The following is a 144,179-nucleotide window of genomic DNA, read 5'->3' as shown; positions in this document are numbered from 1 at the left end:
AAGAACTAAAACACACTGTGCGCATGCAAAGACCCTTCCCCTGGCCAATTTATTTGCTTTACCGAAAGATAAGAGGTTTTTCTGGTAGTGCAAACGTGCATCTTAAAACCCAATTCAGGAAGAGTATTGCAAGATCTAAAACATACTGTGCACATGCACAACTCAATGTCTAATTTTGTCACCAATATTAACTTTTTAAAAGGTTCTGCTGGTTGTATAAGTGTATTTCTAAGGTACAACTTAATAGGAAAATGGGAAACAACTTAAAGAATTGGCTTCTAACGCCCATAAATCTGTGGCTGCAACTGACAAGTTAAAATGGCGTCTACACGTTTTTCCCTCCTTGGTGTATGGAACCTTAGAGGGTGTATGCTTGTCCCTTCCCCTTATAAATGCTGAACTTCTTCAAAGGAGATAGAAGAGAATGACTGGCAGCAGGAAAAAACAAGTACCGTATTTCCCCATGTATAAGACGCATCTTTTTTAGAAAAATTTGGGATCTAAAAACTTGTGGTTGTCGATTGCAGTTACTACTTCCCAGTCCATCCCTGCAGTCACACTGACAATTGGCCCCGCCCCCTTCTGATTAACAGTGCCTCCCTGCAGTCACACTGACAATCGACCCCGCCCATTTCTGATTAACAGTCCCTCCCTGCAGTTACACTGACGATTGGGCCCCCCCTTTCCTGATAGCATCCACATGGCTAAGCAACTCATTGAACAGTAAGTAAAAAAAATATATTTGGGCTGCTGAAAGTTAGGGGAGGTGGGGGTTAATTTAGGGGCAGTTATGGTTGATGGTGTCTTTAGGGTTAATTTAGGGGCAGTTATGGTTGATGGTGTCTTTAGGGTTCATTTAGGGGCAGTTATGGTTGATGGGGTCCATAGGGTTAATTTAGGGGCAGTTAATGGATGGGAGTTATGAGGATGATGAGTATGAATTTTATGATAAATAAAACTTGAGTTCAATAACTATGTAATACATTTTTTTTCAAATTTCGGGCCTCAAAATTATACATGGGAGCGTCTTATACATGGGGAAATACGGTAATAGTGTAGGAAACTGAAGATCCTGCAACACCTCTTAAAAAATATTCAGTCTTTAAATGAAATGAAAATAATGCAATCTTCAAGCCCAGAATCCAACTGAAGGAGGTTGTAGCAGTTCCGTCAAATTAGTGATGAATTCCACAGGCAACACAAAGAGGTTGAAAGATGATTTGTAATACAGACAAGGAGGCTGGTTTGTCTTTGAGTTATTATCACAATTCCCAAGCATCTGCATGAAGCTGAGGAGGAAATTAGAGAGTGAAAATGTAGGAGGAGTTTAGTTCTGTAAACATCTTCATGAGAGGAGAGGAACATAACACACGTGTAATCATGCTAACTTACATATATACATTTACATATATACTGTACACATAACCCTCCCGCCTCTCCTTTTTTCTGGAATAGTGTTTGAATACGAGTCAGCATTTGTATTAGTGTATGGTGTTGGATAGTATGTAAGTTTATGGTGTTTGTGGGTGCTTGTGTATAAGAGTGTGGTGTTAGGATGTGTAAATGTAGTTTGTGTGTGTTACTGTATGGGATTAGCATTGTGAGCGTATGGTGATAGTATGTATGTATTGCAAAAGATGTTATTAGGCACTATCTTTGATGTTTAACTTATTTGCCAAACCTGCTCTACAACATATAAGATGCTGGTTCCCTTTAACACCCTTTATGTATGTATTACTGTAAGTTTGACATGTTGGGGAGCATATGGTGTAAGCATGTGTGTGTATGATAATGTATGATACTAGCTTGTGTGGGTGTGTTTGTCAGCGTATGGTGTTGGAGTGTCAGGGGTAAGCCTAGGGTTAGTGGCGCCTGGGAGAAGAGGGGTGGGAAAAAGTGTGATTATGGTGTATGGCACTAACCTTAGGCACACCCCTGGCTAACACAATACATTTACACATGCTCACACTCAATTATGATGGTAACTGAACAGTTAATTTTAAGCAGCAAATTTCCATTTGAAAACTTTTGGCAATGGGCTGAACACTTTCTTGACCGTTTACTCATCATGATGGGAGACACCTTGTGGGCACTAGTGGCATTACAATGACATACCATTTACACAGTTTTCTTAGTATTTTATATTCACCATAATCTGTAGTGCTGTACAATGGGTAAACAGGACATAATAATTACAGCCTTGCATAACCAGCTGGACTTACAGAAGCAAAAGATGAGGCTGGCCCTACTCAAAATAGCTTACAATCTAGGAGACGATGATATATTACATAAAAGTCAGAAGTGCAAATGTTTGACATGGATGCACCATACAACTGTACGCCAGTGTTAAAAACGCTTAAATACCATCTTTGCTGGATTATAAAACAAGTTTTTTTTCAGTTAATATTGATTAGACTCTATGCAAGCGTTTGCTTGGGGCCCCTCCGCGCTCGCTAGAAGAATGAATGGAATGATTCAGGCTTGCTTGCTGCTGGCGGGTGACTGGTCAGCCAACTGTGTGCCACTTGCCCAACTACTTCTTGAGACTAGTATTTATTTATGTAATATAAAAAATGATGTTGCTGGGGGAGCTATGTTTGTGGCTGGGGGGTGCTCAATGCAGGGGTCATATGTACATACCACACTGACCCTGCAGATTAGTAGAAGACTGCCAGACTTCCTTTTTTCTGACTCTAACATCACAATACTATCGCCTAGTAAATGTTTGGTGCGGGTCCTCTCAGGTATTGTTCAAGGGGCAGCTGCTTTGGGGCCAGGGCCAGGGCCGGTCCAAGACATTATGCTGCCTGGGTCCAAAGATGAAATGCTGGCCCCCACGTTATATTTTTTTTCTTTATGTCTGCTATTTCTCATTATCTCTACCCTTTCTCCCCATCTCTCTTCTTTTCTTAGTCAGTATTTCTCTCCTTTATCTTATCTGTCCCCCCCCCCCATCTATTCTCCTTTCTCATTATCTCCCCTTCGGTAGTCAGACTCCATTCATGGGTTGATCATTCAACAGGAATGAAACTGTGTAATAAAAAAGACCCAGAAATCTCAGTCGTGCTCTAGGCCAAGATGTGTCCTGGGGCCAGAAGGTGTTTTTTGGTAATTGTGAAAGTTAAAGTCTTTAGTAGGTTTTATATCTAATGTACCTAAATGTATGTCTTTGTATCTTTAGTCTGTGAAAACTGTAACTTTTAGAAATATTGCTTAAACGTTTAGATGTTTTAGTATATCACTTTATGCTACAACTGTCTGTGTATTTTATTATCCACATATTTAACGAATATACCTTTTAAAATAAACAGTTTTAGTTGGCAGGATAAGCTTGTCTGCCATCAAAACAACAATGCAAAATTATAATAAGATTATGGTTCATTTTGCTTAAAACGGTTTTGATTTCCTGTGCAGTAGAGCCACAAAACATGCTTTTACTTACGCTCACAAACGGTTTGAAATGTATTCAGAGCTTGCAGTAGAATCCGAAAACAAACATTTTATTTATATCGAATGAGGGTGTATATAAGTTCAAACAGTCATTGAAACAATGAATTTATAGTATATCGGCAGTTACGTTTTTAAGGGTATGGAGATGTCTTATACGCTGCAGCCAAAGTAGAAGAATGAAACCACTGAGTTAGTTTACTAAAGGTCAAGTAAATACAATTGAAAAAAATCACCACATATTTACTACTGCCAGCTCCCATCTGCACTTGACTATACTCTATATTAACTAGGCTGCAGCTCAGTCTAACAGCAACATAGGGCTTTATTAATGAGACACTGCGATCATCATATGCACTCGTCATTAGTTTGTAGTTGCAAAGAAAATAAGGTTTTAACCCATCAGCTATCCATTATGGATTATTATCTAAGGTCATCAGTGGTGAGTTTACGCATGCAGAGGTTTGCCTTGTGTAACAGTCAGATTCTTTGATTGTCTTATTAAAACAATTTGTTGTGATGCGTCATCTCGGGATATATATTTAAGGTATCTTGCATAGAGTTTGTTCTCAATATGTCTAGATTGTAAGCTTGTTTGAGCAGGGCCTTCGTTACCTCTTGTTTCAATTTGTTATGTTTGCTACTACTTGTTATGTCCTGTTTACCCACTGTGCAGCTCCGCAGGATACGATTGCGCTATAAACAATAAATAACAATAATAGGTGAAGTAGGTAAGTTGAAATGTTCACCTGGGATCTCCAAACTCACAGAATAAATCTCTCTGTTTGATTACAAATGTACAGGACTTGTCAAAGAAGATGATGCGCTTTCTTATAGGCGTTGGAAGTTTTGACACATCAAGAAAGCAATAACATGACACACACAAGAAAAGAAAATTGATTATTTTGTGCTTGTACAAAGCAGTGGGCAATAAACTCCATCAAACCAGTTTTCAGCAGCTAGAGTAAAGATCAGATAAGCAATAAAAATAACAAACATCCAAACAAACAATAAAATCTAAATCAGATTTAATGGACATTTTAACTTCATTTCAACGGCATGACTTAAAAGGTCCAAGAAAAAATTGTAACTCATTTCACCGCTATAGACTAGAAGACACAAACACAAGCATCCATAAAATATCTCTCAGACAAAATGCGTGTATAACGCTAAGGTCAGAGTACAGTGTTATAGTTTACGTTCACAATGCCCAGAAGGTGTCAGTATTCCAATGGTAATGTACAGTCAACAAAAGACTATTTGGAGATAATTAATTCGTCCAAATGTCCGAAACCCAAGAGGGATCCACAACGAAACAAATGAAAAGTAGAGAGCTCAGAATTGTCATTTGCATTTCGTTGCTCTTTCACTCTTACTCACGCTCTCTTAATATCTCCCAAACTTCTCCGCTAACCGCTTCTGTCCCCTTCTCCTCTTCCTCAGCTCCGCTTCTTGTTTGAGAAGCCAGAATAATACAGACTGATTCCCAGAGAAGGAGAGGCGTAGAAACGCTGATCCGTCTGCGTTATTCTGGCCTCTTGGAGCATTTCCACAAAAGTTTGGAGCCATTGTGCGCACCACAGATACAGCCTCTCCCTTGTTTATCCAATCGGGGAGAGAGTGCGGAAGGCCTAGTTAATGAATCTTATACCAGGGAGAAGCGGACAAAAAAATGACGGAAGTAAAAGGAAGCAAGAAAAAGCAAGAGAAGAAATGGTAGGGATAAATTGGACAAGAGAGAATGATTAAGAGACAGAGTGAGTATGAGAGAGAGCATGAGTGACGGTGAGTGACAACAAATGTAGTCTACTATACTTGGATATATCAATGGCAAGTTCTGAACACTCCAACATCTATCTCCTCTAGCAAAATTCAGGTAGAAAAAGGAGAAATTGTGGTCAACCCTTGGGTACTCAACAAAACATAATGAGACAGAATGAGACCCCTTTAAGCAGGAACCCCTGGAGATCGGTGATACCAGGTGCCAAAACAAGCTCAGATAATAGTTTGTGGTGAATGAACATTTCTGCTGTGACTGTTGGCTGTAATGGTTTGTTAAAAATATTGTGTTGAATTGCTTCTGAAAGCATATCTGACATAATTTGATTCCTCTGGCCCACAGGGAGAAGCATCACACGTAAGCAACATTTAATAGTGTCAAAGACATTTTTCAGATCACTGCATGAGATGAAGTAGGCCTCTATGGGGTCATTTCACAAACGTCCAATTTACTCTGATCTCTGATGGCAGATACTATAAGAACCATTCAGCCTATATTTCATGATAAAAATACTCAGACCTTGATCAGTCCTTGGTCTTGTCTTACATTCAAGATCTCCTTGTGTCTCCCCCATGCACGGTCCCCCTCCCTTACTATATTAGTAACTGAGCAAAAACTGAGCAACTTGACTATCAAGTCAAGCACAGTTCAACCTGAAAAGCATAGAAATGTATATATTTGCAGAAATTTTACTTGAGCCACGTTCACAGTCAAGTGTAATAACACCTCCAACTCAACAAAATCAAGTCAACCTTCAACAAGAGACAAGCAAGTTGACATAGAATTCCATGAAACTAGATAGGACTGCCACATTCAGTGATGTATTCTCATCTAGGCCAAATAGGAATAGGACAACAGGTTCAAGCAGGGAAGTGTCCCTGGACTCTGTTTCAAAGGCAGTACAATGGTCGGTTCTAGTACACCATCCTACCACAACCAATAAGAAGGGTACTGAATGTACAGGATGGAACAATAAATTCAGTAACAATAAGAAAAAAGGCACAGATGACACATAACTCAATTGTTTCCTACTTAAAAATCCAAGAGAACTTTCAGATAAGTCTTAGCCAAAACAAAAGTTTGGACCAAAGTGTTGTATGCAATATATATATAACAATCAAGGCAAGAGGGGCAACTAGGAGAGCACACAACTGTAATAGAGTTACAAAAAGACAGGAGAAACTACCAGAACCATGAGACTCTGAACACATTGCGACAGCCAGGCAATGACTGCAACATTGACAGACAAAGGAAAGTGGCTCCAGATGGCTTTAGTTAAAAGACAAAATGAAGCACCCCAAATAGAACAAATCCACAACAAACTGTGGAGTCATTGAGTGCCCCCTCTCTGCCGAATTTCTCCCAAGGTCACAAAGCACAGAGCTAACCTATACAGGCTAGTTAGCTTGTCCAGTGACAGGCAGCATTTATTGATGCCTTCCAACCTAAAGATTGATATTTTAAATATACCGTATTTGCTCGATTATAAGACGAGGTTTTTTTCAGAGCAAATGCTCTGAAAAATACCCCTCGTCTTCTAATCGGGGTCGTCTTCTAATCAGACCTCAAATAGAGTCTGATTAGGAGACTAAGATCCAGATCCCCCGCACCGCTGCAGGGGACCTGGATCCTCCTGTCTCACCCCCCCCCCCCATCATACACACACTTACCGGTGCTTCCTGCTGTATTGCCGGGGCAGCGGGTTGACGTCTACGCGATCCGCGTAGACAACGTCCGCTGCAGCCGGAAGGAGGTGTGGCTAGCAGCGGGGGTTGTCTGCGTCCGTCGCGCAAACCTTCCCCGACTGTCAGAGATCAGAGTTCCCCGCACCGGTGCGGGGAACTCTGATCTCTGACAGCCGGGGAAAGTATACGCGACGGACGGATACAAACCCCCGCTGCCAACTCCACCTCCTTCCGGCTGCAGCAGAAGGCGACGTCAACCCGCTGCCCCGGCTGGAAGCACCGGTAAGAGAGGGCTGAGAGGGGAGGGGAGGGGAGAGTGTGTGTGTGTGTGTGTGTTAGTTAAATGGGGGTATAGGGTGTGTGTGTGTGTTAAATGGGGGCATAGGGCATTTCTGGAGTGGCGTTAAGGGGGCATTTAATAGAGCACTCTGCCTCCTGAAATGCCTTATACACCTATATGCCACTCTGCCCCATAATATGCATTTTAACCCCCTAAATGCCAGAGTGGCATATAGGGGTATAAGGCATTTCTGGAGGCAGAGTGCTCTATACAATGCCTTTTAACTCCCTTAATGCCACTCTGCCTCCTGAAATGCCTTATACCTCCCTATATGCCACTCTGCCCCATAATATGCATTTTAACCCCCTAAATGCCAGAATGGGATATAGGGGTATAAGGCATTTCTGGAGGCAGAGTGGCATATAGGGGTATAAGGCATTTCTGGAGGCAGAGTGGCACATAGGGGGTCAAAAGGCATACCATGGGGCACAGTGGCATATAGAGGGTTAAAAGGCATATCATGGGCCACAGTGCCATATTGGAGTGGCAAGCCTGGGGGCAGATGTGCGTAACTGGGGGACAGGTTGGAAAATACAAGAAATAAAAACAAAAAAAATATTTTTCTCAATCATAGCTTTTATTAAAAAAAATAGTTTACATGAATTAACATTTACTGGTAAAACTTTTTTCCTTTAGGGTCGTCTTAGATTCAGGCTTTTTCTTTTTTTCCTAAGTTAATATTCAGATTTTGGGGGGTCGTCTTATAATCAGGGTCGTCTTATAATCGAGCAAATACGGTACTATAGATAAAGTGCAAACACTGACTTATTAATAGTATACGTGATTTACCTGCTATAATGTTATACCGTGCACGGAACCTTTCAATACATAAAAATCCCTTGAAGTAGATAAATTGTAAGGCTGTTGGCAACGTATAAAATGTGTTATTCATGGCTTTAAAATCAAATTTCTCTACTTACCTAGTGTACTTGCCAGTGATTTCTCCACCTAACTACTTTTGGCTGTATTCATTGTTTCAAGAATAAACCCAAGTGAGCTTCTTCTGCTATGTGGTCTAAGTTGGCCCTGTGTAATGTGGGCAATGTCTTAAAACTACCTTCATTCATTTGGTTATGCATTATACAGGGCAAGCTCAGCCCTATGCACAGAAGAAGATCACTGGGGTTTGCCTTTGAAAACATATAGCGATACCAGTAAGTTGAAATGTCCAACTCTTCAGCAGACTCCTTCTTTAGTGAATAGACTCCTTTGTAGTTTGTTTTGACACTCTCATACATATCATAACTTTTCTTGCTATATGCCTCATTATAGCTTTACATATTGATCTCATTCTTCACTCCTTTAGAGTAACGAGGCAACCATTGGGAGACATTCCCACTATAGTTCCAGATTAGAATTGCATTAAGGATGCCTGTAATATTTCTTTGTTGTGTTAAAACAAATATCAAAAAAGAGAAGCCTGAAATCATTTGGTATCGGAATAAAATGAACTTGGATTAAGCTGCGTTATAAACTAAACACACATGAATGAAAACTTTCTCCCTGCTAGCTGCACTATGAAAAAGAAGTCAAAGGTTACTGGTATCATGGAATGGGTAGCTCAAGAATCTTGCAATCTTTCTACCCCTCCCACTGGTCACCCCGAGTCAAGGCAAATGAACAGACTTAACCTTTCCACAGGAAATCAATATACTACTGACTAGGGCATTTCGACACTTTACATGCAGCCATTTTACTGCCAGTCTTTGCTAAATATCTTTGTAATATTTATTTTTTCATGCTTCACAAACACATTGCAGTAAATGTATTCAACAGGATATGTGCAAATATATGCTTATAAGCATACCTAGGAACTCTCCGGGTTTTGACCTGAGATCTCAAGACCCAAATCTTCCGGGTCGGTAAGGCTCCGGGTAGCCAGAGCTCAGAAGTTCCCAGGTGTGCTTATGAGACACTATTGGGCAGGGGAGGTCCGCCTGCTAGCTGGTCCAGTGTCTTACGTGCTCCTGCGGCAGTCTCTAATATTCTGCTTGCTGCTCCCCAGCGCAGGCCTTTATATTTGGTCCCTGCTTTTGGGTAACCGCAGGTTGGGGCCACTTCTTCGACTTACGGTTCCTCCCTCTGTGCTTCGGACCAAGGTTGGTCCTGATACAATTACACATACGCACTCATGCTAACACAAACTTACACACTCATGCTATCCCTTAGGCTCCCCTCACCCCTTTACCTTTCTGGAGCCTTTTTACTCAGGTTCATGTCACTGTGCTTTAACTGACACCGCTGAGTCTCCTCACCTTGGTTCAGAAGTGTTTATTGCACCCTAATTAGTGCTGTGGACCATGACCTTCCACCGCTAAGACATATCTGATTAGAATGCCTATGTATCTCTGAGTATCCTGTCTGACTCGTACTTAAGTAGGCCAAGTGGCAACTCGCTATGTGAGATGTGTGTAATGTACGAATAATACCGCATGCTGGTGAAACACTTTATGTAGAAATAATATTTTCCATTAGTGTTCTTTAATCATATTAAAATGGTCTTGGTCTGAGTAGGTGCCGATCCACAACTGAACCATAAGCTAAAAGTAGACCCTAGTCTTATGTTTGGATCATTTGTGTAAGGCAGCATTCTCCCAACAGGTAGTTGCCCACCTTTTTTATGTAAATGTGTGCCTTATTAATTGGTATATAATTATAATAAAATATCATTTATAAATTACATTGTTTCTATGCATATTACTGTGACTTTTTAGGGCATTTTTTTGCATTCCAATCATTCTGAGCTCCTAAAAGAGAGAGAGACACGAGAGGAGGAAAGATGGATTTTCCACTGATGCTTTTCACACGTGCTAATGTCATGGAGAGGATCGCAAAGAGCTCAGTGCTGGTGCAGCGGGCATCGCAGTGGGTAGCGTGGATCCAACACCCACTTCCCAAACTGAAAGACATAAGCTCCCTCGGGAGATTCTTCCACACCTCGCAAGAGTTAACATAATACTTCCTGGTTGCGTTAAACCACGCCCCATAAAGTGACAGACCGCCAGTATGACCTGGCGAATCAAAGAAAAGACTTAGCTTCACTGACGCCGCCTTTATTTTCCAAAACGAGTCTTGGGCCGCAGTAGCCCCTCCCAGCTGTGGTGTCTGTGTGCCCTTTGATTAGTTCTGTCACTGCTGTCAGGTTTGCGGGTACGATGGAGGTTTCTCAGCTGCGTTTTGATGGCAGGGTTGTCTTGGTCACCGGGGCTGGGGGAGGTAAGATCGCTGGAGGGGTTTATAGATGATACATCACGACATTGTTTCACTTTTTACGTGTAGAGTTGGTGTCAGGTAATGTGGGTGTACAGGTGTAATTCTATTACATGTAGAACTTGGTGTACGTTGTGGGGAAGTCGAAGTGTGTACATTTATACTAATAAGTTGTATGTGTATGTATATATATATATATATATATATATATATATATATATATATATATATAACACACATTGTAATTAGAATGCTGTTAATAAGCTGTTAGTGTACTCTGTAGGTTACATATACTGTATAATGTAGGGATCTTATGTTCACAGTATTCTGCCCCATAAGGCATTTCATCCTGGTGCAAAATACTTGTAGTTTAGGTGTATTCAGTAAACTGAGTCCTGGTCAAATAAAAGATCATAGCGGGTGACCCTTCCAAGGCTGACAGTGCAGTGAATTAAGCACAGGTAGGAGGAAGAGACTATGGGGGAGCCATGTAATCATGGGGAGATCTGTTCATTAACTATGCATTGTGCAAGGCCAAATCAACCCTTCTTGTAGGAAAAAACAGGTTCTCTTCATAAAACAAAGTTTTTTTAATGGAATATCTTCATAGACATACACTGCTGTGTTAGCTAATCAAAGTTTAAGTTCCAAAGGTTAATTGATCATTAAAAAAAAACAAAAACCTTTTTTTCAATTATGTTACCGCTAGAAATGTCCTTGTTTTCCATGAAAACAGCTAAATAAATATATATATATATATATTAGGAATACTTTAATACCCTAGGAATCTGAGATCAGTTACCTTCTTCTCCTAAATTCACCTACTTTGTGTAAGTTACAGTTGTGATTTTGGTTTGAAAGCCCTGTGGCTCCCAGGCAAGTTCACCTGCCATGTCCCAATTGACTTGTCCAGGATAGATTTTAGGGACCAAAGATTTTTTCATCTGGGGCAGACTAGACCATTCCTAAAACCACTCATATTTTGTTATTTATCGTGCTCAAACTGGTCAATCTTATAACTGTATAACCTGTACAAAAGTAAATTAATATTTGATCCAGTTGGTGTTTGGTGACTTAGCTCAATGGCGCGTAAAGTGCAAAGTTTGGTCCAAAAGAATTTTGTTATATTCTTTATCTTTGCAAGTTGAATTGTTAGTCGGTACAATGTTTTTGAGACACCGAATACTCCAAGCAGGTTGGTAAAAGTGGTTTGTAGACGCACAGGGAAAGTGTTTTTTTTTTCTATAGTAAAAAAAATAAATTGTGTGTATTTCTTAATTTTGAAAATAAATGCACCAACTGCCTCAATAAAGTTAAAGCATTTAACCAAATACAAATACTTGTTTGATTTCTAGAGACGCCGAAGTCAGGTTGTCTCAAAGTAAATAAACTAAGATGAAAATAAGCTGTTATGTAATGTTCTGTATTTAAACAATTAAACATGAATAATTTTAATGTATTTTTGTCAGGAAAGGGTTTGTGTATATGTTATAACATGATTTAGAAGATGTCTATAGCAGACCCGCAAATAATGAGTTTTTTGTTAGATTCAATTGTTGCACTTGTACAAGTTTTAATATTTCATGTTTAATATACGAATAACTTCTTATTACTTTTATGTATTAGATTGTCTTAAACATGTTCTGCCTCTTCACCCTCAATGGGTTTGGCCAGTCATGGGCCATTAATTTTGGTCATTAAGCCCTGTGATCAATGAGTGTTTTTGGGTTATGAAGGAAAGGAGGATATGCTATTGCTGTACTATTTATTACCATGAGTCTCAACTTTAGTGCTCGGGACAACAGGTCACAATTTAAGGACCCCCTGTCTTGGCTATTATGGTTGGGTAGTCATTGGTTCATTTCATTGTCAAAAAGGCTTTTTTTGTTGAATTCCAAAATAATCCTGGTGTATCTAGCACATATCAGTCAGTCCTGGCATCATGGGGTCCAGCTGTGCACCAGGAAGCCTTGGGGTCCCCTTTCCTGCGGTAGTCCAGCATTATACTCCTGCTTCTTGCCGCGTTCAAGAGCGGGTCCGGTACCCTCATGAAACCTTGTCAATTTCAGTATTCTACTATTTCTGACAACAAATATTGAAGTATATCTTTAAGCCCATATAGCATTTTAAGACTCAAATAGAATGGGTAGAAAAAACTTTTTTTATGTTTTATTAGGTCTCGGAAAAGCCTATGCTCTGGCATTTGCAGAAAGAGGAGCCTCCGTGGTTGGTGAGTAAACAACATATTAGACGTTGTTTTAAAGGTTTACAGTTACTGTAACCTTTGGTTTACAGAGATAAATGGAGCTCTTTTGATTCAAAGTCCGTCACTAATCTAGGCTTTTCGCTTATTTAATTTTTGATCTCAAAGACAAGCACTTTGGTCATATTTGATAACATGTTTTATTGAAGGAATGTAGCAAATTTAATGAAGTCACTGAAATGGTGTTGATGCAGTACTATGACTTAACGCATGAGGGTTTATTTTTATTTAATTTTGCAAGAACTTGATCGCCACGTTTAATTTTTTTTTTACGATTCTGAGCCTTTCCATCACAGATCCACTTTTTTCAGCATAGCTATCATAAAGTTTTTGTGCGTTTGTGGGTAATGGTTTTTTTTTTGTTTTTTTTTTTAAGTGATGTCTTTTATTGAGCCAACAGAAAAAGCTGTAAAGCTTTTAGAATTTAAGAGTTTTTTTCTTGTTCTAGAAACACAAATAGATACAATCAGAACTATTAGTTTAGGTCAATGCCATGCATGCAGCATTTAAGATGAAATACACTTACACATTTCATACCTATGTTAGTGTTTACAAGAGTCTTATTATTTTTAACAGACCCTATCGTATGAGTGCAAAACAGCATAAAAAAAGGCACATTTGGTGCTTCTATACCAGTCTCTTTTAGAGGACATTCTGACGTGTTGGTGGCTTCTAGAAACAGTGATGGTCTATAGTTTCTGTCTTTCATGAGCATGACTAGAACTCATAACCATCCACAGCCCATCCGATTTAACCCCTGTGATGTGAAAATCCTGAGCGGTTATTTATGTTATGAAATGTAAAATTAACCTACCTGACATCAACCATGTTAACAGTTAGGCATTGGGTTCCAGATCTGTTCCACAGGGTCTACCAGTTTTATAGGCTTGTAAGATATCCCCCCCCCCCAATTGTGAACTGGCACAGGTGGATCAGTCAGTAGGACTTTGTGATGTGGGGGGGGGGCAGACTGAAATTCTTGTGATGACTAAACACTGAGAACTTATGTTTGAGTTACTTGATACCCAGAATTAACTCGGCTGTTCTGGATGTACTAAACTCAACTGTATCCTATATCCTGATTTCTGCACCAATTCTGGCGTATAAGAGATCATATATTGTTGGTTTTTATAAAAAAACAAACAAACAAACACACAAATAGCAATTTCTAGATCCCACGAGAAATTGCAGTCTTTAATGTTTACTTTCTGTGTTTGCCTTATAACTGAACTTATTAAAACTTCATTTTGTTTATAAATACATATGTATGAGTTTTTTGTTTTATCAATGCCGTTATTACCCTCCCTCCCTCCCTCCCTCCTTCCTTCCCTCCTTCCTTCCCTCCTTCCTTCCCTCCTTCCTTCCCTCCCTCCTTCCCTCCCTCCTTCCTTCCCTCCTTCCTTCCCTCTACTTCTCCAGTTTCTTCTCACACTGGCTGAACTAATTTCCAACCACCTTAAACTGCTGTGATCTATACCTTATCAGCCTCCATCAATCTTCCCACCCCCTATACTGCTGCCCATGTCTCACTTAGATGTTTTATGGTATTGCTTTTGACTTTGACAATGGGAGGTTGATACCCTTGAAAGCTCGTCTTTAAAATGGAATGTGAGTCCCAAAATGGTATTATTCAGTATTGCAGTACTCATTTTTTTTCGTTTCAATTTTTATATTTTACAAATGGTGACATCTAGTGGACCAATGGATACTAAGCAATATTTTATATAAATTCAAGCTCCCAAGTCCCAAGGATATTTTAAGGAACAAATACACCGAAATCCTAAAAAAAAAACAGTCTAACACTTCATGTTTCTAATTAAAAGATATAACTTTATTAATAATCTTAAAATACTGATGGAAAACAACAAAAGGTTAAAGATTAAAACATCAAAACTAAACCTTAAGGGGCTATCTACCGATCAGAGTAGATTCCCGCGGGAGGGCTTGATGTTTTGCCTAACAACAAAGACTTTGATTAGACATAAATGAACGCAAGTATGGATGTGGAAAAAAAAAAAAAAAAGGTGGCAGATATAGCTTGTCTGATTACACTAACAAAAAAAATCACATGGAAGTCTATAAATCAGACATAAATCGGTATACACCTTTTCTTTTTAACATCCAATACATACGCGTGTAAAAAACCCCAAACAAAACACTTTCTTTAACCCCTTAAGGACCGAGCTTATTTTTTTTCTTTTTATACCTTTCTGGACCAAGGCTGTCTTAACACTTTTGCGGTGTTTGTGTTTCCCTGTTATTTTCTCCTCTCCCAGGTGTGTTTGGTGTCGCTGAATGCCTCGTGACTCCGTTGACCCCCCCCCGGGGAGGCCCCTGATGCCGATCTCGTTGTTGCTGAGTGCCTCAACATCCAGGCATTACAGCAACACCGTTTAAGCGAAGAAAGAGATTGTAAAATTAGCTGTATCAAAATAAATATTGTGCAGGTTGAAAGTTCTAACCATCATTGGTCGTTAAGGGGTTAAACAGAAACTTACAACCTGCACATTATTTATTTTGATACAGCTAATTTTGACAGTTATACATGGAACATAATCCTTGGGGTTGAACAACTCCAGTTAGTTAGCAAATGTAGTAAAATGTGGTTCTTCCCTCTTGCTAAAGTTGCATATGCCATATTGTCCCTAGTATAAGCGCACCCTTATTATTGGGTCATGCTCTCTCACACTCTCCCAGTGTCTCTCTGCAATATTCTGGCCTCTTGAAGTACTTCCGCAAAAGAGCGGAGCCACAATGCGCACCACAGGGACATCCTCTCCTCCAATCGGAGGACGCAGAGGCTCTGCCCTTTTGAGGAAGCTCTCCGGGAGCCCTGGTCAACGGAGCGGATGCCGAGGAAAAGCTGATGAAGAAAGAAGACAGGAGAACAAAAAGAGGCAAGAGAAGAAGCGGAGCTGCAGAAAAGGAGGTGTGTAGGTAGGGAGACCATTAAGAGAAAGAGACTTGGGACCCCTGAGACAGCACAAGAAAGGTAAAAATGTACTGCTCGCCATCCTAAATATAAGCAGTGGCAATAAGTACTTTCTTTCATCTTGATCAGAGGTTCCCAAACTTATTTGGCTTACCGCCCCCCTTTCAGGAAAAAACAAATTACTCAGCGCTTCCCCTGGAAATCTACCTGGATTGTTCCAGCACCCCCAGAGTGTTATAGTTATAACTTGCATTTTGTGTCTTTTGTTTATTTGGAAAATAAAGTAATCACAACGAAATTAACACAACAGATGGAAGGTATGAACAGTTTTTCAAAATGTTCTTATATTTTCTTCTTTCTGTATGCTTCCACGCCCCTCTTATTTTTATTCAACTCCCCCAATTGCACCCGAGGCTACTAAACCCCCCCCCCCCGGATCGTTCCAGCTCCCCCAAGAGGGGGGTGTCGCCCACTTCGAGCACTGATCTACATCAATGGTATTCAAATTTCTTTGATAAGTAAAGCTCAACAGTTTGTTTCTTCAACCTTGTTATGAAATTATGTAACAAGGAAAAAAAAACATATGGTACTTGAAATAACGTGTTCCAAAATTCTTTGCCAGGAATTTAAATCCTGAAGGGAGATTATTTCTTTTTTTTTTTTAAATCAAAATGTTTATTGTTTCATAAGATAGAAGTACACACAAGATAGGGGAAGGTGAAAAAAAAAAAAGGGGGGGACATAAGGATGGGAGGGGAGGGGAGGGGAGGGTACACAGAAAACATACAGTGAACAGTAAACACCTGTCGCAGCAGGGTAAAGTAAGGCACAGAAAATATCGGCAGTAGGAACACAAATCTCCCACACATCCTACCACCTCAGGGCCTGTGTCGCAGGGTCAGTTAATAAGCGTGACCAGTAGAACCAGAGACGCTCATGCTTATCAACCCGGTTAGCAGACCTAGCCACTAAATCCTCTAGATGACGTACATTTTCCACTCTCCCGACCCATTCTTGCAGCGATGGCGGAGTCGGCGAACCCCAGTGCAGGGGAATTAAAGCTTTGGCCTCATTTAACAAATGCCGAACCACCGATTTCTTATAAGCCGATATTGACAGAGAAGTGTGATGCAGCAAACAATTAACAGGATGAAAAGGAGGAGGAAAATCAGTGAAATGGTGTAAAGTGGCATGTACGGCTTTCCAAAATGGGACAATAAGGGGACAGTCCCACCAAATATGGAGGACGGACCCACCCTGCGACCCACACCTCCAACAGACATCGGGGCAGTCAGGAAATATAGCGTGCAGACGCGAAGGCGTGCGATACCACAATGAGAGAAGTTTGTATGACATCTCCTGGGTTTTAGTGCTAATGGAACACCCATGCAGCAGCACAAAGATCTTCTCCCATTCAGCCCTAGACAATGACACATTCAATGCCCGTTCCCACATAGGGGGGCAAGGGATCATCCGTGTGATGGACAAGGACCCGATACAACACAGAAACACCATGGGACGGGAGGACATCTCGCAGATGCAACGATTCAAAAGAGGTGGGCCCCCGGACCAGATTATGTCGCTGTGGGATGGATCGAAGGTAGCCCCGCAACTGCAGATACTGAAGGGTCTGAAGCGGCGACGGAGCGGCAGCGCCAAAAAGAGCAGACATAGGGAGGAGCTCAGAGCCACCCATATAGGACCCAATCGTCGGGGAATCAGCAGAAGTCGCCAACAAGAAACCACCTCCAGACATACCAGGGGGAAAGTCAGGATTATGATGAAGTGGAGTCTGCGGTGAGGGATACGTCGTGAGGCGAAAGGTACGGTGAGCATTGTGTAAGGCCCGAAGGGTAGCCAAAACAAAAGGATTACCCCCCGCGCTCCTCCTAGCAACACACGGGTCTAACCATATAAGAGCTCGCAGAGGCACAGGGGAGGCAGCTGCCTCCAAGTTCACCCAAAGTTTATGGGACGGGCCATAACTCCACTCCAACGTCCTCAGAAGGTGGCAGGCCAAATAATAGGAACGCAGGAAGGGGACCCCCAGGCCTCCCGCATCCTTGGGCCTCTGTAGCATAGCCATAGCCAACTGTGGGGGCCTCCGAGCCCACATAAATGCAATAAACATCAATCGCAGCGACGAAAAAAGTATGGATATAGGTAAAGCCTGGAGCAAGTATAAAACCCTGGGAAGCACGTTCATCTTAAGGGTATGAACCCTACCGATCCAGGAGACAAAAAGAGAACCCCCCAAGCCCTAAAATCTTTGTGAAACGCAGCCAGAAGTGGGGGAAAGTTGAAACGATACAGAAGCCCCACGTCGACCGCAAGCCAAATACGTAAATGTTTCAACTTTTGCGAGCACCACTTAAAAGGAAACAGGGAGGCCAGCGATTCAGCCTCAGCGCGGGGGAGAGTGATATTCAAAATCTCAGATTTTCCAAAATTAATCTTCGGATTCGAAAGGCGACCATACACCCGGAACTCCCGAAGAAGAACCGGCAGGGAAACCCTAGGGCCTGTGAGGGCAAAAAGCATGTCGTCCGCGAAGGCTATGGTTTTATGATGTACATCACCACTCACCACCCCCTGGATATCCGGGTTCGCCCGAACAGCACCCAAGAAAGGCTCTAGAGACAATACAAAAAGCAGGGGAGACAGGGGGCAACCCTGCCTAGTGCCATTCGATATGGGGAACGAGTCCGAGAGCGCACCGTTAATCCGAATCCGAGCAGTAGGTTGAGAATGCAAGGCAGACACCCAGCCCATCATGTGGGGACCTAGGCCAATCGCCCGAAGGACAGCGAGCATAAACGTCCAATCAAGCCGATCGAATGCTTTTTCCGCGTCGGTCGAGAGCAGTATGGCTCCAGAGCCCTGCTGCTTGATGAGATGAATGAGGTCGAGTGCACGAATAGTCCCATCCCTACACTCGCGACCCGGCACAAACCCCGACTGGTCCGGATGGACCAGGGCGGGCAAGGGAGATTATTTCTACATAATGTTGGCAATTTTTTTTTTTTTGTACAAAAATAAAATGCTTTCACAAGAAACACTTATAGGAAATTTCTTTGGCTTTATTACAAGTCCAAAAGCAGTGGTGAAAATGTCTTTTATTTGTTAAAACTAACATGACATATGTTTGCACATTACCCAATTGCCACAAAAAACCTTTTTCCATTGGCTTCAATCATGTGATGTTAATCTGTGTGTTCATCATGTGAAGCACACTAAAGTGCAGGACAGGGCCGGCCCAAGACTTAATGCTGCCCGGGTCGAAGTTTAAAATGGAAATAATGCATTCTCTGTATTGTTTAAATGTTCTTTATATAGTAGTGGTAGATTAACCGCAAATATATATATTTTATATATATATATATATATATATATATGTATATATGTATGTAGGGCCAGCCCTGGTGCAGGATGTGGATGATCAAAGACAACTAGATGTTGTATATATATAACAAATGTTAATGTCACATAATGAGCACTGAAGTAATGAGTTGAAATAAATCCTATCTCCCCCCAAAAGTTTTTTTGTTTTGTTTTGTTTTTTTATATTCTCCGTTTATTGACAAATGACATAAAAAATTTTATTTGGTCCCAATCTCACTTGCCGGGACTCCCCCCGTGGGAATTCCCGGCAAGGGAGATTGTTAAAGCACATCGTGCAGACGTGCCGGCAGCGGAGGTTGTTTATGCGCGCATCGCTGCAGCCGGTGAACGTCTGCGCGATGCGCTTAGACAACCTCCCGTGCCGGCACGCCCCCCGTGGAAAGTGCTGGCAGGGGAGGCTGTCTGAGCGTATCAGAGAGTAGGGTACGGGTCCCCTGCACCGCTGCGGGGGATCTGCATCTTAACCCTGCTGCCTGCATCCTAACCCTGCATGTCCCGGGCGTCTGGCGCTAGGCCCCGAATATAGGCCGCACCCCCACTTTAAAGACTTAAAGTGGGGGGAAAAAGTGCGGCCTATATTCGAGCCAATACGGTATATATATATTATATATATATATGTGTGTGTATATATATATGTATGTATGTGTATATATATATATATATATATATATATATATGTGTGTGTGTATGGTATGTATGTATAATTAGTGGAGTAGTAACATTTCTCTCTGTCTATTACTATTTTCTCATACCTGCAAAAACTACAAACTCTCGGAGGTAGAGTTATTTCAAACAAAGGTGTCAGAGTGAATGACACACATTGACAGCTCAGTGTGCCTTAGGAGATTTTGAAGGAAGACGTTTCTTACTTGTCAGTTTTGTTCCATATATATATATATTTGCGGTTAATCTACCACTACTATATAAAGAACATTTAAACAATACATAGAATGCATTATTTCCATAGAGTCTGACAAGTTAATCAGATGTTTTACATTTTTGTTTTACATGTCTGGTGAAAGGTAATGTGTGTTGGTTAGTATGAAACGCTTAAAAAAAAAAAATAAAAAAAAAAATAAAAAAAAAATGCTCAAATGTTTTCATATAAGCATGTCACAATATAACCACATGGGGGAGCTCTTTAGTCACCGTAGTAACAGCTAACTTGGATCCATTTAGAAACAGCTTTATATTAAGAATGTATTTTTTTTTCAAAATAATTTTCATGTTTTCCAGTCATCCTTTTCTTTAGACGCTTATTTATTCCTTACAGCGTTCCTAAATCCTTTTTTCTCAAGTGACTGATTCCTAATATTTTGTGAAGTTTAATTTTAGAAAACCAGAAAATGTAGTGTGTAATAAGGATAGGTAGTGAAGGGACGGCAGTGCCAATTTAGCGATATAATGGACTCCGTATGGTTTGCAAGTGAGCTGCTGAATAGTTTCCTTTTGCTTAACTATTTTAATTTCAAATAAAAACCCATTAAATCTGGTGGACCTAATTTATAAGAAAACTATGATTGAGGAACCATTATTACGGATAGATTATTTATAGTGACTTCACTATCCACTTGATCAGTTACCTGCATTGGTATCTAATAAGTAGCTCGGTGTTTGATATGCAGCTCAGCATGCAGTGCCACGGTTGGTTCTTATGGCTTTTTTGACCGTCTGCTGTGGATCTATGTGTTATGCTTTATACATTTTGTCTCATTTGACTCATACCTTTAGCATGTAAGACTGCCATATAACCACAAGCAACCATACAATACACAAAAGGTTGCCAAAGACAGACATATGTGGTATAGGCCTCTGCCAACTGCGTATACTTATTTTTGTTATTCTGGAAGATCTTGTAGAAAAAAGTTTCTAATGCTGTTGGCGTCTGGGCCACCTGATAATATATTTTGCCTTTTTGTTGTTACAGACCAGCCATGATGTCTTCTTTCTGCTAGTGTATGTTTTTAAACTGAATTAGTATTTGTACCTAAAGAAAATCTTTTCAGCACCTTCAATGCAAACTGACTATAGCTTTATTTCTGTAATTCCAAATTGTAATGTGATGCAGTACTTGTCATGTCGTGTTTACCCTCTTGTATGGCACGGCAGACATTGATGGCGCTATATGAATGAGTAAATAATAATTTAAGGGAACAAAACTTAATGCAACAGTAACGGATCTGCGTTAAAATATATTCAACCGAGAGCACAGGTCGTAAAGGAGTTCTGTTTAAAAGTTGCAGTAGGTGTAATGAAATGAAAGATTCTTGGCAGAATTGTGATATTAAAGTAACTCAATTTGTAATTCCATGTTCATGGCTACATGAACCCTCTTCTATTTTATTCCTAGCTTTGAGCGAAGGGCCAATTGAAAATGCATAATCCAGAAAGTCCTATCCTATACGGAGTCTAACAAATTCATGAACATTGGCTATAAATTTGTCTAAACAAGAGTTTGTTCCAGGCCATGTGTAAGGGGTTGACTATAGTCAGAATTTAGTGGGTTTTTTTTTTTTGTTTGTTTTTACATTTTGTGCCCACATTTTAGGTATGTCCTTGTGCTTTCCAGTTCATATGATTGGTATATATAAAAAAACCAAACTTTTAAAAGGGGGTGTCACAATGGACAACAACTTTAAATCTGAACAGAGAAGCTTAGTTCCATTTTAAATGTGTGCTCTCTGACCTCAGGCAAGGCAATTTTTTTTCACCGCTGACACGTTGGTGATATATGTGGAACTGTGTGTGGCCACATTAATCTGAAACCTTACTGAGAAGCTAAATGAACACTGAACGTTTAATGTAAAAAAAAAAAACAAAATTTTTTTACAAGTGTCTAACTGTATTAACAGCCTAAAACCTAATTAATGTTAAATAAAAACTACGATGGTAATGATAAAATGTTTAAATAAACATGGTGTATAGTAATGAGAATTTTTAACAAAGCATCTGACACTTGATAATTAACTTCAGAAACTCATTATGGATTGATCGCAAAGATGAACGCTATTTTACATTAGATAGTTTTATAATCTATTTAAATTGTACACCAAGCGACAACAGAAACAAAGGAAGGGCATAGTGAGCTTGATGGTCTATAGGTAAAACATTGTTGGTTCCTTTCTCATGAATTTAGATTTGGTATCTAGTCCGTGGCCTGTACCATGGCCATTTGCGGGACGTGATAGTAACGTAAAATATTCAGAAGCCTAATTGTGCATCCTGCTGAGATTGATGGTAAAGCTCCTTTGCAGCGCCCTCTGCTGCTGTTATACAATATACAATATATGATATATAAATGGTTGAATCCTAAAAGGACCACAGGTTTTGGGGATAGTTTGGTACAGATTCAGCCAGTCTTGGTAAGAGGCAAGTTTGCTCGTCCATGCTTTTTGCCAATGACATCAGCAATGGCATATTGATTACAGCACAAATGGTATCATGAATGCCTTCATCAATTACCTTACCGATGGCATCACTGAAGACAGCATAAATAACTTGATTTGTGATGTAATTGATTGTGTTATCAGTAGCATCACTGGTAACGTCAAAGATCCAGCACCAGTACTTCTGTCAGCATCGCCACACATTACCTGGCAGCACTACCTTTGTACCTATTTAACACTCTAGTAGCTCTTCAGTTCAATCCAGAGCACTGAGAGTGTGCCAGTGATGTAAATGCACATCAACCCATGCACCCACTCCTTGTTTTTTTAATGCATCTCATCATCCAGTATTCATCCGAATTCTACATATTATTATGTAAAATGAGAGACTGGCAGCACAACAACATATATATATATATATATATATATATTTCTCCTAATAGTAGCAATGATCCAATAACCAGTCAATTCTAAAAGAAAAACAAGTGTTTTAATCTAACATCAAAACAGTACTTGATAGTCCTCTGTCATATTAATGCTCTGGAAGTGCAGCAGCCAGCAGACATGCCAGAATTAAATGTTATATCACATAATTTAACTTTCAGTGTAATTGATGTCCATTTTAATGTCATTGATGATGTCATGTCTAATATCATTAGCAAAAGAACATGGATGAGCAAACCTAATTTCGAAGAACTTTATCTTGTATTTACTATCTTTTATTTATGGAAGAAATTACGTTTGTCATTAATAGAAGTTTTTTGCCTTTTAATTTCTTTTTGTTTTTTTTTCATACTTTTATGAATATAACGTACCGTATTTGCTCGATTATAAGACGACCCTGATTATAAGACGACCCTCCAAAATCTGAAAATTTATGAAAAAAAAGCCTGAATATAAGACGACCCTATAGGAAAAAAGTTTTACCAGTAAATGTTAATTCATGTAAACTATGTGAACAATTGTTTGTTAATAAAAGCTATGATTGAGAAAAATATTTTGTTTTTATTTCCTTTTTTCAACCTGCGCCCCCAGTTATGCACATCTGCCCCCAGGCTTGCCACTCTGCCCCAGAAATGCCTTATACCCTCTAAATGCCACTATGCCCCATGATACTCCTTTTAACCCTCTATATGCCACTGTGCCCCATGATATGCCCTTTGACCCCCTATGTGCCACTGCCTCCAGAATTGCCTTATACCCCTATATGCCACTCTGGCATTTAGGGGGTTAAAAGGCATATTATGGGGCAGAGTGGCATATAGGGAGGTATAAGACATTTCAGGAGGCAGAGTGGCGTATAGAGGGTTAAAAGGCATTTCTGGAGGCAGAGTTTTGGGGCGAGGTCTGATGAAGGCAGTTGGGGGGCTGAGCAAGTTGAAAGGGCAGATTGAGGCTGGAAGCAGCAGATCAGGTGACTAAATAGCGCAGGTGAGGAGCTGACTGATGGGAAACCTTATATACCGTATTTGCCCGATTATAAGACGAGTCTTATAATCGGGGTCGTCTTATAATCAGACCTCAAATAGGTCTGACTATGAGACTAAGATCCAGATCCCCGCAGCGATGCAGGGGACCTAGATCCTCCTGTGTTATGCCCCCCCCCCAACTTACCAGTGCTTCTGAGTCCCCGGTGCTTAGTCCGGGCAGCGTGTAGTGTATAAGGTTTCCCATCAGTCAGCTCCTCACCTGCGCTATTTAGTCACCTGATCTGCTGCTTCCAGCCTCAGTCTGCCCTTTCAACTTCCTCAGCCCCCCAACTGCCTTCATCAGACCTCGCCCCAAAACTGACCAGGTCATGACCAGTGACATGACGTTCCTTACCAAAAGCAAAAGAACCAAGGTTAATGATTTGACTACTAAGAGCAGGTAAGGGGCTGATGTCATTGAAGGTGGGTCAAGGGAGTGAGGTAGAGGGGCTGAGGCAGCGTGCCCACTAGGTCAGCATTGCTTGTCGGCTTTGGGTGAGCCAGCCTGGGAGCTCCTCAACCTTGATAAATGCGTCATATAATGTAATGTGTAATTTCTCTTCATGTTTATGTTCATTTATTTGATTTTTTTTCTAGATAGGAATAGTTCAAACCTTTCACCGACATCTCAGTATGAGAATGACGGTCGGAGGACACACATTGTATGGAAGGGACAATGACAATAACACTGTTGTAAAGGGTGGGAATCCTGAATGAGGGAGGAACAGATGGAAGCAAACGAACGGCCTTTTACTAATTCATGAATCTGTTCTTGTTGTATTGTTTATTTATTAACTACCGACATATTCATGGTACTGTCCAATGGTTTTGGCTACATTAACAATAAAATAAGGATGTTCGCAAACGCTGCTACACTATGTTTTGGTCTCTGCTCCCAAGAGAACACACTCTAAATACGATCCATTGTTACAATTCTGTCCTTTCCAAACTCAAGAGCTTGGATTTTTCCGTAGACTTTGTTGACATTAATATGTCGCATAAGGTTAAGATGACCTTGAATCTTGCTTTATTGGTTTCAAATTGCATATGTAACTTTTTCCAGTTTTTAGTATCGCTTTAATCTCTTGTGCATCAATTTTGTGTCTGCACGCTTAATGGATGTTTTTCCATAGCATGGCACGAACCTTTGAAATAAATTGTTAGACTTCTAGAGTCCAGTGACAATCCTGTTTTTACACTGCACAAAAGTCATTATTTACATATATTTGACATACCTAAAGTAACAGTTCTAGGAGGTAATGCATTTAGAGAGCTCTTGGTGCAAAGAGGTAAGTAATGCTATTGCTGCCAAAGGAGTATTATCTGTTTTTAAGAATGCAAAAAAACAGAATGTTGCAGAATCTTGTAATACCTTTTTTATTGGACTAACAGTATTTAAAATAATAGACGAGCTTTCGGGAGTCCTCCCTTTATCAAGTCAAAAGCATTTCATAACATAAAAAAATGATTGAGAAAAATTAATTTCTTGGTTTTTTTCCTTTATTTGCCAACCTGCCTCCCCGGTTATGCACGTCTGACCCCAGTTATGCAAAACTACCACTGGCTTGCCGCTTTGCCTTATATGCCCTATACCCCCTATATGCTACTCTGCCCCCAGACTTACCAATGCATCCCCTTTATGCCACTCTGCCTCCACAAACGCATTATACCCCTAAATGCCACTCTGGCACATAGGGGGTTAAAAGACATATCATGTGACAGAGTGGCATATAGGGGGTTAAAGAGCATTTCTGGAGGCAGAGTGGCATGCTGGGGGTTAAAAGGCATATCATGCAGCACTCTGTCTCCAGAAAAGCCTTGTGCCACCCATACAACACCCCCCCCGACCTACCAGTGCTTCTGACTCCCTGGTGTCTGGTGGGGGCAGCGGGTGTTCTGCTGGAATTCTCCTCTCTGGCAGTCGGGGAAGTTATGCGCTATGCCCGCGCTCGGTGATAGATGCCCCGGTCTAAGTGCCGGCAGCAGCTGAGGTTACCAGACAGGAGGATCCGGGTCCCCTGCAGCGCTGCAGAGGATCCAGACCTCATAGTCAAGACTACCTCGATTTATAAGACGAGGGGTACCTAGTCTTATAATCGAGCAAATACGGTGTATGTGTGTGTATGTATCTATATATATATATATATATATATATATATATATATATATATATATATATATATATATATATATATATATATATGTGTATATATATATATATATGTGTGTATATATATATATGTATATGTGTGTGTATATATATATGTTGTAAATTCATATGTATATATATGTATACGTAAATTTGTTGATATTTTTATAGATATATGCGCCAGCGCATAAATTTATTTTGACTGTATAAACAGCCTCCTTAAACATAAGAGAAAACAAAGGATTGTATAAGATTTGATCAAGAAAAAATGGGCATTCCCAAATGCTATTTTATATATAATCCCTAAATAGCTTTCAGTCTCATTTTTGTGTACCCAGCTTTTGTCCGTGCTCCCATTAGTTCTACTTTACTTATTCCGACGTGTTAATCTACGCAATAGTCAACAAAGCACTTCGATTTTTTTTAAAACCACATTTCTACTTCCTGAACTAGAAGATTTATAATGGCACAAGTGTCCTATTATCACTGAACATAAATCCAGTTCTAATATGTAACAAGCCACTAAGTGACACATTTCTTGTTGCGGATCCTCCAAGTGGACCAAAAATAAACCCACTGCTTAAAAGTGTTCACATTAAAATAATTGTGTGACCTATTTAATGAAGGGCGTTCAGTTAAAGAAAACAAAAACTTAGCAAATTGCATATATATATATATTTTAATTTTTTTTGGCTCAAATCATCAAATAATTTGGGGCTTCTCTGAGAAGAATTTATAGCACATGATTCAGATTCAGAACACTTTTATATGGGCTGAGCTGAATAAGCTTCTTGTTCTAATCACATCACTTTATAGCCATTTTAACCAATTAAGTGCCAGAGATGGAAGTGGCGTAAAAGACAAGTTGCTGCGCACCCATTCAACCCATAAGTGCTAGTTTGGCATCCCAAGCTTGCTGTATAGGTCATTCTTATGGCACAAATGTTTTCTTACATACATATATATATATAATTTTAATTATAGAGTTTACTATAGAGAAGATTATATATAGTATGGCTTTCATCCTAAAACCCAGGTAACCACATGAACTTCTCGTTAATTTTGCCATCTAACAGGTGTTAAAAATCCATATAGCCGTTTTTCCCTGTATTGGAGGATTGTGGAGGGGGAAAGAAGATCTGTTTTAACCACTTAATGACAAAGCCCGTACATGTACGGGCTCAAAATGCATTATTTTCAATGGATTTAGGGACCGCCCATTGTCCTTAAGGGGTTAAAAACATCATTTCAGCTATTGATTTTTGCCTGGTGCGTTCTATCATTTAAATAAGTTCTGTAGCAAAGGCAACATTTTGAATATGTCATATTTCAAAGCTGCAAAGAGAAATGTCTTCCTCTTTCTCTGGATAATAACACCGGTGTCATATACGCCTGTATAAGCGTGTGCAGTTAGATGGATGTGTGCACAGTGGAGGTCAAAATCCCTTTAGCATTTTAGCAGTTCCATTCTGCAAATGTAATCCCTTTCACAGTTTATCAAGCAAAGCACCTTTACTCTTGTAGACGGACAGCCAGGGTGGAGATTTATCGTCACTTGAGTTTTATTTTTTTTTAAATATTTCTTTTTCTATTACGTCTAATACTTTTGGATTATTAACTATACATGCCGCCCTGTGTCTTCTCTCTCCACAGCTGTCACTACCTATTACTTTCTATTACAAAGGAAAAACGTACCTGATTTTTAGTAGACATACGACATGTGGCAATGCATTTGTATTGGAAATTGCTAGACAGTAACTTCTTTTAGACATAATATCTATGTGCCAGAACACTTCTCAATGAAATCTAAAGCCTTGAAAATAAAACGATGTTTAATATTTTACAAGGTTACCGTTCCTCCTGTCCCAGCAGTTTGTTAAAGCAAGAAATCAAAGGTGCTGTTCCACTCCCTATCATGTTAAGCAAATGCATCTAAGCAGATCTGTATTTTTATTCTTTCTTCAGAAGGTTTATTAACATAAGGACAATGAACTTAAAAAAGCTTTATCAGTTTCTATGGCATCAGCCTATAGTTATCTGCTTTTTTGTCACTTGACAATAAAATGTTTTTAATTACTGTAAAAGAAAAGAACCTAGTGACAGCACTCAACATTAGTTCTATTCCCCAGATAGCTGCCCATGGTAGGACCTGTCTGGCTTTAGAATGGGAGAGGTGCCAATAATCTCAACTTCATAGTATGCATTAGCCCCAGAGTCTCCATTCAGGGCGAAGGGCTGGCTCATGAGATCCTGGATCTCCCTCTACCCAGCCACAAATTAATACAGAGTTCCAGGTTATGACACCATATCTTGGCGCTCAGTACCAGTGGTTTACGTAGGGGTTCCACACTGTGTGCCACTAACCATGTGACCACGCTCTGTTCCTGCCCCACGGTAGTCCAAAATTGTTCACAAAGGGCTGGTTCATGTCACCAGCAGCAAAGAAAATCTACAAGGGGAGGAGGGAAAATGGATAATTGTTTGTGGGCATGCATATTTATGTAAAAACATATATAGGTGACCACGCCCCTCACACCAAGTGAGTATAAATAATGCAAATAATACCAATTCAATGTAGCTTCAAGGAAATCCGAGCAGTATGTAAAATTCAATCATAGAACAAAAAGAAAAGAAAGAAACATCATAGTGTAGTTCATCAAATAATTGTATATATATATCTAACAGGCAAATTGGACCCTTACATTTGGTGGGGCTTATTCAAGCCCATAAACCGCGTAGGGGAGTGAGCGGGAGGGATTGTTCGTCTCCCGAATAGATTTCAGTCTCCACTGTGGAATTATTCAAAACTTTGTGATCTCGGAAAGAGAGGGAAAAATCGAGGTAACTACTTCCAAATTCTTCAAAGCACAGATTCGGAGCCGAGGATGAGATAAAGATGAATGCTAATGTGTATCCGCAAATAAAAGTCACGTCCTCCTTCTCCTCTGTCACAACGTGCAACGTAGAACGCGTTTTGTGCTATACTTCCTCGGGTAAAAAAGGTACCGTTGCCGAGATCACAAAGTTTTGAATAATTCCACGGTGGAGACTGAAATCTATTCGGGAGACGAACAATCCCTCCCGCTCACCCCCCTACGCGGTTTATGGGCTTGAATAAGCCCCACCAAACGTAAGGGTCCAATTTGCCTGTTTAGATATATATATACACAATTATTTGATGAACTACACTATGATGTTTCTTTCTGTTCTATGATTGAATTCTACATACTGCTCAGATTTCCTTAAAGCTAAATTGAATTGGTTTATTTGCATTATTTATACTCACTTGGTGTGAGGGGCGCGGTTACCTATATATATGTTTTTGCAGTTTTTCTTTAACAAAGTGGGGTTTTGTTCTGAGGTGTACCAGCAGCACATTCACATTTACCTATTACGTGTTTTTTTGCTTGTATAATTGTATTTTATATTATTTATATAATTTTATTGCGCACTGCTCACTTTTTATTCTATGCATATTTATGTGTGTGTATGCATGTGTAAATGTTTGTGTAAGGGTGTATAAGCATAGATGTGTATATATATATATATTAGACTTGGGCGCCAACCAACTCTTCCTGTTCGTCTTCGTGGGGGAAAAAAATCTTCATATTCCACAAATATTCGCCCGTTCCTGTGTTCGGGCGAATATTCGTGTACATTCTAAGTGTTCGATTTTTTTCGCCGTTTTTTTTTTAGAAAGGGTTAATACGGGGTTAATGCGTTACGCACTATGCAGCAGCTTTGGCGCAGAATTTTAAATGTCCAGTGCGAGCAACTCTATTGGTCGCCTGCAGGGGCCTCCTCTGCCGTCAACCAATGAAGTGCACCTGTACATTGAAATTGCACCCTTTTCATGTTTATATATATATATACATATATAAGTGCTTGAGATAATGAGAAGAGGTTGCCGGAAATAAAGAAATCAGAATTTTGTTCATTTAGAAATGGTTTGCAAATATTTGTGTGTGTGTGTGTGTGTGTTTGCGCACAGCAACCACTCCCGAAGCACACTCCACTGCTATAAAATCTGATGTGGGCTCTAGCCCGGGATTTTTTGGAGACCAAGTAATGCCGCTGGTACCAAGGAACGTTTTATTGACGGGTAATTGATAGAATGTATCTGCCTGATGTATGCGTTAGAGATTCCTTTATCCCCTTGAGTGATATACCTACGCTACCCTCCCTAGGAGAATAAGCATCACTGTGTCTTCTTATGGTCACATGCTATGAAACCGCTAGACCACACAATTGGCTTCAGTGCTTCTTGAAGTACTATGTTTTATTAGTTTATGTTATAGTAGTTTATCTTCTGGCAAGTTTAGCTGTTCATGTGAAATTTTTGATCCCTCCACAGATAGAGAAAGCTCTCATTTAATGTCTGTACTTTCCCATACAGATCATTAGTCTGCTGGGGGAATCCAGATATGAAAAGTATCTCAATAGGGGTATTTCTGATCGAGGTATATTACGGTTTACAGCAATAGATTTCCATAGAAGATTAAAAGCCGTGAATTATTTTACTACTCCAGCATATATCCTTACTTTATTTAAATATAAATCCCAGTTTGTGCTGACAGACACCTAGAATGAGATAGAAATTCTGCTTAGCGGTAAATATGGCGATTGATTAACTATTATAGTCTACGTAAGTGGTGCTATTTGCCCGAGAACAAAAGTCTAACAATTTTCCATCTTTCTTACAGTGAATGATTTGGGAGGCGACTTCAAGGGGGAGGGAAAAAGTTCATCAGCTGCTGACCAGGTTGTAGAAGAAATAAGGGCCAAAGGAGGGAAGGCAGTGGCCAACTATGGTAAGAAACATGTTTAGTTTTTGTTTTTTTGTTTTTTAATGAAAAAAAACCTGGGCTTTTCTTTTGCATTTCCTTAATGAATTTAGAATTTATAGACCATTACTGGATCACTTGACTATGTATTCAGCCAACAAGCTATCCATAGTCTGATTTGATCAGCAACATTGGGATAATTATGTTGAAATATTCAGTGGGGTCTTTTAACAAAAGTGTGAGTGGAGGTGGTAGCCATGTATACTTTGGCAGGGACCAGGCCAGCGGTAGTCCTTGCAATATAACGGTCTACATGGTACTTAGTACTCTCTGTACCATCTCGTATGAGACAGGAGTTGCTAGGGAGGTTTTATTCTCGGTTACGACCGCAGTATTTTTCAAACCCTGAGTCTGAGAAATAAAATATATTTTGTATTAATTTGTCTCTTAGGTCTGTGCGCCTAAATTTACATTAAGGCTGTTAACGAGTGATTAAAAGCTGACTTGAATGAATTCTAATTATTAGCACCATTATCGTATACAGCTAATAAATTCAGCAAAGCTAAATATGCTAAGTCCAGGGTTTTAAAGGGATCAATTTGACAGATGCATTGTATTACACTGTAAGGATTTTATGTACTGCAATCTAGAGAAAATATTTTCAGTTCAGATACTTTGTGTAAAGGGACCTCTAACTGACCGTGAATGAGCATTTCCCCCACCGTCAAGCAACCATGCAGATAATGGGAATTTTAGCACCACCTTAACTAGGCAGCCATACTTTTTCTTATTCATCCCAAAAGGTGTACGCCTGTTCTAGTGAAGGCATTAAAAAAAGAGAAGGCTCCTAGGTTTGTAAGTCATGGTGCGTTTTAGTTGAAACATATGTCTGAAGGTAACTGAACGTAACTTTACAGTGATGGAAACTCACACATAGTTGTATGTTACCAGAATGGCTTAAAATAGTGTTGTGTTCTGTTTCCATTATCCATAGTTGCTCTCTATATATTTTAGTCCCATCTGTTAAACACACTGCCATGCGGTAAACAATGCAATGTTTCCTTCCCACTCGGAGGGTCATCTATCTAAGGTCAATGGGGAAAAAAAGGACTTCATTAGCTCAGTGTGGTATTGGAGTGGTAAATGTCACCAAAAAATCACAAGATGGTAACCTCAAGATCTGCAGAGAAAGGAAGTTTATTGGAACAATATGAGACAAAAGCCTCTTTTGTTCAGCGCTACACTTCATTACTGTATATACCTTGTGTTTAATGCTCAAAGAAAAACATGTCAGGACTTTTAAGTCATGTTTCTCTGTTTCATTTTTATTTTTTTTTAGCCTGAGCTGCTGCTGTTTTTCCTGAAAAGCAAAATTCCATCAAGCCATTTGCTCAAACAGTTTTCAGATGTTGCCTCAATGGTTAACCTGGGGGCTAAATGAACCCCGCTCAAATGTAGCGGTTTCCCTTGCTGTCTTTTTTGGTCTGTGTAGGGTTTTCCGCCCCTTCTCCTACATCTCCATCTGATTTATCTTCACTCACAATTTATTTAGGTGTGGAGCATTTAAGATGTTCAATGTACATCATATACAGTCTTATGTTAAATGTTTTAGTGCCATTCGTTTGATGTACAAGCTTCAGATATACGGTATTATTGCATTTGAAATGATTGCCTAGAAATTGCACATGATGTTCCCTGTTATTCTGGGTGAACAAAGTCATATATTTCATAGAAGCCGGTCTGCTTTACATTTGAAACATTACTGGAGTAGATGTTTCTCTCACTCACTCACTCACTCACTCACTCACTCTCACTCTCTCTCTCTCTCTCTATATACAGTCCTCCAAGACAAAACTTGTATACGATTCTTGTTAATTTTAGAATCTGAGGTCTACGAGTTCCACCAGTGCATTTTCCTTGGCTTCCAGTTGTGTCCTTCGTACCCTTTATTTCTCCCCACTTTGTGTATGTCTTCATAGACATTTTATTTTACATTCCAATAATATTGGGGTCTTTATTTTTGTTTTCCGTAATAGTTTAAGCCTTTACACTGTGCTGTCTTGCTTGAAGGATACCACTTCCTAATCATCTCATTCCCACCTTCAGCATAAGCTGACAGATGTGGTTATCATCTCTTGCCGGAAACTGTGAACCACTAAATCCCTTTGCTGTTTTGTGAGTAACACCTTTAGCCTTCTGATTGATGATGGAGGGATTTTTGGAGCTAATATTTCACAACGGTCTAAATTATTTCTGCTCCTTGAAAATGTGATCACCAAGGGCCAGAGTGTTTATGAAATGTTCTCCTACTATCTTGATGATTTATCCTTTTTGCCATTGTCAATTTTTTTCCTCCCTCTTTTAGATTCGGTGGAAGATGGGGAGAAGCTCGTACAGACAGCCCTGGATGCTTTTGGGAGAATAGGTAACCATCCAAAAACCTCTTCTATTTTATTTGTCCCCATTTGGTGTCTCACCGATAAGAGCAGCTGAGTTCCAGTAATAAGTTATGTGATTCTTTTCGCTAGTCAGATAGCAGGCAAGTGCAGATCTTTAATGTAATTGATTTACACTTCAGTTCCCGACGCATAAATGTGGTTTGATGCAGCTGTTTCAAAGTAAGGTTTCTGCTGTGTTTTTTTTGTTTTGTTTTTTTAAATTCGGATAAAAAAAAAATGCGGATTTCTAAAACGAGGTGCTGACACTGAAAATTCCTGCTTTAACCGGCCCTTGTGGTTGCGGTAACGCATGCTCAAATGAAAAGGGTCTTTTTTAAACACTTAGTACTGCTCTGCATAGTGTGTACTGTGTCAATAAATCAATAAATAATTTTAGGTGCTATAAAAATTTAACTTTCTGTCCTGTTTGTTTCAGATATTGTCATAAACAATGCTGGGTGAGTACTATGCTTGGAATTTGGATTTCACTGAATGTACTTAGGGTTATGTATAAAAAGTGAATCTAGTGGTATTATTACTGGTTCAGTAATAAACTGTTTCAACTGGTTGCTGTGATGAGACCTCTTTAAAAATGCGCATGCCCCAAATGTGGCCCTTTTGCCCCCAAACAGCCAGGCAAAATCATTCATGTGAGGTATCGCTGTACTCAGGAGATGTTGCTGAACACATAGTGTTTTATGATAGTGACATATACCAGAACCTGTTTATTCATACCTAAAGTAAAATGTGTGTGAAAAAACAAATGCAAAAAAAATAAATACCATAAAGTTTGACAAAGGCTGATGGTAGAATAAGTGCTTGGAAAGGGTTAAAATACTAGCATTTGGAATACCCTGGGCTGTCTAGTTTTCAAAAATATATGACTTGATGGGGTAAATTGCATTGGCCGGCTTCAAAGATACCCGAAATGGCACATGGGGGGAACAATTACCAGATTTGGAAAAAATGGCTTTGAAATAGCAAAACGCTAGCTGTATTTATTGCCCCATAACGTGTAGAAAAAAGCAAAAAAACATAAACATTTCTAAACTCAGGACAAATAGTAGAATCTATTTAGCAGGTTTTTTTATTACCTTTTATAGATGAGTAAAAGATTTTTCAACTAAAAGTTAGAAACAGTCATTTTTTTCTAAATTTTTCACCATATTTTATACTTTTTTTAATAGTAAATAATATGATACAATCAATGTCATCTAAAGAAAGCCCTTCTTGTCCTGAAAAAAACAATATCTCATGTGTGTGGGTTCAGTAAACGGGAAAGAAGAAAATTACAGCTAAACACGAGCAGCGCAGAAATGTTAAAATGGCCATTGTCACGAAGGGTACAAAAAGTAAACTCAGCCTTTGTCACGAAGGGGTTAAAAACCCTGCATCAGAATTGTTCTGTGTAACTAACCCCATGTGTGGGTTAACCATATTGAAATCCGTCACGCTTTCTTTTTTTTATCGCTTTGTCTGATTGCCAGCATGTCTCATGCCTTGTCTAGCGGTCAGCCCATCCCTCGCTTTGTCTGGCAGTTGGCCTTTTAATAGCGCTTCACACGGTGGAATCTCTTAATCGGTGTCTCCTGAGTGTTTACCATTAAGTAAGCCACCACCTGTTTGTAAAAAAAAAAAAAAAAAAATCATTCCCAATGAGCAAATTTTTATTATTTTGGTAAAACTAGAATATTTTTGCAGCGTATGTACTTTTTTTCTAGAACTGCATCTATTTATTCTCTTTTCTTATCCCATAGAATAAGTCTGCGGTATAAAACTATAGCTAAAGGCATGCTTTCTATCTATCAATATTTGTTAATTAGCTAAAGGTGCATTGATATTCAGTGTATAGCATTCTATATGTGGGTATGTGCTGCATGTCTGCAAAATAATATTTATTTTTATGTTTCTTAGGATTTTAAGAGATCGGTCGTTTGCAAGAATAAGCGATGCTGACTGGGGTGAGTTGTATTGGTTTTTACAGATATTATTTAACTTCCGTACAATCCACACTTACTAAGTATTCTGTGGTTCTATGTATTCTATCATATTATACAATTTTATAACCGTAGTCTACAAATAGTCTCTTATTGTTACGTTACCATTAAGAGAACCTTTTCTCTGCTTATTTAACCTTACTTTCCATCCTAAATTAATAATAAATCCATGTGGGACCATTTGTCTTTTTCCCTCATCTGCTGAACTGTTCCATAATTCATTTGCCCATGAGTATACATGGCATGAGCATTCTGTTTCATTTGATTTTAATGCGCTGGAAGAATGGGATCTGCTTCTCTTTTTTTGTAATATTTGAGAAGTTAATTGACTGAAAAATGCTTTGGAATTGGTGGGCAAGTGTCCAGTGACAAGATTTCATGATAGTCGGATAACTTCTGGATTGTGTTCTATGTTGCTAAGAAACTGACATTATCTCTTCGTTATTCTGCTTTATAATAGATATTATTCATAAGGTTCACTTGAAGGGATCCTTCATGGTCACCCGAGCAGCATGGAATCACATGAAGAATCAGAAGTTTGGAAGGTATATTTTCAAAATGTTTCAGTTTTCTTAGTTTGATGTTGGCTATTCAAGATGCCGTGATGTGAATTACATCTTGTTCATTAGACGGATACCCTCGTTCTTCTAAAATCCGCAGTGCATTCTGAACATGGTAATTTATTCTTACCCTACGCACGTCATTTGTCTAGAGTGGTAATTAAGATAAAAAAAACATGAAGTTTTTTGTGAGGCAGCATTTGGATGTAAGCTAAAACATTTGAAGAAGTTTGGCAGGCGGTGGGGTAATTGAAGGGGCAACTCTGCTTGAGCATAAATTACAATGCTGTCTACTGTAATTTAGGTTAGCACAGTTGATAAAAACCTGACTTTATCTCATTTTGTTCCAACAAAGATCCTTTATTTGTAAACCTGGAGGCTGCCATTGTTGTCAGCAATGCGATATTTTGGGTGACTTTCTCTGTACTGAGCTCATTCTTTATGGCAATGCTATTCCTCCATACACTATTATTAGTCACAGTGTCCAGGAGGGTGATTAAGATTGAGCCATTCTGGCATAAGCAGTATGATAAGGAGTCTGGGTGTTTGTCTAGTAGACTGGGATACAATAACAGATAACATTAATACAAATTGCTACAGATTATATTATGCAAAGCAAAAAACAAACAAAAAAGTGTGTTTGTATTTTGTTTAATCTGATACTAGTGATAAAAATACTGGGAGGATGGTATTTTGAATTCAGAATGAGTAGCTATGTGGTTTCCCAGCAGTACACAACAGGAGATAGTATGAAGACCCGTAGTCTATGATTATTTAATTTTTTTAAGAGAGTGGAAATTTTGAAATCCGTGATGTAATATTTGGCTGTGTTCTAGTATTTACTGAGTAAACAGTTAACCTGTGCAAGAATGTAATTATTTTATGTAAACTTGGGCTCTGGCATTTTGCTATAGAAGAAAGAGACTTGCACTCTTTGTTGCCTGGTAAGAACCCGAAGCTGCATAAAATGATACCCTTCATTTAAAGTCAATTGAAAATACAGAGTAAAATGACCATTTTAACTACTGAAACAAGAAGAAAAGACATGCACTCTACAATTATGGTAACCTGGGGCACTTACATTACCAACATTTATTCAACCAGTTGAGAAGCCGAACATACAAAGAGAAGATGATTTGGGGCATTAAGTCCCTTTCTCGATGTTCAAGCTCCAAGTGGAATTAATGTTTTGAAGCAACATCTTTTAGAGGGAAACGCCAACCATTGAATGCAGTGTAATGGATATGAGAGCTGTGTCCTCTTTAAATTAACATTTTCCCTCCTGCAAAAGCATGCTGAGACAGAGCAGAATCCCCCTATGCATTTGTGCTCTTGGTTTGCAGTAGAGGTCTTTGGCCGAACACATCTCCTACTTGCCACTGTGCACGCTCACCATACTCTTTACCAGCCACACAGTGCACGCTCACCATACTCTTTACCAGCCATTGTGCACGCTCACCATACTCTTTATCAGCCACACAGTGCACGCACAGCAAACACTTTACCAGCCACTGTGTACGCTCACCATACTCTTTACCAGCCACTGTGCACGCTCACCATACTCTTTACCAGCCACTGTGCACGCTCACCATACTCTTTACCAGCCACTGTGCACGCTCACCATACTCTTTACCAGCCACTGTGCACGCTCACACCAGAGTTCCTACTCGTATGGCAGAAAGCACTATTGATTCATGGGAAAACTTGACCATGGAGGAGTGGTGCCCTGCAGCTTCTCCTAAAGGTGTGTTTTTTCTTTTTCAAATTGACCGCTTATGCATTTAAGTACTTTAATATACATTCTTTATTCAAGGGGCTGCATGAATGTAATGGACTGTCCCTTTTTGAAAACACTATTCAGCGCTTTCTGGGGGAAGTCGTCTTGATTTCCTAGCATAGCTCCTATGCGTAACTTCTATGATAACTAATCGTGTAATAGGTAATCACGTTACGTTGTACATTTGCTGAGCATGCTATCCCTATAATGGTTATAGGTAACACAGACGTATTTATCGAGCTAATACCACCCAGAACATTCATAATAGGAGACAAAACACTGCCTTCATATGAACAGTTGTTTTGCCAAATGGGTTCGACAAGAGGAACATACACATTTTACAACAGCTGCTCAGAGTCTAATCTGGACTTAATCCAGTTTGTCTGAACTATCACTGAACCTTTGTAATGTTTTCCTAAAGCAGTGGTTGGATTTCCCATTGATTTAAGTATTTATTGAGCGTGTTGATCTCTTAAATTTGCAACATGCTTTTGGCGTGACTTCTATATTCATTGTTCATTAGCTTGTTGTAAATAGGGGATATTAAAAGTATTTATGTAATATGTATACGGTACTGTGCAAAAGTTTTTAGGCCGGTGTGAGAAAATGCTGCAAAGCAAGAATGCTTTAAAAACAGACAGTTTAAAAAATGCTAAGTGAGTGAACAGGAGAAAAATTAAATGAAATCAATATTTGGTGTGACCGCCCTTTGCCTTCAAAACAGCCTCAATGCTTCTAGGTACACTTGCATAGAGTTTTTAAGGCCACTCGGCATGCAGGTTGTTGTACAATTAACAACAATTCTTCTGTGGATTTAGACGGCCTCAGTTGCTTCTCTCTCTTCAGTAAGACTCGATGATGTTGAGGTCATTGCTCTGTGGAGGCCATGCAGTCACATCCAGGACTCCTTATTATTTTTTTTATGCTGAGGACCATTAATTCTGACCAAATCCCCCAAGCAGGTAATCTCCACCATGCTTTGCCTGCCAACACCCAAATCATACACCTAGCTATGTGCCTACAAAATGCCTGTCTTTGAGTAAGTGTACCTAGAAGAATTGACGCTGTTTTTAAGGCAAAGGGTGGTGACACCATTTCGATTAAAATTCTTCTTCTGTTCACTCATTTTTCATTTTATAACTATTAAAATGCCTATGTTTGAAAACATTCCTACTTTACAGCATTCTATCACACTTGCCTAAAACATTTGCACAGTACTGTGTGTGTATGTATGTATACACTTTATGATATAAGTTTTTTTTGTTTTTAGTTAAAAGGTTTCTCATTACATTTCGACGTGGGACATATATTTTCTTTAAAACAAAATAGCTATGAACTGGGTAAAGTAACTTCACATTTAAAATCACAATACAGATTTTATAATACCAGAAAAGCAAAGGATAAAAGCACGGTTTCCTATATATTCTTGTATGTATTTGATCAGAACTAGATTACTATAATCTATCAAAAGCTCTTATCATTTTAGACATGTTTAATAATACCTTTAACAAGCTAAATGCAATTTAAGTTATTTTGCCATCTCTTGATGTAAGTTTATCTGAAAACGATTGGGGATAAATACTACCATGCAAGAACAGTATGTCTGAATATCACAAATGATATAAATCTATACATAAAAAATATATATTTTCAATATGTAAAAGCCAATTTCTACAGAATGTTTCTCCACATATGAGATTCAAACAATAGCAATGTGATATTAACTAAAAAAAAATGGCCGCACATTTAAAAAACAATCCATTTCAGCGTTTCTTATGATAACCGTATAGATTTTTTTTTATTGTTACTTCATAAAATGTACTCATTATCCATTGTCCGCTGTCACGATTACAATAATTTTACTTTTAGGACAGCACATGCAGCCTAATGTAAATACTTTATGTTCCCCAAAAAAACCTTTGCTAGCCAATAGTTATTGTATTATTTTAAAAATAATATTTAATCACCTTCTCTACCCGGTGCTGGGAGAAGCCTTTTGGTCCATGTACAGACACAGAAATGATCACTGGGCAATGCAGAGGAGCTTAGTGAATAATACAGGTGCTGCATTGATAGATTTAGAACTTTAGCATTTATGTTATTGTTTGATTTAATATAGTTAACATTTTGTTACAGAACGGATTTTGGGGGAAAATGCAAGACAAGTACCGTATTTGCTCGATTATAAGACGAGGTTTTTTCCAGAGCAAATGCTCTGAAAAATACCCCTCGTCTTATAATCGGGGTCGTCTTATAATCAGACCTCAAATAGGTCTGACTAAGATCCAGATCCCCGCAGCGAAGCAGGGGACCTGGATCCTGCTGTGTATGCCCTCCCCAGGTTACCGGTGCTTCTGAGTCCCCGGTGCTTAGTCCAGGCAGCGTGTAGAGCTCTACTCGATTCGCGTAGAGCGGAAGTTGTCTACGCGAATCGCGTAGAGCTCTACACGCTGCCCTCTATACGCCACTCTGCCTCCTGAAATGCCCTATACCTCCCTATGTGTCACTCTGCCCCATAATATGCCTTTTAACCCCCTAAATGCCAGAGTGGCATATAGGGGTATAAGCAGGCCCGGACTGGCCATCGGGCACACCGGGCGTTTGCCCGGTGGGCCGGGCCACGGCAGGGCCGCATTGACTTAGGGGCTGATGGAGCTGCAGCTCCAGGCCCCTATCCTACCTACGGCCGCATTAACGCAGGGCATAAGGGGCACCTGCCCCTTAAGCCCGCCGCAACTGCGACCGGGTCCGCCACTCTAAGGGGCCGGGAAGTCCCCACCAAGGCCAGCCTTACGGGTCTGCGGCCGCACAGGGTTTAAATTAAAACATCGGGGGTTTTTTTAACTTTATTTAACATCCTCCATGTTAAATAAAGTTTTTTTTAACTTTATTTAACATGGAGGATGTTAAATAAAGTTGAGAAAAAACCCCGATGTTTTAATTTAAACCCTGTGCGGCCGCAAACCCCTAAGGCCGGCCCTGGTGGGGGCTTCCCGGCCCCTTAGAGCAGGACCGGCCTTTGGGGTGTGCGACCGCACAGGGCGTCACACTCTAGGGGGCGGTCCGCACCGGGTGCCGCTCATCAGCGGGTGCCAACTTGCGGCACCCGGCACCCCTCCAGAGACGGACAGTAATGTCCGCCGCTGGAGGAGCAGGCTCGCAAGGGAGCGGTATCGGAGGTCTTTAACAGACCTCCGGTTCCCTTGAGTGAGTTTAAGCCGGGTTCAACCCGGCTTAAAATCACTCAAGGGAGCCGGAGGTCTGCTAAAGACCTCCGATACCGCTCCCTTGTGATCCGCGCGGCAACAGCTGCTGTGCGCCGGGGTTTGTTGTTAGATCCCGGCGCACAACACTGAAGCCGCGCCCACCGCTGTCCGTGCCCTCTGAACCGGAAGAAGACAGAGAAGACAGAAGAACTGAAGAAGAGGAGCGAAGAGGAGGAAAAGGAGCTCTAAGGAGAAAAGAGGAAAGGTAGGAAAATATTCAGTGAGAGTGGATTAGTATATATGTGTGGATTAGTATATATGTGTGGATTAGTATATATGTGTGGATTAGTGTATATGTGTGGATTGGTATATATGTGTGGATTGGTATATATGTGTGGATTGGTATATATGTGTGGATTGGTGTATGTGTGGATTGGTATATATGTGTGGATTGGTATATATGTGTGGATTGGTATATATGTGTGGATTGGTATATACGTGTGGATTGGTATATACGTGTGGATTGGTATATACGTGTGGATTGGTATATAGGTGTGGATTGGTATATAGGTGTGGATTGGTATAGGTGTGGATTGGTATATAGGTGTGGATTGGTATAGGTGTGGATTGGTATATAGGTGTGGATTGGAATATAGGTGTGGATTGGTATATATGTGTGGATTGGTAAGTGTGTGAGAGTGATGGGTGTTATGCTGTACCATTTCCAATGTCTTTTTCATGATCTAATTATGCTCTAAAAGTACATCATAACTCCCATCACTCTATACTGTTCCATACAGTGGCAGAGCTGGGAGGCAGAGGCCTTGCACCCTCACCGCAGGACTCCTGAAAGGTAAGTGAACTTCAAAGAGGGAGGGGGTAGATAGGGAGAAGGGCGGGGGAAAGGGGGTAGATAGGGGGAAAGGGGGTAGATAGGGGAGAAGGGGGTGAGAAGGGGTAGATGGGGCAGAAGGGAGTGAGAAGGGGTAGATAGGGCAATCATACTCCTATCATGCCAAGTCTGCGAGTACATCCTGGAATCTGGGTATGCCTGGGCATGATAGGAATGTGATTGCTGTTAACAATCATATATATATATACATATAATATTGTTTTTTTAATTGTTTTGTCCTATTTTGGTATGTTACTTACTTTAAATAAAAGGGTTTTTTTTATGGTGTGGGGAGGTCATATTCGGTTTCGGACAGGTAAATGCTGCATTTTCGGTTTCAGTCCAGAATTCGTTTCAGTGCATCCCTACTACTAAGCCAGACAATGAAGTGGTAGGCCTACACCACAACAATGTTTGGCGTAGTATATAGTGATTGGGGTTATGCTGCACTATTGTCAATGTCTGGCTCAATGTATAGTGATAGGGATTACGCTGTACCACTGTCAATGTGTGCCTCAGTATATAGTGATAGGTGTTATGCTGTACCACCGTCATTGTCTGCCTCAGTATATAGTGGTAGGTGTTATGCTGTACCACCGTCAATTTCTGCCTCAGTATATAGTGATAAGTATTATGCTGTACCACCGTCAATGTCTGCCTCAGTATATAATAACAGTGAGAAGAGGCAGAGGTGGTAGATAGTGATACAGGGGGATAGATAGTGAGAAAGGGGAGTTTTGTTACAAGTTTTTATTCCTTTCTTTTTTTGGGATGGGGGGGCACCAGAGGAGTAGTCCGCACAGGGCGCCAGAACACCTAAGGCCGGCTCTGCCTTAGAGTGGCGGACCCGGTTGCAGTTGCGGCGGGCTTAAGGGGCTCTGCCTTAATGCGGCCATATAGGCCCAGTCAGTCCGGTCCTGACTGGGCCTATTTTAAGGTAGGAGCCTGGAGCTGCAGCTCCATCAGCCCCTAAGTCAATCCTGCCCTGCCACAGGCGCGGTCGCAGTTGCTGCTTGCTCTGGCAACAAGGTAAATAGGGTGAGGGAAGGGGCTGCAGTGAGAAGGGGCAGAGGGGGGTTAGGTAGTGAGAAAGGGGGAGAGGGGATAGATAGAGGCGGTGCATATTGAGAAGTGGGGAAGGGGGTTACATAGTGAAAAGGGGGAACATAGTGAGAAGGGGCAGATAAGATGATGAGAGGGGGTAGTGTGAATGCGTATGAGAATGAATGAATAAATGTGTGGATGAATTGTGTGAATGCGTATGACAATTAATGAATTCATGTGTGGATGAATTGCTTGAATGATTTGTGAGACTGCATTAATGAATGTGTTAATGATTTGTGTGAATGATTAAATGCAAAGATGGTACATGAAGGATGGGCTTTAACAATAAATAAATAAATATGGGCTGCTCAGGCTTAAATGCCCGGGCCTATTTTTTGTCCCAGTCCGGGCCTGGGTATAAGGCATTTCTGGAGGCAGAGTGGCACATAGGGGGTCAAAAGGCATATCATGGGGCACAGTGGCATATAGAGGGTTAAAAGGTGTATCATGGGGCATAGTGGCATTTAGAGGGTTAAAAGGCATATCATGGGGCACAGTGGCATATATGGGGTATAAGGCATTTCTGGGGCAGAGTGGCAAGCCTGGAGCAGATGTGCATAACTGGGGGGGCAGGTTGAAAAAAAAGGAAATAAAAACAAAATATTTTTCTCAATCGTAGCTTTTATTAACAAACAATTGTTCACATAGTTTACATGAATTAACATTTACTGGTAAAACTTTTTTCCTATAGGGTCGTCTTATATTCAGGCTTTTTCTTTTTTTCATAAATTAATATTCAGATTTTGGGGGGTCGTCTTATAATCAGGGTCATCTTATAATCGAGCAAATACGGTATTTTAAATGGCTAAGATGAATAGTATGTGATTTATTTGTTTTATTTATGCAGGATTATAATGACTTCATCTGCTGCTGGTATTTATGGCAATTTTGGACAAGCAAACTACAGCGCTGCCAAACTTGGACTTGTTGGTCTGTCTAACACGCTTGCCCTGGAAGGAGTGAAGTACAACGTCCACTGTAATTCTATTGCACCTACAGCAGGCTCCCGACTCACCCAGACGGTTATGCCACAAGGTAATACCTTGTGCTTCTTAGTATGCCTCAATGTAGTGATATCCAACAAATAAAAATACCCCCCCCCCAAACAAAAAAAAAATAACCCTCAATCTTTTGGTGCAAAAGTATTGGTGTATAGGTGAATACTCACCTGTTGTACTGTGTGCTCCCAACACGCCTTCTGGTGCTTTCTGACCAAAAATGGACAACAGATGCCAGGGGCAAGAGAACAAGTAGGGTTTGCCCTGTCAATGGAAAAACATGTAGACATTACTTGCCAATTAAGATGTTTACTTATTGTGGTATGATACATAGAGTATCAATGGGGCTTACGTATAAAGTGCAGTTTTGGAGCAAAGTGGCCCAATCATCACAGACTCCAATGGAATGATCTGCCACTTTTAACCATTTTGCCCTAAACTTATATCTTTATACTTGACTTGACATAAAGATACTACTATCTTTATGTTTCTTTTTTTTCACGTACTGTTTTACTGTTGCAAATTTGTTACCATGGAAAAAGAAGATCGCACATAAATGGGTTAGCTGTAAACCAGTTCTACTTGCAGGCTCCTACCAAACAACAATGTGAGAGAGAATTCAGTAAGAATACGAAGTATTCCACAAGAATATCAAGGGATCTTATGTTATAAGTCGCTAAAGTAGCTTAGCAGACAATCATGTAAAGGAGAGAGTAGTCTGAGCCCAACAGACAAATGTTTTTTATGTGTTTTAAGTTATGAATTTGTGACCTAGATGCAACAAGCAGCAGGCACCAGCTTGGATCTAAATATTTAAACAAACACCTCAACACAATATTTTCAGCGAAGGCAAGTTAAATCTTTAAGCAATCTTGGATAAGTGGAAGTGGATTTGGAGCTTATATACTTCATCCCTACCGCAGACGGTACCAATATGGACAGAACCTATTTCTGTCCATTTCTGGCAGCACACCGTGACAATGTGTGCAGTGCAGAAATAATACATGCTCTTTTATTTAATAACTCGACATTTTAAATCCTCGGACACTGTTGCCTGTTTTTGACCTATACAAATGATATCTGATGCAGTATTCTCAGGTGCAGAATGCCATTGATATCCTGAGAAATTGTGTTTTGGTAATTCAAGAGCAAGAATGAGTGATGACAAAAAAACAACAACTTGGCTATGTGTTATGTGTATATGGAGGGGATATTTTATACGTAGGATTCTGTTTTCAAGACAACACAATTTTTCCACAATGTTTAGTGGAAACAGATTCTAAACGGATGCAATTATTACAACAGTTTAAATTCTGTTTAATATCTTTATTATATATTGGAGAATCTGCGTGTGCCTACTGCAAAATGAAGAATGTAAGGGAAAATACTGCAAATGCGTAATAATTATATTTATTTCAAACTGTGCACATTGTCATAAGTATGTTATATGTTACAAAAAAATGTACACATTAAGGGAGTTGACATACATTGAAACATTACATAAATATAAAAGGTATGTATAAACTACAGTGAAAGCATGCTGGAGAGTAGCCAACCACTAAAGATTATCAGGAGCTGAGCCTGTCAGCATTCTCATGCAATAGTGTCTTATTTTGCCCTATAAAATACATACAGTCATGTGAAAAAGAAAGTACACCTTCTTTGAATTCAATGGTTTTACAGATCAGGACATAATAACAATTATCTGTTCCTTAGCAGGTCTAAAAAATAGGTAAATACAACCTCAGTTGAGCAACAACACATGACATATTACACTGTGTCCTGATTCATTCAACAAAAATGAATCCAAAATGGCGAAGCCATGTGTGAAAAACTCAGTACACCTAACTTTAGCAGCAATAACTTGAGGTAATGGTTTTCTGTATGGCTATCTCGCATTGTTGTGGAGAAATTTTGGCCCACTCTTCTTTACAACTGTGTTGTGGGCATTTGTTTATGCACATCTTCACTTTGGTATCATCTGTCCAAAAGACATTGCTCCAAAATACTTTGTTTGTTCAGATGCAACTTTGCAAACCTAAGTCGTACTGCCATGTTCTTTATGGAGTGAAGAAGCTTTCTCCTGGCAACCCTTCCAAACAAACCATAATTGTTTAGTCTTTTTCTAATCGTACTGTCATGAGCTTTGACATGCTGAGACGTGTACAGTCTGAGATGAAACGCTTGGGTTTTTTCGCAATTTCTTTGAGCATTGCACGATCTAACCTTGGGGTGAATTTGCTGGGACGTCCACTCCTGTGAATATTGGCAACTGAATGTTTCCCACTTTTGAATAATCCTTCTCACTGTGGAATGATGGACTTTAACAGTTGTTTAACAATTGTTTTGAAATGGCCTTATAACTCTTCCCAGATTGATTACTTTGTGGAAACCATAAGGGCGTACTTAGTTTTTCACAGATGACTTCTCCATTTTGGCTTTATTTTTGTTAATAAAATAAAATAACAAATGACAGGGTGTAATATGTCATGTGTTGTTGTTCATCTCAGGTTGTATTTACCTAACTTTTACACCTGCTAAGAAACAGATAATTGTTATTATGTTCTGATATGTAAAACCATAGGTTTCAAAGAGGGTGTGCCTTCTTTTTCTCATGACTGTATTTAAATTTCAATTAACAAAATTTTAAGTATGCATTATACAGGGCCAGGCGACCTTTTCTTGTAGAAAAAGCTTACTGGGTTTGGTTCTTTTATTATGGTTATTGATGTTAGATAAAACTACAGTTTTAGTGAAACCTCACAGAGAGCTTAGATGCTTGCCTTAAACATATACTTTAGGACAATACCATGCTTAATAGTCACTAATAATTTTACGGCCTAGTATCCTAAAGCTCCATTCCTAAAACTGAGAGCTATGAAGCCCCCCCAGTGACTCGCCGATCTGCTCCTTTATTTCCCTGTGTAGGTACTTAGCACATAGACATGCGTGTGCTTTTACTAGTCTACTCTAATTTATTTTTCTCCTTACTGAATTATGAAGTGAGTGTATTTGACCTTTATTCAAGCGGTATAGTGCACAGCTTCGGGTTACATGGATGTTTTTAGTCTTTGTGATGTCGATTTAAAACTAAAAGAACATCAGAGTCAGAGAACAGAGTCATGACCCTATCTTCTAAAAGTGTTTTTTTCTCATTTCTTACTGTATGTGGTGTAAATCAATTTTTGTTCAACAGACTACGGTAAATAAACAGTTTAGACCACAATGTGGAATACAATGATTTTTTTTTTCCATTTTCTGAAGACAAGTATATAGTATAAGCTTGCTCTTAACATTTTATTTTTTGTAAGTTCATATCTTCCTGAGATGGCAATATTGTTTGTTTGTATCCAGAGTTTTAAATGACTCCCAAACCTTTCTTTTAAGGCACTAGGAGCATATACTTAACTTTTTTGTGCTTACTTTCCATCTTTCTATGTCTCTGCCTAGGAAGGTGTATGTACATTACGCTGAAAAGAACATTGTCCCTGCAAATTAAATGTTCAATATGACATTTTGAGCTTTTACATTTTTAATTGATGTTAAATTGAAAGTGTGTACTGCTTTTTTAAAATCTTAAGAGTACTTTCTTCAGAACTTTGTGTTACGGTGAAGAGCTTGTGAGCTTTTACAGCCATGTTAACTGTTAACTATGTTATATACAGAACTCTTACCAAGACCTTATCCCCTTTGAGTTATGATATTGGCAACTGAGCGTACTTGAAGAAGATTATTATTTTAGGGGCATACTTTCCAGAGTCCATTTGCTTGACCTTAGGAAGCATAAGTCAAAGAAAGGGATATTGTTAAATTGAATATGTAAATCAATGTTTTTTCCCCAAACACACTGGGTACTATATACAACCCCCTTCATATATCTTGCATTAGTCTATTAACCAGGACAATCTTCTTCTGAGCATAATATCAAGCTAGCTGGCTCTTGCAACCAGAGTCGTTGAGTCCAAGAAGAGTCTCCAAGAACCCTAAACACATTGCATCCTGGTTTTTCAGACTTCAACACAGGATTAGCTGGATTATTCAAAATGGTTGACATTTATTTCATCACTTTTGATAAAGTTACTGATGTGTTGGTGGAACTCGAGACCTTGAGTTTGACACCCTGTCTTAGATCTACAGAAGCCTTACTCATGGCAGTCCACCAACACATTAACACCAATGAGCTACTAAATTATTTTGGAGTGGATGGGGGAACACTCCAAATATTGGCTGTAAATAAGTAATGCTATCCTGAAGTTTGTCATTAATCCTATTTTGTGGTTTAAGGTTTACCGACTATTATGGAATATAATATGGCCATTTTCCTAAACATTTTGAATTTTTATTCCTTTTTTTAAATAGGCCTTGTGGATGCCTTGAAACCTGAGTATGTGGCTCCTCTTGTATTATGGCTTTGCCATGAAAGCTGTCAAGAAAACGGTAGCTTATTTGAGGTAAGAGATTATGTTTGCAACACAGTAATCAACTGAAGAAGGTAACTTTGAGAATTTTTTTTTTCTTCAGGTTTCAGTGAAGCAACAATATTTGCCTCACTGAGCCCTGTATTGGCACCTTATGAGCAGTGTTTTAGAACCACAGACATCTAGTGCCCATTCATGTGCCCGCAATGCAATCTTTCCTACCTACACGGTTCAGTGTTGTGCTCTGCCAGTATTTGTTTAGCACAGCAGGACTCATTAGCTAAGCAGACTAAAGCGCCATCAAGCATTAAACACACTGCACACACTGCAGAGTGTTTCACATAGAAGCACTCTGTGCAAATGGTATTGATCTCAGCAAATTGAGTAATCAACGAGTGGGTCTTCTTTAAGCTTTAAATTTCATACAGATTTTCTGTGATTTGCAGCAAATTGTATGGAATGCTTTCAGTTAAACTTTGTTAACGTGAAAGGGTCTGTAATAATGGAATGTCTGTTTGGACAGTCTAGTGTTGACTTCATTTTTAGTATTAATGAGTGTTAATGATTTTGTGTAGTTATTAAATGTGGTATTTTTGCCTGTTTCTTTTATTTCTTAACATGCATCTAGTGTAATGAACAGACGTGAATCCATGTAAAGCTCTTTTTTATTTTACTTTATAGGTGGGCGCAGGCTGGATTGGAAAAAGTAAGCATCCCAGGAATATGCTACATGATATCTACTGGCAGTTTTATATTTCAGAATAGCCCAGAATCCCCAGGGGAGTTAGATGTTTGCCAAAGTGATTGGGGAATCATAGTATATCCGGCTTTCAAGTATGTTATTGTTGGAGCTTATGAGGAAGCCCTGTTCAGAATCTATCATTAAATATAATTTCACTCCTGCTTACCTTTAAGCACAACCTTCGAGGCTAGTGTACATGGCGGATTTTGCCGCAGCAACAAATCCCATTGATTTAGGAGAACCGTGCCTCACATACCTTTCCATTAAAGAGAGAATGTCACAGCTAAACACAGCTTGCTCTGCTGTCCTCTCTTTCCTGGATGGTACTGATCAGAATCTGTTTGCGCTTCAACAGAAGGAACTGCGGGTTCTGCTTTTTAGATAAAAAGGCTTACCTTTCCAAATCTCATCATGACATTGGACAGCAAAGATCTAGCTATGATAGGGTCCTTTTCTGTCTTACTGTAAATCTTGCATTAAATCTTTTTTTTTTTTTTTTGTTACTGAATTTGCTTAGTTTTTTGAAATTAAGTGTACAGAACCCCCTTAGAAGCACTGAATGCTTACTAAATCCCACGGGTTAGTAAGTAGATGGAGAGATGTGAAATCTTAAATGAAAATCCCAGTATTAATTCTGCATCATTTACTGTAACCTGCATTAAATCTACCCAGTATTATCCATCGGAATCCGCTTTGGCTTCAAATTCAATAAAACACATAAGTTAAGCATTTCGCTACATGGTGTGATGGCCCAATACCTGAAATCTGTAATTGAGTAGAAACATTTTCTCTTACAGACTTTATTGTGCATTCTGAACCTGTAGATGTGTATGTATTAAGAAGTTTAACACCAGACAAGTTTCTCCTGCCAGAAGGGTTTAGTTTGCCCTGTATAATTCAAACTAAATGGAAGGTGGTGTTCCACTCAGTCAAAGCATTTAACTGAGCTTTCCTGCATCCCTACAGATATAAATACACCTTAGTAGATCTTGTTGTTTTATTCTTTCTTCTAAAGGTTTGATTGCGTGAAAAAATATGCTTTTGTATAACATGACATTTAAGCATTCCCTGAAAAAGTAAAAGTGTGACAAAATTTATATGATTACATAATTATTTTCGGGAGCAGTTTGGGTGATCGGGCAGTACTAAAAATGATATTACTAATGCTGTTTTAGTTATTAGGTGAAACAGCACATTCTAAATCGGTAACATTTCTTGGATGTTACCTTGCTGATTAAAACAGGCATTTTTCAGGGTCAACTAATCCTTCTTAGAAGAGTAACCCTCCGAGCTTGTTACTTCCTAATATACGCACATCTACAAATTCAAGGTTTGGAGACTGAATTCCTTAATTCAGTCGAGGGCAGATTGATAAATGAAATGCTTAACCGAATTATCAAGATTTTCATGTCCCCCCCTCCCCCACGTATAACCTTTAAACCATAAAACACATTTACAACCCATGCCCTTTTCAAATTCCCCAATCTCCTCCTGAAAACCTTGTTCTTCCGCATTGCCTCGCACGAAATGTGAACAAACTCGTGTAGACAATCATCTTCACTTTTCTGTACTACGTTCGTCCTTTTATCTGGTGTTAGATAGGCCAGCTTTTCAGCGTGAAATGCAATTTCAGGTTTTGTATACACTTTTTGTACATACACAAAAGATATTCTTTTAAGGAACCTTGTTGAGTTTCTAAGCACATTTCTGAAAAGACTCTTTGCCGTAGTGCCATGGTGCTTTCCTTTGCAGGGCAAATAGCAGGAGCGTAGTAGGCTTGTTTGAAGACTAGCTAAATTCACGTTTAGGGAGTTTTAAAAGTCTTTTAGAAAGTATCCTTGAAAAGTAAAGTTTATTAACCGTATCTCTTCATACTCTTTGCTGTCACCTTGTGCTTTTCTGATCAATATTTTCTATTCCCTTCTTGTAATTAGTGCGTTGGGAAAGATCTCTCGGGGCCATTATCAGACAGAAGAATCGTCCAATGACTCCCGAAGCTGTGCGTGATGAGTGGAACAAGATCTGTGACTTCGATAATGCCACAAAGCCACGTACTATCCAAGGTAACTAGTATAAATCAGACTTCAAAATAAAGTGAATGAAAAGTTATTACTCCGGTTTTTTTTCCCTTCCAAAACAGATGTCCTTTTCTCTCTAATAGAGCAGTATTGTGTCTGTATAGATGTATAATGTGTGTTTTAGAGGTCCATGAGCAGTAGCCTCTCGAACTTTTTTGAGTTTGCTTTCGTAACATCTATAAGCTGCTTTAATGTCCAGCGTGTAAATATTCCTTCCTGCAAGCATGGATGAAACTTGGCTTGGTGAGCTTCCTACACTGGCCAGTTTCAATACCATCTATATGTCGGTTCTGATAACACATAGAGCATTAGGTAGGGGTGATTATTACCTGGAACTCTGAATATAAACATAAAAATTTTTTTCCCACTGCTTGCAATTATTATTCTTTTTTTGTGGTGGGAATAGCATAAGAAATAAATTCTTTATATAAAAAATATTTCCGACCTAAAAGTATTTATTTTTAGGCTATTAAGACATTGATTTGCTAATAAACCATCTGTTGTAGGTGATCATAGTATAGCAAATTCCCTTTGTCGTTAACCTGTTCATGTTAAGAACTATGTTAACATCCCACAGGATTGTTTGAAAACAATGGCCCTATAATAAATAGGACCCTCTTTAAAATATCCATTGTAGCATCTCATTTATTGTAACAGAAAGCTAGAGTGGGAGCCTACAATTTAAATAATTTTGTTCTAATTTAGCCTCTTATGTTTTATAGTATTTGCCACAGGTTCACTTTTGAAACAGACCAATCTTTAATTAAGCAAAGAAACATAGCTCACACTTTTCCTTGTCTTATACTACCATGGACTTAATATATCTTGTGCCCTTGATACTTGCTTTAGTGGACAAAAAAAAAAAAGACTAGATAGAGCTGCAGAGCATCGTGTATGCATAAGGAATATTTTAGCACCATAGAATCCAAAGACCTCTATACAAAACCACCATAAAAATGCATTGTAAGATCTACTTATCCCAGTGGCTCACTTGAAAAATGTATTATCTGCACTTTCTTTGATGAAAGAAATTCCTTGTTAAAAATGATTGAAACTTGCGCGCAATAGTTCTTCAAATCTACCCCAAGGACAGATTTCACACACTGACATTTAAGACATAAACAGTGCAATGGATTGCTTTTCTCTTATTTGCCTTTTTTTTGTTAGAAGACTAAAACTGTAATTAGAAAAGCTTTTTCTAATTGATTTGCCAACACTTTCAAATGTAAATGCCGTTGAGAAGCTATGCGGTAGAAATTGTTCTTTCTTTTTTCTTTCTGACTTGACTGTCAATTGACATTGCTGTTCCTATGTAAAAATTATATGACCTGTCTTTCTACATTATAATTACTGATGGTAGAAGATAGTCTCACTGCTGTCTTATTTGAATGGATTTTCCCTTTGTGTATAGACGTACGTGTGTGTCTTTCTCTCCTCTTCCGCATATATCGTATATGTATGTGTGTGTATATATATATATATATATATATATGATATAAGTGTGTACACACTCCTTTATAGTAAAAAAAAATAAATAAAAAAAATTAACAATACCCCCCTGCCCCCCCCAGCAAACTGTTTCAATGTGAAATGCTGTACTTAGCACCCCTTTATTTAGCATTATTCATCGGTAAAAGGGGACAGAATGGTTCTTATCTGCGTGTTTCTATGCAACGTTCTTTAATCCTCTGTGCAGCTAGCTACTAGCTAAATGCATTGAGAGATCCTCCCAAAAAAAGGAACATTAAATAAAAAATGTTTTAAGCGAAACATCTGTCCTACTGTCTCCCTTCTACCTCAATTCACAAATAGATGGACGTTTGCGGGAACTGGGCCCTCTTCTTCTGTACCAGTATGTTTAACGTCTGTTAATGATATTACAATTGTCTTATTTTCACTGTACCCTATTGTTACAGCGCTATGGAATCTGCAGGTGCTATATGAATAAACCTAATGTAACACCTCCATTTTGATCTGAGGGGGCGTGAAAGGCAATAATTCTTTTTAATTCATTTGAGGATGGGTAAATGGGCTCGGCTGTCTATTTTAACCTTTTTTTGGGCATTAGCTGTTCATTGCAATTTACAAGTATAAACTACACATTACAGGTCCATGCAACAATATGCTATCCCATGAGAACATGTTAAGCTTTCAGCTTTTGTCTAGCTGGTATTTAACAAAGAATTTCATTAATATGCAACTCAAACGACTTTAAGATTGTTATTAATGTGACAATGCAAGCATTGTTAAACTGGATCTGCTCAAAACTGAGATATAGTCAAAGAATGATTCGAAACTGGAATAATCATATTTGAAATGGGAGAATTTGTGTTGAATCACAATGTGTGCCCTTATGAACTTCTGCGAGTCAAGCTGTTTTCTGCACTGAATGGCTCCGAGCCTTTTAGAATGAACAGTCACAATGAAGTGCTTCTTATTACGCAGTTTGCTCCATACTGTAGGGTATGCAGGGTTTGGAGCGTAGCGCAGTGAGACACCAGATATGTGATAGAGTCAAAACAGGCAATATCAGGAATATCAGCAAGTTTATTCCACAGAATTGAAAAAGGCATAAACTGTACCGTGTAGCAATCCTGAGGTCAAGGGTAGGTGAAGTGTAGCAAAGTCCATTAAGCAAGCCGAGATCAAGGGTAGGAGAGGTATATCAAAGTCCAAAAACAAGCTGAGGTCAAAAGTCCAGTAAATCCAGTAAAGAGGTAACAGCATACAGGTTTCACCACAGGTATCAGCAAAACGGGTAGGTAGAGACTTGAACAATCAAGTAATGAGGCCTAGAAGCTGTGGGTTTAAATAGCCCTCTAGAAATCAGCTCCTCCCCACCAATAACAGAGACCCCTCCCCTCCTCAGTATGTACAATGGAGTAGTGACTGTCCATCACTACTCGTCCCGCCCCTGACCAGGAGTAATTCATTATTGGAGACGCCGGCCACGCCTCTCCGCCATCACTCCACGTGTGGCGTTTCTCCCGTGCGGCATTCGCCGCACTGGAGTCCGGGGATGCGGCCTACCGTACAACGGGGCCGCGTGGTGCGCGGACGAAGTCCCGGGCGTCCCGCGACTCCACCATCGGGTGGAGACCTGTGCTGCCGACAGGGGAGTGAGGTAGGACCCTGACACATACCTGTCAATGTTACACAAGGCTCTTCTTATGTCTATTAATGTATATAGAGCAACAGCGCCATAATATGCTAGCATCGCGTGTAGCGTGTTTAACACAGCAATTAATATTATTCTCCTTTTTATTTATCTTTTTTTTACACAAAATCTGCGATCAACGCCATTAAAATCATTCATTAAAATAATCACTAAAATATACTACAATATACGGCTTTCTGTGAGCACAGGGTGCACCGAACCTTGTTTAAATAGCCGTCATTAAAAAGTTCAGTTCTTTACCTGAAACTAGCACGTATCATGGAGATCAAAACCACAAAGAACCCTACATGTAAATTCCTTCCTCATAATCAACAGCAATGAAGAGCTATGGGAGAGGTGGAATTATCTTGTGTCCCATTATCCTTTTTCTAGAAGACTGATGCTCAGTCGGAGTCGGGAGTTTAAAGATCGCAGTAAATTGTACACGGCTTAATTGCTTTATTTCGACCATTGATTGGCTCTGCAGGCCTGGTGTGAATATCTACATTGTATTTTGTTCAAATGCGCCAGAAAAACAAAACTCTTTACAGAAAAGATGTGATAAAAATGAACTCCTGTTCAGGGTACATCCCATTATTGATGCGTCTCATAAACAGTTTTAATGTTTCAGCTGTAGATTTTGCTTATTGAAGCCGACACTCTTTTTATTTATGCCTACCAAAGTTGTTTTAAATGTCAATTGAAATTTATAGAGGGTGCTTCTATTTTATTTTGATCCCCCTTTTGAAGAGGTATATAATGTCAGCCCGTTTCTTGTTATAGTGTGTCCTTTGTGGGTGGATTAGAAACATTTACCAACCATACTAGTTGTAGATGCTGAAAGTATACGGATGTTTCTCCAGGGCTGCAAATTGTTACTTTAGATGGAGCCGGTTCATATTCTAAGAGCGCAATAATTAGGTAAAGTGGTAGGGAAAATGTATAACTAGTGGTACATGGTTGGCGAGGTAGGGAAGATCGAGGAACACTGTGCTTTCATTGATCCACCCGCAAGCATATGATCCATCTTGTGAAAACACCCATAATGTCCTTGAGTATTTTTAGGCAGTTGGGTACCGGTGCAAAACGTCTGTAAAACCGTCTACACTTAAAGCGGCACTCCAGCCATCGTATTCACTTTCATGCATAGGCATAAATAAAAAGTGTGTTGGCTTCAATAAGTAAAATCTACGGCTGAAGCATTAAAACTGTCCATGAGACGTATCAATATTAGGATATACCCTGAAAAGCCAAGGTTGAATCGGAGGTTTTTACAGGAGTTCATTTTTATATTTTCCATAGCGCTGTACAATGCGTTCATCTTTGGTTAGGCTGCCTGGGACATTATGAAGAGTTATATAATTTATCTACCAAAGCTACTGAAACAGACATAAAGCAGTATTTTCTGGAAAGAACGTTTATAAAACTTTCCAATCAGTCTACAGATAGATTAAATGGGGAAATTTCTCTAGAAGAAGTACAAAGAGAAATTCGTAGACTTAAGGTTTTTATAGAAGATCTGGCTCCACAACTAGTTTTTGTTTTTAATGAGATTATGGACAAAGGGTTTATTCCAGAAGAACTTCTGCGAGGAAATATTATTCCGATATTAAAAGAAGGTAAAAACCCAGAAAATATAACTAGCTATAGACCCATCTCTCTATTAAACACTGATATAAAAATATATGCAGGAGTTCTGGCCCAGAGACTTAATCCCGTACTGCCTCAGTTGATATACAGTGATCAGGTTGGGTTTATAAAAGGTAGGCTAGCGACAAATCATATAAGGGCACTAGTGGGCCAAATGGAACATACTTTACAAGAAGCAGTTCCCCAGCTGACCCTGTCATTGGATGCCGAGAAGGCTTTCGACAGGGTCAGCTGGAAATTTATGGCTGAAACTCTGAATGCCTTTGGAATACAAGGGAAGTTTCATCAGGCGGTTATGGCCATGTATAGTAACCCCAAAGGCAGAGTGTTTGGCTCGGGTATAAATTCCAACTGGTTTCCCCTCACCAATGGAACAAGGCAGGGTTGTCCCCTCTCCCCTTTGCTCTATATTCTCTCACTAGAACCTCTGGCGAGAGATATTAGAGCCTGTCCGAATATAGTCGGCTGTGGAGTGGGAGATCTCCAGAAAATAAAACTTTATGCTGATGATATATTAATCACAATTAAAGACCCTCTAAATTCATTAAAATATGTTTTGGATTTAATACATAAATATAGTTTTGTTTCTAATTATAAACTAAACATAAATAAATCTATTGCACTCCCACTACATTTAGACGCAGAACAAAAGCATGAAATAGAGAAAATGGGTCTGAGCTGGGCCAATGAATCTCTTTGTTTCCTGGGAGTTAAAATCTCAAATACTCCAAGAAATTGGATGGAAATCAATCTTATGCCTTTGATAAAAGAAATAAACCTCTCCCTTAAAAAATGGCGAGGTTTATTTATCTCCTGGTGGGGGGAGGATAAATATAATCAAAGCATATATTTTACCTAAGTTCTTATATTTATTTAGGATGATCCCTTTGAGTGTTCCTTCTAGTTGGTTAGAGCTAATTCAATGCTCCTTTAATAAATTTATATGGGGTCCTAAAAAACCAAGAATAAATCTCCATCTGATATCTAAGAATAAACTGCAAGGGGGCCTTAGTGTCCCACTGATACAGGATTATTCTCAAGCAGCCTTATTACTTCATGCTTGTTTAACTCAGAGACAGGAAGCATCCTCAGAAGCCTGGTATAAAGGGGAGATTCCAATGGGATATCCATTTAAAGACTTACTAACTCTCTTCTGGATCCCGACTAAAAAAATTTCTGAGATAATGGAAAACACTATCAGTTTAACATTAAGACATCTTCTTATTTTTTGGAATCGAATTAAAAAGCGTGCAGGGTTAAAGGATAAAATTATAAATACGCTTCCTCTCTGTCTTATAGAAAGAACTATTGGAAATTTGAACTTAAATCTTTGGAGACAAAAAGGTATACTCAGGATAGAACATCTGCTGGTGGGAAAATTATAAATACGCTTCCTCTCTGTCTTATAGAAAGAACTATTGGAAATTTGAACTTAAATCTTTGGAGACAAAAAGGTATACTCAGGATAGAACATCTGCTGGTGGGAACTACCATCAAATCTTTTTCGCAAATTCAAATTGAGTTTAACCTTCCAACTAAGGAACTTTTTAACTATCTAAGAGTTAAAAGCTTCTTAATGGATTCAGTAAATTGGAATCAGATCCCAAAAACACAAGAATTATTTTCTTATATAATTACAGGAAACTCTCAAAAAAAATTACTTGCAAAAGCATTAAAACTGATTACCCTACTTAAAAAAGATTATGGTCCTCCGGCATTAAAAAAATGGGAGAATGATTTAGGAAGACTAATAATTGAAGAGGAATGGAATAAAGCACTGAATTTAACTTATAAAGATATCCATTGTTTAAACCTGAACGAGTTGCAATACAAAGTAATGAACCGTTGGTACCTTGTGCCGACAATATTAATGAAAATTTCTTCTAAGAATATATCTAACTGTTGGAGATGTGGATGTACTAAAGGTGATTTTTTTCATATATGGTGGAATTGCTTTCCATTAAAGAAAATTTGGATGAAAGTTTCATCCAAACTTATAGATTTATTTGGCACCCATTGGAATCTGACTCCAGACAGAGCTTTATTGCACCTAAATCTTCCTAAAGTGTCCACTCAAGAAAGGAAATTTCTATTACACCTGCTGACTGCTATTAAAATAACAATAGCCAGAAATTGGAGAACGTCAGAACCAATTCTTTGGGAAAAAATTAAAACCCAGCTTTTATATCAATGCCACATGGAGAAACTGATCCTTTCCCAAGAAAGAAGAACTTATGTATACCAAAAACATTGGGAAAAATGGATCAAAATACTCCAAGAGGGAAAATTAGATTGACAATATGTTCAGTCCTTGATATAGTATAGTTTTTAGCCAGAAATACTTTGTAATATCTCAATTGCTACATAATTGTCTCAATATATGTAATGATATTTATTCTATTTATTCTAGTATTATATCTCAATTATCTAGATACATAAGTTCCGGATCCAATATATGTCTTGTTTTGTATATGTAAAGTCCTTTTTTTTGTCTTTTTCTTTTATATGGTAATATACGTGCCAATTAATGTAATATTGTTTAAAGTTTTTTGTTGTGTGTTTTAAAAAAACAATAATAAATAATATAAAAAAAAAAAAAAAAGTGTCCCTTTGAAAACCAGGTTTGAGCAACCTATTAATACCAGAAGGGCACTGAAACAGAGGTCTGTAGGAACAGACCCTGCGTTCCCACCGCAGGGCTTAAAAGAAATGTATAAATTGGGAAAAACATGTGGAGAAAGAGGATAGATAGGAAAAAAAAAATAGATAAAGATATAGGGGAGAGATGGAGATGAAGTGGGAGGTAATGTGAAAGGAGAGATGAGGAGAAAGGGGAGAGATAGTAGCGGCAGCAAGAGTTCCATCTGAGAAGCCTACAAACACCATGTATATATTACATCAGGGTGGATGCAAGGTGATTGTAGACTTCTCAGATGCAACGCATGTGCTACTGCCCTTTTCCTCCTTATGATATGAGGGAACTGCCTTCATATCATACTGCCCTTTTCTTCCTTATCATAAACATAACATATTTTTCAGATTGCTGCATTTATACCCCACATAATGTATTTCTTTCCAAAATAAACTGTATCTGCCAAGCTGTGTGCTGTATATAAGTGTGTGTGTATGCAAGTGAGTGTGAGTATAGGCTTGTGTGTGTGATTTTTGTTTTTCTTTCTTTCTTTTGGAAGGTAAAACCAACACTGTCCTTGAGGTCCGAAACTCGGGTTTCATGTAGAAAATTGGGCTCTAAGGCCCAAACACATTTTCTTTGATGATTACTTTATTTATGGATTTATTTATTTTTTGCCAGAGTCTACAGGCTTGCTGTATGAAGTGCTTTCTACTATTGATTCCGGGAAAGGAATTTCTATGAATCCCACAAGTCAAACAACATCCAGTTTTGACCCCGTGAGTACATAAAAGTAAACTTTCTAAATCCCTGTAAAGTGTGTTTCTTTGATCATTGGTAGCGTCAATCCACACAAGGGTTGGATGACTAAAAAGGCATATATTGGTCACTGCTTAGCCTGCATAATGTCAGCCATAAGAATACTTGTACTACCATTTATACTTAAAGATCCATATGCAGCCGGTTGGATTGTGTGTATTATATGTCCTGGCCCATTCGCTGGTATAAAAGCCATGAGGCTGCTTTCTCAATGTAGACTTTTGCCTGAGCAGTCGTTCTAAAGCAGAGTAGATGCTATAGATTGAAATGATCTCTCCGGCAGATTAAATTGGAGTCTGTTTGCTTTTGCACAGTGATATTTACCTGACCTTTTTCATCTAGTAGATGCCACTGTTCATTTTAATCAATGGTTTCTTTGTATATACGTCTTGCCGATGTATATTTTGCTGGATCGGTGGAACAATAAACGCGTAATCAAATAACAAGAGGTCGCTTTAATTGACCTTAGGTCTTAGCTCATATTCACCTGGCATTTATTCTATCGAAGCGCTGCTCTGCCGCAAACTTGGTTCATTTAAAGAGATACTATTGGTAGGAGGCAAGCATCAGTCAACAAGATGTGTGTTCTGCTGAAAATGCATTTCGATCGGGAATGTGTGTACGAGGCTGGGGCTTCTCCTTTTTACCACATTTAGAGGAGAACACAGTGTACCCGGACCTTATAAAATAAACTTTAAATGTGTGATCGAGTAAAAAAAAAAAAAATAAAAAAAAAAAAGGGCGTGTATACGCGTTATAATTGGAAAACACATTTCAAAAGCTGTTTCAGATTTAAAAAAAAACAAAAAATTATCACTTTTGATTTTTCAGATTCTTAAGTGGAATGGCTTTCACTTTTTTATGCAGTAGACGTTTTTTTGCACACACAATTAACACATAACCTATTTTCCTGCTCCAATTATTATATACCTATATGTTTGCTTTTACAGCTTCAGCAGGTGTTCTCAGCACCTGGGGATATTAAATGCTTAGATACAGAGAGTAAGCTATGCGATACTTTTGGCATAATTCATATATTAACCCCACAAAGCTTGCAATTGAATTAAAAAAAAGTTTAGGAATATTTAAAAAGACATAAAAAAGCTAATATTATTGCAGACGTCTCATCAAAGTTTGTACTGCTAACATATAGAACATTCACATGCTCTTATTAATGGAATGTTTTTTTCCGGGTCAGATCCACTTTGTGCATTTTTTCAGTTTTTATATCTTCGGTGACAAAATGAGATCTTGTCATCTTTTCCTACCAAAGGCTTCTACACTAGAATGCCAGAAAAACTAAAACAGATTAGCTTTTTTCTTTCTCACTCTAGGTGACTCCCAACATCATAGCAATTTTCTTTCACAGGATGTGTACCTTGGAAGATTATTCATTGAATTGTATTTTTTCCCATGCCCTGCCTTTTTGAATGGCCGATTCCTGTAATCTGTACAGTATACTTTAGTCCAACAGTTATTCTGATTTCATGTAATTAGGAAATTGTTTATTTTACCTTGATTATAGATTCTTTGTTACTTATTTTTCTGTGCCATGGTTTCATTTGAAAATGCACTTTTTTTCTCTCTAAAATCCTTTTCCAATCAAGTATTTTGGGGATGTGAATGAAAAAAATAACTTTTTTTTTTGTAAAGGAAGAAGATCTTCTGCATATAAACCATTTGAATTCCCATAATCCAGGGGCTGCCCCTGTGTGCCAAGATTGCTCTCCTGGCTGTTATAGACGCATGGCACCAGGCTGGAAATAACTATGAAGGGCGACACTGTCCTCCATACTGTTATGATCTCCCTTTTTACCAGCCATTGAACAGTGGCACTACCAGTAACTTGATCTCCGTTTGGCCCTCTGCTATGCCACAGAGCACCTTCAGACGCCGGTCATTTTATGTTTTTAAGGTTGTGTGACAAGCTGCTGATGGGTCAGTAGCGTTCGCTACCCCAGAATTGGAGTGGCTTCCATATTTACATGAATTAAGGAAATAATACAATTAAACTTGTGCATGGAATGTGCTGGTGTTACTGATGGGGTGGTGGCAGAGTTTTTCGAGCATTTCCCCTATGATGGTAATCTTGTTTTTATTAATGACCCGCTTTGCCGTTGGTTATATTATTGCATTTCAATAATTGTTGCTCTTTGGAAAATTAGCTTTGAAATTAGCAACATTTTTGTTACTGTCACAAATCTTTGTAAGCCTGTAATCACTTTCTTTCCTCTGCAGAGCCAAGCCGTTGGAAAAAAGCTACCTGGATCCCAGTACAGCTACAACCACATGCAGCCAATCCTGTATGCACTCGGAGTGGGAATGTCCACCAAGGAACCCGACCACCTCAAATTCTTGTATGAAGGAAGTGAAGACTTCTCGTGTTTGCCAACATTTGGCGTTATTTTGTCACAGGCTTCCTTCATGGCTGGCGGACTTTCCTCGCTTCCTGGGCTTAATATTGATTTTACAAGGGTAAGACTTTTTATGCCTTTTATAGCATGAAAAACAACTGAAACGTGTGTTAATAAGTACAAAATAATCCAGTCCGCTAGTTCTTGTCTCAAACGTTTAAGGACAATATGGAGAATCAATTCTAAAAACTGGGCAATGTATCCATATTTTTTCTGCTGAAGGTTATTTTTTGTACCGTCTAGAAGAAAAGAAAGATTTTCACATTAAAGGCCTAATTACAAGCAATATGCTTTCTTATCTCCACTGTATTTTACCTCAGAAGAAATTGCGGTACAATTCTTCACAATCCTCATTATCTCACATTTTATCTTTGCTGCTCATTCACGCTCTCCACCAATGTCACTTGTAAATCCCTAATACATGTCTGCATGCACTGAAAATGAATAATCAGACTATACAGATGCACATATATGCCCAATTAATAATTCAAGTACCTGAGTTGGCAATGAAGTCCTTACGAAAATATCCCGTTAATGCTTGCGTTACAATTAATGTGCATGTTTAGAATTTATGCTGCTTTAGCGGGCATAACCTTGTGTTTATTGCTGGGTTTTAATCATTAGGCAGAGGCCATAATGCATACGTAGGAGGCAATTAAGAAATATATGATCCTTTACCTGTTTATTTTCCTTTCCCTCCAGCTTATAGCTAAATTCTGCAGTGCTGCTACACCTTCTCGGTGCTTGGTTGAATGAATTGTAGAAGAAGCTTAGAGTATTATGATTAAATTCCAAGTACTGCCTTTGGAAAAAATGGCACATTGTGGAATCAGTTATGGGGAAGGGTGGGCCATGTATTAGGAATCTTGGCATTTGACTCTTTCTGGCATTCCCAGGGTACAGTGAATGGCAAATAAGTATTTCATCCATACCTACAGAAGGTATACTAAGTAATGTGTGTTCCTCATTGATCTGCATCACACAGTCTACACACCAATGTCCATAATGTTACTAGTTTGCGTGGCGGGAATTCTTTTTCATCTTAAGAATGAGTTTACGGGAGTGTTTTAAAGGAAAAAGTATTACAAATCACTGCTAAGCTTAAAATCTACCGTTTTATACAACATCTGTGAGTTTTTACACCCTGGGTACTGAAGGGCAGTGCTAGAGGTGGAAGTAGCATGTAATAACTAGACGTGTTCCTGAAAAAGGGCTGATATAGCCACCGGTATAACATGGCACATGGGAAGAGTTTTTGGTATCCCTTTGGGGCTAGGGGCACTGTAGCTGTTGTTGTACCACCTGTGATTTCTATGGTAATTTTGAAACCTTTTTCTTTTTCAGTTGCTGCATGGAGAACAATATCTAGAAGTGTACAAGCCCATACCAACTTCAGGTAAGAGTCCCATGGCATTGGAACCTTTTATTATTTATTTATATAATCCAATACTTCCCTCTTGATGCTAGAGTGCAAACGGGAGCCTAAATACAGCCTAAATATGCACAGATGTTAGATTAGCCGTTTTCAAGCATTTATACATTTTGAAGGTTTTAAATTCTTTACAAGTTGCTGACATTTCGTTCTCTCATCCACACTCTGATACCTTCTGATTTTATGTGACTGTATGACTGTGGGAATGCCCTCGTTAGCTTTCACTGAACTTTGCGTAAAACATCTGAAAAGACAGAGCTGTGAATTTTTATCAACAGCCTGTTCAGATTTTATGTAAATGGTTACCATTAAAATTTAGTCCAAACATCTCACAATCTGCAATTAACAGATTTAATTACATTATTAGCACTTCCAAAACTGTAAAAAGAAACTGCAAGCTCTATATGGAAAAAGGCAAGAAAAACTGTCATTTTTTTTCCCTCTTAATACCATACACACAGCAGCTGTTTTAGTGCAATAGAAAATTACAAAATTAGGATTTATGTGCATGCCTAAAACTTTATATTTTATTGATGACAGAAAATATATAAGGCTTTTTTGTGAGCTAATGCGGAGACGAGGTGAGCTTACTATTGTAAATGTTTTTTACTTTTTTTTTATTCTGTTTTGATATTACTGTATTTGCTCGATTACAAGAAAAGGTTTTTTTTAGAGCAAATGGTTATAATCAAGGCCGTTTTATAATCCGACCTCAAATAGAGGTCTGACTATGAGACTAAGCAGCGCTGCAGGGGACCTGCATCTTTCTGTCTGGTAACCTCCGCTGTGGCCAGCTTCTATCTGGGCTTCTATCAAAGAGTGCCGGCACTTTCGCCAGCAGCAGCGGAGGTTGTCTACGCGCATCGCGTATACCTTCCACATCTGCGCAATGGACGCATACAACCCCCGCCACTGCTGGCACTTCCGCTGGGGTTTTAATGATGGAGCACCGGCATCACGTGCTCAATCATAGAAGCCCCACTGGTCTCCACCCGCTGCCCCCACGAGACACCGGGAGTCAGAAGCACTGGTAAGTTGAGGGGGGTGTTATATGGGCGGGGGCATAAGGCATTTCTGGAGGAAGAGTGCCCCGTGATATGCCTTTTAAATCCCCTTTATGCTACTCTGCCTCCAGAAATGACCTTATACCCCCTATATGCCACTCTGCCCCATGATATGCCTTTTAACTCCCTATATGCCAGACTGGCTATACGGCATTTCTGGAGGCAGAGTGCCATACAGAGGGTTAAAAGGTATATCAATACGTGCAGTGGCACTCTTTTCTTCTGCAAGGCTACGGCCAGCAGTGCTATCATCTTGCTGCGAAAAATTGCAGCTGCACTTGTCACATGCTAGCCTTTATGTGTCATGTACCATATTTCATTCATCTAACAAATGGTTATGTGTAGGCTTCATCATTTAATGATGACACATAACTGATGTATCCTATAAATACAGATGAAAACATTTGTAAGATATTAGTACTGACTATGGACTAGGGTCCAAAAGCTGCCTACTATAAGGTGTACATTTTAGACTTGGATGGTAAGCTGTATCTAACCTGCTGGTGTTAAACCTATTGTTGATGTTTCCAGATATCCCGTAACTGGTACAGGTGCCAGTGGGTGGTTTTAGCTGCGTCCTAAAGTATGATTTAGACTTGAGGAGACATTTGATTTCCTTCCCCTTTATCTGGAATTTGGAATGTTTGCGCATTTGGTCCATTTTAATTTGATAAATGCTAGATCCAAAAAAGTAAATATGCTGCGTACAAAAAATAGATTACTATCAACGTGGTGCTGTTCACAAACCAATGTATTTCCATAACTTCAGGAATATATGGTTTAAAGTACAGTCTTGAAACTGGTCTCATCAGATAATAGATGGTGTTTTCAATTGTAATATTTAACGCTTCCAAAGCACACAGAAGCCATATCTAAACTGCCGTAAAATGTAAAACATCAGTGACCCTTTAAGATGCTCCTAAAAAGAAATAAATATATTAATTCAGTACGATTCTCGTTGAAAACCCTTGTGACACTCGTGCAGAAAATCCACTTTCTCACGGTTACCTCGTAAATGTGCCCATAGAGAAACACCTCAGACATCCACAGGATTTCCAGTCTTTCTATACTTATAGGCTGTGTGCTGGAGAGTAACCCAAACCAGTCATATTTCTTGGAAGCAATCAAGTCAAACCTATAAGTTACCCTGTGTGTACAGGTTTAGTCTAGACATATAACTCAAAACCTGCTTACACAGGTGATAGCACGCTTGGCATGGCATTTCGAGAAATGCATTTCAATTCATCCACTGTGCGGTCTTTGAAAAATATCTTGTATTTATGGTTTTATATAAAAATACTCGTTCAGCCACCTTTCTTGTTCTGATAGGAACCATGCATTTTCTGCTATCAGTGTCTCCCTTTATAGTACAAGGGTTTAAGGCATTTGAGTGAGGGATGGGTAGAAGTGAGATCTGATTTTATGACCCACAGAGCTAGTGCCGCTCACAAGATCACACCTCTTCACTGAAAGTCTTTTATGTTTTCAGACACAAGAAGCAAAAAATCTTAAAGGACCGATGGCTTTTATAAAAATAAAACCCAAATGTTGTCTTGGCAGCTTGTACTTTAATACTTTTCAGTTAGCCAATAAAGGTGTCGTCTTTCTGGAATTTGCAATACAATATTTCATCTTAATACTATGATTGAATGTGATGTTTTGATTCCAACTGAAAGAATTGCAAATTAACTACCAGAATAGCTGTGCTCTAAGAACCATGCTGTGCTCATGTGCCCATTATAGGCACTTTCGGCAGTGGACAGGGGTCAGCATGGGCATCCTGACTGGTCTGTGGCTACACAGCCCCATACACAACAAACTGCGATGCACTGTGTGTTCTGACACCTTACTATCAGAACCAGGATTAACGTTTTTAGCAATTTGAGCTACAGTAGCTAGTCTGTTGGATTTGACCACACGGGCCAGCCTTCAGCCCCTACGTGCATCAGTGATCCTTGGCCACCCATGATCCTTTCGCCAGTTCATCCCTTTTCCTCCTTGGACCACTGCAGACCCTTGTCAAAGTGCCTAAGATCCTTACGCTTGCCCATTTTTCCTGCTTCTAACACATCAACTTAGAGTACGAAATGTTCACTTGCTGCATAATATATCCCACCCACTGACAGGTGCCATGATAACAAAATTATCAGTGTTATTCACCTCATATATATATTTTCTTTATAAATATTAGTGCCAGAGAACAGCGTGCTTTTTTGTGGAGTAGGAACTGCTACTCACAAGATGCTTGCCTAAGAGTCATGGGAGTTTCACACAGAGGCGTATCTAGGGTATGGCACCTATGGCTCGTGCCATAGGCGCATTTGAAGGGGGCGCCAGTGAGCGGCTTTCAAACGCCGTCTTTTTTTTTTTTGGATGCGGAGGAGAGAGAGGGGCGCCTAGAAACCGCTCGGCGCCCCTCATTCTCCTCCACGAGGCCTCTACCTCTGTCCCGGTGCCGGCATTTCATGCTGAGCGCCGTAATATGACGGCACATTTCAGCGCTCAGCAGTGAAGCAGCGGGCACCAGCGAGCCGCTTTTAAACGCTGTCTTTTTTTATGCCCCACATCAAAAAAAGACAGTGTTTAAAAGCCGCTCGCTAGTGCCCGCTGCTTCACTGCTGAGCGCCAAAATATGACGTCATATTACGGCGCTCAGCAGTGAAGCAGCGGGCACCGCGGCAGTGCAGGAAGACAGAAGCTTCGTGCTCCAGTCGCTGGACCTCAAGGTGAGAGAACTACAAAGGGGGAGAGGGGTTAAAAAGTGATAAGGGAGGGAGAGGGGTTAGAAAGTGATAAGGGAGGGAGAGGGGTTAGAAAGTGATAAGGGAAGGAGAGGGGGTAGAAAGTGATAAGGGAAGGAGAGGGGGTAGAAAGCGATAAGGGAAGGAGAGGGGGTAGATATAAGTAAAGAGTGTGAATTAATGTGTGGATGCATTGAATGAATGAGGGAGAGCATGAGTTAATATGTGAATGTATTGTCTGAATGAGGGAGAGCATGGGTTGTCTGTATGAGGGAGAGCATGAGCTAATATGTGGATGAGTTGTCTGAATGCCGTAATATGACGGCACATTTCAACGCTCAGCAGTGAAGCAACGGGCACCAGCGAGCGGCTTTTAAACGCTGTCCTTTTTTTTTATGCCCCACATCAAAAAAAGACAGTGTTTAAAAGCCGCTCGCTAGTGCCCGCTGCTTCACTGCTGAGCGCCAAAATATGACGTCATATTACGGCGCTCAGCAGTGAAGCAGCGGGCACCGCTGCAGTGCAGGAAGACAGAAGCTTCGTGCTCCAGTCGCTGGACCTCAAGGTGAGAGAACTACAAAGGGGGAGAGGGGTTAAAAAGTGATAAGGGAGGGAGAGGGGTTAGAAAGTGATAAGGGAAGGAGAGGGGTTAGAAAGTGATAAGGGAAGGAGAGGGGTTAGAAAGTGATAAGGGAGGGAGAGGGGTTAGAAAGTGATAAGGGAGGGAGAGGGGTTAGAAAGTGATAAGGGAAGGAGAGGGGGTAGAAAGTGATAAGGGAAGGAGAGGGGGTAGAAAGCGATAAGGGAAGAAGAGGGGGTAGATATAAGTAAAGAGTGTGAATTAATGTGTGGATGCATTGAGTGAATGAGGGAGAGCATGAGTTAATATGTGAATGTATTGTCTGAATGAGGGAGAGCATGGGTTGTCTGTATGAGGGAGAGCATGAGTTAATATGTGGATGAGTTGTCTGAATGAGGGAGAGCATGAGTTAATATGTGGATGAGTTGTCTGAATGGGGGGGAGCATGAGTTGTCTGAATGAGGGAGAGCATGAGTTAATGTGTGGATGAGTTGTCTGAATGAGGGAGAGCATGCGTTAATGTGTGGATGAATTGTCTGAATGAGAGAGAGCAAAGTTAATGTGTGTATGAGTTGTCTGAATTAAAGTGTGAATTAGCGAGTGACTGTAAAAGTGTTTGTGTGTATCATAGATGTATAATTGTGGAAGGGCAAAGATGGCACTAGCAGGAGGTTTGAGGCTTGGGGACCAAGATGGCACAGGCAGGGTGTATATGGGACAAAGATGGCACAGGCCGGACTGTTTGGGGACAAAGTTGACTTGTACTGGGCTATTTGGGGACAAAGATGGCAAATCTTATGTGTGTGATCTGGGTGCTGTTCAGGTTCTATGCGGGCAGTGAGGATGCCAGGGCTGGCTTTGGGGTGTGCAACCTGTGATCTATGCCTGTAATTCTGGGTTTTTGTGTTATTCTGTAGATCCATATCTGCTATGCTATGTTTCCATACATTATTTATGTGTACCTGCAAATACAGGGTTAATATGTCTTATTCAGTTTATTGATACCTGCAATGCTGTTTCCATGTATTTATTTGATCTATACCTGCAATGCTACGTTTCATATATTATTATTGTATACCCGCAAATACAGGATTTGTATGTCTGATTCTGTTTATTTGATATATACCTTCAGTGCTGAGATCACAAGTGAATTTCAATTGTTCTGGATTTGTGTGTTGATCTATACCTGCTATCGGCATCAGGGTCTAATATATATATATATATATATATATATATATATATATATATATATATATATATATATATATATATATATATATATATATAGGCAGCAGGGGCTAGTAAATGGGTTTTAGATATTTGGACAGGGGCGGAATTTCAGTACTTGCCATAGGTGCTATTTTCAGTAGATACGCCTCTGGTTTCACAACAGCTGCAGAGCTGTCCCTGCTATAAATTCATAGAAGAAACACTGATTGAATGTTCCTTTTAAGCGAACGATATAATTGAAAGCTTACCTGCCCAGGAATATTTTAAGACCCATTTATAGCACAGAGGTTAATTATACTCCTCCAGTAGTGATGTAATTCTTTAAGACGAGACCAATTCATTTGCTGGCCTAGACCCAGAACGTCCTAGAATGTGCATTCCCTCTCCGCGTGATGTTCAGGTGTCTCAAGCAAGGCTAATGACAAGCTTTATTTGGTGTATAAATTTGCAAAGATGACAGTCTGCAATCTGTCGGTGAAATAATTTACCCTTTCTTGTGAAATTTTTGCCAGTGAAGTTCATGGTTCATGAATCTCTGATGAATCTGTTTATGTAACTTTAATTATAAGGTCAAGACCATAAGTTGTTTTAATTACTTTTAAAATTGGGGAAAAAATACCTGATTTAATCAGTTGGTGAATGTGTAAACTGTTTTTCACTTAGTTTTTCAGTTTTTACCCATAATTAGCTTGAAACATTTTCTTTTTTTACGTTTTAACCTGTGTTTCCTGCAAAAAAAGTTGTGAAGGAGGCCCTGGTCATGTTCTCTGTTGTGAAACCTTAATATCCTTTTAAACCCCTTAATGACATTTGCCGGTCCAGGACCGGCACGTCTTTAAACGGGTACAGAAAGTGATCTATTTTCGCTTTCTGCACCGAAACGGCGTTGCTGTAATGCCTCGACCTCGAGGCATTCAGCAACGCCATGATTGGCACAAAGGGGCCATCTCTGGTCCCTCCCCGGGGCGTCAACATCCGCCCCATCCACTTTGTATGGCGGTGGACGCCCGTTTTAAAAGCGTTTAAAAACGTAAATGGTGTCGCTGGAATGCCTCGATCAGGAGGCATCCAGCGACACCAAACACTTACCTTGGGATGGACTGTGACCGCTCCAGAGAACGGTCACAGCCGCAGCTGCCGGTGATCTTCGCCATCAGCAAGATGGCGGTGGCCCGGGAAAAAAAACAATAAAGATGAAAAAGTTCGCTAGAGGGTCTCCAGACCCTCTAGAGAACCATGGGGTGTCTACTTGATGGGGTAAAGTGAATTGGCCAGGTTCAACAAGGTCCCAATTAACACGGGGGGAAGGATGGCCACACATCTAATTTCCAATTAGAAAAATGCACACGTACCAAATGTGGCCTTTTAGTTCCCCCCAAAAATGACAAACCCATGCATGTGGGGTATCACTGTACTCAGGAGATGTTGCTGAACACATATTGGGGTGTCATGTGACAGCGGCATATACCAGGAGCTGTAAATTCATACATAAAGTAGGTGTGTGTGGGAAAAATACACACACAAAAATACTACTGCAAACTTTGAAAAAATGCTGGTGGTAAAATGTGTGCATGCAAAGAGTTAAAATACCAGCATTTAAAATACCCTGGGGTGTCAAGTTTTAAAAATATATGGTTTTGTTGGGCACACTGAAATGGCCCAGCTCAAAGATTTACCAAATAGGGCATGGGCAGTGGATCGCCAAACGCCAAAGTTCAACATCGAAAAATGTGCATGCCCCAAATGTGGCCCTTTTGCCCCCAAACAGCCAGGCAAAATCATTCATGTGAGGTATCGCTGTACTCAGGAGATGTTGCTGAACACATATTGGGGTGTTTTATGATAGTGACATATACCAGAACCTGTTTATTCATACCTGAAGTAAAATGTGTGTGAAAAAACCAATGCAAAAAAAATTACTACCATAAAGTTTGACAAAGGCTGATGGTAGAATAAGTGCTTGGAAAGGGTTAAAATACTAGCATTTGGAATACCCTGGGCTGTCTAGTTTTCAAATATATATATCTTGATGGGGTAAATTGCATTGGGGGGTTCAAAGATACCCGAAATGGCACATGGGGGGAAGAATTACCAGATTTGGAAAAATGGCTTTGAAATAGCAAAACGCTACCTGTACTTATTGCCCCATAATGTGTAGAAAAAAGCAAAAAAACATAAAAACATTGGGTATTTCTAAACTCAGGACAAATAGTAGAATCTATTTAGCAGGTTTTTTTATTACCTTTTATAGATGAGTAAAAGATTTTTCCACTAAAAGTTAGAAACTTTTTTTTCTAAATGTTTCACCATATTTTATACTTTTTTTAATAGTAAATAATATGATACAATCAAAACAATGTCATCTAAAGAAAGCCCTTCTTGTCCTGAAAAAAACAATATCTAATGTGTGTGGGTTCAGTAAACGGGAAAGAAGAAAATTACAGCTAAACACGAGCAGCGCAGAAATGTTAAAACGGCCATTGTCACGAAGGGTACAAAAAGTAAAATCAGCCTTTGTCACGAAGGGGTTAAAGAGCTTCGTGTTTATTAAAAGGCCTTGGATGTTAACCAGTAGGTAGGTTGGAAGCATCTTTTCCTATATATTTTCGATTTTGTTTTGAACTCATGTTTGCTTTTTATGTTTCGAATAGGAGAGTTGACTTCAGAGACCACGGTGGCAGACATCCTTGACAAAGGCTCAGGGGCAGTCATTTTACTGGATGGTAAGAGTCTTCTTTTTCCAGCGCTGCAGTCATTGAAATAGTTAATGACACGTTAATGGTACCGAAGAATACATTGATCCTGTGTCTTATTGCAAACTTGCCCTTACATTCAGCATTTCTGTGATACAAATCCCTGTCAAAAAGCATTTCACACCGAGGCAATTTGCAGCCGCAGTAACTGGAGGAAGGGAAACCATTCACGTTTCTGAGTGAAGTGAAGGTCATCTGAGCCAGAAAGAAACCCAGTGCAGGGAATCTCTAAACCATTATATGCAGTAGTTAATTTTGCAGTAGCACATGTCCTGCTCCCTGTTCTCGCTGTTGTACAAGTCCAAATACATGCAAAGTCACAACCAGAAACACAGGAGAACTCCACAAGTGATGTTAATTACACAAGAGCATGGTTCAAATGAGAGAACCAGGTTATATAGATCAGACACAGGTTTTCAGAGACATTATGTGATCTACTGATTGAGCATTTGGAGGATCATGAATGAGGCCCATAAAACAAGGCATCAAACATGGAGTAGAGAGTGCAAGATTTATGTGACTAGATGACACTTGCGTAACACAGACTCAAGTGTACATGCATGGTGCCACATTTGCCTTGGTGAGTCCTGACACTTAAGCAAAGCTTTATTACCATTACCATAAAGAACCAGCTCAGTGTTGTATATTACTGACAGCAATGGCAGCCTCCAGATCTGCAGATAAAAGAAATGTATTGGAACAAAATGAGATCAATTTCAGTAGGTTATCTTCAAAACTAAATGGCATTACTGTATACAGTGTTGTATTTAATATACAAAGACCATTCTATTTTCTCTGGGACTTGAAGTAGTTAGACCAACACTAAGGAAGGATGTGTTTGCTCCATAGAGCCTATGATCTAGTATTAAGTAGGCAGCGCTAGACATAGAGATATGCTCAAGAGTAAGAAGAAAAACACGTTCAGTTTGTGGCATTTACAAAAGATGCAGGAAAAAATGACTGCATTACTGTAGTGTAAAATTTCAGGTGTGTGTTTGCTTGGTTGATGGCTGGGGAAAGGTAGGTAAGAAGCTACAGAGATGACAAGTGGTTAATCACAAAGCCTTTAAAGGTTATTGTTCCCAATTCTACCTTGTGTACTTCCAACTAATGCATGCCATGAACAGAAAATCCATGTTTTGGATTAGCTGCTGTGGGTAAACCTAAACAACGACACCTTAGGCAGAAACAGTGAGGCTGTTTTAAGAAGCATTGTTAGGATATCCACATACCCATCTCCACAGTCACAGTAACCAAAAACCAATTGCTGCTTGTGCATTTTTTTTATTAAATTATTGATTGTACAATTGCTTGTCCTCGTAGTCTGTTGATTACATATTCATAGTTGTAAGTTCTGTGTGATTGTTAATTTCCTATTTATTAGAAAGTGCTGCTGAACGTGCTTTCTTTTTTTACCGTAGTACACACATACTGTGGGAAGGACCTCATATGCTACAACCAGTTTTCCTTGTTTATTGTTGGAGCTGGAGGATTTGGTGGGAAACGCTCCTCACCAACAGCCAAGGTACTTTCAATATATGTCTTATATTTTTTGCCATAGTTTAAAATATCTTTAGGTTACCAAGATTGCTAAAATACTATATGACCATTTAATTGATAGCTACAATTTAAATCTAGCAATTACTACTGTGGTGACGGCCTCCTAGTCTCAGAAGTAAGACTTTATTCTCATCCCTTCCCATGGAGCAGGACTGAATGCTGAAATGGACATTCGTTAATTTTCCTATGTCTTTGAATTTGGTCTTCCTATTTGTGTGCATGTAATCAATGTGTTCTGAATGAAATAGCAGGGAAAGGCAGACTGCTGCACAAAATGTGTTTTGAATCTTCATTGTGGAAACTGAATAACTCCTGGAAGGTATCAGTGTGGAACAATAGGTACTGGGGAGAAGCAACATCAAGAATTCTAGACCAGGGCTGCGCGGCTCCAGTCCCAGGGTGTTGGATATCCCAGCTTGTGCATCCATCTAGATTAACGATTCATTAAGCTTAGTTGTTTTTAGGCAAGGACACAGAATTTTACAGCAAGACAGGAGGCTTCGTATTTTGCATTACTTCCTTTACTGAATAACCTCCAGCAGCAAAACAGTTAATGATAAAAGAACAAATAACCAATAAGAACAGAGCCCAAAGACCCTATAAATGATACAAAGTCCAGTCACTCCTCCTCTTTCTTTGCTGCTTAGCCTCCAGGTGAGAACCTTCCATTTTATTCGCCTTAATTATTAGGCCTATTACTTATTCCTATCTGGAAGGTTGTTATTTAGGCCTATTACTTATTTACTTATTTACTTATTTCCTTATCTGGTATAGTTATTTAGCTATTGGGTTTTCATTTCTGTGGCCTACCTTCATTATTTTATTTTTCTTATTGTGGTATTTCTGTTTATTTTATTTATTTTCGTTAGTTTATTGTTTGGCCTCCATTGGTTTTTTCCCCTTTTTTCGTTTTATTACTTTCCTCCCGCGTGTCTACGTCGTTATCTGTACGACGGTCACGTGGGCCTGCGCCTCGCGGTCGCGCCGCGGCATCTCTGCCGCGTGACGCGACTTCGCGGGCTTCTATCCGCGCGGCTGTGTCGTCCCGCGACGGTTTTTTCTTCTGGGTTTGAGCTTTCCGGCCGCGTGGTCCCTGGTTGGGACCGCGCGACGGGATCACTCAACCCGTCCTTCACCGCGGTCTCGGATTATAGACTGTTTGTCTGCAATCCGGCCGCGGTACTGTGTTTCCTCTCCCCGGCTGGTTTTCTTACCGCGTGGTCTCCTGTATCGGAGACCGCGCGGCGGATTCGTCCAGCTTTTCTGCTTTATGCCGCCTCGGATTGTGAACTACTAGTTCACAATCCAGCCGTTATTTATATATTTTTTTTTTCCCCGCGCGCGGCTCAGCTTCTTTAGTCTGAACACGCGGCGCGGCCATTTTGTTTTTCTTTAGCACAGTGGTACTGTGCAGGTCTTTTAGTTCTAGGGTCCTGGGTTCGATTCCCGGCCACTCTTTTTCATTTTTATTGCAGATAACTGAGTTGAACTAACTAGATAATTCTATATATAATAAAAAAAAAAAAAAAAAAAAAAAAAAAAAAGTATATATTTACCGTTAGCCTGCCTGCATCTCACACTTGTTTTGTTACCTGCCTGTTGGGGTGAACCCCCCCCTTGTACGTTGACGAGGGTGAACCCCTTGGCTCTTTGCTGCCTCTGGCTCTCAGGTTATTTGGGTCTTGGACCCACCATTTACTACAGGGTCACGTACCCTTTTATTGCGAGGGTGAACCCCTCTGCTGTCTGGTGGGGGTGACCCCCCCCTTTTTTCCCGCCTCTCTGCTACCGCTATATTACAGTATTGTTATTAGGAGCTGCTACCTCATTATACAAGCGGTTTTGCCCTTGCCTCTCTCTTACTATTTCCCCTTTATGTGTTTCAGATAACACATTGGGCATTATGGCGGATGATTCGGAGACACCTATCCCCGCAGCTTTTCAGGCATGGCTTCGTACTGCATTAGCGGCCTCTCTGCCCGCCGCTCTGGCTGAAGCTCAACAAGCCCGCCCGGGCCAGGCAATCATTCCGGCTGAGGCCGAGGAATCTGACAATGGGGTTTCCATCTCCCCCACCGACCGGGATCCCTCCCGCAAACGTGGTTGGGCGGCTGCCCCATCCCTCTCGGACAAGGGCAAGGGTCCTCTGAAGCGGTCCAGGCCTGTTACAGATCCCGAGTCACCATCAGCCGACCTAGAGGCAGAATATGAAACCTTAGATGAGTATCAGGCGGGCTCCTCTGGTCACGGCTCTCCTTCTGTTTTGGTTCCCGTTTTGCCACCCGACGACCCCAAACCCTCCTGTTCCAAGCAGGATCAACCTTTTGAGGTCACCGATCAGATGGGCATCCCACTTTTCGACCCCAGGGCAATCCGTCATCCACGCTCCACCGAATGGACCCCATCGGATCACATTGCGGAGTTTGTCAAGTTTTGGGTCCGCAGACCACTGGACAAAGAGGTTCGCCAGCGGCTCCGGTCAGAATGCCCCCGGCCAACCGTTCCCGCCAAGGTCACCAATACACCTGAGTTTGACCAATCATTCGTTACGTTCCTCACACGGAATGGCAAGGATCCCAGGAAGGGGATCGAGCTTGGTCTGCGTTCCACTCAAGACAAGCTCTTGGATGTTACGGGTCCTCTTACTCACATTTTTCAGATGGCGGACGAGGCCCTTCTCGATGGATCTCCGTTGGATCCGCATTTGGTTCGCGAGTGGACCCAGAGAGCCCTATGCCTTCTGGGAAATGCTAATTGTGCCCTGTCAGCTGAGCGCCGTAAAGCGGCTCTCTTCAAGCTCGATGCCAAATTGGTGGAGTTGGCCCCCAAGGAGCTTGGTCCTGAAGCGAACGGGCTGCTTTTTGGAGAGAAGTTCCTCAAGGATCTTACGCGTCACGTTACCGTCTTCACCTCCTTGGAGAAGGCGCAGACATCTTTGAAGAAGGTGTTCAGATCCGGGGACCGTTTTTCCGCCAGGGCTGGCCGGCAGAGGGGTCGTGCCGCCAGCAGGTCAGCCACCTTCGGCTCAAGACCCCGATATCAGGAGTCGTCCAACACCTTCCGGTCCCGCTTCCGCACACCATTCCAGCGTGGAGCCTACCGCGGTAGAGGATCTTCGTCCTTCAGGGGGAAGACTGCGTCAGGTAAAAATCTCTCCTGTTTTTCCCTCTCTACCTATTGCGGGCAGACTCGCCCATTTTTTCCATGCGTGGTCGGCCCTTTCCTCGGACCCCTGGGTTCTTCAGACGGTCCTAGGGTTTCGTCTGGAGTTCCTTTCGCCTCCGGTCCAAGCGTTTCCTCCTTGCCCCCCTCGATTTGCGCGCGCGGCAGTCGCTCTCGTCCATTCAGAACTCTGCTCGCTTCGGGACAAAGGGGCTATAGAACGGGCGTCAGGTTCCCCTCGTTTCTTAAGCAACATCTTTCTAGTGCGCAAGAAGTCGGGAGACTTTCGCCCCGTCATAAATCTGCGGGCCCTCAATGCATTCATAGTCTACCGTCACTTCAAGATGGAGGGCATACATCTCCTCCGCGACCTCTTACGTACCAACGACTGGTTTACGAGACTCGACTTAAAGGACGCCTACCTTACCGTTCCCATGCACCCGGACGACAGGGGTTTTCTGCAGTTCCATTGGCGAAACCGCCTTTGGCAGTTCACTTGTCTCCCATTCGGCCTCAGCTCGGCTCCCTGGTGCTTCACGAAGCTACTAAAGCCGGTTATGGAGTTTCTTCGTACGAGGGGCATCCGCGCCATTATTTATCTAGACGACATCCTCCTTATGGCGGGCGACGTGCAGACCCTCCTTCGCGACACCACGACCACGGTCCGTCTCCTGCAGGATCTAGGGTTCGTCATCAATGTGGAGAAGTCATCTCTCTCCCCCACTCAGACTGTCCAATTTCTGGGGTTCACGGTGGATTCTGTGGCAGCGGTACTCAGGTTACCGCCCGCAAAGGTCCAATCTATAAAAAAGGAGATTCGTCGCCTACTCGGTCGTCGCTGCGTTTCCCTTCGGAACCTCGCGAGGGTTATTGGCCTTCTGTCCTCGTCTATCCAGGCTATCTTCCCGGGCCCTCTCCACTATCGTGCTCTTCAGCGCTTAAGAACTTTCCATCTTCGCGCGTCGGGTTCTTACGATCACCTTATCTCTCTTTCCGACGAGGCTCGTCTGGAACTCCGCTGGTGGCTGGGGCACATGGAAGCTTGGAACGGTCGTGCCATTTTCGGCTCGGTTCCGGACTTCGTTCTGGACTCCGACGCCAGTCTGTTGGGCTGGGGAGCGGCCTGTGGCCCGGTGGCCACGGGAGGTCCGTGGACCGCCGAGGAGCGCGGCCTTCACATAAATTGTCTCGAGCTGATAGCCGGCTCCTTCGCGGTTCGCAGCTTCACCAAGGACCTTACGCACTGCTCCCTGGTTCTGCGCATGGACAACGTGTCCGCGGTGAGGTACATCAATCGTCTGGGGGGCTCTCGCTCGCGGCTTCTGACCGAGCTGACCAAGGATCTCTATCAATATTGTCTAGACAATCATCTGTCAATTCGGGCGGAGTATCTACCCGGGTCAGACAATTTGGTGGCGGACTGGTTCTCGCGCCATTGGAGGGACGCCAGCGACTGGCGTCTACTCCCCTCGGTCTTCCGCGCGATCGGGCTTCGCCGCGGTCCCTTTCATCTGGATCTGTTTGCGTCCCGGACCAACTGTCAGACTCCAGCGTTTTTCAGTTGGCTGCCGGATCCGCTCTCGCAGGCTGCGGACGCGTTCCTCCAGTCGTGGCCTCCGAGGGGAGCTTATGCGTTTCCCCCGTTCTCCATGATCCTTCGGGCTCTTCACACCGTAGCTCGTCAGGGTGTTACGATCGTTCTGCTGACCCCCCTCTGGAGAACTCAACCTTGGTTCCCGTTGCTCCTAGAGCTGTCTTGTGCGGATCCCCTTCTTCTTCCATCGTTGGGGGGCCTCTTGCTGGACCCAGACGGGCATCCTCACCCTCTGGTCCTGCAGGACCGCCTGTCCCTTGTGGCCTGGACAGTTTCCGGGGCTCCTGGGACATGTCAGGTTTATCGGCGACGGCTCGAGATCTACTCTGGGGATCCTGGGCTCCTGGCACCAGGAAATCCTATCTCCAGGCTTGGAGGGTCTGGAGTCGCTGGTGTCTGGAACAGCGTTGTGATCCCCTTACGGCCCCTGTAACGTTTGTCATCAACTTTTTGGCTCATCTTTTTTCCCAAGGGAAATCGTACAGGACCATCAACCTGTTTCGGTCGGCCATTTCTGCTGCGCACGTTCCCGTGGCGGGCCTTGGGGTCGGTAAAGACCCCGCGGTCTGTCGGCTCCTGCGCGGCATTCGGTCTTCCAGACCCCCTTTGCCTCGCTATGCTTCCTTTTGGGACGTTTCCAAGGTCCTTGAGTTCCTGGAGAGTTGGCCAGACAACGACCGGTTGTCCCTGCGTCAATTGTCTGCCAAACTTGCCTTGCTTCTTTGTCTGGTGTCCTTCCGTCGCGTTTCCGATGTTCTGGCCTTTGATGTTTCTTCTTTTTCTTTTTCCCCTGCGGGGGTTTCCGTTCGCATTTCACGCCGGACTAAATGTCTGTCGTCCTCGGTTTCTTATCCTTATTTCCCGGACAGACCTCGGTTGTGTGTGGCGCGTTGTGTTTTAGCTTACATTCACGTGACTAGTCCTTTTCGTTCCTCTGATTCGGGTCCTCTGTTCATCTCTTACGTTCGACCTTTCCGCCCGGTTTCGAGTCCCACCTTAGCCAGGTGGGTTCGCTGGATCCTTCGGTTGGCTGATGTTCCGGACTCTTTCGGGGCTCACTCGGTTAGGGGTGCGGCTGCCTCGGCGGCTTTCGCTGCGGGCAGTTCTATGGCCGACATCATGTCGGCGGCGGACTGGTCGCGGGAGTCCACGTTCCGGACTTTTTACTTTCGCCCTCTGTCTCATGCTTCTGTTAGCTTTATGGCTGGGCGTTAAAATTGCAAAATACGAAGCCTCCTGTCTTGCTGTAAAATTGGAGATTAATCTAGCCTTGGTGCAGAATTAATCTGAATTTTATTAAAGACAGGAGGCGAGTATTTTCCCCCCCTTCTAGATTTTCCCTCCCTGGGTTTTTTCGTTGGGTTTGCCTTTTTTTTCGAGGATTGTTTGTATGTGTTTACTGTTAGTTTTTATTTCATGATGTTTTCGGTATTATAACCAGTTTCTTGTGTCTTTATTACCAGGGCTTTTTTCCTTGTTACAAATGCCTGGTACTTTCACGTATTTGTTCTCCTTTTCAGGCCGCTCCTCCGCTGTCTAGAGTGTTCGTGGATCCTGTTCGTTCAGTTTTCTGCTGGGTTTTTCCGCTGGGATATGGCTGTTTGTTCCTGGTTTTTCCTGTTCGGCTTATCCTGGCAAAGAAAGAGGAGGAGTGACTGGACTTTGTATCATTTATAGGGTCTTTGGGCTCTGTTCTTATTGGTTATTTGTTCTTTTATCATTAACTGTTTTGCTGCTGGAGGTTATTCAGTAAAGGAAGTAATGCAAAATACTCGCCTCCTGTCTTTAATAAAATTCAGATTAATTCTGCACCAAGGCTAGATTAATCTCCAATTCCTTGCTTGTTTGCAGCCCTGTTCTTAGACACTGTGTTTTAATTCTCAAGTATTATATGTTGTAGGAGAAGAGCTGGTAGTGGGAATAGATGCATCCTAAGAATAACATTATCTGAGAAAAGGTCTCATTCCTGATAATTAAAAAAAAAAAAAATAGATGGCAGCCATATCTTCAGCTCCAAAACGGTGTTGTCTAAACAGTATGTATTTCTGTTAGTAGGACATTCAATCATAGATTTTATGTATTTAGTTGCTGAAGACCTTTCTTGGAGCGGTCACACAGTTTTATTTTGGTATTTTAAATTGTTAGTATAATGGCTGAAGGACCCTTTTACTTATGTCGTTAAAAGATCAAAATGTCTATTCTAATTTCTTGGAAAAAATAAAAGTGAGAAAGAAAGTCTCTGCTTTATAGGGGAAGTTTGTTCAGCCCAGCAATTTTACAGCATTGTGAAGTGAAGTGTGAGAGTACATTTTCTATTTCATATTATCCATGTCCTGTGGATATATGCAGAACTTAATTTAGCTGCTCACGTGCACAAAAATCAGTAGTTAAGGAAAAGAAGAGAAGAACCCACACTCCACCAGGTTTTATTTTCCTGACACAGGGAAATTCGCTTTTATAAATGCTTCTTCACTTTATGGGGCAACTGAACTAAGATCCTCTAATTACACTTTAATGTGTAGTCTTTATTTAAGTAGTTTATCTACTGAAAAATGCTTTCCTTACTTCATAAAAGTGTGTGCCAAAGTTATTTTAGATAATTGGCTTTCCATCGACTATTAATGCGACAGATAAAGCTGCTATTTTCAGATGATATAAACATAAACCTTTCTAAGAACTAACCATTCCACTGTGTCAAGTTTGTGGCTGCTTTATATCTTGGCTGAGCTTTGTGTTTACACATTCATTTATTTTTCTAAATTGGATAATAAAAGAATGTTGTCTTGCTCCTTGCAACATTATGTATTACACACAAGGATGATGCATGAGCCATTGCCACAAACCATGGCAGTACCGCCAACATAGGTCATCTAAAACAGTTAACCGATAGAGTCTAAGCTACAGTATCTCACAAAAGTGAGTACACCCCTCACATTTTTTTAAATATTATATTACCCTATTGGCTCGATTATAGGCCGCACCCGATTATAGACCGCACCCTAAAAGTTAGGTGCTTTTTTAAAGAAAAATTTTTATTAGAAAAAAAAAACTTACTGGAATAGATATGCTGCCACTCTGTCCCCCCCCCCGAGATATGCTGCCACTCTGTCCCCCCCCGAGATATGCTGCCACTCTGGGCCCCCCGAGATATGCGGCCACTCTGGGCCCCCCCGAGACATGCTGCCCCTCTGCCCCCCCTGAGATATGCTGCCACTCTACCCCCAAGATGTTTTTACATGTAAGATCATTTGTGGTTGTGTCTTTGAGGATAGCCATGGGAGGAGAGTTATATGAATGCAGTATGTAAGGATGCCTTTTTTATCGGGCTGGCGCTTACTTTTTAGAGCACTGGTTCCTAACCTAGTCCTTAAGGTACACTAACAATCTGGAAACCATTGCCTTAGAAAGTATCCACCTCCATATAGGACTTTTTTTGCCTCAATAAAGTGAAGTTGATGCTTTTACTAAAAATTAAGTATTGATCCAATAAACAAAGCTACTACTACTACTACATACTGGCATGTCTGTTGTTGTATGTAAGACTTGCAGTAGAGACACATCAGGTTTGTGGTAGAGTTGGGTTTGAATCTATTCCAGGCAAATGATCGATTCCGAAAATATTGGGTGTAATCTCATGTTATGTACAGGCTTTGGATATGTGTTTTTTTTGGATCTCGTTCCATTGTTGATAACTATTTAATTTGAATGCATGTGTTGGAAAAAAATAACATTAACTTTTTTGTCTTCTCAGGAAACTGCAAACCCACCTAATCGTCCCCCTGATGTTGTTGTAAATGATGCTACCACTGCTGACCAGGTAATTAGAAACATAGAATGTTTAAATTCCCTCATATATTAACCTTTAATATATATATATATATATATATATATATATAATATGTTAGTTTTATATCAAAGATTTGGTACACATTTTAGACATCAATATGTATAAATTGTGATTCTGATGCAAAGTGGTCTTTTCAGCATAGAAAGCAATATAATCAGCAGTGGATTTTCAGTGATAAAAATCACTTTTTTAAACTTTATGTCAAAAGCGTATTTTATTCATAAGTTCTGTAGTATTGCTAACAAGTGCCCCCAGTACCTGGGATTTGTCATGTACTTTTTAGGACACTTGTGTGTGTCAAGAGGTGGGGGTAAGGCTGATGCCAAAAGTGGGTCAGAGGCATGGCCACCCATCCACCTTTCACGCAGCATCTTCTCGCAGTAGTCATCTGCAGAGCATTGCCACGTGGAAGCTGTAACAGCTCTTATGTCTTCTGATTTGACAGCTCCCTAAGATGGTCAGGGAGTCATAGGATCTTTCCAATGAGCCTATAAACCCCACTGCCAGAAAAATTGAGACAGTGCCCCAAAATTGACATATTACACTGTCATGAGTTATTCAACAACAATAAAGCCAAAATGGAGAAGCCATGTGTGAAAAACTAAGTACACCTTATGATTCAATAGCTTGTAGAACCACCTTTAGCAGCAATAACATGAAGTAATCATTTTCTGTATGGCGTAATCATTTTGGTTCTGCCCTTTTGCGAATGTACTCCAAGATGCCAGAATGTAAGACTGATTTGCGGAGAAAGAGAGGTGGAGAAACAATTCTCTATCTCTGTGTAACTATGAGAGCAATAAGAGGCAAACTGATTTTTTTTTTGTTGGGGGTCCCTCCTTGTTTTTTGACATTCAAACAAATTGATGAAATTGCCAATTTGTTTTAAAATTCATGCAAATCAAGTCTGTGAAAGACAGTCACAGTGATCACATGCAATAAATGACAACTCAGTGTAGGAGTGCGTGGCAGCGTATAAGTGTGCAAATGAGCGAGTGTAAAAAAACACTAGTTTTGATTTTTTTTTCCAATGGAGTTCTCTTATATTCAGGCTTTTTTACATGTATTTATTTATTATCCGAAGTTTGGGGTATCAACTTATATTCAAGCAAGTACGGTATATAAGCAGATATTTAAATATGTGTTCATTCAAGGGAATATTTCCATATAGCAACAATACAGTTAATATTGCAAAAAAAAAAACGTAATATAATCCCCCTCAAGGTCTATCATCCTAAGTAATGGATATGCCGTTTTTTTCCTCTGCGTGCTGCCATGTTCAGTGTTCTGCATCGGTTTCCCAGCTGTCGGTTTCAGCAATGTCATTTATGGTTCTGTATGTTACAGGGATCATTTCATTACACCAGGGAAAGGTTTAAAATTCAGTTACGCTTCTTCTTGTGTTCTTGCAGCTAAAAGTAAAAGAAAAAAAATCTATATTAATCCCTTAAGGGCTTTTTGCCACTAAAAATTAGGCGTTTACAGCAGAATAAATCACTTGGCAAAATTAACCTTAGCCTTTTCTGAACACATTATTTGAAAGTCTTGGGATATGTTTGGCCCGTGGTCTTCTGCTGCAAGGATTATCTTTTCAGATAGATCCTGTTAATATCCATTGCATACCCATTTCACACCCTTAATATATAAGTGTTCTGTTTCCTTGGTTTTATCTGATCTGTAAGCAGATCTGTTTGCACATGACTGCCCCTTTAAGAAGATGTTTTCCTTGCCACCAACATTTTTCCCTGTTTTTGATACTGGGTTTGGAAAGATTTTTATAGAAACCAGAACTCTTTTAGTCTTTATATGTTTAAGTGTACCCGATTTAAGTCATTAAGTTCCTCTATCAAGAAGCATTTAATAAAGATAAAGAGCACAAAGCATTGTCTGTCTGTATAACATTTCCTTGCCAAGTATTGAACAAGAGCTTATGATCAATAGATGGGAAAAAGCACATGATGGTCAAATGAGGCAATTACATTGTGACAGTGTGTTTGTGAACAAGAGGCCATTATCTGCGTCTCTGCCGTCATTTGCACCTTTAAGTTAGAATGAATGTATTACAATGCTGGCAATACTCCAGAAAATCCTAGAAACGCAATCACAATGATACATGAGACCTTTTGCAAGGTTGTGAGAATGTTAATTTGTATTGGTTTATGGGAGATGTACGAGTAGCCTTTTTTTTTTTTTTTTTTTTTTTTTACTTGCAATCAGTTTTTGATGCATAATACTTTACTTACTGACCTTTCCCTTATGAAGCCCTATTCCAAACATCTTGGCTTTTAAGATGACGACTTGGTTCTGTGGGAATACCATGTGTCCACATATGGGAAGTGTTATAAATATAAAAACGTGTCTGTATCTTACTGTGATTACTGAATAACATTTAATGTATGAATATATATATATATATACACACTGTTATGCTATCAATAACCACTAACTATTGAGTGTAAAGTCATATTCCACACTCCTTGTTTTCTGCAATTAACAACATTTATTAAGAGAGGCTAAACAAATTAACAATACATATACAAATTACTATAAGTTAGTATATGCTGTTACCAAACTATCTATTCATTGATTGAATGGAAATAACAAAGACACAGCAGGATAAGCCTGTAAACACGTGATACAATTACCACTCCCTTGTGATCATCTCCACGCAGACTCAGAGAGAGAGAGAGAGAGAGAGAGTTGGCAGGACTTTATAAACACAATAAGTCCTCCTTCTGCTGGACACTCCCCTGGTAACCTATCTTCTCCAGTGACCCTTAGAGACCAAGGTGATAGAAAAGGGAAAGGACATTGCACTGGGGGAGGGAGTGGAAGGTGACCAAATGTCCTAACTGATTTGCCATGTGCTCTGCAGAGAAGAATCTCCATTAATGTTTGAGACCATTTTAGGTCTTGTATAGAGAGGCTTTGCCCATTGGATCTCTGCATCATAACACCATTTCACTTCATTGGCATACAGTTGGTTGTCAATCATGCCTTCCTTTTTACAGGAAGGAAGAAACCATTCCTCATAAAACCTAACCGTTAATTATCATGTTTGTCCTATAAATGGATCTGCCTGTATGTGGGTTTTGTGTTCGTGTGAGCCAAAAATGTATGGTCAGTATGGCCCTGATTTATGTCATCTTTAATGGTCACATTAATGGTTATCTACTTGCAAACTTGTCTCAAGTTGTTAGATGGTTAGACTTCTTTTAGAGTAAGACTGTCGCGCTTGTCCTCCATGTGGAGTGGCTTGGTCTTCAGCTACAAAGCTTTCTTTTCACACTCTGCATTGTTGAACTGGTTTGGTACCATAGTAAAGTCTTGATCACTTACACTCTATTTCTCCGTGTTCTGTTTATTATTTATATTGTTTATATTACTGATTAACATAATGTTTAGTGTGGGGCAAAGCAAGTCTTCCGGCTGGTCTAGTGGATGTAGATGAGTGTTTAATGTCTCTGCTATTTGTCAAACAATTTAAATACTCAACAAACAAAAACTGTCTGTGCTTCTCACCCTAATAAGGTTGGGAACAAATATATAAACAATCTAAATGAGAGGTTTTGGTTATATGAATTGGCCAAAGCATAATTAAGCTCACCCGCCACGTCAAGGACGCCTTTAAATAGGGTGAGAACCTACTCTCACCTCCTACATAGTGGGCACACAAAGCAGTTTATACTGCTACCAAAACCCTATTAATGTGTTGGGGAGGTGCAATTAAACCTCCTCCCGATAAACCCCTGGACAGCAAGCTGCAACCAGACTGATGAGGAGCCAACAACCTCAGGTGTGAGCATGCTGCAAATACAGTGTAATTTTCCGGTATCACGGTAGACCAGCTTGGCCATGTCAGAACCCAATACAATTTGAAACAGTATTTATGTAGTAATTGCCCCTTTTTTTTTTTTTTTAAGTTGCCTTGGCTATAGCGAATCTCTTTGAAAAATCTCTAGCATTTAAACTACTCAATTTTTTTTTATTTGTTTTAAGCTGTTCATGATCTTTTTCTCTCCCATTTGTCCCATAACTGTCAATTTAAAATGTAAATTTTGTGACTGTTTATTAAGAAGGAGATTATTGCTAAACATTTTCAGATGCTGAACCAGTAAAATGATGCTTTCTCAATAATACCATGATGGCTTTCTTAATGCCGTCAGATCCCTCAAGCATTAAACGAGGTTAAATGAGACATTTGCTCAGGATGCAATTTCATAGATTTTTTTTTTGTCTTATTTACCTTAGCTGGCCTACACAAAACATAGCATATAATATATTAATCATAGTCGCTATGTTGAAGAATCTTGCCTGGTCTCTGAAAAATAAGTGAAAACTATTGCGCATGATACTTTTTACGAATGGAGGTTAAGATGTCAGTATAAATATAGTGCTATCACACCGCAGTTCATAAATCATGAGTTATTTACCATCTACATATAAAATGTATGGTATTACTGCATATATGTTATGGTTGCCACCAGTCAGCTCCAGTGCTGGCTTGGTGAATGTTCTTCAGTCCCCCGTTTGCAGGTGCGATAAGCACTAACATCGATTTCAATTCCTGCCACTGATTGGCTGCCTCAAGCAGCCAATTAGTGGCAAGACATTTTGGACCAAGGAGGAGGAGGACTAAGTTGATTGGACAAATATGGCTACAACTTCTAGGTCAACTCACAGAATACTCTGATATGCATTCTTCTTTAATGGGAGTGTCAGGGACACTGAATTGTCCCTTTTAATAGAGGCAAATACAGTGGGGTACTTATCAAGATATAGCATGCCTGGTTAGTGGCGAGCCAACCTAGCCTGATGTGTCATCCTGACATAGTGAACTGGCAAAATAGATTTATTTTTATTATTTTTGTAAATCCCTTCAGGGTAAGTCTTATTAAGAAATGCCTGTGAATCTTTTGTGTACAGTGTGAAATTAAGGTTTTGTATAGAAAATGTCACAGTCTTCTGATTAGAACCTGATTTGTCACTTGAGGACATTAAAAGAGAGAAGTCAACTTTCTTGTCTGGTAGTTTTGCATGTGGCCTTTTCTTAGGTCCACAGGCAAAACTGAAAAATGCCTCAGACAAGAATTCTTTCACCCTCCTTTTGTATCTGGATGAATTACTAAATTGTTAAGAAATATGACTTGACAGTTTGCATTATTAATTGGAGAACAATCAAACCGCATTACAAATTACTTCACTCATGTCCTTAATCAATTTACTTTTTTCATCCTTCACAGGAAGTTTTTTTGCCCGTTTGAACCTCCTTCCTTACGTCATTGTAAAACTTTAAATGTTTCTCACTTACGATGCTTAAATAGAAAAGTGAATGAGCCGTTTCTTAGAATCTAATATTTTTGTTTAACGTTTTTCTGCTTGCTTTTTCTTGTGAGATACGAATGTTCTAAATGTACAGTTCTAGGAATGATATATATATATATATATATATATATATATATATACTTGAATCAAAATAATCTCCATAAAGCAAGGTGTAGTCGATTAAACTAGGCTGCACCTGTCTTTGAGGGCATATATCTACCTTGCTCTATGCACATTTTACAGGCTGCTGGGGGTGTCTGGTTATGACATCATGAAGGGAGAGTAGCGAAAGTTACGCTATTCTTCTATAGATGGCCAGAGACTGATCTCCCTTTTACCCACTCCCATTACAATTTTCCTGTTGTACGAGGACCACAAGGGGTTGTATGTATTTAGCACATGAGATGCATTTTATCATTTATCTGAACTGATCGTTTTTTTTCTTTTCTTTTCTATTATGAAGGGACATGTTTCTCATCCTATTATCTAATGGAGGATTAAAATATAATAATTTTACTCATTTTACTGCCAATGCCAGTATTTTTATTTTTTTACTTTTAGCCCTTCCTAAAAATCAATGGATTCTAAATTGGACTTAAATTTGCCCAATCCTGCAATATTACACAATGCAGTGGCATTAGGGTCTATTCAGTAAATGCAAAGTTATCCGGTAAGATTGCAGTTGTGTTTCAGCTCCCTGACTCCACTATGCATTATGATGGGCCAACCCTAGTCTGCTACTCTTTTTTTTATAATGTATAAGTTCAATCATTGAAATTTCTTCACCCATTGAATTATGCATCATACAAGGCCGGCTTATCCTTCTTAACAGATAAATCTGCATGTGATGACCCTTAATGTACAGGAAAGACAACTCTCCTGCAACCTCTCCTGATAACTCTTCCTTTAGAGAATAAACTCCATTGATTTGGGAACATGATGTATAAATAATACCCGAGAGAGTGTAGTAAAAAAATTGCCATAGCATGCTGTACGTAACAAACTGACCTCGCTGATTTAGAATGATGAAATAATTTTATGTTGAATAATTGTAGCAAGGTTTCTACTGGGTGAGAGAGCACCTCTGCAGGTATAAATGAAATCCTAAATGGGTATGAATTAATGAGTTCTTTAAATCTAGGTCTTTGTTCAGTCTCTTTAATTCAACTCCATTTTATTCCTCAGTGCATTTCAAATGTGCACAAAAACCTAGACCCAACCCAGACTACCGATAATTGTGATGCCGCAGTTTACTTGTGTGTTGTTCATATACGTGCATATTCCCCACAATATTTTAGCACTGCTGTGTTTGCCTTTAAAATATTTAACTACGGTATATTAATAATTTATATTGGTTATCGATAACTGAGCTGAATGCGTTGATAAGTGAAATGTATGTCTTTAATATATATATATATTTCTGCTTATCTCAATGTATATCACAGCGTTTAATGATTGATATATAGTGTATAAGGGTGGGTGTGTGTGTGTTTAGGTGCCCTGTTTAGACATTTGTATTGATAGAGGAGTTTTTCATCTCATATTTATAATTTTTGCTGAGTTTCTGGCATTTATTATTCCTTTTCATTAAACTGCTCGATAAAAAGGTAGATAAAACCTGGCGTCATTAGCCGAACCTTGCATTAGGGTAATATCACTACACCTCTATGGGATGTTCCAGTCCATGTTGAATTGAGTTGAACCAAGATAATGATTCCTGAAAACTGCCTCTGCTATTTATAAATCAGTTCTTCATTTTTCTCAAGTTAAGTTTTTTTGAGTCAACTTCAAGTTGCCTTTTGTTAAAACGATTTTGCTTGGGTAATGTGAGTTACTCAGCGTTCCTACCCACTAGTTGACTAAGTATTATGTGTTTTAGTGAAACTTTACTTGGCTAAATTTCCCTCTACACCTACTTAAAAAGTTATTCCAGAACAGTTTGCAAGCTCAGCGTTGGAAGCTTGGGAATTAAGATTTGGTTAATTTAACCATTTTATCCTGAACATCTTACTCTACACTTCTGCTAAACGGGAATGTGAAAATAATCCCACCTTTACAATCAAGTGTTTTTTATTTTCCATTTCTTCAACAATATATAACTTCCTAAGAGAGCAACCAGTAGTTCTTATGGAATATTTGCTTTTTCAAACCTTGGTAATCGCTACTGCAGCTGTGTGTTTGAATCCTTATATTTTGTTAAAGTACAGAAAATTACTCCTTTGTGAATGGGTGGAAAAACAAATCCTGATAACATGCTATTTCTTGAGAGCCACATGGATTGTATCTTTTAAGATATAATTTTTTTTTTTTTTTTAAGAACTTCATGCCGAATACAAAACTTTTTGGTGATGCATTTTAGAACCATCAGTGGTAATTTATCATGGGCTGAGACATGGTAGTTTCCAGTGTATTATGTTTTCGTCATAGGTATGTGTGTGTGTATATTTATACACAAAGTTTGGTATTTTGGCTGAGTGCTATCCTAGGGCTGAACCAGGGTAGTGCATCAGCTTGCCCCAAGTATTTACCTCTGCAGCTGTTGTCCTCCAATTGCTTTGGAGGTTTTGCTGGGTAGGCAAGCACCTCCATATTGTGGGCCGGTTATCTCTGATCTCTCTAACCACCATGTGGAGCAGCAGCACTTGGTAGCATGCCCTGGAATTGCTGTCATCTATGTGTGTGTGTACGTAATTTTGTGCAACAATACATTTGCAAGCAAGCACTCTTTGTTTCCATTTGTTTGTTTTATTTTTATTATTGTTGTTATTGTTACAAATCAAAGTGTTTTATTTTTGTAGAGTTATTCTTAGCCTGAACAAAGAAGTATATAAGTTTATACTAAACTGTCTCTAAATGTTCTTTCTAATGGTTAGTAATGGTCAGTAAAAACGTACAATCAGCCATAACATTATGACCACCTACCTAATATTGTGTAGGTCCCTGTTTTGCCGCCAAAACAGCCCTAACCCCTCGAGGTATGGACTCCACTAGACCGCAGACCTGAAGGTGTGCTGTGGTATCTCACACCAAGACGTTAGCAGCAGAACCTTTAAGTCCTGTAAATTGCGAGGTGAGGCCTCCATGGATGCATCTGTTCTTATGCTCACGTGCTCATTGTAGGTGTCACAGAGCTGGATAGTCCGACCGACTACCTCCGCTGACTTGTGCTCCCTTAGCATGGGACACACACACTCATTCCCCAGTTTCCCAGTCACTAGCTGAGGCTCAGTGTAGGGTAGAACCAAAATGAAGACTACTTTATTTTTCACACACATGGCTGGATATAGCCAACAAAGCACACATTAACATAAATCAAGATATTGGGGTACAAAGTGGCCCCTTAATCTGCCCCCCCCCCCAGAGACAGTAGGGTCAGTAAAGTGATTAACAATACAATGAGGTCCCAACCTCCACTATCTATTACTGGTCGAAATCAGTTCCAAGGTATGGTCGGGGTAAATGTCTGTAGTGGTGGCACTGGGGGGGCTACTGACTTATACAATATATTAGTACACCATGGGGGGGAGCTGACTTGTACAACATAGTAGTGCACCATGTGGTGGTGGGGGTGATACTAAACTAAAACAATGGCGGTCACTCCCTAGCTGCATATCCTAGCTGTCTGCCAAAGATAATTCTGGGGGTAGACACAGAAGTCTTTACAAAGTTCTTTATGCAATTAATATGGTCTGTTAGAGATGTTGAGCTCTGGATCGTAACCCAGGAACTAATTTTCCCGGTTTTGGATCATTAACTTTTTCACCTACAGTATTCCTTTACCGTTACTTGTTGCAATAGAATAATGGCAATCTGCGCATGCAGTGGCGTCTCCAGCTTTCATATTTAGGGGGGGCACATGGGGGGCCAGGGACCAAAGTAGGGGGGCCAATTATAAAACGGTACATATACACTATATAGGGCTGAAACAACTAATCGATAAAATCGATAATGAAAATCGTTGTCAACGATTTTCATTATCGATTAATCGAACCGATTTTTATCGATTATAAAAAGTTTTTTTCAGAGCAAATGCTCTGAAAAACTCCTCTCCTTATATAATCCGACCTCAAACAGAGATCAGATTATAACACTAGAATCTAGATCCCCGCAACGCTGCAGGGGACCTGGATTCCCCTCACTGTCGGCCGGTCTCTCACTTCCGTCTCTCTCCCCCCTCCCATACACCCCTCTGACTCCTCCCCCCTCCCATACATCATTCTGCCTCTCTCCCGACTCCGTTACTGACAGTCACTTTCACTGCAGCTTCATAGAAGCCTCAGCGTAAGTGAAGGTGAGTAACGGAGGCGATGCAGACACCCACCGGCTGACAGGATGATTCTCTGTCAGCCGGTGGGGGTCTGCATGATGCGCACAGACAGCCTCCGTTACTGCCCTTCACTTACGCTGAGGCTTCTATGAAGCTGCAGTGAAAGTGCCTGTCAGTAACGGAGCCGGGTAGAGAGGCAGAGCAGTGTATAGGAGGGGGGAGGAGTCAGAGGGGTGTATGGGAGCCACCCTCCCATACACCACTCTGGCTCCTCCCCCTTCCATACGCCACTCTGCCTCTCTACCCGGCTCCCTGGTGTCTTGTGAACCTCCGTTGCTGACAGGAGGCAGAGTGGAGTATGGGAGGGGGGAGGAGGCAGAGTGGAGTATGGGAGGAGGCAGAGTGGAGTATGGGAGGGGGGAGGAGGCAGAGTGGAGTATGGGAGGGGGAGGAGGCAGAGTGGAGTATGGGAGGGGGGAGGAGGCAGAGTGGAGTATGGGAGGGGGGAGGAGGCAGAGTGGAGTATGGGAGGGGGGAGGAGGCAGAGTGGAGTATGGGAGGGGGAGGAGGCAGAGTGGTGTATGGGAGGGGGGAGGAGGCAGAGTGGAGTATGGGAGGGGGGAGGAGCCAGAGTGGTGTATGGGAGGGGGGAGGAGCCAGAGTGGTGTATGGGAGGGGGAGGAGCCAGAGTGGAGTATGGGAGGGGGGTGAGTTATAGTGGTGTATGGGGGGTATTATGAATTTCAGGGCATATAGGGGGTATAAGGCATATCGATATTAGGCATATCAGGAGGGCATAAAACATATCTGGGGTAAAAGGTATATCAGGGGGCTCAGTGGCATATAGGGGGTATAAGGCATATCAATATTAGGCATATCAGGGGGGCATAAAACATATCTGGGGGTAAAAGGTATATCAGGGGGCTCAGTTGCATATCACTGGCATATAAGGAGTATAAGGCATACCAGGCTCACAGTGGCATATCAGGGGGCACAGTGGAATCTGGCATATAAGAGGTATAAGGCATATATGGGGGCAGAGTGGCAAGCTGGGGGTCAGATGTGCATAACCGGGGCAGTTTGGTAAATAAAAAAAAATTTAAACAAGGCTTTTTTCTCATAGTTTTTATTAAATATGAAAAATAGTTAACATATGAATTAATATTTACTAATAACTAGGGCTGCAACTAACGATTATTTTAATAATCGATTAGTTGGCCGATTATTTTTTCGATTAATCGATTAATCGGATAAAAAAAAAACAATATGCAAATTTTTTGTTTATTTAAAATAATTTAATGAACTGGATGTTAAAAAACAACTTCAAATTTACATTAACATTCTTATTTTGTTATGATGTAATAAAAAAACAATATGTTCAAAGTACAAAAACCCAAACACAATATTTATGAAACAAAATAACCCCAAACATTCTGAAAAGAGGTGGACTATTACTGTTCAAGAAACTTTGCCCCAGCCCTGGCACTTTGCACCCAGCACTTTGCACCCAGCACTTTGCACCCAGCCCTGGCACTTTGCACCCAGCACTTTGCCCCACCCCTGGCACTTTGCACCCAGCACTTTGCACCCGGCACTTTGCACCCAGCCCTGGCACTTTGCACCCAGCACTTTGCCCCAGCCCTGGCACTTTGCACCCAGCACTTTGCACCCAGCCCTGGCACTTTGCACCCAGCCCTGGCACTTTGCACCCAGCACTTTGCACCCGGCACTTTGCACCCAGCACTTTGCCCCAGCCCTGGCACTTTGCACCCAGAACTTTGCACCCTGGCACTTTGCACCCAGCCCTGGCACTTTGCACCCGGCACTTTGCACCCAGCACCCGGCACTTTGCACCCAGAACTTTGCACCCTGGCACTTTGCACCCAGCCCTGGCACTTTGCACCCAGCCCTAGCACTTTGCACTGTGCCCCTGCACCCAGTCTCCAACTCTGCCCTGCACCCAGCCCTGCCCCCACATTCTGCCCTGCCCCCACACTCACACCCTGCACCCACTCTGCCCTGCACCCACACTCACACCCTGCACCCACTCTGCCCTGCACCCACACTCACACCCTGCACCCACTCTGCCCTGCACCCAGTCTCCAACTCTGCCCTGCACCCAGTCTCCAACTCTGCCCTGCACCCAGTCTCCTGCCCTGCCCCCACACTCACACCCTGCCCTGCATCCCCACCCCCACTCTGCCCTGCACTCAGTCTCCTACCCTGGCCTGCCCCCCCACCCCCACTCTGCCCTGCATCCCCTGAAACCCCACCCCCACCCCCGCGAATCGCTCTGTGCGAATGGAGCCACTCGCACAGAGCGAACCGCTCTGTGCGAACGGAGCCACACGCAACTAAAAGAAGGCGGAGAGTGCAGCGGAAGCGGGGAACGCTCGCGGAGGTAAGTAAAAGGAGCCGAGTGCTCCAACAACGAATCGATCACTTGATTAATCGAAAACGGAAATCGTCGACAACGATTTCCGTTATCGATTATTATCGATTTTATCGATTCGTTGTTTCAGCCCTACTAATAACTTTGTATTAAAACCTAGTTTGAGAAACACTGTTTGGGTTCTTGTAGCTTTTATTATTATGTCTGTAAAATAAGAAGGTGAATAGAGAGAGGCCATTGCAATAAAGAGATGAAAGTGTGAATTGTACGTTTTTTTATTACATTATTTTAAATTGAAAAAAAATGAATTTTTTTTATCTGATTAATCGAAAAAATAATCGGCCAACTAATCGATTATTAAAATAATCGTTAGTTGCAGCCCTAATATATATATATATATATATATATATATATATATATATATATATATATATACACACACACACACGTTAGACGTGCATTTTTAACTGCATAATATGCACTTATCTCTTTGAAGTAAAGACCGTGATTGAAATATGATTTCAAAATAACAGCTAAACTGGCAGTTATTTTTCATTCTTTAATATTAGCCCCTCCTGACAATATATATAAATATTAGACCCTGCTGCCGATATATAGAAATATTACACCCTGCTTCCGATATATATTAATATTAACCACTGCTGCGGATATATATTGATATTAGCCCCTGCTGCGGATATATACCTATATTATACCGTGCTGCCGATATACATAAAAATTATACCCTGCTGCCGATATATATTATTTGACCCTGCTGCCAATATATATTAATATTAGCCCCTACTGCCAATATATATTATTAGTCCCTGCAGCCAATATATATAATTAGCCCCTGCAGCCAATATATATTAATATTAGCCCCTGCAGCCAATATATATTAGCCCCTGCTGCTGATATATATTAATATTAGCCCCTGCTGCCGATATATATTAATATTAGCCACTGCTGCCGATATATATAGTATTAGTCCCTGCTTCCTGTATATATTAATATTAGCCCTTGCAGCCAATATATATAAATATTAAACACTGCTGTCAATATATAAATAAATATTAGACCCTGCTGCCAATATATAAGTAAATATTAGCCCCTGCTGCCAAAACATATATAAATATTTGCCCCTGCTGTCAATATATATATAAATATTAGAACCTGCTGCCAATATATTTTATAGTGAAAAAATTGGATCCTACCCAAGCATTTCCTTGGGCCCCGCTCAACGCTCCCTTGCATGCAATCACTCCCTCCGCTACCACACCAAAAATATATATTTGCCACACTGACTGCAGATCAGGGGAAGACCGTGAGTCAGTCCTGCACCGTGACATTGAGAGGTCCTCTCCCCTGTAATCATCCCCAGAGTCCCTTTGTCCCCTCATTCACTAAACCATACCGCTCTTTTACTTACACCCTGTAGTTCAGGTATAGCTCAAATAAACAACACATGGAAAGAGCACATGCAACTGAATAAGATTTAAAAAAAAAAAACTGTATTTGCAGGTATACATAAATAATGTATGGAAATTTAGCCGATACAGATCAACAGAATTTGACACACTATTTGACATCCAAACAACTATAAATCATTCTTTTTTATCACATTATCACAGAAATCAAAAAAGTCACAAAACTTTTAGCCATTAATGCAACACAACCATCTTAGCACTGCATCACCAAATGAACACCTCATCACAGATAACACAATGCATACAGCTGCATATAACTAAGCTGAATAGCACTTGGAAATAGCGTTTTCACAAACTCTGAACCAACATCTAACTTTTAATAATATATTCAGATTGAAATAAGACTAAATAACACAAAACCTTTACTTTTCCTCTCACTGATTTCTAGGCCTAGAAAGTTTTGTCCTCTGAAGCGACCACAAAATCTGGATAAATAAAAATTACAAAGTTCTATTTAACCCTCTACAGCAAGTAAAGTGCCAGGAAACAGATGACCAAACACATATCAGGACTGGGTCTGCCACACTGACACCCAAACACATACACTAGGACAGGCTCTGCTGCCACATGGACCCCCACATCAGGATGGGATAACCTACTAATAGTATAAAAAATGCCTTCCACATTGCTTTGTTGTTTGTGTGTATTGACCCCCCCTTTGTGCATTTTTGAAATACACCCTTGTGTATTGAATTGATGCCGCCAGCCAGCCCCCCTCCCTTGTGTATTTATTTATTTGATGCCCCCAGCCAGCCCCCCTCCCTTGTGTATTGATGCACCAACCCCTTGTACTGGTTAATATAATGGCCCCTATACTCATGTGTATTAACCCCCCCCCATTTGTGTATTGATATATGTGACATCCTTCTAACCACCCTGATGTGTAATTATGTCCCCAGCCACCATCTTTTTGTATTATTTAATTTTCCCAATGCAGCCCCCCCTTGTTAATGTCCCTCCTTCTGTCACCTCCACTATTTATTTAAAATAAAATACTTTTTTTGCTGGCCTTCATTCTTCCACTGTAACACAGCAGACTGCTCTTCTCCCTCATGCTCTTCTCCCTGTCACACAGTGACAAGCAACTGTTCCGTAAGAGCCCGCCCCCTTCAAAGGGGCGGGACGAAGAGCCTCAGTCAGTGATTGGCATGCCGGCAATCCATTAAGTGGCCAGCGGAGGCGGTTTTACAGCTGCTTTGAAACTGTCAGCCGCATCGGCTGCAATTGGAGCTTAGTGTGCCGGCACACTGGGAAATGTCACGGTTTCCCAATGGTATAGCGTTTCAATTGGGGGGGCACAGCATAATGTAGGGGGGCCATGGCCCCCCCTGGCGACGCCACTGTGCGCATGTATGAAGAGAACAGGAAAGTTAAAAATTGATATTTTCTGTTACCATCCCAATGCATCCGCATTGCAATCTAAAATATTCATACATTTTGTCGGCTGATGCGGCAGAGATGATTCTTCTCTTTTGTAGAATGTTAATTTGTATGTATTCTTTTTCTGTCAGCACCTTCATGTTCAAGAGTTTTCTTGAGGTTTGTAAAGCTCAAGGGGCAGAGAATCCTGTCAGTTTTTATATACTTCTTACCCATTGCCACAAGCTTATTTGTTTCTTCCAAGTAAATAAAAACACTCATAAAAAAAATCTGTATTGTGCTTATAATTTTATACACCAGATGCTCTTCCATAGTAGGATAGCTTTACTAAGTGTTTGTTTTTTTTGTTTTTGTTTTTTTTTGCATTAATTATAGAATAACTTTAGTCTTTTCATGTATGGTAACAAAACTACATTAGGAAACCGCAGGTGCTAAACTAGGGATCAGAAAGCAGAACTCCTGAATTAACAAAGCAACGACCACGTTGTGGCTATGAAATATCCTTAATTGTAAACTAAACACCTGTAAGGTACTTTTCCAAACACTTTGATAAATATAATAACGTGGTAATTAAATGTAAGACCGGGAAACATTGTTTTTTTTAAATCCTTCCCCAAAATAATGATTTAATCATGTCAACCTTTGCCCCAGCTTGTCTAATTTTGAAGGCACTGATCGGTTAGAAGAATTTTCTGTTGAAACATCAGATATTTTTTAATTCTGTGTTGTTTTTATGTAAGAAAATAATAAAATAAGAGTTCGGCGTAGGTTGCTTAGACAACATGATAAAACTATGAGCCAGAATTATTTAATATTATATATATATATATATATATATATATATATATATATATATGTCTATATATAATATTATAGTTCCCTCACTAGTCTGACAATGCACAAATCTCAGTGCTTTATTCAAACTTTTTTATCTCTGGCTGAATAACAGTCAACGTTTCACAAAGTGCATATTACTAGGGAGATTCATGAAAGTTGTTATGTAATATACTCTAATTTCATCTCTTCTTTAAAATCTGTTGAGAAGTGTAATAAAATGTACTGCAATATCATCATCTACAATGCAAACTTTTGCTTTCTTTTACTGTCTCTGTATAATTATCAAACTAGCTATTGAGATCAATAATGTTGATAAATATAATTAATGGTATACATCTGGCAATGGCTTTTTTTGGTTGGATCTAGTCATGGGGTAGATTCTGTATCAGATAATTTGGGGACTTTTTTGCTGTTTGGAAGCCCCAAATGCACATTACTGTAAATGCACCCAGGAGTGCTTTTGTGGTTGCACTGAGTTGTAAAGAGTCCTAACAATGAAATCAGTCCGGATATATTCCATGATTCATCATGGTATGTAATGTAGGGCATATCCGCATACCTGTTCCGAAGGGGTTCTGGTAGACAGAGATGATGAATGTCCTCTAGGGAGCTGTTGCCTTGCAGTCGTATAAAGAGTGATTTAGCTTGATAAATATTGCAATTTGCCTTCAAGGCAGGAGTTTGCCTGGGAGGTACTTAATGCTGTCGGTTTCTTAATCCATAGACGTTCTTGTGGTGCTGCTGTGTTTATGCTGCTGGACATGCCTATAAACTCAAAATACTGCTACTGGAAGTCCTTGTGCTCAGAGCAAACATGGAAAGTGGAATATGCCTCCTAGGAAGTGGGCATTGGCCATTATGTTAGTCTTGTTAAGCTATAAAAAGGGAAAATTAAATACCAATATCTTCTTCGCAAACATCATGAAACAGGGTACAAATGTAAACAGCAATGCAATAAAATTGTGTTGAGGGAAGCCCATCTCTCATCATATCGCAGGTACTTCCATTGGGCCAGTGGTAAAATCACTTGGTCATCAAGGACGAGAACTCTTATTCTCTCGTACAAGCTCTATGCCTGCTATAGACTACATGTCCTTTCTGTAAATACAGTAAATATAATATCTTCTAGATCTCTGAGGACTATCATTCCTCAATATCCTGCTTCTTTATACACTTTTACTCATTTTAAGGTATGACAACCTGTCGTGGACCAGACAAAAAAAATAAAAATATTTGCATTTAAGGGAATACCTGCTTAAGGCTAGGTTTCCACTTGGTTTTTTTTTGCTAAAAACGCCCATAAAAACGCCAATTCAGCCACACGGCGTTTTTTTTGTGAAAAAACGCTGCGGCCAGATGTTAGCTGTTCTTCAATAGGAAATCGCACAATGCCATATCCACTTGGCGTTTTTCTGTTTAGCGTTTTTTCAGTCCTCTTTGGCGTTTTTCTGCTTTTTTGGGCTCTGTGGCAGTTTTTCAAAATCGCAGCATGTTGATACTTGCGTTTTTTGCGAGGAAATCTTGGCGTTTTTCTCCAATAGAAGTCTATGGGAGAGAAAAAACGCCATGAAAAGCCATGTGGGTTTTTTGCCTTGGCGTTTTTTATGGCGTTTTTTTGCAGAGTTACAATGCAGAGGATGGACCCAGTATCTGTGTGTCCTACGAGAAATAGGCTGGAAACAAACAGTTTCACACAAAACAAAGTTCATATTGAATTTTACACCATTTGGAACAAACATGCCATTACAAACAAACCCAACTGGATCCTGCGTGCCAAAAGCAACAGCAAACAATTTGCACCATCATTTGGGGCCAATCTTCTTAGAGGAGCAGACATTCGGAATAAAGCAGGCCTTAGGCTAGGTTTCCACTTGGTTTTTTTTAGCTAAAAACGCCCATAAAAACGCCAATAGCGCCACCTGGCGTTTTTTTAGTGAAAAAACGCAGCAGCCAGATGTTAGCTGTTCTTCAATAGGAAATCGCAGAATGCCATATCCACTTGGCGTTTTTCTGTTTGGCGTTTTTTCAGTCCTCTTTGGCGTTTTTCTGCTTTTTTGGGCTCTGTGGCAGTTTTTCAAAATCGCAGCATGTTGACACTCTGGCGTTTTTTGCAAGGAAATCTTGGCGTTTTTCTCCAATAGAAGTCTATGGGAGAGAAAAAACGCCATGAAAAAGCCATGTGGGTTTATTGCCTTGGCGTTTTTTATGGCGTTTTTTCCACAGTTACAATGCAGAGGATGGACCCAGTATCTGTGTGTCCTACGAGAAATAGGCTGGAAACAAACAGTTTCACACAAAACAAAGTTCATATTGAATTCTACACCATTTGGAACAAACATGCCATTACAAACAAACATACGCGACGCATCAACTGGATCCTGCATGCCAAAAGCAACAGCAAACAATTTGCACCATCATTTGGGGCCAATCTTCCTAGAGGAGCAGACATTCGGAATAAAGCATGCCTTACAAACCACAGAAAAGTGACAAAAGGGTCCGCCGGGGCGTTTAAGTAGAACTCTACCAAGTAAATGACATCAGGGGGCAGATACTTGCCATTTATCCTAATCCCTTTTAGCTGGGTGAAACTTCTAACTTGTAAAGGCTGGAAAAACTGCCTAAGGTCAAAAAAAGCAATTTCCACAGAAAGGCTAAAACGCCAGAAAAAACTCCAGAAAAAAACGCCAAAACGCTGAAAAATGCAGTGGCAGTTTTCTTGGCGTTTTTCCATCAAGAAAAAAAACGCAGGACAAAAACCCAAGTGGAAACCTAGCCTTACAAACAACAGAAAAGAGACAAAAGGGTCCGCCAGGGCGTTTAAGTAGAACTCTACCAAGGAAATGACATCAGGGGGCAGATACTTGCCATTTATCCTAATCCCTTTTAGCTGGGTGAAACTTCTAACTTGTAAAGGCTGGAAAAACTGCCTAAGGTCAAAAAAAGCAATTTCCACAGGAAGGCTAAAACGCCAGAAAAAACGCCAAAACGCAGGAGAATGCAGTGGCAGTTTTCTTGGCGTTTCTCCTGGCGTTTTTCATCAAGAAAAAACGCAGGACAAAAACCCAAGTGGAAACCTAGCCTAAGACCCAGGAGAGTAAAATTAAAATATTTTTTTTCACTTTCACAAAAAAAACCCAACAAAACACAACTTAGAAAAAGCACAGATGCTATCTTTAAATTAGCTTTGCTTCTGACGTCTTGCAGGAGATTTCAGCATTTAGGGTTTTGTTTTCTTGAGACCGTAAAGTCATTCTTGCAGAGTAATTGATGTAAGTCTGTAATAAAATATGTTCATTGGCTCATGTGTAATAAAACAAAGAACATGTTAATCAATAAGACTCAATGCCTCCCATATTGCCACTTTTACTGCAGGAGAACCCCACGTAGAATGAGAATGCACCACACCCGGCTTTTTCTAATGCATTAAAATGAAAATGGACAGGTTTTTTAACCATTCAAGGTGCAGGAACATGCCAATATAAAGTGATGCTCACTCCTCTGGCACTGTTAGTGTTAAGTATATTTTAGTTGTTTGGGACAAATTAAAGTGGTCCTGTTAAAAACAAAAATGTGATTGACAGGTTCTGCTTACCTGAATTATGCCAGTGGTGGTTTCTGTTGTTTTCCAGTATGGCTGCCTTGGTCATCACCCAGATTGCCTTCTTCCAACAAATGCGCATAAAACAAAGCAAACATTTTTCTAGTTGGCAAATACAATCTATAGGTAAAAAAGTTACCCCTTAAAAAGTAACATCTCGTCAGTTTTGAATGACAGGTGCACTTGAAATGTTATGTTACCTCTTTTTATGCTTAGTATTATCCCAATTTGCCGAGGAGTCTGTGAGGTTAGATTCCAGTATTCCGGGAATTACTTAAATAAAAAGCCGTACCTTCTACTGTCAAAAGATCTAAAATAATTAGGTTTTACCAAAAAAAAATAATCTAATTTAGATAATAGGGAATTCTGCTTTATACTAAATTGTCTTAAATTAGCTGGAATAGACATGTAAGGGCAAGAAATACTGCTACTAATTGCATATTAAAACACTGATCACATTAGACAATGTCAAGAAAAAAGGGATTTTATCCTGTGCGCCCTGTGTAATTATTAGACTAGTCCGGTCACATAGCCAGTTGCGGTGCAGTCTCATGGTACTCTGTTGACAACGTGTATGCGCAGAAGTGTTACTTCTTGGCAAGAGATACCTTATTATTGCTTGGTGATAGAATAATGAAATTTGTTATGAAACATTGTGTAGTTACAGCCCCTGCTTAAAAAAAATGATATTTTGGGGCAGTTTGTCAGAAAAGGCTGTTGCAAGCCGTACTTCATTGGTTTAAAAGACATTTACATTACTTAGGGGTTGGTAGATGAGTGGAACAGCCTCCCAACAAACACAGTAAAGGCTAATACAGGGAATTGACACATTCCTGGGGTAGGCATATGTCTATCCTGACAAGACAAGACCAATTAATTGTTGATGGGAAAAATGGGCAGGCTAGATGGGTCGAATAGTTCTTATGAGCTGTCAAAAGGTTGCAATGGTATTTTATTGTATTGCATAAGCAACAACCAAACACGGTGAGCTTCCGCCGTGACAAGAGCTATGTTGGCCCTGCATAATGCATAGCTGATATAGGGAGTCCTCTTAAAGTCATCTTACTGGTTTAACTATAAATGTTTGCAGGAGCATCTCACACAGGTTAGCCCTTCATCATGCATAGTATTGTCAATGACATGCAATGTTTCTCGGTTCAATGGCTAGACCTCTTTAGTCGAAGTAGTATCAATTCAGGGTCTTGCCTTTTAATGAAGTGAACTGAAGGCTATAATAATGTAAAAGAAGCATCCATCTGACATTCTCAGATACCATTTTATCAGGTTTGTCTTGAGTATCAATTGCTAGAAGGGTATGGCGTGCTGCAGCTCATTGGCATTTAAAGGATGAATATTCCCGGTCATATCTGGTAACTGTAGATTTACTGAAGTATGAATAATGCATATTCTTTATACCTTTTCTGCTAAGTAATGCAGAAAGCCACCAGTAAAAATAGATTTAATTCCTTATTGGTACTGTACTGAATTAATACAGCCACTTTCAGAGTACGATTCATTTCTTAGATACTAAGAAATGATACTTAGATACTAAGAAAGGACCAAGGCACACATTTTTGGCTACTGCAGACACTAGAGTTCATCTGTCGTTATAAAAATGGGCCTTTGTTAGATTAAATTATTTTATGCATACATTTTTAAATTATATAATAAATATATAAATAATATATGTGTGATTATGTATTTATGGTGTAATACACACTACACCCATCCATGTCTCTCGATCACCATGGAATCACTCAAGGACCTGCTGCTTACTGTGGTATGGATGCAGCCTATAAAAAAATATATATATATTTTTTAAGTGACACATACACACTACTATGAAGTAGTCCACAAGCCCTGATGTGAATATCGGGGCCAAGTGTGGGCTCATGTGTTTGTATATACAAAGCAGCAGATGTCAAATACTGACTTGAGCCTGTAAGTGAACCTTGCCAGCCGTAAATACAAATGACTGTCAGTGCCATCTGGTGGCCTGTTAACTTGTAATGGAAGGGTGTTTTCATTTACTGAGAGGATGGTAGATACATGGAACAGCCATCAGATATCAGTCATCAGAACTGGTAGAGGCTAATACAGTAAGGGAGTTTAAACATCCATGGGGTAGATATAAATCTGTCTTGAATCTTAGACAAGATCAAGAACTGATTAAGAGCCGAGTCTTGCATCAAGAGAAATGAGAATGTTGGATGGACTGAGTGCTTCTTATCCTCCGTCAAATTATGTTTCTACATTAAGAGCCTTTTTTCCATATTCGACGAAGGCAACAATTTCACATCACCATCCTTGCATCAATTATAAAGCCGGGTTGTGGAAGATGGGCCATGAATTAGACAGTACTTCTACCTGTTCATCTCCACAAGCATAGAAAATGACTTTGCAAAGGAAGTTTACACTTTGAGGAAGAGTGTTTTTGGAGGCTGCTTTTAGTGTGGGGAAGTATTTATTGTTCATTTGGTTTTATTGCACGTGGAATATCGGTTCTTTTTCTGCTTTGCAAAGGATGACCCTGAGTCATATCCTTGTTACAAATGAACCTATTTTATTGTTAAAAAAATAAGTAAAAAAATCATGCCACTCAGTTAGAACAGTCATTTTTATTAATACTATAGTTTGGGTATCCATTTATCTGCGTGTAGCTTCCATTAATGCTAATTACGCTATTGTTTTTAAAATGCATCACACAGAATGCTGTCAGCTACTTACAATACATCCGTGTTGCTCGCCTTCATAATAAACATTCATGTCCCTGTCCCTTCCTCCTACAGGCTGCCCTCTACCGTCTCAGCGGCGACTGGAATCCATTACACATCGACCCCAGTTTTGCCGCAGTTGGTGGTAAGCATCCATGAATAAGAATTAATTAATGCCAGCCATTATTTAGAATGTTACAATATATCAGGGCACTTGACAATCAAGTGAATTTCCTTAACATTCAAGCTTTTCCTAATTTGAATATTGTTTCCAGATGAATTACTATCATAACGAATCCTTTATCACCAATAACCGCATAAACGTTATACTTCCTTTATCGAAAATAAAGTGCTAAAATGCCACACCTAGAAACAGCTACAGGCCAATTATTGGTTCTCTTGTGCATGAACTCATGATGTCATAACGTAAACTATTACATAAGGGAAGGCACATTCTGTATTTGTCTGTTTTTTTCCTCTCTAGCTTTGTTTATACGGTATACACATGCTTTCTGTAATTACTGCGGATCAAAAACCAATAAACATTATGACATCCTATAAACCACTTTTGCATTTAGCATGGGAGTGTAAATAGATTTTTGTATTTAATACCCTTGTAATATTTGTAAGTGGTTTAAGCTTAGTATATAACCCAGATAAATGGACCATAACAAATGACATCAGGTTTATTTGGTGTATATGATATCGGAGTTGTGTGCTCCTAACATTGTATGAAGCAATATTTGAGAATAAAAATGCTTCTTTCAACGGTTCCACTTCGCAGGATTTCAAAGACCCATATTGCACGGACTCTGCACTTTTGGATTTTCTGCTCGGCATGCTCTGAAACACTTTGCAAATAATGATGTAACTAAGTTTAAGGCTATGAAGGTACTTTTTATTTCTTTGATATATGTATTTTTTTTGTTATGCAACTATTAGAGTGATTTATTATAAAGAAAAAGAAAGGAAGAAAGAAACATGTGCTTGTACGCAGTTAAATGCACCAAGAGAATTCAGATTTCCTAGAAAATGTCTGAAATGGAAATAGGATTAATTTCATTTTATTGACTCAAAATAAAAAATAAAAAAAACCCAAAAAACGGTGACATAGAAACTATTTGCAGACATAGAAGAACTACATCCCCAGCTTGTGTCAAAGGAATTGCATTATTCAAAAAAGGTTTGCTAATTAGGTGAAATGCTTTCTCCCGGTTTTCTCTTCTTTAGCAATCTGTACTTGGTACATATTTCATGTAACCTCTTCTCCCTGACATAAGAAGTTTTTTTTTAACTATAATTTACAATTCTATCTTTAGAACCGTAGTTTTGAGGTTTATTTTTTCTAACAGGGAACATTTAACAATAAAGCACAATGTGTGCAGAGTTTGAGCGTCCATTTGGTACCAAGCCTCTCTTAGCTGAGCTGTGTTATATTGTGACTGTGCTGCTGTCAACCTGAGATGTGTCAGAGATGTGCCACATCTAAACACGTGCTAGCCAAATGTCTGGTAAACGGATATGTTAAGGTTATGTACATATCAGGCCTTCACAAATCCGGTGACTGTGGCTCCTGGATCTTTAGATGCAGGTCCTAAGTTTTTTGTGCCATTATATATTGATCTCTATTTTTGTACTTTGTTCTGGCTCCTAAAATAAATATCGGGCTAGGTCCCAGATTAGGTCTGTGAGGCTCCTATCCTCTCCAGCCCAGGTATACATCTTCCAACTTCCATCACTGGCACCGGTCCTTATCATGCTGCCCATGACTTCCAGAAAGCATTGTTTGCTGGGTCTGTGTGCTTATCCAGCTTTTTACTAATTGATGAATTATGTATACCACAGCATTCACTTATTTATGGATAAATGAATGACCCCTTAAAAGAGGATTGCAAAATGTCATTACTACACAGTATTGCCTGTAAGGTTTTTTTGGTCTTTAGGGACCACCCAAAATTCAGTCAAATATTAGCATCCATTAATAAACCTGGCATTTGGGAGTATTTGCAATGTAAAGATACCAAAAATGTGCCTAAAATTCAACGAATTACTATCTTTCTTAATTCCATAACCATTAATATGCATTATTAAGAAGTGGTCCAGAAGCAGCCACAGAAGTTGTCTCTGGGTATATCAAGAATAAAACTGTTTGGATAATAAATTGTCAGAAGCCCTGCGTTTAGCAAAAGAAGTACACTTACAAAGTATTATGAGTTTTTTGTTTTGTTCTTTCTTCCTTCAAGGTACGCTTTGCAAAACCTGTCTTGCCTGGACAAACACTACAAACTGAAATGTGGAAAGAAGGCAATAGAATTTACCTTCAGACCAAGGTTAGCACACAAGACACTAGAGCTTCTTTTATAGAATGTACTTTCACTCCTATAAGATGAATATTCTAGCGCTGTAGAATTGTCTTAAAGCACTTGTTTTGTATTGAGATGTGTTTGTATTTTGATTCAGAGCAGCATTTAACATTCTTTTGTTGTTCTGACATTGCTGCACTTCATATAACATTTCCATTAGGCTATTTCTTCTGGTGCAAATAATAATAATTTACAAGTCAAGGTCTAAATATATAAGTAACACTTATGTTGCTGTACTATAAAGCAATGTCATATAATCATATGTACTTTAGTCCATCTGCATTGCGAGTTGCATATATTTGAAATCAGGGCCTGCCCGACAATGGAGCCGAGTGGGGCAACCGCTCCAGGCGGCACTTTTGAAGGGGCGGCACTTCGCCGCCCCAAGCCCTTTTTATTTTTTTTTTATTTTTTTAAAGCGAAGAGAGAGAAAGGGGCGCCGAGTGGTTTTCGCTTACCAAGCTATCAGTACCCGCTCGGCGCACCTCTCTCTCTCTCCTCTGCGGCGAGTCTTCCTGTTCGGTCTCGCTGTTCGGTGCCCGAGACCGAACAGGGAGACTCGCCGCAGGACTGCTGAAAGATAAGTACAAGGGGTGGGGGGGTAGATAATGGGGGGGGCGACATTTTAAAATTCGCCCCAGGCGGCATTTTGCCTTGGGCCGGCCCTGTTTGAAATGTAGACTAAAGAGATAATGTTACGTCATTACAGAGTGAAATCTGGAATTATTCACGTTCATTTATTGCAGCATTTTGCCTGTTTTAAGATAGTTCTTCAGATTTTAGAACCTTAGATTTAACGGCGTCCAACCCCTGAATTACAGACGGTGTTTCGTTTTATTGGATTTACAATGGGTAATATTACAAATCTTTTGTTATAGGGTGTGCTGCGTAATGATAGTTTTCCTGCTTTAGAGTAAACATTGAACAATATACTCGCATGAACAAAGTTCAATTAGCGGATATTGTGTTTTTTTATCAACATTGATTCAAAGCCACAGTTAAAAACCACTTTGGGATGTTTGTTTTTTGTCAATAAACACATCTACATTTGCTGAACAAATCATTAAAGATGTCTGAAAGACATCTGACCTTTATACCATTGAATGATGTCAAAGTTTCCTTCCAAGGGATAAAGATTATTGATCTCTTTGTGGATAGGATAAGACATGTCATGAAATGTCAGTGAGGATGACTTCAGCTAACATAAAGTAAACTGAAATGACCATTTTCTTACTACTTTATCCAAGAGGAAGGGGATGTAAAAATTGATGGAAGATTTTTCTCTCATTTTGTGTTTTTTGTTTTTTTTTTGTAGGTAAAAGAGACTGGGGCAATTGCCATTACAGGGGCTTATGTAGACCTTACATCAACTGTTAGTACCCTGGAGTCCAAAGAAATAGTTCAGGTGAGAAACATTTTAGAAATAATTAGCATTGTCTTTTAATAACTACTTGAATATGTTTGGGGCAGTAAGGAACCGCAAATAAAAGTAAGAGCATTAATAAAAATGTAAAAACCATGGATTTTATGTAATAGGCAAACACATCATGGAATATAAATGTACTACATAGATACTATTCAGTTGAACTAAATTCCACTTAATATCTGATTTCCCTTCCCTTTCCTTTTGTATTGATGGGCGAGACAAGATTGGCTTAAACCCAATGCCTGATTGACTGAGCTTGACCAGAAAAGGTGAACCAGTGCCTTGCCAGCTCAGATGTCTCCCCTTTTTGGTCCTCGCAAGTGTTCTCCTTAAATTGCAGGCATGTCTGGTTTGTCACATTCTGCTCCACTGGCTGGCTCGCTAACCTGTATACTTTTTTCAGCCGTTCTACAAGGTGCACTTGATGCTTCTTCTTATATTTGTTTTTTTTTTTTTTTTTACATGTACAGTTATTGCCAATCAATTAATTTTCTAGGTATTAAATGCTGCCTTTTCTTTCTAGGCCGTAGGACTTCAGAGTGACCTTGTGTTTGACGAGATTAGTCGCCGTATCAAAGATGCCGGAGATCAGCTGGTTAAGAAAGTAAATGCAATCTTTCAGTGGGACATTACCAAAGATGGGAAAACTGTGGCCGAATGGAGTAAGTGTGGAATTATAAATCTCATAGTATGAACACGCTCATTTTACTATGTAAAAAACAAACTTCCTTCCATTGGCCAATACAATCATTAATGATTAACTGATGGATTGCGCTCAATGTTAGCTCTGTGTAAATTGACACTCACTGAAGTGGGAGAGTGGAAAGTGTGCAATTCTACAAAGATCCAAAATACAAGACAGTTCAAGTCTTTTTGAGATGAGTTGCAATGTAAATCAGTCCTTATTGTACAGTCTGCCAACCACCAGGGACAAAACTCTGAAAAATACAAATTGTGTTTTTATCAAGTAATACACGCATTAATCCTTCTGCGAAGATCGACTTATCTTGTGGTTATAGGAATTTGTCACTCTGTAGAGTTTATACTTATAAACTAGGCTAAACATTAACCAGTGTCCATCCACATATTAGAAATGAGACAGAATGACAGAGCATTTGTATTCTGTTTTATGTATTCTGTATTTTATTTATTTATTTACCTAAATCACCATACTTTATTTACTGATGTGTGCCAAACCATCCTCTCAACATTTAGCTTGGTATGTATGAAAATGTTGAGCTTTGAAATTCACACTTGCTGAACATTTCCCAGGTTTGTGGTATAAATTAGAGCGGCTTGCTCTACATTTTTGCATGAAGAATAGAGTGAAGTGCGAGGAATGGCAGGAAACATGACTATTAGATGCACCTTTGGCTACCACATACCCAAAATGTGTATAGAAACAGAAATTGTAAATTATGCGTTAGTTACATTAGTCTCTATTGAGGCTGCCCCTAGTCACCTGTTTTCTAAAGCAATATTGTCCATTTTCACCATTTACAAGATTGGGATTGTTAAAAAAAAATAAAATTCTATTTTATGAATCTTGCTGTAATTATTGAATAACATTTACTGTATGAATATATATATACACACACACACACACACACACACACACACTTATGCTATCAATAACCACTAACTATTGAGTGTAAAGTCATATTCCACACTCCTTGTTTTCTGCAATTAACAATATTTTTTAAGAGAGGCTAAACAAACTAACAATACATATACAAATTACTATAAATTAGTATATGCTGTTACCAAACTATCTATTCATTGATTGAATGGAAATAACAAAGACACAGCAGGATAAGCCTGTAAACACGTGATACAATTACCACTCCCTTGTGATCATCTCCACGCAGACTCAGAGAGAGAGAGAGAGTTGGCAGGACTTTATAAACACAATAAGTCCTCCTTCTGCTGGACGCTCCCCTGGTAACCTATCTTCTCCAGTGACCCTTAGAGACCAAGGTGATAGAAAAGGGAAAGGACATTGCACTGGGGGAGGGAGTGGAAGGTGACCAAATGTCCTAACTGATTTGCCATGTGCTCTGCAGAGAAAATCTCCATTAATGTTTGAGACCATTTTATGGTGTTGTATAGAGAGGCTTTGCCCATTGGATCTCTGCATCAGAACACCATTTCACTTCATTGGCATACAGTTGGTTGTCAGTCATGCCTTCCGTTTTACAGGGATGTACCCTACTTTTAATAATGGCAACATGCAACTTAATCTCCTAAGAAAAAAAACATGGTGGTGTCATCCATGCATATTCAACTGAGCTAGCAAAATAACCAATGCATTTTTGTTCTGACTCTGGGGTGTCTTTGGTAACCTGCACATGGGTATTTCAGGCTAACACTGAAATAGTTGTATATATATATTTGTGTAATAAATGGAGTATATGTGGTTAGGGCAAAAAGCAAATAAAATACACAACAGATAGTATTGGGTTTCTATAAAAGGTTCACCTGTTAAGTGTTATATCTGCCTTTAGCCTTTTTTTATGTGTTTTGGAAATTTAACATTTGTCTTCCTGACAACAGAACCGTTGTTTTTAATCTGCTAGTCCGAGTTCCTTTTTTCCTAGTATTTCATCAGGTTTAATTTCAGAAAAAAATACCCCGAAATATTAAATCTCTTAGGAATTTTGAGAACAGTGCTTATCATTATCCCTTGGGTGATCCTGCTGGGCTTTTTCCATTATTAAATTTGTTGCTCAGCTACGTTGCCTTGTCTTTTAATCTATGGTATGTCATTTTTTCCCCCTTCCTCTTTGTTGATGTTCCAGACACCACTACTGACAGGACTAGAAACAATCCAGGCCCTTCAGCTCATCCCTGTCATGGCTGATGACTTTAGCTCTGGGATGTACAGCTAATGTCCTTTAGCACAGAGTTATAGCAGAAAGTAATAGTGTATGATTCCATATTGTCGTTGCTTTTCCTCATTATACTTTATCTTCTCCGTTACTACAGTCAGTCGTTTTAATGTTTTGTTGCCTCTTGCTGGAATGTTAACCAGTGTTAATGGGTCTATAGAGTGAACCAAGATAAAAGAAGCCAAAATAAGTTGCACAAAATTTGTTGGACACATTTTACGACTTGAGTTCTTTGTTATCTACAGTTACACATCACTTCTAAAGCTCCTTGGTTTACTGTAACAAAATATTTGTTGCTAAAAATCTGAAATATTGTACGGAACAACAATGGTTAAAAAGTTTTTCTCCATGTGTGATATTGCATTGGGACCCTGCCATGTCTCTAAATAGACCCTTAAGAGACATAGTACAGCTGTGCGGTAACACATATATGTTTAAAACGGGAACTGTTGCTGACATAGCTTTTAGTTTAACGTGTGGTTTGGGGGCCAACATACTAAACATTGCAATTAGAGTTTAGTTAGGAACCTTTACTAAAATATTACCAAATAATTCCCAACAAATAGTGGAATGCGTTGATTTATGCAAAAGTATTCTCTCTTTAACCCCTTCGTGACAAAGGCTGATTTTACTTTTTGTACCCTTCGTGACAATGGCTGTTTTATCGTTTCTGCGGTGTTTGTGTTTAGCTGTAATTTTCTCTTAACCCATTTACTAAACCCACACAAGTTATATATTGTTTTTTTCAGGACAAGAAGGGCTTTCTTCAGACACCAAAATTTTTTTCATATGATGTAATTTCCTATAATAAAAATAATAAAATATGACGAAAAATTGAAAAAAAAACACATTTTCTCACTTTTATTTGAAAAATCTTTTATTCATCATAAAAAACTACTGAAAAAACCTGCTAAATAGATTCTACTATTTGTCCCGAGTTTAGAAATACCCAATGTTTTTATGTTTTTTTGCTTTCTTCTACACGTTATGGGGCAATAAGTACAAGTAGCGTTTTGCTAATTCAAAACCATTTTTCTCTGAATCTGGTAATTCTGTCTCTATGTGGTATTTGGGGCATCTTTGAAGCCAGCAAATTAAATTTACCCCACCAAACCATATATTTTTGAAAACTAGACACCCCAGGGTATTTTAGATGCTGATAGTTTAACCCTTTCCATGCACTAATCCTACCACCAACCCTTGTCAAAGTTTGGGATAGTAATTGTTTTTGGTGTTTTTTTCACATACTTTGTACTTCAGGTGTGAAATTACAGCTCCTGGTATATGTTGCGGTCACACAACACCCAGATATGTGTCCAGCAACATCTCCTGAGTACATTGATACCCCACATGCATGGGTTTGTCAGATTGTTTGGGGGCAAAAGGGCCACGTTTGGAACATGAGCAATTCAAATTCAGTAGGAATTTTACATCTGGGTAAAGAAAAATGCTTGTACCCAACTATCAGTAGGGACAGGTTACAAGAAAGCCTGGCCTATCTCCAAGAAGGGATTTGATCTAGCACCTTAAGTGGTCCCTCATGCCACGGAATGGACACAGGGGTCACTTGACAGTGCAAATAAAAACGCTTAAAAATGGTGGAGCAAATAAAAGCTAAAAAACAGTAAATGTAACAAAAAATTAAAAAAAAATACAAAAATGGAGCAGGAACAAAAAAAAAATAAAAAATGGGAAACTGTGTGATACAGCTTGAAGCAGTCACCGACACAGAGTGCAGGTTTTCCAGGGCAATCTGGACAGTAAAATGTGGTGTCCTTTCTTTGCCCCCTGCTGTAGCATACCCTGCATCTCTTTTGGGGATTCTGCTTCTTTGCTGTAGGGGGGATTTTAAAAATAAAATGGGTAGCCCCAATTCTGTTGGTTCCCATCACTACTTGGGGACCAGGTGCATCACGGTACAAGATACCTGAAATTACTTCGAGCTGAAACTGCAAAAAAGACAGCTTCAGCCCAGTGTCTGCTTTTTTGTGCAGCAAAAAAGCGTTATAGGTTGCAATTTGCATTAGATAAATTGCAACCTTCTTGTACCAGGCCTTTGTCTTCCTCATAATGAGGTAGGGCTGTAGGAGTTGATCTGACAGATCAACTCCACCCATGTGCTTGTTATAGGCCCTGATGCACACTGGCTTTGTAGTGACCCCAGCTCTGCCACGGACAGAAACCTCCACGGTTCTCTCATCGTGGATGGTGCTCAGCATGCACACCTCTTTTCTGTCCTTGAACTTCAATGCCAAAAGCTCCTCTTGGCGTAGAGCTGAGGTCTCCCCCTTTCCTAGCCGGGTTCGTACCAGGCGTTGTGGGAAACCCAAGCGGTTCTTTTTTATAGAACCGCAAGCTACCGTATCGAAACAATACAGCAGCTTGAACAAAGGGACGCTTGTATAGAAGTTATCTACATACAAGTGGTAGCCTTTGTTCATAAGGGGGAATATTAGGTCCCAAACAATCTTGGCACTGGTGCCCAGATGATCTGGGCAACCTGGAGGGTCAAGGTAGCTATCCTTACCCTCGTATACCCGGAAGGCATGAGTATATCCTGTCTCGCTCTCGCAGAGCTTATACACCTTCACTCCATACCTGGAGCGCTTGGAAGGAATATACTGCTTGAATCCCAACCTTCCTTTATATTTCATTAGGGATTCATCCACGCAGATATTCTTTCCAGGTGTATAAACCTCTGGAAACCTGGCAGCGAGATGGGTAATCAGGGGGCGGATTTTGTACAGCCTATCAAACTGGGGGTCCTCCTTAGGGGGGCACAGGCTGTTGTCGCTAAAATGCATGAAACGAAGAATCATTTCATACCTTTGCCTAGTTATAGTTTGGGCAAAAATGGGGGTACTAAAGATGGGGCTGGTGCTCCAGTAGGAGCGGATGGAGGGCTTTTTTATAATGCCCATTAACATTGTGAGTGCCCAGAATTTAAGAAATTCTGGCACGTCAATGGGAGTCCATGGCTGTTTTGCCCAAAAAGAATTAGGGCTAGCAGCACGGTGCTGCTGGGCATAAATGTTTGTTTGTGTGACAATGTCTCCCAAGACATCGTCTCCCAAAAAAACCTGCACAAATTGCAGTGGAGTGAATCCTGTAACATCAATATTGATGCCAGGAATTCCAGAAAAAGGAGGGATAGCTGGCTTGTACCTATTAGGCGCTACCCATGCCTCTGGTGCACTGCCACGACTACGTGTGGTAGGCGTCCTAACAGCCACAGATACATCACTAGATGTATCTGTGAACTGACCAACGTCAAAATCTGACGCTGTATCAGTGGCCTCAGAATCTGTGGCCAAAAAGGCATACGCCTCCTCAGCCGTATACCGCTGCATGGTAAAAATTGCAGCAAAAATAGTGGGGAAGGAAAGGGTTAATGGCTATAATAAAAAATAAAAAAAAACCTAAAAAAAAGTAAAAAAAGTAAAAAAAACATGTAAAAAAAAACAAAAAACCAAAAACAATTGCCACTATGCAAGATCACTGTTTATGCAGTGATCAATGGCAATGAAGGGGTTAATATTATATGGGTGGCTCTTATAAGAGCCTTTGGATCAATATATATATATTTTTATTAGGGAATACCTGAAATACCAGAACACACCGATCTGTCTCTCTCCCTCACTAGAAGCAAGTGAAGGAGGGGGGCAGATCCAATACTGATCAAAGGCAATGTTTAGAAAACATTGCCTTTGATTTATCAAATCATGATCACTCTTATGAGTGATCTGACCACTAGGGGTGTTATTCACTGGATGTCCATGACATCCAGCAACACCCCCCCGATGATGTCAGCAGGCTCCGCCCCCCGGCTTGATGGGCGCCGCCATCTTGAAACACCGCGTGTGTTTCGAAGACACCGGCACCGGGAAGGTAAGTTGAGCATTTAGGAAGCGATCGCGAGTCGCTTCCTTTGCTAAACAGGTGTTGCAAAGATGCCTCGATACTGAGGCATCTTAGCAACACCAGCTAAGCAAAGGAAGCGACTCGCGATCGCTTCCTAAACCCGTTTTTCGGCGGCGGGCGCCGCCATGTTTGAAAGACGTGCAGTCTTTCAAACATGTTTTTTTTTTGCTCCTAGGAGCGATCGGGGGGGGGGCGGGAATGTTTTTTTTGGTGTTGCTCAATGCCTCGATGTCGAGGCATTAGAGCAACACCGTTTGAGTGAAAAAATCGATCACGGATCGATTTTTTCACCCGTTTAAAGACGTGCCGGTCCTGGCACGTCAATTGTCATAATCGTCACGATTTTCAGTGACGTGCCCGGACCGGCAATTGTCACGAAGGGGTTAAAGGATGCTTCATGACAGTCTGGGTGTGAGGGTTTTGTGTCCATATCTTGATTAAACATTTAAAAATACCCTTACATCAGGGCTTGACAAATTTGTTGTGAATCTAGGCGCCAGGTAAAAAAGTTAGGAGCCAGGATTTTTTTAAACTAACAGTTCGTTAGGAGTGATCGGATCATCATCAGCCCACTTACTAAACTCACAGTGTTTGACCTGGAATTTTTATTATTAATTATTATTTTTTTTAACTCTTTCGATGCTGATGTTCCATTGGAGCACAGCATTGACTGATATTTAGTCCCCACAAGCTTGTGGGGAAAAATGTTAACCCCTGCAATGCCACGAATGTGTCATACACAAGTGTGGCATTGAAGGGGTTAACGCTGCACTGTCGCTCTCATGGAGCGATCAGGCAGCAGGGGGGTGTTGGGGCTGCTCTCCACACTCATGTGGAGACCAAAGAACCTTCTCCCCTGTCCCTGAAGCTGCCTCTGGCAGCTGGGACTCAATTGCTGGTCTATAGAGCAGCCATTGCAGGGATGGGAGTCTTTGATGACTGCTGTAGGCTTCCATGCCTACAGGAATCATCAAAGGGCTTGTGGGGGCTCGTTTTTGCTGTTGCTGGTCTGCCTGGAAGCTTCCAGGCAGACCACCAGCAGCAGAGCCCCGTACAAAACGGGAATTAACCCCTAAATGCCACGATCGCGGCATTGAAGGGGTTAACGCTGCACTGTCGCTCTCATGGAGCGATCAGGCAGCAGGGGGGTGTTGGGTCAGGTCCCCACACACAACCCCCTTCCCTGAAGCTGCCTGTGGCAGCTGATAACACGATTGCTGGTTTTGCAGCAACCGCGGTTTTAGCCTACAGGATCACTCCGTGGGAGGGATCTCAGGCTCGGGGGCGGGCTCTGAGTGGCTGTGCTGTCTGCCCAGACTCCTGGGCAGAGAGCAGCAGCGCCCCCGTGTGGTTACTCAGCCTCTTACATCCACATTTTTTTATGGATGTAAGAGGCTGACAAAACCTTGTCGAGCCCTGCCTTACATTTTAGGTATTTGTTCTGGACTATCTAAATCTTTATAAACACAGCCCCCTTTGAACATGTAAGCATGTTATTTACTGGATTATTTTATATACAAGTGAAATTTTTGGACAGCATATGTTTTCTGTATTAGTTTTCTGTATAGAGTAAAATGTGATGTAAGTTTTCAAGGTCAATTTTCTTAATGCCTGGGGGGGGGTCTTAAATGTTTACTCTATGTTACCTTTTAGTGGGCAAACATATTAATGAGCTCATACTGTCACATTGTCTCCAGATGTCAGGAATCTGAAGAAATAGATCTCTGAAGTCTTAAAAGCTTACATCATGTGCCATAACTATTCTGCTTAAAAAAAATCAGAGGGCAAAGCCAGATCGATTTACATTTTAAGAATATTTGCCCTTTTTACATGTGCCTCACTGAGACATCACAGATTAGTACCATTTGAGGTATAATATTATGTCAGACCTGCTGCAAAGTATGCCTCCCAACTATCCTGATTTAAATGACGCGGTTCTCCGTTTTTGGGCATCTGTCCCCCCGGGGCTGTACCTTTGTTCTGCTTTCGTGGCGGTTCGAGAGATCATGAGATTTCCCCTGTGTAGCCCAACAAGCTGTGAAATTGGTTGAGGCCTCTGGTTTTGGAGGACAGACCTTAATCACAGTTCCTACATGGCCTCCTTGTGTGTCACTGAAGCTGTGCAGCAGGATATGATGTCATATGCCAGTGTGCTACTTCATTGTGTTGTGAGGTAGTCCTGCCCTGGGTCCTACCTCTTGTCATGTCCCTTTAATAAAAAGGTGTCCCTTTCAGGCACCTGACACATTGATAGGTATGCAGAAAGTTTGGAATGGGGTCACTCAGTAGACTTTGAGAAGTTCACAAGACATGTGTTAATTGAAGCTGGAAGATGTTGAGGCTAGAGCAGCAGATGGATGTGTTGCTTGCATCGAATACAGTTTTCATAATTGTTAAGTATTCAGGCACGATTTATTTATATTGCAGCTATCAGTTTATGGGATGGGGGTGGAAAAACCAGCGCATTGCAATCTGTAATATTATGTTGCTGAGCAACCTAGTTGAAGTATGCAGTGTTCGCCTGAACGGATGCTGCAGAGTCAAGGTAACTAGAGCTAGTGATTCAGATGCTGATTTTAGGGTGAGTAATAGGTAAATATCCTTGACGAACATGGTGTGATCGTTGTTTAAGCATCATGTTAAATTAATACCAAAGCAGGAATCACCCCATTTTTCTGCTAAAAATAAGCACCTGAAATATTTGTTGTTGTAATTCTCTCTAAAACATGCAATTAACCATCTGAGATTGATAAGCAACGCCACCTGAAATCATTTCTGAAATGGCTTCCCTACTAAATCTGTCTCAGCCACCCGAGCTAATGACATTAAGCAAAAAAATATATCAGCCAAATAACATGTTTGCAGGTCTGGCATCTACTAAGGGCATTCAATGCCAATTTCTACTTCGTTCCTCAAGATCCCTCAAGTGAAGACTGCGTTGGAATTCTGCTGTCAACCCAAATGGACAATTGTAACATGTTTCCTGTCGTCTGTGACACTATTGTCCCAAATGGAGCTCCGCTTATAATGATGCAGCAAAAAGAACAAAAATTTAAAGCAGAGACAATCTGGAATGTGAATTGTGATAGTTCCCCTTCTAAATCTAAGAATGCGAATACCGTATATAAAGCCACGTGTCGGAGACTTTCGTGATTCGTTTGTGCTTTTGTCCCACTAACAGAAAGGTGGAATGAGCAATTGGTGTACTGATTTTAATAGCATGAAAAGATCGACTTTTGGAAGTGTTGTTATATGAAGGGAATAGGAGATGGGTAGATTGGACAAATAACATTAAATGGGCAACTTTTGGTGTTTTCTTATGTGTCTTTATGCTATTAATACAAGGTATCAGTGCATTTTAAAGATAATGTGTATCGTATATCTATTTTAATGATTTTTCTATGTTTAATCACATTTTTATCATTACTTTTACTGTGTGCTCCACATGAGTGGTTCTTTGAGGGCACCATACTGTCCCACAGATACATTATAACACTATGGTGTTTATTCACAAAAATGGGGAGTTGGTAGGTGGGTTTGCAGAAAATTTGAGACTATGCATTATAAGAGGTCGAAATCAATGAGCTTTTCCGGCTCTGCATTGTTTTATTGCTTAACTGATTTAGCTATAGATTGATTATGCAGTACAAACTTCATAATGTATAGTGTAGTTGGGCAACCCACCTGCCAGCTCCCACTAAGAAGCATGTGTCCATCACAGAGGATCATAAGATCATTCCTGACCACAGTCCTCATGGTTACTGCTGCCCAGGAGAGCTATGCTTCACCCAGTGGGACATTCTGGGACTCCATTGCTCTAGATGATTGATATCACTAAGACACAATTGATTTTTAGTGTATGTATATAGGTTACATTATAAAACACCATGTTGAAAGCTATAATATATCTAAAAGCCTGAGTTGTCACAACATTTTTCCATCAGAAGGGGAATCTGGTACCATGGCAGTCTTTTCTTTTCCCTCTCCTTTGGTTCAAATAGTAAAACCTTGGTTAGGTTGCTGATGTGAACATTAAAATTTCAGTGCACTGACAAACAGAAAAAAACCCTTCTAGTCCATGCTGCAACATTGGCGTGGGATTTGTTTTTCATTTATTGCCTTGTTCAGTGATTTTATAGTGTTTTCCTGATATGTTCCATCTCTCTTGTTCCGTCATTCCTACAATTGGCTTTTTCTTTTAGAAGCTTCAGCTAACTTTACAAGTTTTTTGTTTTGCTGTGATAGCTATTGTCTGAACGGCTGTGGAGTGTGCACTGTATCATTTTGTCTTGTAAGTGGCATTAAACCAACCAATCCAGTAGAGACATTTGCAAGAAGGTGACAGAATAGCTAGGCATACAAAGTTCTCTCTGTATTTTTTGGGAAATTACTAGGAAATGTTTGAGCATTTGGTTTGCAGGGATCATTTCAAGGCTACAGCATTTTAACTATTTTTTTTTTCTTTCAAAGCCATTGACTTAAAGAATGGATCTGGAGAGGTGTATCGTGGGAAAGTACGCGGACGTGCAGATACTACTTTTACTCTTTCAGACCAAGATTTTATGGAACTCGTTCTGGGAAAACTTAACCCACAAAAGGTAACTACAAGATTGCGGTTTATCACTGTATCAACCAGATGGGGGTTAACATTTTTATAAGAGAGTAAAATGCCCCCTTACATTCTACACTATTTGTTTCTTATTTTCTGAACTTTGGATTTGGGGTGAGAAAGGGGGGAGGGGCACATGGTTGTTTGGACACCTATTTTTACATTTTTAAATTAAAAAAAGAAAATTGATCACCCTTCCGATAAATGACAAAATCGACACATGCAATCCTTTTATAAGGGGGTTACCCAACACCCTGTCATCCGTTTTGTAGCAATTAAATGTAAAAAAGACATAACAGAAAGTTATGCTAAGGCATCAACATATAAATACATTATTTCCCTACCACCAAATCTGTACTAAAACTGCACTTTGCCTTTAAGCCTTAGTTAATGCAGATCAGCAATGGATCTTGAACAAAGCCATCCAAACAATACGTTTTTTTGGTTGCTAGAATGTGACTGCATAATTAAGCATACATTCATATTATGTTCATATTATTTTTATCTAGGCATTTTTCGCTGGCAAGCTCAAAGTAAAAGGCAATATCATGCTGAGCCAAAAACTTGAAACAATACTGAAAGACTATGCAAAGCTGTGAACATCAATAGTGAAGATGACCAGTGAAAGCTGACCCTCCCATCTTTGGAACAGAACACTGTGTTACAATGCTTAACGAGAATCAGAAGAAAAAATATCTAACCATGTGATTCAACTATAGTGTAATCTCTAATGTTTCATTATATTGAATGACTAATAAAATAGTTCAGGCTATGGAAGCACACCCATGTAACACTCAAAGGGTTAAACCATGTAACAATAACTACAGTTTTTTTTTTCTAATCTTGGCCTTAAATAAACTGTAACCAGTATAATTGTGTGTGTAAATACCATTTTCAATTAAAAATAAATAAATCTTAATTTTCACAGTGAGATCTTCAGTCTCTGGTTCATATGGTTACATAGTCCTGTACTTTTCTGTCTTTTTTTTTCCACCAATCCAGTTAAAAATATGTTCTAGTGCTAAAAGACAAGCTGTTCACTCAAATCATTGTCATGATTTTCATTTATTGCTTTGCTTTGTATTTTAGTGTTGGCCAAAGCAGATATCTAATAGCCTGTAAATCATGTGCCTCCTGCATTTAATGTGGGTACAGAGAATAGACAGACATTCTTTCCAAGGTTGTAGAAATGGATTAGAATCTCCAATATCCAAGACATAAAAAAAAATCAGTCTGATGTCACGGGTGCAGATCTTATAACCAATTCCATGCAGGTGATTATCATTCCAAGTCACTTGGACCAGGCTGCAAAGGACTGGACCTAATGATCCAAATGATTTCTAATCAATCTGTGACATGCTACGTATATGTAAAAAGAAAAAAAAAAAAGATTAATTTTGTATCTGTTAGGGTTAAATTTCATGATGATGCTTAAATATGAAAGTACATTTAGTTAGCTGCCATTAACCAGGGTTATATTGTGGTTCGTTTTTAAGGTTGATGCGTATGCTGTTGGGAATACCATATGCTAAGCACAAAACATTGGCAAGAATGACTAGTACTATTTACATGTAGTATGGTTAAAGTGAAATGCCAAGAATGCTCTTCACCTACCATTATAAACAAGACACTAAATGAGACACTAACATTATAGTGCTATGCACTATGGACAGGGCCGAGCCTAGGGTCACTGACGTGTGGGTGCAAAAAATTGTTGGCACTCCTAGGTGGGTATGGCAATATTGTTAACTTCCCCCTTAACAAAGATAACCAATCTAACCACACCTATTTTCTACTCCACCATGTAACACGTTACTTCCTTCCCACAGTTCCAGCTTTGCCCCAAACAGCTTGTCAGTGCCATTTTGGGCCCTAACAGGTTGTCCGTGATATATTTTCCCCCAAACAGCATTACACTAAATGTGTCGGTGTCATCTGCCGCTCTGACTTTAAAAAAGCCCCTGAGCAAGAGGGGCAAAGCCGTAGCTAATTATTTTTGCGCCCGAGGCAAGAACAGAAAATTGTGCCCCCCTCACTATATTTTTACTGAGGTTATTTTGAGTAAAGTAGATAAGGAGCAAGGAAATTTATAATATTAGAACTGCAGAGTTAAATAAATAAATAAAAATAGTAAAACAAATTTCCCCAAACCCAAATTACATCCACAAGACTTGCTCAGCACCCAGATTGCGCTAAGATGACTTGCCCCAGCACCCAGGTTGTGCTCAGTCATTGCCCTAGCACCCCTCTGTTTCTCACTATCAACCCCCTCTTTTCTTTTTCCTTGCTGAAGCCCTGGGATGGGAGCAAGAGTCCTCTGTCTCACTGTTCTATCGCGCTAAGTGTAGCTTCAGTATAGTGCAGGGATATGTGGTCATATTCCGGCACCCCACAAGAAGCGCCAGTACTGCGACTGAGACGGAGGCCATTGCAGCCAGGGCAGCGCAAGTTGCTGAAAACCTTTTCATGAGCGAGCGCTCGGCACCCCTCTCCTTCCTCCGCTCCCTGACGCTTCAGCAAGGCACCCACTATGGGGTATATTCACTATTCTGGGAATTTATAGAAGAGGTCAAAACCCTGGTCTCACTAGGCATTATGACGGGCTAAGCCCAGTGAATGTCTCTTGCAAAAAAGGTCAAAGCAGGCCCTTATAATGAATAGTTAAATCAGTGAGACGCTCTTTACATAGGGCCAGTTCAGCTTTTCTTGCAGTTCACTGGGGTTGACCTTTTCTAATGCATAGTGAAGGTAGCATTTTGCAATGTTCATCTGACCTGTGAACTGATTAGACCTAAATGTGACAGAACATGGCCAATCATATTATTATTATTATTATTATCCTTTATTTATATAGCGCCAACAGTTTACGCAGCGCTTAATACAATACATAAATTCAAGGGATATGACAAGACAAGAATTGACAGACTAAGACAAACCGATACATTTGGTGGAGAGAGCCCTGCTCGCAAGCTTACAATCTAGAGGGAGTCATAAAGCAGAACACTGGGTTATAAGTGTTGCACTTTAAAAAGTAAAGGTGAGGAATGATTAATGGTAACAGAGTTACTTAACCCCTTAAGGATGCAGCTATGTTAGATTTGAGGATGTGATGGGTTTGCAATTAACTTATACCAGATTCTGCCCCATCTTTCTGACACACCGTTTTTGACTGCATTGTACTTGAGTTTATAACATTCTATACGTTGACGTTGTCATTCTATATTTACATCTCATTAATATTGTGCTGTTTTTTTACCAAGACAAGTTTTGTTTTGTTTTAATCCTTTTCATTGATAACCTTTTTTTTTACATCCAATTACATTTCCATGTACATTTACATTACAATATTGACTATATTGATATTGCTCAAGTACAAGCTTGTGCAGTATCATGCCACTCAAGAACTTGTTAGGGCCTTAGCGCAATTCTTACCAAACCTACACCTCCTGTTCCACTCAAATTGTTAAGTACATAATTTGCAACCACACTAATTGCATTATATTAAAAGTTAATTACTTTCTTTGTCACCAATGCTAGTACTAACAACTTGCCTCAAATTTATGAGGGCACAAAATAAAGTTAATACAGAACTGCAAGAAGTCGGATCAAAGACATGAAAAGATTTATCAGCATTGGACAACAGTGTCTATTAGTTCAACAGCGACTGCATGCAGGTGGTAAGAAAATGCTAATTGCTAATTATAATGCTGGGTTGGACTCAACTTCCATATACTGGACTTTAGTAGTGATGTTGAGTTGATGAAAGTTTTTTTTAATGCTTTGTTAACCTGCCATTTGATTAAATGTTACGAAGAACAGAATTCCAGCTCTCAAATTTCACTTCACATTTTTAATGGGATTCATGATAGTAGAGGACTGCATGGGGATGCGGGTTCCACTGGTCCCCATCAAAAAAGCTTGCGGGTGTGGGTGTTTTTTGGGTGTTGCGGGCGGGAGTGGCCGGTCATATAATGTACCTGCGGGTCCCAGTAATCCCGCGCACTCCTGCAAGCCTGCCTTTGCGTTGGAGTATCTCTGAATGAGGGAATGAAATTATTAACTATCTCTAAAAGCTATGACAGAATGTTTGCGGGAGCAGGTGAGATTGGACACACATGTTGCGGGAGTGGAACACACACGTTGCGAGAGCGGGCGGTAATGATGAGAAATTCAGCGGGAATTAAGGGATTAAGAAAACAGTCCTGTGCAGGGCTGTACATGGTAGCATGTGAGTCCCCCATAACCAAAAAAATGGCATTAAAAAATGTTTTTCTTCTAGATCTCTTGTAACTGGTTTAGTGAATTTTCTCCTGCCTTATGTTGGGTAATAATGAAATAACCTTTGGCGGTATAGAACACCCCTATACAGCACATCCCATTAACATCTATGGGAGGCATGGAGCCCATCCTGTTAATCCCACCATTATGCCTATCTTGTCCCCCATCCCATTCCTGGAAGGATAGGGGGGTGTTAGCATTAAATACTATTTATAGCATGCCTTCCCCATTAGCATGGGGATTGGGGGGTAAAGTGTAGTTAAACCAACTGCAAAGGAACAGATTTTATCTTGCACTTCTTCTCCCTCCTTAAGATGCTTAAGTGTAAAAAATAAAATAAAAACGTTCTCGTAAGTAAGGAGACTCAAGGGCCATCCTAATTACTCAAAGAACCCATTTTTTTATTGTTTATTTTAACTGTTTTCTCTTTTATTTTGCAAGCTGTGTACAAAAGACAAGTTGGCTTTCCACTCACATATCCTCGCCTGCACATTTAAAGTATACTTGCATGTTATTATATCAGGGAGTATACAAATTGCTTTGAGAGTGTTAGAATGTGAAGATATAGGACTAAAATTGGGCCTAGTTAGTTGATTTAACTCTTAATTTAAACATATAGATATATGTTTACTATATCTTTACTTTCTGTGGTCCACACAGAACAAGTACATAAAATGATAACATTCTTAGAAAAGCCACCACTTCCTACACTGCATTGCTAATTATAATGCTGTCTGTCCTACTTAACTAATAAGAAAATGTCTGTCAGTCAAATATTATTGGGCCATCAGACTGTCTGATCTATCTTTATTGGGTCTAGATAGCCCTTGAGTTAGACTCAATGAAGCAAATAATGTTCAAAATAAATAAAACTCCAGAAGCTTAATTAGAGAACAGAGAGCAGGAACAAATAGTTCAGTACCATACGCTGTATTAAAATGACAAAGAAAAGATACTTACAAAATGCTTAGCTCTCAAAAAAGATGTAACAAGTCTCTGAAAACCCTACCACTGCAGGATCACTTGGATCAAATTTATTTTTTCAATGATCCAGTGCTGTAATATAACACATACTCACGAACCTATCCATGTGACACTTAGAAGCAAGGACATAGTTACAGTGGACCAATCCAGTTTATGTATGCTCGCTTCGCGAGAATGGATACATAACAGCATAACGCCAACACGTCAGGTCATCTTTTGTGCGTCTTTTGAGCGATTCTCATTTTGTGGTGGAAATGACCAGACGATCGCAGTGCAGTACATGCATTGAAACGTAAAAAAAATATAGTGCTCCACTTTCATTTGACATACATGCTCTGGACATTGTGTACGTTAATGTAGGGTATGCCTACCTTGGAATAAAATGTAAATTAAAATGTGCAAAAATATATTTTTTGAATCTTCTGCGAATGGTCAGGTTTTATTGAACAACTAATTATACCCTTGTGTTATGAATAATAAATTTTAATTACGTTTGTGACCTAAATTGGTGTTTGGCAAAGCATTTCCAGAGGAACTCAGCCAAGCTCATGTGCACATTGCTGTATATTAATTAAATCCAGGTTTCACTTGAATGAAACGCATTGTGTTTAAGGCAAATTAGATACAATGTGTGAAAGTTTGGTATGAAAAATATGCATATTAATTAGCTTTAACAAATGTTACAAAATACACAAAGGAATGCTATTTAGTTGTTCCAGGTCGTTGCTTATAGCCTTTATCCATATCATTAAACACATATATATAAACATAATATATATATATATATATACCGTATTTTTCGCTCCATAAGACGCAGTTTTTTTCCTCCCAAAGTAGGATGAAAAATCAGCCGCGTCTTATGGAGCGAAGATGCAGGCAGGGGGGGGGGGGGGGGCAACGATATACCGTATTGGCTCGAATATAGGCCGCACTTTTTTCCCCCACTTTAAGACTTTAAAGTGGGGGTGCGGCCTATATTCGGGGTCTAGCGCCTGGGCAGGCTGCGGGGTTAGGATACAGATCCCCCGCAGCGGTGCAGGGGACCTGCATCCTACTCCCCGATACGCTCAGACAGCCTCCCCTGCCAGCACTTCCCACGGGGGGGGTGCCGGCACGGGAGGTTGTCTAAGCGCATCGTGCGGATGCGTTTTACCTCTGCACCCCCCGCGGACTTACCGGAGCAGACTCCCGGGTGTCTTGCGGGGTCGGCGGGCAACGATTACGCAATACAACTTCCGGTGCCGGATGTGCCGCACCGGAAGTTGTATTGCGTAGATGTCCCCCGCCGGCCCCGCAAGACACCCGGGAGTCTGCTCCGGTAAGTTGGGGAGGGGGGGGCAGAGGGGGACAGTGGCAGCGTATCTCGGGGAGGGAGGACAGTGGTAGCATATCTCGGGGAGGGAGGACAGTGGCAGCGTATCTCGGGGAGGGAGGACAGTGGCAGCGTATCTCGGGGAGGGAGGACAGTGGTAGCATATCTTGGGGGGCGGGGGGGGCAGAGTGGCAGTATGTTTTTTGGTGCTTTTTTAAAGAAAAAAACTTTTTCTTTAAAAAAGCACCAAACTTTTAGGGGGCGGCCTATATCCGAGCCAATACGGTACTCACCAAAAGTGTCCCGGACAGTCTCTGTCTCGCTTCGCCGTCCAGGGGAGGTCTTTATCTGGAGACCGCCGCCTCTGTCGCCGCCTCTCCTCTTCTCTGGTCCGTTGCGACGGCTAAGGGCGGACTGGATGGAGAGGACGGGGGGATTTGACGCAAGCGCCGTGTCACGTATGGCGCCGGTGCATGCGCAGTACGGCGCTTGTAGTCCAACTACACTTCCCATCATGTCTGACCAGCTTTTTTCTGTGCAGGCATGACGGGAGGATGATGTCCTTTTTTTATAGCCCATTTTTTAGCTCAAAATATTTTTTCCTTTTTTTTCTCCTCTAAAATCTAGGTGCGTCTTATCAGCAGGTGCGTCTTATAGAGCGAAAAATACGGTATATTCCACACATTTATGTAAATAAACACATATAATTGCATTTTGGGCAGTTCTGGCATCAGAATACGCAAGTTTAAATATATTTAAATTATCTAGAAAAATCAGTTGGTTTGAGAAGATCTCGCGAGGTGGATCGCATGTTGTGTGTGATTTTACAGGCCGTTTAAATTCAGACATACAGGTTGTATATGGCTTCCATTATTTACCCAGCTGCTAATTTGAATTACTGGTATGTAGTTACTTGACTTTATTGTGCTACCTTTTGCCGAATGATATAATCATCTACAGCTATTCATCGTAGCCATGGGTGTAGGAACCGGGGGATAGATCCCCCCCAGTAACTCATGCGGGGGGGACCGATAATTAAGAAATCCCCCCCAGGGCCAGGGCAACCGATCTTACGCGGTCCGCACCTCGAGCCCTGCTACTTACCTGTGGGAGGGTCTTCTGTACTGCACAGAGGAACCGGAACCCAGCAGAGTTCACGTGACATTACATCACATCCTCTGTGCAGTACCAGAGAACGCAGAGGGAGGCCGCGCCCTCTGCTGAAGACTGTGAGCGGCATCGAGGAGCTGCAGTGCAGGTAAGGGGGTGGGGAGGGTGTTTGAATGAGTATGCGTGATTGAGGGAATGAATCTGTGAATTAATGAGTGTGTGTGTGATAGAATGGATGTGTAAGTGCTGGAACCTAGGCATGATTGGACTGTGATTGATGTTAGCAATCACACTCCTATCATGCCAAGTCAGCCAGTACATGCTGAAACCTAGCTAGCTGCCCCCCTTGTGTATTGATGCTGCCAGCAGTATGGGGTCTGCACATCACTTACAGCCACCCTGTACCAGCATGTACTGGCTGACTTGGCATGATAGGAGTGTGATTGCTAACAGCAATCACAGTCCCATCATGCCTAGGTTACAGCTTTTAACGGTTGGATGTGTAAGTGCTGGAACCTAGGCATGATGGGACTGTGATTGCTGTTAGCAATCACACTCCTATCATGCCAAGTCAGCCAGTACATGCTGAAACATAGCTAGCTGCACCCCTTGTGTATTGATGCTGCCAGCAGTATGGGGTCTGCACATCACTTACAGCCACCCTGTACCAGAATGTACTGGCTTGGCTGCCTGGGTATGATAGGAGTGTGATTGCTGTTAGCAATCACACTCCTATCATGCCAAGTCATATTGCTAATTTTTTTTGTCCAATTGTGGTGTGTTACCTACTTTTATTAAAAATGTGAGTTTTTATTATTATTTTTAAAGGTTGGGGGTCATTTTCGGTTTTGGCTAAGTGAACCGTGAATGTTTTGGTCCAGAATTTTCATTTCGGTGCATCCCTAGAATAAATAGAACTATTTCATTTTTAATTATCCTGAGTCCTGAATTTGTAGTCACAAAACTTTCTAGGCCCAGAAATCAGTGAGAGGAAAAGTAAAGGTTTTGTGTCATTTACTTTATTTTAATCTGCATATTTTATAAAAGGCCATATTTTCTCACAGTGAAAAATGAGCGCGGCCCGCGCACGTATACAATTCTGATGAAGTGGCCCACTGCAGAAAAACCTTGGACACCCCTGGGGTAGACAGTGAGAAGGGGGGGTAGGGAGAGGGTAGCTAGTGAGAAGGGGGGGTAGGGAGAGGGTAGCTAGTGAGAAGGGGGGTAGGGAGAGGGTAGCTAGTGTGAAGGGGGTGGTAGGGAGAGGGTAGCTAGTGAGAAGGGGGCGATAGGGAGAGGGTAGCTAGTGAGAAGGGAGGGTAGGGAGAGGGTAGCTAGTGAGAAGGGAGGGTAGGGAGGGGGGCAGATAGTAAGAAAGTGTGAGAGGGGGTAGATAGTGTGTGAGAAAGTGGGGATCTGATGGGGGAAAATGCTGTCCCCCCCAGATTTTTAGGGGTTCCTACGCCCATGATCGTAGCTACTTATTAAAATGTTTTTGCCAACACATTCTGTCGCTAGGCTCGTAACTTGTATTCATATTAGTTTTTACCAGCTAAAGTAGCTTTTCTTCTTCTGTAAATATACATGAATTTTGTCTCACTGTTTCTCAGTGATAATAATCTTTGGCACTCTGCTCTAGGCCTTACCCAGGCTTGATACTGTTCTCTATGGTTGTAAGTTGGGAACACTAGAGATCAGAGCCTTGTAACCATAACATTGAGAAGCGGTTCACTGGGGGGAGCTCGATGAGCCAAGAGGGCTTCCCTAGATTAGACTATGTCTCTGATCCTACCCATTCAGTTTTCTTTGTAAACATAGAATAGGGATATTGTTTGAGTCTTTAACCCCTTAAGGACAATGGGCGTTCCCTAAACATGTACGGGCTTTGTCATTAAGGGGTTAACTAGATTCATTTTTCATGTAACTAGTCTACCTGAAGAAGTAGTACACGGAACACGTCGTACATGCTGACGTAGGAGGAAGGAGGAGTTGATTTTAATTATTCGCAACTACATACACTGTTCGGACTTCCAGCTACGGAAGATTGCAGGACCTCGTACATCCAAAGGTCGCTGATACACCGAACTTTTTATTACATTATATTTTTTTACTGTCCACCACCTCCAACTCTGGATCTGTGTTTGGGGTTCTATCCACCATTACGAAGGAGAGAGGAAACTTGGATTCTTTTTGAGACCATACTCTTTGGTCTCGTTGGTATTATATATATTATTTTGTTTCAGTTCTTTTTATTGTCTAGAGAGGAACCAGAAGATATGCCTTTGTGGCACATATATGATCCCAAGCCACTCTGTCACTGGGAATAGATATGTACCTTTCAATCACCGATGACTTCTTCTTGAGGGTCTCTCAAAACTCTCCTCCTTATGAACAACAGAAAGAGGATTTGCACAGGCTGTAGAGCAGCTAAGCCCCTTTGGGGTTCATGCCCACTTTCTACTGCACCACAGTAGTAGCATGACAACGCAATCGTGACAAGTGATGAGAAACACAATAAATCTTACAACTTGTATTAAATAACAAGGACCTAAAAGCTTCTCTTTATAAGAGTATATATTTGAATATATATATATATATTATTTTTTTTATAAAAAACTGAAATCACAGACCAATGAGGAGCACTAGATTTCTGGATGGCATTTGATGTGGTCCATCATACAATACTCTGTGTAAATTCCTGTGTTTGGATTTGGATTATAAAATAAATTTAATGAATAAGGTAATGGGCACAAGGTTTTTGTTAATAGTAAGAGAAAAGTCTTGTTACTGGTAGGATACCTCAGGGATCAGTACCAGGGCCCATTCTTTTTAGTATTTTCATTAGCGATATTACAAGTAGTCTCAAAGGATACGTATTTCTTTTCTGCAGCAGCGTAACCACATAGCTAATGATTCAAATAAACTAGAAGAATAGCTGAGATATAGCTTCTGCAGTTCGATATTGATGGATGTAAAATAATGCATTTACTTACAATGTAAAAATCTAAAGACAAAATAATATAGTATTTGGCGTAATGTGCTGTCAGAAACAACACAGGCAAGAGACTTGGGAGTAATTATTAAGATATAAAGGTAGCATGAAATGCCAGCAGCATGTTGGGTTGTACAGCTAAACGCATTAATCTAGATTGTAACCTTGTTTGAGCAGGGCCCTCCTCACCTGTTGTCTCTGTAAGTCAAACTGTTGTGTTACATACTACTTGTTATGTCCCATCTACCCATTGTACAGCTCTACGGAATTTAATGGCGCTATATAAACCATAAATAATAATAATAATTACTAGCATGGTGTAAATGCCACTTTGCAGATGTCTGGTCAGACATCACATAGAGTATTGTGTTCAGTTCTGGAGACCCCATCTCCAGAAGGATATGGACATTCTAGAGAGTTCAGAGAAGAGCCACTAAAATGTTTAATGATTTGCAGGATAAATATCAGGAAATCTAAGTGACATTAATATGTCTATCTTGGATAACAGGGTGTGTGATAAAAACATCAAAATTCATAACAGGATTCTACGAAGTACAAGGAGGGAAGTATATTTCAAAGCAGGAGGCCATAGTCTAAAATCAGAGGATAAGACGCTAAGATGTAATGTAAGGAAGTTTAATTTTTCTGAATGGTTGGTAGAAAAGCATACAGGTAACAGCCTTTCAGCAGAAGTGGTGAAAATGTGAGTAAGATAGTCTTTGGGTATTCTGAATATAAAATAAAAAGCAAGGACCAAACAAGTTCGAAGGTCTTTACAGCAGAAAATAATGAGCCAACCAGATGTGCTTAAATTATTTTTCTAAAAAGAAGTAGCATTTCACATAAAATATACTTAATGATAATGTTCAGCCAACTATATGGATGGCTGAGAATCATGAGGTGTACATTCCACAACAGCTGCTACAACAATCCATAATCATATGAAAAGTACTCACTTTTACATGATGCTTAACATACCAGAATGGCTACGAGTCATGTGAAATGTAGTCTCAACAGGTGGAGTATTAACTGACTCTAGTTGCAACACACGTTTGAAATAAACTACCTTGTGTCTGCAACATGCAAACTGTGTCAGGAACGTTGTGCCTTAAAACTATCAGCCACCAGAGTGAAGTGGAGGAGATCAATGTTCACGAAATACATATTTGGTGCATATACAGGAAAAACATGCATAATAATACAAAATATGAATAAGTAAACTTGCTTACAGATCTGGGAAAGTTTAAATGAGGTTGAATACCTTTTTGATTCCTCTCTTCAGATGGTGGTTTGCAGAGGGCTTGGTATGTTTCAGGAAAGCTACAAGGGGGGAAATGTACAGTATAAAAGCCCAATGTGTAAAAGCAAAATTAACTTTCTAATTAACAGGCTCATTTATTGTTCAGTACAATTAATAACGCTAATAAGAATACAAATTATCCACACGCGAAGCTCTAATATTATCTTTCAGCATGCATGGTTGAGCAGCGTAGATAATTAAATTTTAAAATTCAGAAGGATGACACTCCAAAACCACATAAATGATATAGAGACAAGATGATATAATGGACAAATATGTATGTACTACAAGGCAAACTGCTGGCAAATATCTGTTTTCTGCCCTACTCTTATTAATTTTTGGGGGCATCTATTTAGCTGTAACTGGTATTTTGAATTAACTTTTTAAATCTGCTGTATTAACACGTCTTAAATTAAAAATGCTGTCTTAATGTGTTTGATGAAGCACAGTCAGAATAATATATATCTTGTGTTTCTAAGACAGAAGACAACTTTGCATCTGTTCTCTCTTGGTCTCGCTATATTCTAAATTTAAACCTATGCCTGTCCTGTGCTTTGTGGCTCAGGTTCAGGCGGCACATTGCCTGGGTAAGATTGCCTAACTGGGTGATTAGGCTCGCCAATGGGCTGCGGATCAATGGGCTGGTGGATCTCCCTTGTAAATGCCCCATTTATATTCTGGAAGTTTATGAGATCTGTGGTATTTCTTCCCCTCTCACCTTCTGTCTCATCCCCCTCACCTCCTAACAGATGATGAATGTGCAACAGCAGTGCCATCTTCTCCTTTTGTGCCAGTATGTCAAATCTCTTATATTATGCTGGCTGCGAATCATAGGAAAAGTAGTCAACAGTAGAATTCTCTTGGGGGCTGATGGATGCTTCTGTAGTCGCTTCAGCCATTGTGTTGGGAGCGGTTGAGCACAGACCTGCTCATTCTCTGCTCCAGACTGTATGCAGTGCTGGGCGACACAGATAATACTTCATATCCCTGCACTCCCTTTTCATTTGCAAAGCTTGTTGCACAACCCAAGCAGGGTTGGCTTTAATATTGATTGGATCCCGGGCAAGCATTTGCCCCCTAGCATGCGATCACACCCTCCACACCCTCCACTCCAACACCATAAAAGCATACATACAAAAGCATACAAAAGCCGCAATGTCTCGAATTGGCAGATTAGGAGGAGACTCTCAGAGTCAGTGCGGTCTTCCCTTCTTCTGACATAAATCAGGGTGAGACGTCCTTGAACCTCACTATGCCAATCACATAGCAAATGAAGGGTCCGAGTCTGACAAGTGACCCAAAACAGACATGTAAATTGTGATCAGGGCCGACTTTAGGTGTTCAGGTGCAGGCCACCCCCAAGGAGCCCCCTACATGGAATTGTAAGGATTTAATGTATTCTTTAGGTGCATCCTGAGCCATAGTCTCACTACCCATCTTCAGTTTGAATGAATATGTATCTGCATTAGCATGTTGGCCTCTGTGGAAAAGCGCTGCAGAAGTCAAGCAATAATTTGATTGCAAGATAAGTCAGAATATATTATACAATTAATTAAGTAGGAAAAGGTATAATATAATATAATAAACTTTTTACAATTTTAAACTACAGTAGACCTTCATGCGTAGCCTTTATGTGAACAAACATGTATCTTTCATATAAGTGCTGTTTTAAGAAAAAACGTAGGCATTGTCATACTGGAAAAATATAGCATGCAGTACTTGGATCATAAAATGGATTTGTTTTAAAAAGATGGTAAATAATCCATAAACAAATACATTCCACTATTTTCAGGAAAAGCGAATCTGTTGGATTCCTCACTGATGTGTATACAAAGTATATAAAACAAGAAAACACCTTTCTGTAAAATCTTAGGGAAGATCTAATGCGGCCTGGTGATTGAGATTTATGGTTCAAGCTGCGTGATGTAGGCAATGCTGCTGACACAACCAGGGGCTTAATAGCAAAAGATATATGAAGCATTATCTCTGATTCTTTTAATGGTCATTAAATACTTAATAATAATCAGTCCATGCCTCCTGGTGATGCAGCTTTGATGAGCCCTCTAGTATAAAGCTTGCCTTCAATGACACCAATAAAGAATCCACTTAGCAATTAAAAATCCGTTATTCACAATATAAAATCATGAATAAATAATACAAGAAAAAATAGAAACTAAAATATGTATTCATTTTGCTGTCCCTATTTAAGTGGTAACATAATTTACTTTTTTGTTATCTGGAGGGTAAATTTCATTATTTTATTGTGATAAAAATTATTATTATAATTATCTGTTCTATTTAATTAAAGTAAGAAAATCTCATATTACAGAGTGTATATGAATTAAACATTTTTTAATAAAAATGTATGTACAAAATGTTCATTTTTGTTGCAGTTAGTCCTAGAATATACATATCTCTTGTGTACATTTTCAAATTTGACACATTTCTAAAACACACCCATTTAATAAGATCACCTTTTGCCTCACTTACCTTCAACCATTTGAAAGTTCCCCTGAGTTGTGGGTGACAATGCTCCTACACTTCCTTCAGCTTCAAGAAGTGGATGTGATATGTGAGATAATGTATGATCAAAGCTAGCTAATTAATTTCAGTGCAGACACCATTTCCATGTGTTCAGTTTAGCCAAATAACGTTTACACCTATTTATTAAAATACCTCTCAAAAACAATATAATTCTTGAACGTCTATTAGAACTTGGTTTCTGGACCAGCAGCTTGTCAGCTAGTATATGCTTTACTGGGTCACAGATCTCCCTACTGAATGGCTGGGCTCCCTGGAATCTGGTTGTTCTACGGGCCAGGTGTAGAGTCCTCAGTTTTTCTGATGTTTTTTTCTACAATGTTACCTCATTCTAAACAAATGAAGCTATGTGATGTTTGTACCATTTGTATTTGATAGCACCCAATCTGCTAAACAAATACCCAGACTCCTTAACATACTGCCTTTGATAAACAACAATGGAACAGTCAAGAACACCCAGCTGGACACTCTGATTAAATGAAAGTCAATTTAGCAAAGGACTCCATCAACATTGCTGTAAAATATCAGTTCATAATGATGATTATGCAGAAAAGAAAGTACCCAAAATATTACATGTCTGACAACCTCAGCCTCCAGGTCTGCAGATAATGGAAATTTATTGGAACAAAATGAGATAAACCCAGGTATTTGTTAGTGCTTTACAACACTGTATTTTATGTTCAAGGAAAAAAACAAAACACTATTCTATGCCCTATGCTGAAGGTGGACATACCAAGACATTTTGGACAATGCTGTTTCCAAGTTTGTGGGAACAGTTTGGGAAATATCAGTTTCTATTCCAGCATGACTGTGCTCCAGTGCACAAAGCAAGTTCCATAAAGACATGGTTGGCACACACAGAGCCCTGACCTCAATCGAATACATTTGGGATGAACATCAGTGCCTGACCTCACAAATGCGCTACTGGATGAATGGGCAAAAATTCCCATAGAAACACTCCAAAATCTTGTGGAAAGCCCACACAGAAAAGTGAAAACTGTAATGGCTGCAAAAGAGTTCTTCCCCAGTGGCCTCTTCCCCAGTGGCCTCTTCCCCAGTGGCCTCTTCCCCAGTGGCCTTTTCATAAGTGGACTCTTCATAAGTGGGCAGTTAAGAGTTACACTGGAGTTAAACTGGAGGGAAACAACATACCAGGTACCACTGCAGAAAGCAGGATTTTACCCGCGCCGCACCCCTCCTGTGGAATTCCCTTCCCCATTCCGTTCAGACTTTCTGCCTCATAAGCAACTTTCAAAACCTCTCTGAAAACCTATTTAGGGAAGTGTACAGCATTCCTTCCCAGTACTCCCAACCACCATAATCAAGCCATCTGAACAATCAACAGCTTCAACACATCACTGGAACCAGATCAACTCATCCCCATCCAAGCAGTCCTCTCCTATTGTCTCACTTCCCCATCAACCACCAACTAGATTGTAATCTCGCAAGAGCAGGTCCCTCTTCTCCTTTTGTACCAGTTTGTTATTGTTTGTGTTTTGTATGTGAAATTATTCTACTGACTGTAACAGTGCTGCGGAATCTGAAATTATTTTATATTAAATGATTGTGTGAGAATTTGTAGACATATGCTTGTTCTCCTCTGGTCTTCAATAGACCATGCCATTTTTTTGTTCACTGAGCTACTTGTGCACATTAGCTGTTTGATGTCAAACAATTTTCATTTATTAAAATGTGTTTCCTGAAATCTCACGTGTACCAGGGAGCCATGTAAAGTAATAGAAAGATTATTAGTTCCTCAAAAATTGAGTATTGCACATCTGCTTCACATAATTTAATTGTGGCATTTTATGCAAATATATAGTATATTTGTTGTCATTTTGCAGCTTCAAAACATGAGCACGATCTGCCATTTTTATTGACCAAAATGTTGCTAACATAAAGTACATTTATTTTTATGTTTTACATTCCAGCAGGAAACAAAGTTACAGATTTATGTTAACTTTTTGGCCTTTATCAGTACATCTCTCTGTTGAGTTTCTGTGTGGCAAATAAAAACCAAAAGATGACTAACATACAGTATTGTTGAAAATGATCACAACATGAAGATACTGACATTTATCCCTTCACAAGGTAGAGGGTTCTTACATGGACTAAAAAATGTTTTCTGAAATGAGATTCTCAAGATTAAATACAGAAAACAAAAGCAGACTTGAGTTATAAAAAAGTTTTCATTCTTTTGTAAAACTGCATACACAATAACATGTCATGCTTATCATCAGTTTGTACAGTCAGCTAATGGGATCCAAATATTAATTCATCCATCAATCTGGACATTATAGTTATAATTTAATATATTTTCTCTTAATATTATGAAAATCCATTATTCATATTAAATCTTATCTTTTTACATAAGGTTTATTAAAACAAAATCCCTTTTGTATTTTGTCATAACTTGTAAGTATTTATATATTGATATATAAACATATATATGTATAAGACTATTGATTATATTAGTTTGGCAGCAACTTTTTAGTGTATTTCATGAGCACATGGACATTGAATGTGCAACTCATCCACGAGTCATCTGTTTCCAACTCTTAGCGCTCTCTAAATACCAAGATAACAATGTAGCACTAAGCTTAGCCTACCAAACTCTGATATGTGCTGATGCTAGGTGGCTGTCCTATTCTTGCAGCAAATGATCTTAGCAGATCATAGATTTCTGCAATCGTTACTTTGTTCCTTGGAGGGCTATTCACATTGCAACAGCACCACCAACGTACCACCTAGTGGTAGCTCTAAATTTGTAATGTTTTCACTTTTGATAGCTTTACTAATACTTTACAAATGTTCTAGAGAAAGTTCATTGTACAGTTTTTATTATAGGCTCTAGATGCATCTCTTTAGATAACGCCTTATGAGTGGAAGCACCTCTAACTCTCTTTAGTAAGAAGTGTCAATCCCCGCTTTTCCCAATTCACATAGAATTCGGCCTCTTAGAATATTAACTCTAGCATAGCATCTTCTAGATATGAGAAACAGCTGTGAAATGTCCTTTATCTCAACAGTATGATTCAAATACAATTTCAATCTTTAAGTCATAGATATGAGTTATTTGAATCTTCTACTAAATCTTGTTCTTCAAGAGTAGGATCAATGTAGAAAGTTTGCATTCTTCCCTTCAACATAACATGATACCCACCTAGAATTTGGGATAACCATTGGTGTCATACAAGAATTTGAGCTAGTTTATTTTGCTGCCAAAATAAATATTTAAATTTAATTTCTGACAACTTAAATTCAGGTTTTGTGCTCAGATAAGATATAAAAGGGTTCTATTCCAAGTATAGGACAATTTTAGTAGAATTGGCCAACACAAAAACATCCTGTTTATCAGAAGCAGAAATGACTCTACTGAATCACATGACTTGAAAGGAACCTGAATGAAATGTGTGGAACAAAAAAGTCATAGACCACATCCATGTTGCAAAGGCCTGTTCCTTGCATTCTATGCTAAAAATCAATAATCATTATATAACTAATGCTGCATCTACACTACAGTATCACTCAAGAAACAATTGGTCAGCACAACAGTTCATGAAGACAATGTTGACTCTGTAAGAAGTCCACAGTTGCTGCAATCTACATTAAAGGCGGCAGCTTCAACAAAAGTCCCCTGTCATGCCCAGAGGTATCTTTGGACTCTTAATTTAAAGCTAAGTTATAATCAGTACTTTCATCACTAATGATGGATGATGAAAGGTGCATTAGAAAAGCATACTTTTGTTGGAAATTATTTGTGGAAACCATGAGAATGTAAAATAAGCTTTATGCTCCCACAATTGCTCCAGAGACTTACTGCAGGGCAGATATTGGGACAACAGAAATGAAACATTGATTTGGAGGTTGGGATCCAAGAGAAGTCGTGTACAATGAAGACACTGGGACTGTATATACAGTACGTGCACTTGTCTATATTGATTATTATAAGTACCGTATTGGCTCGGATATAGGCCGCACTTTTTCCCCCCACTTTAAGTCTTTAAAGTGGTTGTGCGGCCTATATTCGGGGTCTAGCGCCCGACGCCCGGGACATGCAGTCCCGGGCGCCGGGCAGGCAGCGGGGTTAGGATACAGATCCCCCGCAGCGGTGCAGGGGACCTGCATCCTACTCCCCGATACGCTCAGACAGCCTCCCCTGCCAGCACTTCCCACGGGGGGGGGTGCCGGCACGGGAGGTTGTCTAAGCGCATCGATGCGTTTTACCTCTGGCCCCCCGCCTGACTTACCGGAGCAGACTCCCGGGTGTCTTGCGGGGCCGGCGGGGGACATCTACGCAATACGCGTATACAACTTCCGGTGCCGGCACATCCGGCACCGGAAGTTGTATACGCGTATTGCGTAGATGTCCCCCGCCGGCCTCGCAAGACACCCGGGAGTCAGCTCTGGTAAGTCGGGGGGCAGAGGAGGACAGTGGCAGCATATCTCGGGGGGCAGAGGAGGACAGTGGCAGCATATCTCGGGGAGGGAGGAGGACAGTGGCAGCATATCTCGGGGGGGGGACAGTGGCAGCATATCTCGGGGGGGGACGGACAGTGGTAGCATATCTCGGGGAGGGAGGACAGTGACAGCATATCTCGGGGGGGGGGGCAGAGTGGCAGCATGTTTTTTTGGTGCTTTTTTAAAGAAAAAAACTTTTTCTTTAAAAAAGCACCAAACTTTTAGGGTGCGGCCTATATACGGGGGCGGCCTATATCCGAGCCAATACGGTATTATCCTCTGTGCTGGTATCTGCATGCTGCTCAGGTTTGTGTATCTATTACATGAAAATGGTAACTTACAGTTAAATTATATAATTGTTTTTAAGATTTGCTTAAAATTGAGGTTTAAGAACCATGAATCAGCAAATTAAACATAAAAAAAATAATTTCTGTCTCACTTAGACAAAACACAGTTTGCACTTTGTCTCTCTGAAAGTAAAAGTAAAAATAATTTAGTAGGCCTTGTTAATTTATATGGCAATAACTTATCAGTTTCTGCTTTTGTAGCGCATGACAAGTGTTCCAGGCAAAAATTATGATTTAGTATTATAATTTTTTGTATATTGTCACTTTTAAAGTTATTGTAAATTTTCACTGTCCCCATATTCTAATACAGAATCTGCTGGCGCTTTGTAAAAAAAATATTTTTCACGATTAAATAATTATTTCTGGGAAAGGATTTAAAGAATTCAACAGTAAGAGGAATGATGTTTCCAATACTGCATTTAAATACAAAATTGTTTCAGTCAGCAGGCTAGGCAGAAAAGCATTTTTAACCTTTTATCACTTTCAGAATGGAGGGCATGCGTTGCTGGCTCATTCAGTGACCCAAGACCGTTAATACGAATTAGCTATAATTATAACAATCACGTATACAACACAAAAAGCCATGAAGGTGACGTACATAAAGTACCTGATTATTCAGAATCAAAATAGTTCTAATAGCTCTGAATGAACAAATTCAGTTACCAAACTTTTGCTACAAAGTTAGCAGCTGTACTGTCTTTAGAGGAAAAGGCGTTAAATCACTATTAAATAAGCTTGTCATAAATCCTTTGCGAGCCTGTTGTTTTAATTAAACGTTTTTTTTTGTGTACAGTGGCAAATATTGTGTTTGAAGTTATAAAACATTTGAAGAAACATTGAGATTAGCGTGACTGCGCAATGTTTATCAAAGGCGATTTGACAGCTGGAGATATGTATGACTGACATTTCAAATCAAACTGGATCCTAGTTATGTTTTTACTGAATAATACTTCCCTTTCCATATACTTTCTCCCCCCCCCTGAAATTTCTGTGGAGAATGCCGAAGAGGATGAATAATGAATTATGCCTGAGGAAAGGTTATATTAGTCGGAGGTGTTTTAACCCTTGAGGGACAAAGGGGCATCATTCTTTTGCTCCTTGTGGCCCATCTCAGCCCTTCGCTTCTCTCAAGGTAAAGCAGGCTCAACATACAAACGTTTTATGAAATGCCCCGTATTCCTAAATGACAATGAGATTTTCTAGGTCAAGAATATATATAATTAAAATATCTAACATGTTATAGCATAGAAAAATGGAGGGAGATGTTAAAAAAATACCTTTCTAATTGAGAGAGTGTAGACTGTTGCCATAAATGTAACATTTTCAGATTGAGCTAACGTTATTTGTAATAGTTTGTAGCATTGAGAGCTGTGGCGTATTTATTAATATGGCCCGCAGCTAGTGTTAAAGGTCCCAGGATAATGAATTTATGTAATTTAAAATCATGTAATGTCCATATCCCTGGGGCTGGCTTCCTCATCTTTGTTGCAGCTTTAACTGCCCATCTACAGATGAAGCAAACATGATTTACAGGTAAGTAGATCTTCATCTACTTAACTAAATAATAAGAGATTAAATATTTTATGTATAAGAAAGAAGATGAACAAGCACTACATGTCTATGGATAATATTGTTATGCTCTCCTTCCTCCTCTCCCATTAATAAATACATTTTCCAACATCTCAAAACTCCTTTGATATTAGTATAACCAACATACATAAAAACTGCTAAAAACTGTCAGTGCTTGCTATGTTGAAATAATAACAAAACATTTTTTTAGGCATCAAACATGTTCTGGATTAGACAGGATTACAATTATGTTCTTTTTGTATTTTGAAGTTTACTGATTAGTAAAACTGCACAGTTGGATGCCGAATGCTGAAACAATTAATCTTTTTAATGCAACATTGTTAATAAAATGAAGAAAAGTATCTTAAAGATCTACATAACTGAGTTTTTCCCTTTAGTTAAAAAATATTATTTTTAACCCATTCAGAAATGTTGGATGGTGCAAAGAATGCCCTGTCTTCTCAATTTGTTTCAATGTAATTTGCTCTTGATATGAGTAGCTCTACGTCTCCTGGACCAGACACCACTTTGGGTGTCTTTTTTCCTATTCACCTTCTTTTAAAGAAACAAAACACACCAGGTAAATTTATATGAAAATTGCTAAATCCTGTCATGTTCAAAATACAGGATTAACAATGAGGTTAATTCGCTAAAGTAGGAGATTGCAGGACAGTAGAACATTTCAGCAGTATTGTATCCTGGCCCTTCTGGGTAACCCAGTCAAAATATGCTACCGCGTTTAAGTTCTCTAATAGTACAATGCATTATTATTATCTTTTATTTATACCGTATATTGCCAACTCTTTATGCAGTGCTTCTAACAATGCAACATATATTCAAAAGGTTTGACAGAACTAGGTTTGACAGATTAAGACAAACCAATACATTAGGTAAGAAAGGCCTTACTCACATGATTACAATCTAGAGGGAATGGATATAGAGAAACATAAGGTATGGAGAAAGTGGGATCTGATGAGGGATTGAATGTGAAGGATGAAGGAAAGTGCTGAGTTGAAGACAGACTAAGTTTAAGATAGTGTTGTGACATCCATGAAGAAAATAGTAGACAAGCAGTTGGTAATATGGGACATGTGGAGAGAGACCAGGGAAAACAAGTAGATAGAAGTAGATATACTTTCCAAGAGATAAAGTGTAAAGAGAGAGGAGCAAAGAGCCAAGGACTGATCCTTGGGGGATGCCAACAGAAAGTGGAATAGGTGAAGAAGTCTTGTTAGAAAAGGTGACAGAGAAATAATGATTAGGTAGATATGATGCGATCCAGGAGAAAGCTGTATTTTGTATGCCTATAGAAGAAAGTGAGGCAAAAAGAAGGTCTATCAAACACAGCAGAGGAATCAATGAGTACTAGAGGAGAGAAGTGACCTTTTACTTTGGGAGAGAGTAACTCATTGGATAGTTTTGTTAGATCTGTTTAAGTAGAGCAGGGGCGTCCAACATGCGGCCCACGGGCCAAATGCTGCCCGCGAGACCTCGAGGTGCGGCCCACGTGAGATCGGCAGCCAGGGATCACAAGAGCCCTGCTGCTTACCTGTGGGAGGGTCTTTTGTACTGCACAGAGGAAGCGGAACCCAGCAGAGTCACGTGAATGTACGTGACATCACATGACTCTGCTCCAGTACTGCTTCCTCAGTACAAGAGAACGCAGAGGGAGGCCGCGCCCCCTGCTGAAGTCTGTGAGCATCATCGAGAGAGCTGCAGTGCAGGTAAGGGGGTGGGGGAGGTTGTTTGAATGAGTATGCGTGATTGAGGAAATGAATCTGTGAATGAATAAGTATATGAATGAATGAGTGTGTGTGTGATAGCATGGATGTGTAAGTGCTTGAACCTAGACATGATGGGACTGTGATTGCTGTTAGCAATCACACTCATATCATGCCAAGTCAGACAGTACATGCTGAAACCTGGCTAGCTGCCCCCCTTGTGTATTGATGCTGCCAGCAGTATGGGGTCTGCTCGTCACTTACAGCCACCCTGTACCAGCATGTACTGGCTGACTTGGCATGATAGGAGTGTGATTTCTAACAGCAATCACAGTCCCATCATGCCTAGGTTCCAGCATTTACTGGTTGCATGGGTATGATAGGAGTGTGATTGCTGTTAGCAATCACACTCCTATAATGCCAAGTCATATTGTTGAATTTTTATGTCCAATTGTGGTGTGTTACTTACTTTTATTAAAAGTATGGTTTTTTTAAAATTATTTTTAAAGATAGGGGGTCATTTTCGGTTTCAGCTAAGTGAACCCTGAATTTTCGGTTTTGGTTCAGAATTTTCATTTTGGGGCATCCCTAGAATAATTTCATAGAACTATTTAATTTTTAATTATCCTGAATCCTGAATTTGTAGTCACAAAACTTGCTAGGCCCAGAAATCAGTGAGAGGAAAAGTAAAGGTTTTGTGTCATTTACTTTATTTTAATCTGCATATTTCATTAAAGGCCATATTTTCTCACAGTGAAAAATGAGTGCGGCCTGCCCACATATACAATTCTGATGAAGTGGCCCACTGCACAAAAAACTTGGACACCCCTGCAGTAGAGTGAAGAGGTTTGAAACCAGACTGTAGAGGGTCAAGCCGCTAAATGCATTATAAAGAGCCATCCTCGTTGAGGTTATCTAGGATGAAGCACTTGGCTGGGCCTTTATAAAGTATAGTTAATTCAGCAAGTTTATTGAAAATCACCTCCCTTCATCATCCAAAACTCATTCCTTTTACAGGATCATTATCTAGGGTTTGTCCTTCACAATGGATAGTGTATAATACACAGAACTATTTCTTAATACACAAAACTACTAGCCTCCAAAGGCTAAGGCTAAAGAAATTCCAAGGCAAGGATTATACCACCTAAATGCACATCTTGGGGCTAACTGAAGAAACCCATATTACATAGTGCTGCCAAAGAAATCTTTAAGGCGCAGTGGCGACTCTAGAAACAATATATAGGGGGGGCACACAAGATACCACAGTCAAACTGGGGGGGCATTCATAATTTCCACCATTAAATCATACCACTGAGAATATATATATATTGCCAAAAGTAATGTGCTATGGAATGATACTTTTGTTATTGGACTAACATAATACTCGGTCATTCAACATGGGAAGCCTGAAGCCACAATTTAGTACAACTAATCCTTGAAATAAATATTATAGCATAAATAACAAAATACCTTAACTTTTCCACTAAATGATTTAAGGGCCTTGAATGTTTTGTCCCCTGAAGTCTTAACTTAAGGAGGGCATTTTATCTCTGGATAAGTATAAATTAAATAATTCCAACTGCCAGGAAACAGATAACCAAACACACACACCAACACGGGCTCTGTCACACCGACACCCAGACACACACACCAGGACAGACTCTGTCACACCGACACCCAGACACACACACCATTACAGGCTCTGCCACACTGACACCCAGACACACACACCAGGACAGGCTCTGCCAAACCAATACCCAAACACACACCAGGACAGGCTCTGCCACACCGACACCCAAACACACACACAGGACAGGCTATGCCATACGGACACCAAAACACACACACCAGGACAGGCTGTGCTGCACCAACACCTATACGCACACACACACCCCAGGACAGGCTCTGGTATACTGATAACCAAAAACACACAAACAGCAGGACACAATCTACGTCACGGACATCTACATCAGGATGGATTTTTCACACTGCATTGTTGTTTATACCCCCTTAGTGTTTTTGACCCTTGTGTATTGATGCCCCAGCCAGCACCCTTTTAGTATAGATTAATGTGGTGCCCCCACACCCTTGTATAATCGCCTCCAGCCACCACTATTTCTATTAATGCCCCCAGCAAGCCCCTCCTTTTATTATTGATTTATGTGATGGCCCATCACATATACGCATTAGACATGCATTTTTATCTACATAATGAGTACTTATCTCTTTGAAGTAAAGACTATGATTGAAACATGATTTCAAAATTATAGCTGAACTGGCAGTTTCGTTAATATTAGTTCCTGCTGCTGATATATATATATATAAATATTAGCCCCAGTTGCCAATATATATTAATATTAGTCCCTGCTGCCTATATATATATACATATATATATATATAATATATATATATATATATTAGACCCTGCTGCCGATAGCAGGTATAGATCAACACATTAACACACAAACCCAGCTTTGCATGCATAGATCAATTGAAATTCACTTGTGATCTCAGCACTGAAGGTATATATATCAAATCAACAGAATCAGACATACAAATCCTGTATTTGCAGGTATACAATAACAATATATAAAATGTAGCATTGCAGGTATAGATCAAATAAATACATGAAAACAGCATTGCAGTTATTACCGTATTTGCTCGA

The 144,179-nt window shown here is 40.0% G+C and overlaps 1 protein-coding gene and 1 non-coding gene across 4 annotated transcripts; one reads left to right on the top strand and one right to left on the bottom strand.

The window, feature by feature from the left end:
- The first annotated feature begins 30,762 nt into the window (after window positions 1-30,762).
- Window positions 30,763-119,498, top strand: LOC149302957 (peroxisomal multifunctional enzyme type 2-like). Of its 3 annotated transcripts, XM_089481771.1 has the most exons (23): window positions 30,763-30,874; window positions 33,213-33,272; window positions 33,722-33,743; window positions 35,200-35,246; window positions 35,743-35,827; window positions 43,669-43,856; window positions 48,179-48,270; window positions 48,919-48,943; window positions 50,914-51,042; window positions 59,178-59,275; window positions 61,554-61,790; window positions 63,074-63,125; window positions 71,428-71,499; window positions 72,951-73,054; window positions 81,597-81,662; window positions 103,768-103,837; window positions 104,477-104,583; window positions 105,936-106,022; window positions 107,371-107,441; window positions 107,526-107,544; window positions 108,005-108,143; window positions 118,761-118,888; window positions 119,409-119,498. In XM_089481771.1, exons 5-23 carry the CDS (start codon window positions 35,778-35,780, stop codon window positions 119,496-119,498), a joined length of 1,824 nt encoding a protein of 607 aa, XP_089337897.1. In that variant the 5' UTR covers window positions 30,763-30,874; window positions 33,213-33,272; window positions 33,722-33,743; window positions 35,200-35,246; window positions 35,743-35,777. The 3 variants fall into 3 exon arrangements, with proteins under 3 accessions (XP_089337897.1, XP_089337898.1, XP_089337896.1); XM_089481772.1 differs by lacking the exon at window positions 107,526-107,544 and having other exon boundaries at window positions 107,371-107,454; XM_089481770.1 differs by lacking the exon at window positions 107,526-107,544 and having other exon boundaries at window positions 107,371-107,460.
- On the bottom strand, window positions 111,819-111,948 carry LOC149302958 (small nucleolar RNA SNORA35). Its single transcript, XR_016272064.1, has one exon. It is a non-coding gene; the product is annotated as a small nucleolar RNA SNORA35 (small nucleolar RNA).
- Window positions 119,499-144,179: the final 24,681 nt, after the last annotated feature.

The sequence above is a fragment of the Sceloporus occidentalis genome, unplaced genomic scaffold (genome assembly GCF_023333645.1).
Source record: "Sceloporus occidentalis isolate IW3139 unplaced genomic scaffold, rSceOcc1.0.p SCAF_16, whole genome shotgun sequence".
In the NCBI taxonomy this organism is placed as follows: Eukaryota; Metazoa; Chordata; class Lepidosauria; order Squamata; family Phrynosomatidae; genus Sceloporus; species Sceloporus occidentalis.
This window is presented reverse-complemented; position numbering and strand designations above follow the sequence as displayed.

Coding starts and splice junctions, on each gene's coding strand:
- LOC149302957 (XM_089481771.1), top strand. CDS start 35,778: ATGGTCACCCGAGCAGCATGGAATCACATGAAGAATCAGAAGTTTGGA. Junction 48,271..48,918: donor AAAACGGTAGCTTATTTGAG/GTAAGAGATTAT, acceptor TTTACTTTATAG/GTGGGCGCAGGCTGGATTGG. Junction 61,791..63,073: donor TTAATATTGATTTTACAAGG/GTAAGACTTTTT, acceptor TTTCTTTTTCAG/TTGCTGCATGGAGAACAATA.